This window comes from Melanerpes formicivorus, unplaced genomic scaffold (genome assembly GCF_026170545.1).
Source record: "Melanerpes formicivorus ecotype bairdi unplaced genomic scaffold, bMelFor1.0.p_v2 SCAF_48, whole genome shotgun sequence".
Taxonomy (NCBI): Eukaryota; Metazoa; Chordata; class Aves; order Piciformes; family Picidae; genus Melanerpes; species Melanerpes formicivorus.
The window spans coordinates 4,462,473-4,582,409 of NW_027142400.1; the positions used below are offsets into that span (position 1 = coordinate 4,462,473).

The following is a 119,937-nucleotide window of genomic DNA, read 5'->3' on the forward strand; positions in this document are numbered from 1 at the left end:
TTAAATAAGGTCATTTGACTGGAGAAGGCAAGACTACTTTGCTGCCCACTCTTATAACAATATTTGTCCAGGGTTCCTCCTGTGATAGCAAAAAAATTACTGTCTAAAGGGGAGAGCAGAGCAACAGATTAGCACACAGCACATTGACTATCATTCCAACATCTGCTGTCACAGATTTGCTGACAGCTGTTTCTGCAGAGTAGCTGGAAAATCTGATAATCCTAAACATGAAATTACTGTTATCTGTGAAAAAGCAAATGCTAGTCTCTAATATGACCCTAAAAGACAATCTGCATCTTTGAGTAAATGCTGCCAGCTGTACTTGGACATCTCTCTCAGCAACTCCTCTGAGAAAGTGCAGATGGATATAGCTACAACCAGGGCTACCTCCTACAAGTTGGCTCACTAGGAAACACGTTGGTCCCCAAGGGGACCATGAATTCTATTGGCAGCTTCAGAGAGGGTTAAAGTTGAACACCTCTGCTGGAGTGAAACTAGGAAGGATACAAGACTGGTGTGGAGACTTCTTCAGAGATCTAAAGACTGTGGAATAAGCACTGAATTCTTCCTTTCACTGGGTCATGATTAGTCTTGCTGGAAACTGAGCCACTGCTCTCCTGTACTCTGTTTAATGAGCTTCTGTCCACTCAGCCCTTAAGGTACAGTGGTGTTTAGCACAAACCTACATCTTAGGTTTATGCTGCAATGAAGACCCACTCTTTGAGGCACTCAGAGGATGCACATGAACAGGAATGGAAACCAGGCAGAGGTCTCTGTGAAGGAGACTGAATCCTTTGCCCCCAACCTAGGTTTATCAAAGATGTGCTGATGGTGTTTACCAGTACAGTAAGGCTGTCAAACACTCATTTTCTAATGAGCCCAGTCCTACACTGAAACCTGGGTTTAACAATTGGTGGCTTTAACTTATTTTAACTTCAATGGATAAGAATGAAAGCAAGCCAAACTGAATATTTTCCATTAACTGCCTGTTAAAACCTTCTACTGTAATGACTGTAAGGGATTTGACTGAGCTGGAGTTAATTTTCCCCAAAGCATCTTTTGTAGTGCTCTGTTTTGCAATGCTGTACCTGAGTGTTCATAACACACCAGTGTTTTGGCTACTGATGAGCCAAGCATGAAGGCTGTGCTTTTCCACATTTTTCCCCCCAACAGTAGGCTGAGTGATGCACAAGATCTTGGGAGGGGTCACAGCCAGGCCAGCTGACCCAAACTGACCAACCATACCATGTGATATCAGCTCAGATACATAAGCTAAGTGAAAGAAGGAAGTATGTGGGACATTGGTTGACAGTGTCTCTCCTCCAGAGCAACTGCTACATGTATTGGAGCCTTGCTTCCAGGGAGTGACCCAACATTGATGGAAAGTAAAGAGTAAGATCTTTCTTTGCTCTTGCTTCCACACACTGCCTTTGCTTTGCTTTTCATCCTATTAAATTGTTTCTATCCTGATTCACCAGTCCATCTAAGAAGAGGACTGATAGAGTGGCTTTGGTGGGCATCTGGCCTCCAGGCAGGGCTAAACCACCACAACGACAGAAAAACACTGATAATGGCAAGAGTCAGTCCTAATGGCAATTGCATGGTTTTGAAAATCTCAGATATCTGCATGGCAGATCACAATCAGTGGCAGCACCAGAAGTGTGTGAAATCCTGAGGACGTGCATTACTTAGGAGACCCATTAAACACAATTCTCATCCTTGGTTTCACAGATTACTGAGTAGCTGCTATGCCCAGATGACATTTAATGGCCAAATTACACTGTGGGAGAAGCAGAAGTTCCTCCTCTGGTGGGTGAGCTCAGACCTGTTTGACAATTGGGATCATGTTTAATCCTTTAAAACACAAAATAGAAAACCTAAAGAAAAAGACATTATCTCTGTGAAAAGCAGAATTAAAAATTACCAAGCACTGTTGTGTCAGGTCTCTCAGATTAACAAACAACAGGAATATCTCTGCTCTTGCTGTTTTGACAGTTAATGATGCAGTTCTGTGGTGCTGACTGTTCCCACACTGCTCTAGATACTGGATTTGCCAGTGGTGGGTCATGAGGCTATTGCTCCAAATGCAGCTTTAGCAAAGAGGTTGATGCTTCATTCACTTCCAAGCTTAGTATTGAAGACACAACTTGTGTGTTACAGATCTTATTTATGCTTCTTCGTGACACACCTCTTGGACAGAGATTGCCAGTGCCCTGGCAGATGGTGGCTTTGTTCCCCCAAACCTGCCAACATGACAAACCTGGGCTTGTCTTACTGATTTTTCAAGGAAAACTGCTACATCCAACTGATGCTAAAGAGACATCAAACCAACTCACATAGGTGTCTCCTTCAAAAGACAGCAAACTAATGATAGAAAGGAACTGCACTTCAGTATTTACATACAGAAATTATCACATACTCAAGCACACCTAAATATCTCACATTCATATTTGTGTTATAGCACAGGTGAACTCACAATCTCAATGTGGATGCTGCAAAAGAAGGTTCTTATTGTGATGTGGGTGATACAGTTCTCAGCATAGACCTCCTCCTATAGTATTATGGTGACAGTGATGACGTGCTAAAATTTGGTCCCATAGATTGTTCTGCGGTCACCAGTCCTGTAGATCTCAGCTCCAAAGATCCCATCACAGGGCTTATTTCAACAATGTAAGAGACTAATCAGTCCTGATGGTACCGAAGTGGTGACATCCACACCAAGAGTTCACAGATTGTCTTTGCTCTTTCCCAGGTCTAGCTCACTGTAAACTGGGAAAATCTCATAGCAATGTAGAAGTGTGGGGTACACTTCAGTTTTTCACAGTGACAAATAAATCTGTTGGAAGTGTTATGCAAATGTAAGGACATGTTCCTTATACTACTAAGATTAGATCTTGGAAGTAGAGCAGTCAAGCAGAACTCATCATTGCTATGATGAACCTCAGACCACAATTAGTCACTACACAAGTTAACGTTTAGACCTTTCAGGCCAGACAGAGATTTTTTCAATTTCAGCAAAACATATTTTGTCTCATTAGTTTACTACAGTAATTATTTTTTTATATTTCACATTTTTAGTGCTTTTTAATTAAGCCAGGATCTGTGACAGAGCATGAATTACAGCACTGCGAGTCACACTTGTGCTGTTAACCAGGAGCCCAAAGGCTGTGTGCCACTGAACGTACAGAGTATGAATTTATTGGGCTGTCAAGAAAACCCTCATGTGACTTATGGAGAACATAAACCAGCTCACAAAGCAGAGCATTTCAGGACTAAGGATAAAAACCTACGATGATCCTTGGAATGAACTCAGTAACACTACACAAACAAAATCTGAGTATATTAAATGTTGCTACCCCAGAAACACTGCCACAAACTCCTGTTTTATCATTAATTTCAACAGTATACACAAGATGCTCTGTAAGAGTAAAGTAATGATGTTTCAATACACCAGGTCTTATTTATTGAGTTCTGTGGTTTTCCATCAAAAGAAATCAAGAGTATCTCTGGCCATCCAGTTGGAAGGAATATGATTACAATCTTTCCAGATGTGAAGTTATCCTGATTTCCTAATCACAATCTTACAGAACTGAGAAAAGCCAAAGGAGATAAATTTCTGAGGCACATGGACATTCAAATCCCATTTTAAGCATGATTGAGGTTTAAGTGCCTGAGCCTCACTAGCCTCACTGACTTTCACAGGTGGTTTAGGATCTTGACAGAATGATGATCACTTTATGTGTTCTCCTTTTATTTATGCAACTAAAGTTGTGTTTATATGCAATTAAAGATGTGTTCAGCTGTAATAACAAAAAGTACACTTTATCCCATTGATTTAAAAATGTGTCCATTTCAAAATCAAATCAGTTCTCATTGCTTAATGACTTTGCAAAGGTCAGGAAGCAATGCAAACTGGTCCTCTGTGTGCTTTAATCCATTGCTCACATGACATAAAATAAGACAGTTCATATCTCTTTCAGGGATACTTGTGATGGTACATTTTAACTTTGCACTAGTCCCCGTTAAGAGCACACATATGCACTGGGAGATCATGGCTTCCCATGGCCACAGCAAATCCTTTGCACCAACAACCCTTAGGTGCCCAAACCATGGTTTGGAAATGAGGTTTAGACTCCTGGCTAATCCAAGCAGCAAATCATGTAGTTCTAAATATAAAAAGAAATAACATTAATAAAGGAGATGGGGTGGAGGATTGACTCTTTGGGGTTTTTGACCACCTGTGTAACTACAAAGCCGAATTTCAGAGCTCTGTTGATTATTAGCAAATCTCTGATGATTTGCTAATTTTCCTGCAAAGCTCTGTGTGGGAGCAGCATCTCCAAAAACCATACAGACAGTGCAGGGATCGTGTGATCCACACCAGAAATATAACAGTATCCGTGTCCAAAGCTAGAAGGATATTCCTTCCCAGCTCTAGCTACTTTCAGTCTTCTTGCCTTGAAAAAACCCAAACAGAATCCATGAAGAAAATTTCTCAACAAACCCAAGTCTTGTCCCTCTGCTGTGTCTCGGTAAAAAACTGTGAAAAACCCTTATAACCACAGAGCTGTCTTTGTGGCTTTGGAAAACAAACACGTCATTTATGTTCTTATGAAGCATTCCTGTTTTATATATGATGTATCCAGACCAATCAATCTTCTATCTGGGTGGCCTGTTTAGAGACTTAGGGAGCTGGCATTGATTAAATGCCTATAATAGAGAGCATTAATTTACCCGTCAGTGGAAAAATCACCATTGTAAATTGTCCCAGTTGGTTTGTACATCACCAAATGATACGAAGCATGTTCTGGATGAAGGTACTGAACTGCACTTGTACATAAAGCACATTCAATTAGCAGCAGCAACGTTTCTTCAGCAGGCCAGAGGCAAGAGGTTTGGGTTTGATTCTGCTGCCCTCTTTAGGAATTATTCCTGGGACTCCCCAGACTAACAGGAAATGAAGTATATGAGGTCCCACAGGGACCCCACATGGACTGGGAAAAAAAAAATTACGTTGTCCTTCCTTTTGCTTATCATGCTACACTGTTTGGAACCTAGTTTTTTTGGTTGGTGGGTTGTTATTTTATTTGGTTTGGGTTGTGGTTTTGCTACAAAGGGGAGGAAAATATTATGTTTGTGGAAGTACTGAAGGCTCCTCCATCTGCTGAGTTCATGGTCCCAGATCAAATATCTCTTCTTATCCATATATTATGCTCATGGAGCACAAAGAATATCATGGTGCCCTATGCAGGGACAGGAACTAGTTTCTCTTGAACAGTGAAGGAACGTTGGGCTTGCATTGCCCTAATAAAAAGTGTTAGAATAGAATAGAATACAGTAGAGTAGAGTAGAGTAGAGTAGAGTAGAATAGAATAGAATTGAATAGACCAGACCAGGTTGGAAGAGACCTTCAAGATCATCGTGTCCAACCCATCAACCAATCCAGCCCACCTAAACAACTAAACCATGGCACCAAGCACCCCATCAAGTCTCCTCATACATGTTTATACAGATTGTACATAGGTATCTCAAGAGGACACAGCCAGCTCCTTACTGTGGCTGTAGAGAAGAACATGAGCATGAGACAGGAATGAGATGAGTGGTACTGGCAGAAGGAGAAGCAAGAAAATGATATCTAGATCACCAAGGACAGAGATGCACAGAAGTGAGTGTTGGAGGAAAAGGCAGGGAGGAGTGAACCACAGCACCAAGGAGGAGGTGAGAAACAAAAGAAAAGCTCATATCTGTTTAAAACTCTCATCCTGAGGCTTTATCCAGCCATTGTGCCACTTCATGGCAGGTTCATGCTCCCTGCAACACTGGTGGCCCCTCCAGCTGCTGCAGTGCTCCTCCCCCCTCCTTAACCATGACACGGCCACATTAACACCCGGGTCACAAATGTCCATCTCTCAAAATAGTAAACACCTAGCAAAAGAGAGGTCAGGTTCATCCTGCCTTTTGGTTTTTTTTTTTACTTCCAAACATCCCACAGAAAGAAAGAAGATTCTACCCGTGAGCAAAATGGACTGCTCTTGCCTCACTGTTTCTTTTACAAAGGCAATGACTTCAGATCCTGCAGTGTGACTCTTCCCAGCCTGCCAGTACAAGTGTAATTTCCCTAGGCCTACCAGCCCAGCTGCATGACCACTTCCCACCCTCAGGCATGCAGGAGTTGTGAGAGCTTGAGGTTTGGGAACTGCAGAAGTAAAATTACTTCATCAGACCTCTCAAGGACTCCCTTGCTCAAACGTCCTGTTGCAGGAGTTGATATGTGATATTTGAAACTGTCAGCCCTGACAATTAATCAGAGATGAAAATCCTCTCTGCCATTCATCACCACTGATAAAGCTCCTGCCAGCAGAGCTGAGCTCCTCATTTTTATGCTGATGCATAAGATGGGAGGTAACCTGGCTCACTCTTGCAGAGCCACCATGGCTTTGCCACACAGGTGCTATAAAAAACTTGTACAAACACTAGAGACCTGCACGAGCATGTCTTGAAATTAGATATGCATGATGGGATTGCCTGAGTTATAGAGAGGGTAGTGTCTTTTCTGATAAAAGTCAAGGTTTTGAAAAACATTTCACCATTTCAGCTGGGTGTCTTTCTGGGTGACCAGTTGAGCTATTATTAAAGGCTCATATTTTCACAAAGAAATTAAGAATATTTGGCAGCTCTTGAAAAACAGATCTTTTCAAGGGCAGAATAAACCCTTGGGTACAAACATTACTAAGCTCTACCATGCTGAGCAGGCCAATCCAAGCCCAGCTTGAGGCTAGAAGCTGTTGAGTGTCATTAGTTGCTGGGAACCAAAGTCAATGGTTTAGTCATAGTTAAACACTAACCTATCTATAACAGCTTCTAGGCTGTGGCTGATCTCATCCCACCGGCTCTGACCTCTCAGTTGTCTGGGTACAGCTAGAGAGAAGGTGAATATCCAAAGCTCAATGCATGCAGTATCAGCTCAAATCCAGACCAAAATGTGAGCAATCTAACACTAAGTACCCAGCATCTGCTCCACACTAGCTGCAGTCCTTGCACAAAGGGTTAATTTTATTTGCAGAGCTCCACACTATAGACAAGTAAATAGCAGTGCAGATTTAGAAAACTCTGCTCTTAGAAGGCTGTTGTCTTAGGGTTACAGTCACTTCTCAATAGCACCCTCCTGGGAGCTTCAGATCCAAATCTCGGCTGCATGCGTCCAGGCTGCAGTCACACCTCCAGCTGCAATATGGAAATGTGTTTACTTACAGCCTGCAGGGCCTAGATAGCACAGAGATTTTTTCTTGAACTTTCCACCAAAGCCTGAATCACTTGCAGCATCCTGAAATCTACATGACTTCCTCCTTTCCTATCATCCTGCAGAAATTGGGCAAACTTTGGTATATAAAATGCATATTGCTTCCCAAATGAATGAATGGAGGTGGCTGGCACAGAAAGAGAAAGGCATGAGGTGTTCTCCCTGCCTTGTTTGTATCCTTGGAGAGCAGCATGGATGTTGCCAGGCCTCCCAGAGTAATGATCTCACATAACAAGACCTAATGCTATGCTACTAGATGAAGACATGTGGTAGCTGTGCACATGAGAGTGGCTCAAATTACCTCATAGAAACCCACTTAGATAAGATTGTTTCATCAGCTGACAAATTCTCTGAGCTACTAAAGGATTTTTGTGCCTGCTTGATAAAAGGTTCCATAAAAGGAAAAAAAAAAAAAAAAAAAAAAAAAAAAGAAAAGGAAAGGAAAAAAGAGAAAAAATGAAAGAAGAATTTTCTATATGAAAAGGTAGGAAAGAATCAAAAAATCTGTATTATTAGAGGAAATGGCACGAAATTACACCGGGGGAAGTTTAGCTTAGACATTAGGAAAAACTTCTATACCAAATAGGGTTATCAAAGACTGAAGCAGGCTGCCCAGTGAAATAGTTGAATTGCCATCCCTGGATGTATTTACAGGTGGTCTAGGTATGGTACTCAAGGGTATGGTAGAGTTAGATAATGATTGGACTTGATGATCTTGAAGGTCTTTTCCAACCATGGTGATTCTCTGTGATTCTGTGATTATCCCCAAACTTTGCCCTTCAGCCTCAAGAAGCACAGACAAAAAGCAATGAAGCAACAGTATCAAAAAGACACATATCAAGAATGAAAAATGTATAAAAAGCAAAATCCTGGCTAATAATTAACCTATTGATATGCCACCTTCTGAATTATCTGGGAGCAAAAAGAATGAGCAATGTGCCAACTTGCACAGTGTGGTCCATATCGTGAAGCAGGGACAAGGTCTCCAGCATTGTATGGTAGAGCTCTCCCTTCCTCCTCCAGATCAAGAAGCTGACCTTGTCCGGGTCTTTAAAACCAATTCAGTCCCCAGCTAGCTGCGGCAATAAAATGAGTACATAATGCCACCTTCTGGCTGTAGTCGAGGCCACAGTAAAAACTGCAGAAAATGTTGTCCCTCCTGCACTTGGGCGGATGATATATGATGACTTGCTAGTGGAAGTCAAACTTCTTCTGCTGACTTAATCCCAGAGCCAAAATTAATTAGACATCCTAGCTAACAGGATCAGGAAATGTCATAAATTATGGTGCCTGCAACCTAAAAAGAGCATAAACACCATGAAGAAGGTGGAGTCAATTTTTGATTAATTACTGTTTAAGTTGCCTAAAGGACCTATGACACCTCCTGCTGGCTGACACAATGAACAGCATTTTATATTAACCAATATAAGGAAATGTCTTTAAAAGTGATGAACGGTTATGCAGATGAAAGATGGGATCTGTGTGCTGTGGTTACCTAAGGGTTGTAAACTGAGAGATAGGCCCTTCTGATGTTCCCACCCCACAGCAGCCCATCCTACCATCTCCAGCCTACTCCAGAGAGAGCTCTTGTCATCCCAGTAGCTAAGTACATTCAGGAAAAGTCACATAACACAATAGGTTGGAATGAGTTGGCTTCAGGCAGAGCTAGAAAGTTTGTGCAAACAAAACCACTGGCAAATTTTGTCTTGCCTGTACTTTCTTTCTTTCTTTCTGTACACAAACCAGCAAGGTCAGAATCTAAGGGAGCAATAGGAAGTGGATATTTCATCTACCAATTTTTTATGGCATCCTGAAAAGCAGTGTTCCTCTTTTTTGTTCATGGAGGTGTTAAGAAGTCGCCATGGCTTCCCTTAGCCTTAGTCAGGTGCTGCTGTGCTGGTAGCACTCCCTGCTCTGGAGCATACAGAGTGTCTGACATTTACACCTTGATGTCAGGCTTGCCACTTGACCTCGCTGCCATGTTCAGGTCAGCTCTATCTTATGGTCAGTCACTCACCCAACCCCTGCTTTCTTCCTGGCTGGTTCTTCCAGCCATCCTGACTCCTGCATAAACTTCCGACTTGTTCTGCTGTTGGGACTATATTCAAATGCCTGTTCTGGCTTTTTGCTTATCAGAGAGAGGAAGATATAATTATCCATCACTTCCATGTTGTCTGGGGGTTTGATGCCTAGAGCAGCCAGACCCTCCTGCAGATTATGGCAGTGGCTCTGGGGACAGCCAGAAGAATCAAGACAAATCAGCAGCAGGAATGATTTTAATCCTGTAAAGAAAATTAAGTGGCAACAAAATATGTCTCTTGAACCCTGACTCAGAACATCCCCAGAGGAATTTAACTGGCCTGAAATGATGTGCACCTGTTTCAGACCTGCCTCATAGTCATTTCCCTGAACACTGACAAATCCCAGAGGCTGTACCATCCACAGGGAAATGTCTGCATCCCTTTGCAGCTTGAAACACCTCAAGCCTGCTAAATCACCAAAGAAAGTAAATAAATGTGTGATACAGCAACTTACACCTTGTGCTAGCACAGCCAGGGCAAGGAAAATGCGTTTCATTTAAAAGGCTGATCTTTCCCTCCTGGAGTCTTGATTTCTAAAACATGTATTTCATTCTGTGCATATTTATTAGCTTCAAGTGACCCTTTCTAGACCTCATGGCCAAGGACTGAGTGGCGCTCAGCTGCTCCCACCACAGGAGCTGCTTTTAACTGGAGTAACACATTGGTGTGAAGGCAGTAGGCTGCACTCCAGCTCCTCTACTGCAAGTGGAGTCATTTGGGCTTGCTTTGTCCCTGGGGAGACTGTGGGTGCCTATGTCAGGTGCCCTCCTCACTGGCTCTGCCAATTAAACTAGACAGGGCAATGCTTTTGCCTTTACTAATTGATGCAGCAAGTGCATAATTAAAGGACTCCCCATTGCTTTGCAATCTTACCCAGATATTTGACCAGGTGGAGTACCTTCGTCTCAGTCGGGTACCTGCTTTTCCAGCTGCCAGTTATTAAACATCACCCCTCTACCAAGTCCTGGGATGATGAATGCTCTCTTGACTGCTCTGCATATCATCCATGAAGGAGGTCAGACACCCACTCTGCTGCCATCTCCAGCAGACAGATCCCTCAGTGTCTGTCTGCTCTGACCTACTTCTCTCTTTCATCAGCTGCCAGCTGAATCTCTGGGGTGTCTGACTCACCCTAGATGTGGGGATGCTGTGTCTGCCCACACACTTCTCATCTCTCCTGGTGATGCATTAACCCTTTATTTTAGATATGGGGGTGGCCTTCACTGATTTCTCCAGCCAAGCTGAAGCAAACAAATACAGCAAACAGGACCACTTGTCTAGAAAGACTATTGGCTGAGGACTCCCTGGGGTACAGCATGAAGATCCATCCATCCTTCCCCTCTCTGGTTGACAGGAGGGCTGGATTTGGATTAAGTAATTTCTCATATATTGCAAGACCATTCAGCATCCTGGAAGATGACAAGTTGCATGAAGCACTGAAAACAGCTATGATGGCAGATGTGGGCTGGTCCAAGCATATAACCATAGAGAGTGCCTGCCTCTTATCCCAGGCACTACAAAGAAGACGCTCCTAGGTTGAGCCTGGCACGTTGCAGCAGAGCTTGAACTGGGTTGGCACTGGTGGAAGGAGCCAAACCACCAGCCCTGCCATGTGGTGATGTCTACCAGAAGGGTGACAATTATCCATTCTGTTGTGACACCTGCAACAACCCACTCATTCCCTCTTTCACAGCCAGCAGACTGGGGCAAAAGCAAGAAAACAACTGCTATCAATTTCTTCTTGCAGCTGTGCCTTGACCAAGGATCAAGCATGCAAAGCATGCACTGAACTCACTGACTGCTTTTCAATTGTCTCTAGCTGGCAAGAGGAAACACTGCATAAAAGCAACAATTTTTCCTATGTTACCAGCTGTCTTTGAGTCATGTCATACAGATATTTTGGGGAACTACAGAACTGAGGAGCTGTGTCAGTAAACTCTGCTGTGTGTCAGCTACAGCACATGCACATCCTCTACTACACGAGTGTACTGTGCCTGGACATGGCTTTAGAGAAGACTGTATGTGGCCTGTGAGCTGTGTGTGTTGCAGGAAGAAGAATCCGTGAAAATCCCATTTTTCCTTGCAAACTCCCCTGTAACAGCAGCTATTCCCATAAGGAGATTTGAGCAGAGATTCTCTGTACAGAGAGACTGGGGATGGGGATCAAGAAAGAGCTGTCTATATAAGGTATTCATATGAAAAGGTGAGAAATAGCTCTGAAAGGCTGCATGATGGTAAAACCTAATGTAAAGAGAATTCATTGAGGTTCTACCAGGAGTCTCTGAGTCATTTTGCTGGTACCATTAAGGGCTGCATGCTGACAGATATGTATGAGCTGAGCTGCAGGTGCTGAGCCAAGTCTCTGAAGGATTCAGCCTGGGTCCAGGCTTAATTTTTTCTTGCTGAGAAGCGCTTGTGCTGAGCCTTAGCATCGACACATTTAACAGGAGAACAACCAGGCACTCCAAGATTTAATACAAGACTACACGCACGAAGCAAGTGAGAAGAATTTTGATTAATTGCTGTGCATTAATTTGCTGCTGCAGCAGATGGAATATTTGCTTCAAGCTTTTCAGAGAGACAATATGAAAATATCTTACACAGCTGACTGGCTTCGCAGTCAAGCCCATTTGCTGTTGGTTAACTCTCAGCCCTACATTAGCGAATGAACAGGACAAGTAAAAACATCTTTTCACTTCCTAAGGCAGCAAAGCTTGCTGATCTGGCATAAAAAGAAGTGAACTACAATATTATCTATTTTAGATAGGCTCAGAGAGCATACAACCCCCATTTAAAAGACTGGCTACTGCACAAATCCTCATTTTGTACTTTTTTTTAAAGAAACATTAGTATAATTTATATTCAAACAACCTAATCAGAGACAATGTCAGCTCTGGAGAAAGAAAAGCAGAAACCCAAAGCTGAACATGAGCAGGTACTTTGAAAGTAAAGACTTTCATCTTGTCAGGAGCGCTTTGTTTTCATCTTATCCAGAACTGTGAAGAATCATAAACACAAATACTTCGCATGGTACTTTGAATTTAATAGCTCACATGGGCTACTGTCTGAGTTACTGCCTTTTATTTTATGACTAAATTAATATTATATACACAGGAGCACATTCAAAATACCCAACAGGGTAAAACAAATGATTGCTATGTTGAAAAAATATAAATTTTTATGCACAGAAGTTATTAGCAAAGCCATATTCCCCAGTCTATTAATGTGCACACATCTAAATTTCCCTTTTTTTTTTTTTCCTTTTGACCTTTCTTTTCAGATACTACAGCATGTTATCTTAAAGCTTTAATAAAACAGTAATTCACTCATGCTTTTTATGGCCTACTAATTTGTCTGTTGTGCCATATATTTGGCTTCATAACTTTTATATGCAAATCAATAAAAACTCCTTTGATATTCCATTTAAATCATTGAATAATTAACACATCCCAGCCCCCAAGTCAGCTAAACCATGAAATGGAGAGCTACCACTCACAAAACTTTGAGTAAAACAGAATAAAACTTAAGACTTGGAGAAATCCATCATGTTTATTAAAAAAAAAATAAATAAATTAGACAAAACATGCTTATAATAAAGGGGGGGAGGGGGTGGGTGGGAAGGGGAGAAAAATCTCATGCCTGGTTATAAACAGCCCTGGATGTGTATAGCAGTTGAAAATGGAAAGAAGGGAAATAGAAGCAGATTAAAATATTGGTATGAACCTCTTTCCATATGTTATCTTAGTTCTATGAAATGGAAAACATGATACAATTCCCATGGCTCAGGATTTCCCAGCTCCATCTATTGTCCTGGGGCTCTACCTATGCTTTGCAAGGGCTTTGTGGTGCAGCTAGAAGCAGCAGCTTGCACACATGCTTGAGGCGTGCTGCTCTCTCCCCGCTTTGACTCTTCTTCTCAGAAGCAATCCTGTGGGACTGATTCTAGCTCCTCCAGGCATCACGGTCGTCCTGGCTTCATTTTTAGGCTGGTTTCTCACAGAATCAAGAAGGCTGCAATCCTATCACCATTGACAGGTTTTCTCCTGGTAGCCTCCAAATCCAGGGACTAAGTATACATTTCAGAGAGCAGTAAAATCTTAAAATTAGAAAAGGTTCTGCAACTATCGTGAAAAATATGAGGTCAAACAGAGACAAGAGAATTGAAGTGTCCTAAACACAAGGGCTGAAGCCTGAGGTAATGGAGAAGCCAGTCCATGTGAGAAAAGGACTCTGATTTAGTCATGACTTGATGCTGGGCTCATATCAGGTATCTTGTTAAGGTGTGAGTCTTGTTCCTTAGATCTGTAATAAACCCCCCATTTTCTATTCAGCAACATCTTACTAGTTCTGAAGATAAACCTGGAAACATGAATCCTGTGCAAACGAATGCTTGAGGTATGCCAGGGTTTACAAATAGCTTGAATCCTAAACATTGGCATGTGGCTCTTTGGTATCCTCCTGTAATGGTTTAACCTCCACCAGAATATAAACTCCACCCAAGGAGAGGACTATACTGAAATAAAGATCTGGATCAATGAAGGATGCATGGTAATGCCATAGCATTTTCTATTTGTTTATGTCAACCACTGTTCTCCAAAAGAGCAATGGCTTATTCAGGGGATGCTCATTTCATTCTCTCTCCACTCAAGAGTTTCATCCATGATATCAGCAGGAGCAGAGATAGAGCAAGCCCCATCTTGCCCTGTCATTTCATCCTCTAACAGGGCTGGAGGGGGAGGGGAGGGAATCTGATCTAACATTACTGAATGCTTACGTTGTCTATAGAGAGCTGGGACACAGGGCTAATTAACCAGATGCATTCAAGGTTGAGGGCACACTGTAAAAGCTTCCTGGTTTTACATGGGTATTAGAAGAGAGCTTGACTCCTCTCACTGCTGTCTTGGAATAATTTTATGCTAATTCTTTAAATGTCAGTTATTCAGATGTTTCTGGGCTGCACTTCTCACTTCCAAGCTATTTCTTTTAAATAGTTTCATATGCCATTTAACAGGTTCTGTGCTAAAGGTCCCATTTTATTTACTATTGATTTTCTTTTATATCTTTGCAGTACAGAATTAGCCAGTGCACCCTCTCAGGGTCCTATCACTGCTTTGTCTTTATTACTTCTGGTACATTTTCAATAGTCTACATTTAAATTTGTGCACTTTGTTTCATTGTGCTTGTAACCATTTTAATTTAGCTTCTGTTTCTTCTTCTAGTTAAAATGGACACACTCCTTGTCTCAATCTGTGTTTTTACAGAAGGGATAGTTCTTTTATGGATCCCCTGAATGAAACCAAGAAGGAATTGAGTAGTTGATTCAGGAAAAAACACTTGAATTTATTTTGCTTACATATGCAGGACAAAAGGTTAGAAATATAGAAAAGGAGGAAGAAATAAGCAAGGCGTAGCAAAGGAAAGGATCTAGCTGATGTTTCGCTGATCTCTGAAGGTCTTGATGCACAGTGGGGATGCTTACAGCAGCAAAGGCTGTTCTAACCAAAGCTGCATTCAGTTCTTAGGTCTATTTATGCCTTAGATGTTTGCTGCACCACTTAGCAATTTCACCTCAGGATGCACCACCCTACCCCAAGTGCTGCTGAAGCCACAGCTCAGCAAAATTACCCTTTTCCCATCTGTACCACCAGTTGTGCCCTTTAGTCACAGATCCCTGATGGTAAGAGCTGCTTCTCTTGCTTCCCTTTCCGGAGCTCAAGGGAGCCACAGCCCAGAAGCCCCAAATCACAGCAAGGTTCCCAAAGAGCTACTTGGGAACCAGGAGAGCAGCAGCTATCCTGGATCACAGGCCAAATGTCTGGTTTAACCACAGCACTGAGAAACCTTCCATATGGAAACCTTACTGCAAGAGCAGTTAAGATTGTAGACAACAAAAACAGCAGCAACAGGAACAGACAGCAAAGCACCATGAGATGCCACAGGGAAAACTTGTAGCTGAGCTGTAGCTCTGAGGGGACTCATCATCTTTTCTTCATCATTCTCTTGGTGGAAGAGGAAAGCTCATCTCTGTAAACCTCCTTCCCATGCAGGTTTATCAACATGCACTAAAAAATGACACACACAGATGTTATGGACTTCCAGAATCAAGGGGTTAATTTAAAATGACTCAGAGTATCCCGCAAAAATGGGAGTTCTGGGTGAGCTTTCAAGATGCCAAAAGGCACATAAACATGAAACTACCATCAGAGGCCAGATCTTGATCTGGTCTAAATAAGTAGAGCTACTGCCACCAGCAGAGCTGTGCCAGCTAGCTGAGGAGACATCTTTCTCTTCTCTGTATTGGAAATTAGTCAAAAACGCAGCAGGGATGCACAACTGAAGTACAGGGTTCAGGTTAGGGTTAGGGGTAAAGTTAGGATTAGGACTAGAATTAGGGTTAGTGTTAGGGTTAGTTTTAGGATTAGTATCTGTGTCAGGGTCTGCATTAGGGTTAGAGTTAATGTTTAGTGTTAGAGTCATTAGGGTCAGAGTTAGGCTTTACAGTTAATGATCAGGGTTAGGTCTGGGTGTTAGGGTTCGGGGATAGGATTATAGTCAAGGTTAGGCTTAGGGCTATGTTTAGTTTTAGGGTTTGAGTTAGGTGTTAGGGTATGGGGTTTGTTCATTTTAATCACTGCTTGACCAAAGTCCCAAATAAACCCAATTTTCCAAATCAGCAATGATGGCTTTAATACATACATTTCCCAAATGCAAAGGTTTTGCTTTGCTATTAAAATTTAATTAGTAATTAATATTTATGCAGCCATTAGCTGGAATTCTGCAAGTTACATAAATATTAGCTTGTGGCTGACTTTTACCAAAACATCCTTGCATCTGAAATTTATTTGTGTGACTCTCTATTATTTATTCATTAATTCATGTATAATTCCAACTCCTCTTTATTCCAGATGGAATGGAAGGGAAGGGGGAAACACCCTTGGGACTGATGTGCATGGTTTTAATTCTCAATTTAGTCTCCATCACTACAAATTAAACGTTTAAAAATTCTAAACAGAGTGTTTAGTGATGCTGACATGTTCAAATCCCTCAGTCTGCAAGAACTGGAGTTTCTTTAGGTATGTAATGATACAAGTTGAGAGCAATACACAGCACATGAGTAGAAATACCATCTTTTATATTGTGCTTTTGGGCAGTGAAGGAGTTCCTACACCCACACTCTTACTGAGGTCAGTGAATGCTTGTCCTGCTCCAATGTATGAGCAGGAAACCTTAGGCTGCAGAATGCTTCTGAATTTTGAGTAGTGGAAATATCAAAGGATCACCTTTATGGAAGTTATTTCACTATTAATTTTTAGTATGCCATCCAATTTGTCCAGAGCTTATCATCCCAGAAACATCTGAATGGGAAATTTAGGCTGGCAAGAGCACACCATTTCCTTGGCCACACAGACAGCCCAGTTGCTCACACCACCCAAGGGCCACACATATGCTTGCAGTCCAGCCTCAGCCACTGCACACAGGGAAGGATTGCTGCTGGTTAAGGGGCTCTGGGAATCATCTCTCCATCATCCTACATCACTGGACTAGACCCATTTTGGCAAACAATTCCTGACAGGCTTTTGCAACTGAGATGGTGGAGGGGAGATGAGTGCAAAGGTCCTGTGAACACTGAAGAGATAGAGAGGAGCAGCAGCTGAAAATCACTGTTATAGACCAGCTCCAGCCTACCTGGCTCAACATTTAAAAACAGGGAGTTGGGGTTCCGTTCCTTGCTTTCCCTCCTTGCTTGGGCTGTTACCAATGTCCAAGTCACACATGATTCCTCTCCCCTGGGATCCCTGTAACACTGTGATATGTGATAGCTCTCAGGAGACCCTGATTCCCAGAGGGTAAATATCAACTGGAAAGGAACAACAAATGCTACATGGTTAATTACTGCAGGGACTAATTAAACAGTTAGCGAACAAGCCTTTGGAACAGGTAATGGTGCAAGGGATGTATGAGTGCCAAATTGACAGTGTTGCGCTCATCTCACAGCTCCAGGACCTCGTGAGGAGCCAAGGAAAAGAGGAACAGTACCAGGGCACATGTATCTGGATAGTGGGGATATCTGTGCAGAAGCAGTGCAACACAAAATAAACTTGAACAAGAAGTCTGATGACAGATACCTGAGAGACCATGGATCTGCTTGCACATGTGCATGTATTGCCTCCATACAGGTTATATTTGGTGTCATAGTACTGCTGCAGGGCTAGCTCTGCAGGGCTGGCGCTGCAGGGCTGGCTCTGCAGGGCTGGCATGTTAGAGAACCTTGAGGCCTGAGATGCACCAAAGTCAGGTGGGAAGGAGAAATCCTTTGTGTTACTGAAAACCAGAAGATTTGTCTTCCCTTAGCATGGATATTCTGCCCATGGACCATGACCTCAAGGCAGCCTTTTGCAACCAGAGAAGGAGAGTTAATGCAGCTCAGCCATTTTAAAATCACAGAAACAAAAGACACTGCATACGTTTAAATTTTCTCCGCCCGTCCTACTGCAAGGACTGGCCACTTTAAGCATCTCTCTCCTGTTCTTTCTGAGCTAAAAATGCAGTGATTTCTGAACAGTCATTCCTGCTCTTCAAAGAGCTATCTTATGAGCATAAGGTTTGTGTAACCTTAAGACCCCAATAATTGGGGGCATAAATTGTTAAGAAACCGAGATACTTCCCATTTAAATGACACTGTGTAAGCTGCCTAATAATCACACAGCACCACAGGGTAGCATATTAGACAGGAGAGATGTGGGGCACTAAAAGATGGTATTGGCAAGATTTCAGGTCAGATTTTGCACATCTTCTGTAGTGGATATTAAAACCCACAGTTAGCCATTAAATAAGCCTGCAGAGATCAAAATCCCAGCAGCTGAAATGATGCCTCACCTGTACCTCTGCTCTTCAAGGAAAGGAAATAAATTAAGGTGCTGGCTTATACCCACAGCAATCCCCAGGGCACCAAAAGCCTTCACTTCTTTCCTAACCTGGAAGGAAAGTAGTCCCTAAAAATATCAGAAACTATACAAATTTTCTTGTGATCATTTGCTTTTTGTCCCTGAAGAGAAAAAGAGAATTGATATCTCCTGGCTTGGGAGGCTCACGAGAGTAGTATTAGCATTACAGTATATGATGAGCACAAAACTTTATTTTAATCACAAAGCTGCTGCCTGGCACAACCAGCTCTTCTCTCTGTGCATTTGTCTTCAGGAGCTCTGTACATCCCAACACAGCTCTATATTCTGATTTTTCCATCCCTTTACATGAAGGCAGTGGTGGCTGGAGACACTTATTAGTAGCACAACTTCTGTCTCACACTACTTGAATTCTGCTGATAACATTAAGTTATAGTCCAAAACCTTATTGGTTTCTATTTCACAGCTACCAGGCATCTCTTGGAAAGCAGCATCAATGCTATATGAATTCCTTCTATTGCAACTGAGTTGCCAATAAAAATGCAAAAGTACCTTAAAACAACGCAATTTCAGGAGATGTCAGAAAAATTCCATCTAGGTCTTTTAAAAAGTTAATATATTATGGAGTAGGAGATAGCAAACTTGTATCATTATTGCGACATTTAAAGCAATATCCCCTGTTACTGCAGAGAGCCCACATTCATCTGGGATTTTATGTGGGCTGGTAATGCTTCCAGATTCACTCCACCTCACATGAGCAGCATGCTCCAAAGTCAACCCTAGGGTGCTAGTTGGGGTTTTGGAGAGGCTGCAGGTCTCTTTCTAGGGGATGGAACAGTAGGCAGAGGGCACCATGGCACCTCTTCCCTTCTTGACTTCAAAACCACCCCTAGAAGACTGTGCTTTCTCAGTTTTACTGGCTGTGTTGTGATCCTTAATCAACAGCTACTGGCTTCTTCCTCCTACATCTGTTCTTTTTTGTTGGGTTTTTTTTTCATTTAAAAAAAGAAATAAAAAATAAAAAGGAGTGCTGTCTCCTAGAAACATCCGGCTGGAAATCTGTTCTGCCTCAGAATTTGAATCCCACTGAGCTGGGAATTTCAATATTGTATATAACATTACAAACATTATATTTCTCTAATAATTTTCAAGCAGATGATGGTTAGCACTAGAGACAATGTGAAGGCTGCTCATGTCTAAGTTTTAGGTATATCTTCATACTCCTCCCCACTTCATTTAGCTCATCACCAGTGCTTGATAGGAGGCAGAAATGGTTATTGGGGCAGTGTGTGTTACCCTCACAAATTAATACCTTGATTCCTGTGTTTAGTGCTGGGGACCACCTCTGCCTTGGTGTGGTCATTGGAGACAGGGAAATCAAACAGCTGTGTGCCGTGCCTGTGTAGAGACAGCACCTATAAGGGAGCTCAGAGAACCTGAGGCCAGAACTGTTTGTGCTGTTGGGAGAGTTGAGCATCCCGGAAAAGAGAGAAAACCACCCAGACTGAGCCGTGAAAGCCCCAGCGGGACATCAAGCCCGCCTTGCCCAGCAGCTCGGTGCCTCAGTTTGCCCAAAGAAGAGCTGGGGACCCTGCCATGCCCAGCCTTAGCCATTTCCCCGAGCCAGGGCTCGCGTAGGAGCTGCCAAGGTGGTCCACCCCGCCGCAGCCGCTGCAGCAGTCGCTCTCGCAGCACAGGGCACGGAGCCCCTCGTCGGGCTTTCGTCTCCCTCTGCTGCCACAGGCCGGGTACTGCCACGGATACGAGTTTGCCAGGGGACTGGAGAGGCTCAGCACACGCGGCCTCACACAACAGAGGGGCCAATGAGAGCCGCATTCCCACTGGGAAGGGCTTTCCAAGGGCTGAAAATAAAGGGGAATTAAAACAAACAAACAAACAAAAATTATCCAAACATAACTTGACAGAATGTGCTTAGGAGGATGGGGAGACAAATAAGAGTCAGTGTCTGGTCCATGATGTAGACCTAGGATTTCTCCACCCCACTCTGCAGCTTTGCTGGGTGGGTGCAAGATCCACTCACACTTGCCCACAGTGAAGTGCCAGCTTAGTCCCATCCCGGAGAAGCAGAGCTCACCTGCAAGGGTATGCACACAGGCCTATTCCACACCCCGGCCAGCACTCCCACCTCTGACTCTCCCCAAGTGCCCTCAGAAGCAGCAGGCCTGGCAGAACTGGGACAGCCAGGGACAGTTCAGGCGCTCCTGTGGGAGCATACATACCCTGTCTTTACTTGTTGGGGTAGAAGGCAAGGCACACTTTCTTACCAATTAAAATCCAGCTTGTTTCTATTTTTTCCACAAGATGCAAACAAAAGTGGAATGAAAACTCATCAGTTTAACATCCTCACCTTAGAAAAGGACAGACCCACCTGAAAAACAACAGTGACAAAAATCTGCTGTGTACACACAACTTGTAGAGTTGTAGAGACTTTACTTCAGAGTAGCATCTCTGGGCAAGGTCACTTAGTGAAATGCAAATAAAACTTTTCATATCACCTAGAAAGCACAGGGATAACTCTCAAGAACCATTTCGCAAAGCATCTCCCTGCAGGGGGTGCAGCTCCTCTGGAATGACGTAGCAGACGCTTGTGGAGCAAAGCCTGCAGAGCTGTATGACTTCTGTATTGTAGTAATTACAAAGGCTTTGGAAATGGAATCAAATCTAACAAACAATAATAACAACATCTACTTAAGACAAATTTTTTTCTCTCCTTGAGTCTGAAAGTGCCCTTCTGCTTTCACTGCATCCATACCCTCAGCATTCCTGGAGGCAAAAGAACCACTGTTATCTCTGTGTGCACCATGGGAAACTGGGAGACAGAGGATGTAAGGACAAGCTTTTCAGAAGCAAATGGCAATTCTGAGTCCCATATTTGTGATACGCTACTTGAGAAAGCCCTGCTTGCACTGGTGAAAACAGCAGCTTTGACATGAATCCAGTTTAGTTGCCCCAAGCTAAATAATACAACATGAAAGCCTTCAAAAGGGGAAAAAAAAAAAAAAAAAAAAAAAAAAAAAAAAAAAAAAAAAAAAAAAAAAAGAAGGAAAAAAAGGGGGGGAAAAAAGGAGAGAAAAAAAAAAGGGGGGGGGAATAAAAAAGGAAAAAAAAATAGTAGTCACCAGTCAAAATGTTGACTCAAATGATTTGCTTTGCATTATACTGGGGAGATTGGGATGGGGTGATGGGGCCAAGTACATTGAACTAGCTCCTGAATTGCTGGGTAGTATCGAAAAAGCCCAAGTCTCCATCCTTTGGAACACTGGACAGGACTTGTGTCTGCAATACCTGCCTCCCAGAGTCCAGCTCTTGAGTCCTGCACCTGTGCAGCAAAGCACATCAGTGTGAGGTGTGCTGGGGTTAATCATCAGGATGGCAACAGGCAAAATTGCCTATTAAAAACTCTTATTCCTTCTCTTTGTACATACTCAACAAACACCAGCATTCAGGCTTCAGCAACATGCTGCCCATCACTAACTGATGCATACCTGTTATTATAATATCTTTGCTGTGTCATCCGGAGTTGACCTTGGGAAAGAGATCTAATATATATTCATAACTCCATTTAATTTCATCATTAGCTCTTCTGTATACCTAATTTATCACCATAACTATCTCAAAATGGGAAGCCTGCAAATCTCCTTCCCAATATAATGTTGATGCAGTAATAAGACATCAGTGGAAGGGTTACCTTCCACTGTTCTGACTTTCCAACTCCCTGACCTGGGGGGAGCTGCAGAAGAGGCAGATTTTCTCTCTCAGCCATGTCAGTCTATTAAACAAACTGAATGAAGTTGTTGCTCCACCAGTTATTCTGTTTATACCTTAAACACATTAATAAGGTTGGGCTTGTAGAGGAATATTTCCCCTAAGTAACTTCATTAAAAAATTAGAAAGGTGTTGAGAGAGCATTAACATCATAAAAGGTAATTTGCATGTGACACCATGTCAACAAGTAACTGATGTACAAACCCTCCTTTAATTTAAAAATCATCTGGATCAGCAGTTAGCTTAGAGATAGCTCTGCTGAAGGAAACATGTTAATACAAGAATAAGGCTAAGCTTTTGTGAAGTTGTCAACCTGCTGATCATAAAATATACCATAAAACCACAAAGACTCTGTGCAACAGACAGAAATCCCAGTCTGGAGAGCAGAGTGACAAGACTAAGGGCACTCAGCAAGGTGGTAGCAGAGCTGAGCCCAAGCCTCATCACACTGTTCTGCCCATCACACAACACAGCCTTCTCTCAACCCAAAACTGACCAGTGGCATTTGGGTCTAGCTTATTCCAAGATCTGATCTCTACATCTCAGGAGTACTGCAACCCATTGTGCTCAGTTACTTTCCATCACTACAATGCCTGATCTCAACAGCATTCTGGTCATCTGACATGCTTCATGCCTCTCTCCAGCCAGCCCTACTCTCTTCTGAGGTCATTGAACAAAGTTCCTGCTTGTAGTCACATCTGGGAGAAGGAGAAGCAGCTGCCAGTTGTTCATGGCTACGTGCAGAGAGCTCCTCTGGTGCAAACACACAGCCAGCACCTGCAGATCACCATGAAAACATGTTCCTGGGACCTCCCGGGTAAGGCAGGGGCACAAGCCACAGACAGGCCAAATTCAGTCAGTTGCTTTACAGAAACTTACAGGGTCTGAATGCTTACAGCAGAGGGTAAAGAGCTTGTCCTTGACAGGCAGAAGAGATAATATCAAGATGTCAGGACAGTGCTCAGAAATTCTTTAAAAAACTCCATTTTCCACCCAAGAGCTGGAGACTGTCACAGACATAATTAAGAAGAGCCCTTCCAAAAGCAGCCTGCATGAAGAAGACACAGAGCTGATTTTCTAAGCAGGCCTGGAAAATCCCAGATATACGTGGGGGAAACAGCACCAGAAGCTATTTACAAGGAAATGCAGAGGAGGACAAAGGACAAAGCAGAGGAGGAAAATATGGTGCACCAATAAAACACACTGCAAGAGCTCTGCTTCTGAACAGAGAAGGGTACATCAGCAAATGCCACACATGGTCATCGATAGTAATTACTGTAAGATAAACCATTTTGTCAAAGCTTCAGGAAGGAGAAGAGGAAAAGTATTGCTGATTTAAAGTTATATAATTAAGAAAAAAGCTGAAGGTAAATGGGCAAAGGAACCAATGATGGTAAGTAGGTTGGACTCCTGGGCATTTCTCAGCATCACACAGAAAAGAAACCAAATCTGAAAATAAACAAAGCAAAATTAAATCTGGTGGGATCCAAACACCCCTGATGAGATTCTAAAATAAACACTTGTCATCCAGACACTCATGTACCTTCTTCAGCAGCACAGAGACAACTGGATATATCACTATGGATGAGAGGGGCCTGGAGAGGTATCACACCATGCTGTACAGATGCTGAAAGACAAATGGCACATGGCACCAAATGGAAGCTCAAGGACCCAATTCTAGGTTGGGACATGACAAGCCTGAGAAGGGAGGAAGAACCAATAAGGCTGACACTGTTATTGGACACAGAAGCTTCAGTGAAATTGTGTCATTTTGAAATCCAAGTGAGGCCAAAATTGGGATGAAATATTCATATGGAAAAAACATGAGCAGAATCAAAACATACAACTACATCCCAAATTTTCTCACATCCAAGCTGCTAAAGGATTCTGATAAAAGTCTCCAGGCTTCAAGGACACGAATAGTCAGCAGGTACCTCTCTGTCTATATGGCGTGTTAAGAGAAAATAAAATAACAACAACACAACTGGCAAAAGGCAGTTCAAGACAGAGTTTCCAGCCATGGCACAGTTATCAAGGCAGATGTCAGCTGTGCATTTACACAGATCCAAGCAAACAAGTTAAATAGTGCACTGAATACACCTATATCCAGGTGCCAAACACCAAGCAAATCTTACCTGACTTGGCAAAAGGATAAAAAGATATCCCCAGTATTGGATGCTACTGCTGGACATTGGCATGAGTGGTAGCATGGAAAGCAGCCTCCTTGCCTTGTTTTGAGTACCAGGATCCAAGTACAGATGGCTGAGACTGTCATTTAGGATCAAAAATACAGATGCTGCCAACAAGACACACTAACAAGGCTCTCAGGGATCCATGTCACCAATGATGACATTTAGGAGTAGAGATGAGCAGAAATCTTGCTGGAAGCTGTGCCAGTTAAAGGGTACAACTGGCTTTGTCAGCCAAAGTAATAGGGAAACAACTGAATCTGTTCAATAATAGCATTGCTGCACTAATCACTTGGTGATCTTTCAAGGACAGCCCAGAAGAAGTTCAACCCAGAGTAAAACTACTCAAGGAAGAATCAGCTGCTAAAGGTCATTGAGTAACCATTTCTGGATGCCCCAAAACTTCCTCAGTGCTTGCTAGTCAAGGGGACATATGGAGAAGTGACTTGTTTGGATTAGCTTTGTGAGCTATCCCTGCTGGAGCCAAGCCTGACCAATCCCACAAGTGTGCCTTTGCCACACGCCCAATCTCTCCAGGAATATTGCATAGACAGGTCTTTCAGCAGTGTTTAAACTCTCACACCTGTAATGGAACTCTAGCAGACCTAGCAGAGGCAGCCTGGTTTCATCACTAGCCTTTCCTTCTGCGCCATAGACTGTCCTTGCCACCAGCAGTTAATCCTAAGAAAAGGACATATCATCCACTCAGCTGACTCTCTGTCAGGGCCAGCATTGCTACTGACCAGTGATACTCAGGACCTTGTTAGTACATTAGTGAGTTTTAATCAATGAAAAGCCAGTCCCAGCAGCAGGGTACTAGAGATTTATATGCACTACATGGACAAGGGCACCTCCTAATAAGGCCTGGGCTCATCATCTGGAAGAGGTAGTTTCAGCAGCAGCAGGTGAAGCAGTTGAAGATTAATCCCTGCTCAGGGCCACTCCCTATGAATGCACAGGGAAATTTGCCATGGACATCCCCCACAGATGGAAACACACCTTTGAAGATGGAAAGCAAAGACCAACATTGGACTTTGTGGGTGCCATATCCAAAATCCTCTCAAACTCATCTGCTATTCTTTTCCCAGACTGTATGTCCAAAAAAAATTGAAGTGGAAGCATTCACAACATGACTCCAGATATTTCCAAAGCAGGCAGAAGGGGCAGGGGGAAACCCCAGAGTGGGAAGAGATGGAAGATTCTTCTCAGCATCCCAGCAGAGGATGAAGCCACTGGGTGCAAGTGAGCAGAGAAATCCCCAGTGCCAGCTCCAGTCTGCTTCCCTTCCTTCCCCACAGAGTGGAGCTGCACTGCCTGGTTTTAGGCGAGTCACAAGAGAGGCCAGCTTCACAGCTGTGTATGCAGCTCCCCAGCCAGCCATGTTGCATCTTAGCACCCAGCAGCGTACATCAGACCTGTATCAAGCAGAGGCATCTGATCTCTGCAGCTAGCCAGAAAGCACAAGTCAGAGTCTGGGCTGGTGTTTCTCCAGCTGCAGGAAGGCAGGTGACAGATGATGTGGTTTAAAGCCTGATCAGGCAGTGCTACCCTAGCAGTGCCTTCAGCGCATGCTTGGATGGGTGAAGGGACTTTATGCAATATCAGCACTTTGTGGAATTGGATTCTGGTATTTTCTGCTTTCATGAAATTTAAAGATGTGTTTACTGTACCATCAAATCAGAGTACAAAAGAGGTCTGAAGGGCTGGGAAGTCCCCATTTCTCTGACAAGAATTCTGGTAGGTTGTCAACCCAGTGAAGAAAGTACAACTGAACTCCCAAAAAAGCAGAGGTGCTCCTGAACTGTATCTGCACTGTAAAACTGGTAGCACAAAATTCCACATTTTAAATGTTGAGGGAGAAGAGGGGGTGGGTGGGTGTGTTTGTTTTCCATTGTAACCCTTTATTTAGGATGGTGATCTCATTATTCTAAAATAAAGCTTGAGGGGTTTTTTTGGCGGGGGAAGAATCAGAGGGCTGTTTAATGACAAGGGTTGGATTCTGATCCAAACTGTGCATACATAATTGCACCAGTCTCAGCTGAGCTGCTTCTGCTCAACACCTATGTGATGGAGACAGTAATTTGTACACTCCAATTGCAGCTTCTATAATGTGCACTCTATATTAGATGCTGTAATGTGATCAGAAACTCAAACAAGTCTGCTTTCTTGGCTCACTGCAGTTGAGCTAAAATCACAGGTGGCCACAGACATATAACTTCTGGGAATATTTCTGGCTGATCTGCATGCTCACGAGCAAGGCAGAATCGACACATGTGAGAACTGAAATCCTGCCTTGGCAAAGCAGTTACAGTAGAGGATACTAAACACATGCCCACGTGGATCACCTCTGAACACTGCTCAGAGTGGAGGATTTGAGTGACATGGGATCTCCCAATGCATGGCATCATTGCCAGCCAGCAGCCACTAGGGTGGCTCCTTCTGGATGGGGTTTTGGACAGATAAATTCCAGTCACCACTGGTGTGACCAGAGATAATAGAGATACAGACTGTAATGGATGAGTGAAATGCAGCTAGTGATCTGCCTGCTCCAGAGAGCAGTGGGGGGAAAAGGAAAGAAAAGAAAAAAGCAACAAAGTAAAACTAAAGGCAGCACTTCAATATAACCCCATAGACTCCTTTCATCAATGTGAAAAACAAACAAACAAAAATACCCAACACCAACAGAACTGAATCTTTTTACAAAAACCAGATATTCAAAATACACTTATTTTGTACAAAGCCCACTTTCTCTTTGCTAAATAAAAAAAAATGCTTTACTGGAAGTTTTCAATAGCTCCAGCATCTTGTCAATGGAATCTCCAAACTGCAGGCATGCAGAAAACACTTGCTTTCTTTAATTAAATTTATTTCTTCCTGCTTCTTTATATATTCTCCAAGGGAAAATGTGCTTGTAATACATTCAAAAACCCACAGACATGCCCTATCTGTGAAATGGAAGTCACCAGGCTTCCTTTCTGTTAATGTTGTCTCTCTGCATTGTATTGTCTTCTGGACAACTGACGTTTCTGTGTGTAGCAGTATCTCAGGATCTCGTGCATGAGGGGAACTGTGCTGAGGCAGCCCAACATGGTTTAGTAGCTTCCTCTTGAACTTTCTCCCTAAAGTTACCCCTCCCACATGACAAAACTACTAAGAAAAAAATATTTCCTTTCAGTAAGTGTCCACATCCTTCTGAGAGCAGTCAGGGCAAAACAAAATTGCAAAGAAATGCTTTTGGTACCTCGGATAAACTAGGTGATAGCTTCAATAGCTGTGATGAGTTTGCCAGCTTCTGTCCAGAGCAGTAGAGCAGAAGTCTCTGCCCAATTCCCCTGCCTGCCCACATGACAGTAAATTTATAACTTACAAACAGGTCCTGGCCAAAAGTATTTAGCCTACCCACACCATTGGAAAATGGATACTTGTCTGGGTACTCATTAAGAGTCCAAATGAGCCCAGGTTGTCCTTTCTCAGTGTCTTGTTTGCTCTCTCAGCATTGTTTGTTGTATGGAAATAGCCAGTCTGTCAAACTGGTGTTCTGGAACCAGTGAGCATCTGTAATACAAGTATCTAACCTGGCAGTGTTGAAAAATATGCCAGAAGTCAAGTCCTGTATTTTTGTCTTTGCCTATCTGCATTTACATGCTATCAGCCAGTTCTGCTCTACCCTCCTAGACTCTGATGGCAAAGGCTCAACATCATCCATCATCATGCTTATTTGGCTTTTTGAATATTTTTTCAGCTATGAAAATTCTCTTTCCTGGTCTCATGTACACTCTGTAAAGGATTAGGAGTAAAAACCTGTGCTGCCTTTTTAATTTTTTTCCCTCTTTCCTTTTCCTGGTAACACAATGTTCTCCAAGGGAAGAAAAACATTAGCTTAGCATTTGAGATGATTCAATTACTCAGCAGTAGATCAGAGAAAAAACAAACATTGGATACTGCTTCTTGCATTCTCTAAGCAAAAACCTTGCTGGAGCACAGATGAACTGGAATTTCAGACAGCATCTTAGGACCAGTAGTCCTAAACTACCAAAATAGTTTGCAACTTTAAAATTCTTTGTTAAAAATAGAAGATTGATTTACAGCCTGTATCTATGCATTCATCTTCTTTAAAACATCTGGATCCAATCCTTACTACTTATTATCTGACCTGAATATTTTTCCCCAGTACTTGGAGGGAGATGTGAAATTCAGTTAACACATACAAATCCCAAGTTTCATTAATAATCATAGAGTCCCATTCTCCTAACAGATGTTTGAATAAACTAGAGAGACAGGCATCTCCCATAACCTTCTTCATGAGATTTCATTCAAAGTAAGACTGCATGGCAGCATTTGTAACCTCAGCTTTACACTTTGCCTGGTTGTTGGCACACAAGAAGCACTGGGAAAGCTGGTGAGAGTTCGTATTCACAGAAACATTTATGTCAGAAGTATTCATGCTGTCATCACATTATAACAGAAGACAAAGGAGGGGGTCCTAAACAAGGAACAGAACTAATGCCTGGCAATTAGACTAGATAAGTAATGAAGAAAATGTATTTCTAGGAAGCATGCAAATGGGACTTGATGATCTTTCAGGTCTTTTCCAATCTTATTGATTCTATGATTACCATGTAGCAAGGACAGGGAGCTGAACTGTGATTAAGAATGAGAAACTAAGGCAATAAATGATTTAAGCAAATTTTGGTGCAAAGCCAAGGTTTCAGCTCAAGAAAGTTTTCATTCATCTATTACTTGATGACAGAAATACCCAGACTTTCTCCTTTGGTACTTCTAAAACACCAGTACACAGCCTCAGTGCCTGGGCTTCCAGGAGTAAGCAACACAGCTTTTCCCTCAGCTCTTCCAGAGAAGGCTCAGCCAGCAGAGCCATTGGTTTGTATGCCTAACCAGGCAGAGAGCCTATCTTCCCAGCCTGAGGGCACTGTTTCCTGAGAGTGGCCACCAAGGAGCTTTGGTTATTTACAACAGCCTAGCACTCACAGCATGAACTTTTTTCTCACATCTTATTGCTAGCATGACCTGGCCGTTGTGCTGGTCCAGTCCAGCTCCCTGCCCTCAAATACTTTTCTGCTGGAGCATCCAAGAGGTACATCCACCTGGAAGAACTTGGTGAGCGGAGCACTGCTCTGCTGCTTCTCATAGTTTCATTCAGGGTTGGAAGGGACCACAAGGATCATCTAGTTCCAACCCCCCTGCAGGGACAGGGTGGCAGGGACACCCCACACTAGATCAGGCTGGACAGAGCCTCATCCAGCCTGGTCTTAAACACCCCCAGGGACGGGGCCTCGACCACCTCCCTGGACAACACATTCCAGGGTTTCACCACTCTCATGGTGAAGAACCTCCTCCTCACATCTAGCCTGAATCTCCCCACCTCCAGCTTCATTCCATTCCCCCTAGTCCTATCACTACCTGAGATCCTGAGAAGTCCTTCCCCAGCCTTCCTGTAGGCCCCTTTCAGATACTGGAAGGCCACAATTAGGTCACCTCGGAGCCTTCTCTTCTGCAGACTGAACAGCCCCAACTCCTTCAGTCTGTCCTCATAGGAGAGGTGCTCCAGCCCTCTGATCATCCTTGTGGCCCTTCTCTGGACACGCTCCAGCACCTCCACATCCCTCTTGTAATAGGGGCTCCAGAACTGGACACAGTACTCCAGGTGGGGTCTCACCAGGGCTGAGTAGAGGGGGAGGATCACCTCCCTCGACCTGCTAGCCGCACTTCTCCTGATGCAGCCCAGGATCTGATTGGCTTTGCGGGCTGCAAGTGCATACTGAGAGCTCATGTTGAGCTTTTTGTCCACCAGCATCCCCAAGTCTCTCTCTTCAGGGCTACTTTCCAGCCAGTCACTGCCCAGCCTGTATTTGTGCCTGGGCAGGACATCCTCCTGCTACATTCCCCTGACAGCCTTTGTCCTCCTTGTATGAGCTCCTCAAGACAGAGGCTACCTCTGGACACTACAACACAGGCATGTCTGGGTCTTAGTTGTGGCATGATCAGGGAATGACTTAGTCATCAGGACTTAGTCATCAGGACTTAGTCATTTTGCTCAGGTGTGCTGCAAAACGCACTTTGGGAATAGTCTGAACAACACCACACTTGCCTGAAGTTCCTTCAGAGTGGAAAATTACTTGTACAAACTTCTGGACTGCTGCAGATAATGTCACCTCAAATTTTCTGCCTCTGCTCTCTGAGCAGGTCTTCCCCAAAATGGTTTAAGGAGCCCAAGGGATTGTGAAACTGTCACAGCTCAAAGTACCAAGTGTAATAACCTGCCCTGTCCAGAGCAAGGCAGCTTGCTGATTAAGTTTTCTATTTGCTTTCACTAGATCTTAACATGTACAAGTTAGCACACTGGTGTTGGATTACTTCCAGGGTAGAGGCAATGGTGCAGTCCCCAAACTGACTTGTATACATCTATGATAACATTAAGCTGAGGTATGCATGAGCTCTCAGATTAACAGCCACTTCCCAGTCTGATAGCAGAGCTGGAGGCGAGCATGTGCCAGCCTTCCCCTCCCTTTACCCATACACTCTGCTTCCACAAGAAGATTGCAAGAGTGGAAAAGTGTGGACAAGTAGCCCTAGATGCTGGAGCAATGAAACAGTCAAGAGTATGTGCAGCTTTATACACCTGTTAGAGGGTGAAGCATAAAATACTGTATGTGACAACCTGACTCTTGGACTATTTTGGTGGTTTTCTATGTGAGGTCTGGATTGAATCCCACCCAGGTCACCATAAATACTTTTGGAGATTTCAGTGGGAACTGAGTCAACTTCATTAAACTCTAGCAACAATAGAAATACTGAAATCATCAGAGAAATTGTATATTTTATGAAGTTCCTAATTTCTGCTTCCTTAATTTTAGTTTTTTAAGGAAGTGTTTTTATAGGACATGTCCATCTTAGGTTTCCTTTACTCAAGAATCACATCAGAGAAGTGATACTTATGCTAAAATTCAACAACTCTGGTGGCTTGTTTTCCTACTGTCACATCTTAAATCAAACGGGATAAGAAACCAAAGAAAGAGACTGCTTGAAAACATAGATAAACCTTCTCCTCTCAAGAAATCTGCTGATTCAATGTGTGCTTAGTAGGATTTACAGATAGAGGTTAATCATGTAAGTGGAGCAGCACCTACCAGCAAGAACGCAAGAAAGAAGAACACTGAGCAGCACTTTGCTGTGGACTAATCTGCTTGACAGGACTAGTTCAAGGAAGGCCACTCTACACTTACCTGGGGTTTCTTCCCTATAGCTTCTTAAATGTCTAGGTTTGGGGCTGAATTTTTATCCATTTTGTACACATTTCAGACTGAATATCTGGGGATTTAGTCTGGTTTTCAGAAACACAGTAGAAAGGAATTTATCTCTTTCCAACAATAAGGCTAAAGGCCCATGCAAACCCCAAAATTTCTATTCTCCTGTGATTTAGGGACAAGATGTGGAACTTAGCAGTGAAATAACTTCTGAGTAAAGAACATGGACTTTCCCAGGAACTTGAAAATCCATTTGACTCACAAGCTACCTCCTGACTTTACTGATGCTTGAAGAGGGACAAAGAAACTGCAGGAGGAGGGGGGATTTCAGCCTAAATTAATCTCTCAGGCTCACGAGTTGACTTCAGAGTGGCTTGGGTTATTATGGGAAAACCAGCAAGAAAAGGAGCACTGGACTGAGCTTGCATTGTAAAGCCAGTGAAGTCTTGTCCTGCCTCTCAACAGGTTTCTTGCTTTGCTGAGAAAAGACTCAAAGTCACGAGCCTCAAAGTCCCAGCACCATCCTTTGCTTACCCTTAGAGCTTTTTAAACCCTAATTGAAACTGCAGACACTGCTGGCTGTATGAAACCTATTTTCCTCGGGGTAGGGGGGAGATGGCAATTGGCAGGAAGCTTTATGGGTGTTTGGGAAAAAAATAAAAGAAGGAAGATTAGAGACCTGAAACTTCTGCAATCTCCAAACATTTAGGAGGTGCTTCTGTTCAAAGAGGAGACATAGCAGAAAGATGGGGAAATGTTATTACTGCAGACAGAAGGAAACATCTGAATCAATAGCCAAGGCACTCATAGTAAGCTCTCACCTAAAGCAGCTCTGGGACATTTAGACTACCAAAGAAGCACAGAGGCAGGGAAATCTGCAAACCCATTAGCAAGAACAGCAAGCTAACAGATCTTTACCTTTTCTCCCTTCATCAAAATACAGTCTATTTATCCAACTAATCCACTTTTCTAAGTAGGAAACATATCTTCCCAAGCAACTGAAAGCTTAGTTTTCTCAAGCTAGGCACTCAAGATAAGGTTTTATGAGGAATCTAAAAGCTGAGGATATGTCTTGTTGCTGTCAGTCAAGGTCTGGTAGCAATGAAAGAAACATAAAGACAGATGATATAGATATAGATATGTAAAACAACTCCTTGCTGAAGTACATATACTTGTTCACTAAGCATGTATGCACCGAAATGTAGAAAAGCACAGTATTTCTCCACCTGACTCACCAGCAGTACTCATGGTAAGCAGCACACACCAAGGTGTTAGAAGTTTGGAGGGGGTGTGTGGGTAACATAGGGAAGATTGATCCATCTCAGATAGCTTTAGTTCCCCTTTTTAAGTTTACAGATGGGCAGAGCAGATCTTGATTCATGCCTCTTTCATCACTATACATTGCCTCCGGTGATGCCTGTGCCGGAAAAGCGTTCAATCCACAAGTATCACTTCTCTAAAAAAAACCAAAACAAAACCACCAACAACAAAAAAAAACCCACCACCACATAAAAGAACACAGAACTAGATATGCAGCTCTCAATTTTTATTTTTTTTTTTTTTTTTTTTTATAAAAATGTAAACCTGTGGAACCAGAACCATGCAATTGGAAGGTTGCATACTGTCGTTAGGCTGACTCACAACAAAACTTGCTACCAGACCCACTCACACAGGTCGCAGAGCAGAAACCATCACACATCTAGTCTTCCTCACCCGTGTCAAGGGCATTTGCACTATTAATGCCTACACATAAGAAACTCTGAAGCCTGAGTTGCAAGAATTGAGGACTCTTTAGAAAACCTTAGCATATGATTGTCCTAATATTTAGGGGAGAAACTATTTTCCAAAGGCCTGCACATTCAGTGCATGTTCATTTAGTATTTTTGAATAAATGAAGAATGACAAATGCAGTACTCACAGCTCCTGCTCCAGATATCCACAAAAGGCACATCTGTTTTGTATCTCATAGACAGTGCCTGTTCCTTAAGACTGCCCTGAAATGCCCATATGAAGTATCTTCCACTGTAAGCTTGGTCTTCTGCCAGTGCAAATGTTCCTCAACATAGCCTGATTTGCATCCCTTCAGGGCATTTGACCTGGTGAAATCCAGCAACGAATAAAGTGCAGAATGGGTAAACAGTAAGCAGTAGTTGGACAAAACAGTGTAAAGGAGCACTGCCTGGGTCATTATGAGGAGTTTATATGGTCTTGCATGGTTGTAGTGAATTCACTGGCACCCAAATGACCTGTGCAGAAGCAGAATGAGTTACAAACCTTGTTTAAAAGGGATTTCAATCTCAATTGCACATGCAGACACTGAGCCTTGCAGACCACCTAAATGAATGCAACAAAGGCAGACAAAGCTTGTGCACCACTAATAAGTCAGCTCCTACAAACCAGGCTAGCAAGGGTTAGAAACTCGTAGCTGCATCTCTTTGGGATTCAAATGAGGCCACAAAGATGTGGTCAGAGCATGATGATGCAGTCTCTCACAGGGTCATTTCACAAACAGGGTGACCTGGACCAGAGTTGTGCCTGCATGGCCCCACTGCATATTCCTATAAAAAGGAAAGAACACACAGCTACCAGGAAATGCAAGTAAATTATAGACTAGAAAATCAAATAGCAGTGCCATCTGGTGTGATCAGTGAGTTGCATTCACTCCCCACGCACAATACCAGTGCAAAGGATACAGATGACAAGATAGCCCCATTTTGAAAGTTATGATTTCAGAAGGGGAGAGGCCATCCACACATGCTATCCAGCATCTTGGGAATGAGAGAAGGTTTGGAGATGGGAGACACACTTGGTTCTTTCTTTTTTTCTGAAGCAGTTTGAATGTTTGGTCCATCCAACCTGGGAAGCTTTGGAATGTCAGTGTAGCCTAAAACCTAAGCAACCTTGTCTGAAACGCTCTTGCCCATTGTGAAAGCAGCCTGGGTAACTACCTAGATCTCCATTCCTCACTTTAACAAAGCTGCTTTTAATGGAGATCAGCTAATTCTGAGGGGCTCCGCCCTTTCACTGAGCAAATGCATTGCAAGCAAAATCTGAATGAGCTTCTATCTAATTGACAGATCAGGCACTTGCTGTTTAATTATACAGATGAGTAACACCAATGAACGGGTGCTTTTTCTTTGTGAGTTTGTTACAGGGGAATGAATGTGAATTAGGCTGTAAAACAAAACAACTGCGGTGTAAATAGTGTAATTGCTGGCTTCTCAGCCATGGCAATCAATGATCTGTAAACCATTTTACATGGCTGCCCTGAGCCACTTCACCATCTTGCAATCTATGGGCAATAAATAATTCCTTTGCAAATGAGAGGAAGAGGTACTCCAGTGTGGCATCCAGAGGGAGAGCTGCACTACATCAGTGAGGATGCCAGCAGTATGGAAAATGATGTAGCCACTCACTTAGTGATACAGAGAAGGGACTGACATTTTGAGGCACACTTAATATAGGCCAGTCCTCATTTGACAACTCTACTTGGTTAAGTCCCTGGAAGGGATATTTACCAGAGGTCACACTTTGTGCCAAACTGCTGTATTTTAGAAGGTTCAGCAAACGCTCCACAGTATCACAGTATCACCAAGGTTGGAAGAGACCTCAAGGATCAAGTCCAACCTGTCACCACAGACCTCATGACTAGACCATGGCACCAAGTGCCACATCCAATCTTCTCTTGAACACCTCCAGGGACGGTGACTCCACCACCTCCCTGGGCAGCCCATTCCAATGACAAATGACTCTCTCTGTGAAGAACTTTCTCCTCACCTCAAGCCTAAACTCACAGGTATGTCAGTTAGCCATGAGGTTGAAGTTAAGCTGAGGTCAATGTGTTTCACTGACTTAGGGGCCACAAGGGGACTTAGATGATGTGCATAATCTGGATGTATATTTTAGAAGTGGGGGTGTTTTTTCATGACAGAAAATCAGCTGTGTCTCTCCATGTAACTTACAATGTTCTGGCTCCAGTTTCCTCATAAAGCCCAAATGGCTAGTGGCTACTTTGTCCTGTATCACTCTGGGGTTGATAGCGCTGGCTAAGAGCACAGAACATCATTGAGAGCCGCAAAGGCCCAGGGTTTACTCTTACTCAGTGGAATGTTTGACCCTTTCTGTCTTCATTCAGATTCATTGTCCCATATAACATAATTTTGATGAGACTGTCATGCTGCCAGCATCACAGGAAGGTGTCCAGTCTGTTCAGACTTAAGATATCACATGCATCATCCCTACCCTCAGGGGAGGAAGAACTTTCATCCAAGAGAGAGGCAGGGATCAAACCTCTTTTTTGCCAGCTACATAAGCACAGCCTCCTCCTGCAGCTCTGGCTCCAGGTCCCCCTTTTAAATTGCAGATGGAGGTTGTCAGGGTGGACATAGCCCACAGCAAGGTCAGCCATGTATGAGAAATCAGACCAGATTGCAGAATTGGGAAGTAGAAAGCAAGCACTTGGTCTGTGGTCACTACAGTGCAGATGGGTATGAGAGTGGAGAATGAGTACTTGCAAGACTCTCTCTGAAGGTTTCTGGCCCCTGAACAAGAGCCCTAAGTGTATTACACCAGCCTGCACATGTGTTGTGAGGACCTCACCTCCAGCTCAGCATTATGTGCTCTGGATCCAGCCTCAGGAAAGGCATAACCATGAATCAAGACAGACACACTTTGGTATGAACTACTTAGCTATGGTCCCTTCCAGCAATGCACCCAAGCCTCTGCATGAATAGAGTTCTTCAAAGAAAAGTTGTTCTGCCTTTGCCATCACTGTGAGCACATATGCATAAACACACACACAAGGTGTGGACAAGAGCTACTTGGTTCCACAGCATGAGTCAGTAGCTGAGGCATGTTACCAGCCCTCAAGTCTCTCCTTTAGCCTCTTTGCTATAGCACAGCAATGCCCTGCAGAGTTTCACCATACTGGAATACCTGAATGCACACACAGCAGACCAGGTCTTGACTCTTCAGTGTCTGTTTCCAGCATTACTGGCTCCTGCACTATGAGATGCATGGCACTTGGCATCCAGACACACACCAGCCTCCTGACAAGTCTGGTGTAAATTGTCCTCTCCTAGTTTTAGTCCTATTGATTTTCCTCCTGCCTCTGTCTCCTGCTGGCACAGTGGTGGGTTCCAGTCCCCATGCCCTGGGGGATGTGCAGCTCTCTGCAGTACTCACAGGGCTTTGCAGAGCAGTATTGAGACCTGGAATCTGAGAAGACATAGCTGACTGCTCATCTCTTCTCTATACAAGAGCTAAATCAGCTGACAAGCCATGTTTTCATCTTCTTCACTGAGGACAGATAGAAGAGGTGGGTTTTTTTCTCCTAAATCAGCATGAATTCAAGAAGGGAGTTCACATCCAGTTACAAACACAATAAACACATGTGCTGACATCTTGCTTAAAAAATATGGCACAGCTCTTCCCAGGTTCACTTTTCCATCTGTTGTCAGAAATCCCAACCTGGCCTGTGGATAACCAGCACAGCAGGAGTTGGCACTTCTTTCAGACTGAGCCTCAGAGGAGAATTTAGTGGAGTCTCTGCAGATTCCATCAGCTCTGTATCTGACCTGCACTTTGCAGAGGTGAAAGACATTGCTTGAGCTCTCCCTAGCTAGTATTTACTAAAGCGGGGGGGGGGAGAAAGGAAACAAAAACAAACACATGTGAAAAACAAGACAAACATTGTGCAGATATCCTTTCAGGCCTCCTGATACCACATCTTATAGCTGTTTATTTCATAATTGCCAGCAACAGTCTTCTGGAAACAATAGTCACTCATTTCTCCAGACAAAGAGCATCACCCTCTGTGACCTTTGCATCAATGCCTAGTTGCTGGTTTGGCAGGTATGGATGCCCAGAACCTCCCAGGGCTTGAGCAGTGGTCACACAATCTGTGGACAAGCCCCTTGCACATCCCACAGAGAGGCTGGCAGGGATGATAATCTAGAGCCCAGCAGATCTCAGAGCACTTAACACAGGTAGATAGGATGCCTCTGTTTAACAAAAGGGCATGGGGACAAAGACACACATCTCCAAAGGCCTTCAGGCACCTAATTAACTCTGAAACCAAAGTCACACCACCATTCAGGTATGGAAGTATGGACAGATGCTGGCTTTCCTGGTTGTCTCCTGTTTACCCCCACTGTTTCCCCAATAGCTGCACCACTCTAACGCCTACCAGAGGTATTAGTGTGGTGTGGGCATTTCATCTTCCTCCAAGCAAGGTGAAAACCTTGAAAACCTTCTTAGACTTCACTGCTTTTGACCACTATCAGCATCTTCTTCTATCCTCTCAGAGAGCACCACAGCTGGCAGTGTTCCCATTTAAGGAGCATCCCATCATATCTGTACCTCAAGGTCACCAGTACATTGTGCAGCTGAGAGCTGCTTTGCATGAGTCCAGAAGCTCTGCAATTTTTAATCAGAGCCCAAATTTCCTCTCCCCTATGACGATTTGTGATTCTAAAAGTGTCCAAGATTCACAGCTAACTTTTTGGCTTCTTGGGGGCATAATCTCATCCACAGCATCAAAATACAATAAACCTCATCAGCCTCAATGCACTGACACTGCTTTACCCAGATGTAACTCCAAACAGCAATTGGTAATTCATTTCATATCATGCTTCAGATACTTCAGCTTTCCTTCTGCTTCATTTTTTTCAATTTGGCACAAATTAATTAGTCTCTTTTCTAAGCCCTGTTCAAACTAAAATGTGGGTTTCAGAGAGAAAAATAAAAAATAATTTGCCCTCAAGAAGGCAAAAAGTATTGAGGTTCACAATCTTGCCTCCAACCAAACAACTGGAGCCCTTTGCCCTGCTCCTGGCATGGCAGCAAATTCTCCCACACTGCCTCCCATCCTTCCAGTCTCACCATCTGCCCCCTCCCATTCCAAGTGCCTGACTCTTCTGGCATTTCTGCTTACCACCCACATTACAGGCAACTTGGATCTTTCTACACTGTCCTCTGCTGCTGAGAGAAAGGCTAGACTCTCCTTTCTGCTTCAGAAAGCACAGGCTCCATCTCCAGTCTCAAAGCCTTGTGAATTTCTGAGATGTGGAGCTCCACGGCACTCATAGCATTGCTCAGTTGAAAGCCTGTTGAGCGTGCTCCACAGGCAAGCTACTGGATCACACACTTCACCTGACAGTCTTCAAAACTCACTTGACCACTGCTCGATAACAAAAGCTGGCCAACATAGATGTACACATTTGCACACTGCTGCACTGGCTCTCCAAAGGACTAAGGCATTCTCCTTGCTGAAGAAAGGCTCCAGATCTCTTGCTTGAGCAGGGCATCAGGTCAAATCTGCAAATCTGCCAGCTGCAAAGGGCTTCTCTGCATTCAACACATAGAGGTTTGTACACAGAGCATCTTCACAAACCTTCAGAACAAAAGCCATCACCTCCCTACTCAGCTTTGTGTGGTTATCCAGGAAATAACAGTTATTTCCAGCCAGAAGCTGAAGCCAGCTATCACTGTCATGCTTTTTATCATACTCCTTCAGTTCAGAGACTGGAGTCATTACATATTCCTAACAACCTTCTTTTTGATGAGGTAAAAGAAAACTGATCCTTTTCTCCTTTCTCTCAGGCCCACAGGAAGCTGCGATCAGAGCAGGAGCAGCTTTTACTTCTTATGAGTAATGCAAGTTTGGACTCAGCTCTCAAAATACATGTCTCACCACCTATGAGCTGCTAGACTGCAGTTATTCTTAGCCCCCAAGTCACTGCAATAAGAATCTAAATTAAAGTGATTCCCAACAAAAAACTTATTGAAATGAAAATATTTACCATACTGCTTCTAGAAATAAGAAAAGGCTCTTCATTTTCAGGTCAAACACCATGCTGTTTCCATAAGAAACCAATTCAAGCTGATGTTTAATTGTCTGGACTTTCTGGAATGAAAACAAGTGCAAGGTGTTTGTAAGGGGCCCTGTCTCCATCCTCTCATCTGGGCTATCATCTGCATATTTAATGGGGAATTCACAGATCAAGCAGAGCAGCTGCATAAGATACAAAGGCATAACAACACAGAGGAGCTACCGTGTACAACACTGCCCAGGAACCTTTTCCTCTACAGGAAGGGAATGGAAAGAAAAAGTCCTATGAATGAATCCCATGCTCAGTATGTCAGATAGGACAGATCTGCTGTTCTGACTTGCTGTCTTTTCTGGCAGAGCTGTTGGTGTCAGTAGAAGCTGTGAGCTATCCATTCCCATTCATTTACAGTTCCATTCATGGATTTGGAAAACAGGACTCAGCACCCACGCAACTCCCCAGCTTTTGTCTTACAAATCTGTCAGGTAATGCAAAGCTTAAGTTTTGGGGCTTGTCTATTTAAAAGCTGATGACAGATTTGAAAACTAGTTTTCCTAAACCTTCCACAGATTTCTTAATAAATAAAAGAAAACTGAAGTGAGTATAACAAAAGATCTCTCTCCTTACATGTCTCACGCTGTTTAAATCCATAGAGCATCACAGATACCACAATACTTGGCTACATGAATGTTCAGGGAGTCCACAGGAGCTTTCAGCAGCATCAGCAGGATCTCATCTGATTTCCTACAGGGTGATCTTTGGGATTGAAGTCTTCCTTTGCCCTGGGAAAGGTCATGTATGGGTCTGCAGGCAAGAACAGCCAGCACTGCTGTTGTCTGTAGGATCTGCATTATGCAGCTGAGAGCTATGGCATGGACTGCTCAACCTAAAGATTTGGCAGCCTGAGATGAGCCACCTTTAGCGTCTTTTCCAGAAAGCAGGCCCCAGTGCTGCCAGCCCACCTGTGACCCTTCAGCAGGCATGATTCCTCTGAAACTGGTGTGAGACCAAAATGCAGAAAGGAGACGCCAGAAATGCTTTCATTCTCCAACCAGATTCTGCTGGCAGTGAGGCAAGGGACAAAGATTGCACAACCTTTGCTGCTACATTTCTTCCTATTGTTTTCGCCATCCTCAGGTCAGAGAGAGGTCTGAGGGTCAGACCCCCAGATCTTCATTGCGTCTGTGTAGAGCTTCTCTGAACAAACAAGAGCCAGCACTGCTTTGTCTTTGCAGCTGTTGACAAAATCCTCCTGCACAGACTCATCCTTCATTCTGAGCCTGGCCTTGCAGGGAGAGGAACTGATTTGTCCAGCCTGAAAGAATTCACTGAACAACAGCAAGGACATGAACATGATTTTCACTCTTTATCAAAACAGTCTGGTGAAGGGCAAGGCAATATAGTAAAAATGAAACAAGCACGAGGCACTACAGACAGCTAATAGCAGGGAAATGAGAGCTAGGCTGTGACATGAAGGCTTGTCATCAAATAAGGGAGGTATGGTAAATCCTGCCCTACCCTAATGTATTAATATAAACCTTGCAAGCTTTTTGACTCAGAGGTTCACCATGAATCACCACTCCCTTTCTGGTTTCCTCCTGCAACCAAAAGAAGCATTCACTGCTGGCCCATGGCAATTTTAAATAGTAGCCTTTCTCATGCTAGCTCAGCCACCTGGTGCCAAAAACAAGGTGGAGACATAGCGTTCCCCATGCAGCCCACCCAGCTGCAGGAGAGGATGTGTCAGTCTATACATGGCCAAGAACCTGGTCAGGTAGATCCCTTGAGATGGCTCCAGGGCTAAATATGCTGCTTTCTGAGGATAACACAGATGCCTGGAGCTCAGTGCAGCTGTTGCGTGATTGGAAGAAGGGAAGGGGTTGATATGAAAGCAGAAGCTTGCACCAGTGAGATGTGGAAAGCTGTCCATCCTTCTTACTCTGTCCTACCACTAATCTCAGCTTTGAGCTTCTGCCCCAGCTCCACTGTTCAGATCTTAATCAAATTCAACTTGAAGCCAGTCTCTTCTTTAAGAATTTTCCTAATGAGTAATCAAGTCCTGACAGTGGCTGAGTCATAATAAGAAAACCTTTGTGCAGCAAGAACTGTGGAAATTCCCTATCACATCAGCTTTTTTACTGCCATCTTCAGATGTTTCCTAAAAGACAGCTTTTTTGTACCATAATTAGCTTAAAACCTGTCAGTGACATGGACAAATGCTTTGAAAATATTAGCAAATTATTGAATGTTACTTTCATTGCAAAGAACAGAAGCAGAATTGAACATGAGGAGGCAGACAAGTTTGCCTTATCCCATGGTATGTAATCTCATGGGAACACAGGAGATCTGAGTGCTCCTGCAGACTGTGGCCATCTTCCTCTGTACCCTTAGAGAAGTCAGTTTCCAGGTCTATCACCAATCTGAAGGTCGGTTTTTATAAGAAGCTTAGCACCCAGTGTACTGAACTCTTTATGGCTCAGGGGTAAAAGGCTGTGGGACCATGCATGCCCCATGTAAGGTACAGGACCAGGGCCTGACTTTGATAGGCATGCAAATCAAAATATTTTTCTAATCCATATGCACTTTATGGCTTTCAATCCAGAGTTTGTATTGGATCTGTATGACTAATATCTTCAGTGGACTTTTTCCACTGAATTTCCCTAACCACTTTTTTAAGTCCTTTAATTCTTCAACATCTGCAGTGGAACAACTTGATGTCAGAATGGGTAAAGAAGTGCTTTCTTTTGGTTCTTTAAAAACTATGTTACCTGAAAAAAAAAAAAATTCTAAGTTCTCATTTGGGGAAGAAAAGAAAAAGTGAATAATGTTGGTCTCTATTAACCTTCTCCGTTGCACTTACAACATTGCAGCCTCAACCACCAACCCCAACCCCTGCAATCATCCCTCTTCCTAGTCAGTAAAGTCTTCTTATGAAAAGTGGTCCTATTCCTTTCATCATTCCTGTTGTCTTTCTACATATCCCCCCTAACTTAGCTTTCTTTGGTTTTTTTTCCCCCCAGCAAGGGAGTTAAGACCATATGCACTGCTCTGAATGTGCAGGATGTCAGTTGTGAGTGCAAAACTTTTCTAGAAAAGCATCTTATTTTTTCTCTTCTGTGCCCTTTTCCTGTTTGAAGAACATCTAACATCTGATTTGCCATTTTCTCTGTGCTGAGCACTGAGTTGACATTTTCATAGGGTTAGATATGATGAGTCTAATCTCTCTTTTCTGAAAGGCAATACCGAATTTTAGACCTCACCTCTGTTTGGTTAGGATTGCTTTGTTTTCCTGCAGCATATGAATTGCATTGGCTGCTCTACTGTTCAGACAACAACCATTATGAGACCTTTCTCTTAATCTTTAGTGTCAGTTTCAATTTTTATTACGCACAGTAAACTCTCTATCATCAAGAACTGCTGTCCCTTCCTTAGTCACTTCTCTTCCAGATCACTTACAAATATGCAGAAAAGCAACTCAAGACAAATCACTATGGCAGTCTATTAGTCCGTGCCTTCACAGTTGTGAAAGCTTTTTGCTTAATGTTCTTTAACCAGTGATTAATCCATGGAAGCGTCTTCCTTTTATATGTCAATTGATTGCTCCTTTTATATTTACTACTTTGATCATTCCTGTTCTATTCTTTTCTACCAGTTTTCCAAGGACAGTTTGAAGTTTTGCATATGGTTTTCCTACACTTTTCTACATCCTCATCCTAAGGATGAGGTGCCTCAAGTTGCATGAGGGGAGGTTTAGATTGGATATTAGAAAAATTTCCTCATCAAATGGATCATTGGGCAGTGGAACAGACTACCCAGAGAAGTGGCAGAGTCACCATCCCTGCAGGTGCTTTAAAGATGGTCAGGTGAGGAGCTTAGGTACACAGTATAAAAGTTGGGTTATGGTTGGACTCAATGATCTTAAGGTCTTTTCCAACCAGGAGATTCTATGATTCCATGATTTTAAGGCACCTGGCTGTTGAGCTCTCCAGAAAATCTGCCCCTCTGTCTCCATGTGTCTTCAGAATATTTGAAGCTTGTAAATAGTAAAACAACAAAAACTCAATTTATAGGACTATCACTCAGAGTAAATGCTAACAGTCAAGTGCATAGTAAAGTACTTAGAGGCAATGCCATGTACTGAGTCATAGATGCCATTGGCTCTTCTGCTGGAATAGATTTCTGTGTTTTTACCCTGAATACTGAAACACACACAAAAATTTTGATGTTATTAGAAAAGTGTTTACATGTTGATAGGCCACGGGACCTTATGCCACAGGAAACAAGTTATTCATACCAAGCTCTAATAACTGCCACTACAAAAACTCTTGCCTAGCATTAACCAGCGAACTGAATATGATGGCCAAGTAAAAATTGTTTCAACCAGTAAAACAACCGATGATTTTGTAAAAATGTCACTCCAGATAGTTTGTTCTCCAGTTACAATCACATTAAGAAAGGCTCAAACATATACTTTGTAAACACAGTGTCATAAGCCACTGATTTTCTAGATTTCCAGTACAGCAATCCAAATTTTCCTTGCGTTATGAACATAACACAAAATTAACTGAGCAAATACATTATGTTCCCTCAGAACTTTTCAGATAACTTAGAAAAAACATCACCTATCTGTGTAATACCACTGCTTTATGTACTTCAGAAAGTGTTACTATTCTGTTGTCGGGGCATCTCAAGCATCTAAGGACAAGCTCTATAAGCTGTATCTTCCTCCTTTTAGACATGACAAATGAAAGTGCAGAGGGTTAATCTATACATTACCATAGCATGGTTCTCAAGTTACCTATAAGGCCCAAATTCTTGTCGGGCTACTTGTTTGTTGGATGACGACTTCAGCTAATAAAAGGTCCTTAGGAGAAACAGAAGTTACAGGGATAAGAGAGAGAAGTAATGAACCAGTTTAGCATCAATAAAGACTTTTTCTCTAAAATGGTGACAAAATCTTTTGTGTCTTTGTTATTGGGCTTGAAATTGAGACCCTTTGGTCTCAGTGGCAAGATGGGTTTAGCTTGGCTGGAGGAAGGCAGAGACACAAAATAAGAATTTCCTTGAAAGCAGAATGATAATGGGAAACAGGCCACTATATCCTCAGTGTGGATCCAACCATGGCTCTATTTATTTAAGGCCAAGCATGATGTATACATGTACAACAGCCAAAATATCAAATATTCCAAGCTATTGTTGGGTACAGATTATGGGGTCAGCCTTTGTTCTGTTGCATGCACCAGCTTTGAAAGAAAGCCTTTGTACAGGAAAATGGCCTGCTGTTTGTACAAGTTTCCTCCCCAAAATGAATTCTGCATTTCTCCCAAGGACACACACTAGGTCTAAGTCTCACTCTCACAAAAGGGCTCTGTCTGGCTTCCTTTGCTTCAAACACAGATTTTATTTATCAAAACTGTGTATGAAATTTGGTGCCATGACAATACTTAACGTGCAAAGCATGCTGCTTCTTAGCAAGTTAGGACAGCAGAAATAGTGATCCTAAGGGAGAAGGAACCATGCCTTGACCTGTCATAGTTCCACCCTTTTATCAGCTCAGGCAACCTGGCTAAGTCAGTGCCAGCTTAGCATCAAGCTGTCTCTGGAAATAAAAAATCCCCCGCTTTTCTCAAAACCATAGCAAAGACCTTTTAGGGAAGAAGTGAGACAGCCTCTTGAAGATATCATTTATTTTCAATCAATCTTTTGCTAAGTCACTTAGCTAAGAATTTTGCAGACATTGTTTCAAAGTATGGATAGTGAACCAGGATGTGCAGATGGTGAAGGGCTACCTTCACCTGTGAGGAGCAGGATGAAAGAAAGCCCAAAAAAATAAGATTAACTTCACTGGGCCACACCAAAGTCTTCATCCAGCTAGCCCTACATTTAGTCTCTGTAAGCAGTCAAAGGAGATGCCTCACAGTTGCTAGTCCTGTATAAGTACACACATAATGACATCCACCTATAACACCTCCTCAGCCTCCAGCATTTTGCAGCTTAGAGACTTCCAAAGCTAGAAGTATTATCTTAATAGCCCTCTGTCTATTTTCTTCCTTGAATTGATCTTTAGTGATTTTAATGCCCACAACATCCTGCAGCAGGGAGTTTCACAACTTATATCATTTTGTGTGAGGAATTATCTCTTGTTATTTGCCTTGAACCTTTCTTCTACTATTTTTTTCTGAGGTTCTAATTTATTTTTTTTCTGGATCCATCCACAGTGCTCAACATCTTGTAGGGCTCAAGCACTTGTAAAAGTCTTTTCCCAGGAATATACATTGGTTTTGGCATATATGCACCTCCAATATTCTGGGGAAGGTAAAGAGGTATGATTTTTGTCAATAATGTAGTAAACTGGTTATTACTAATCCCTGTAAGACAGGTCTTAAGCTGGTTGGTCTTTCTTCCTGTGGCCATGGAATGGTCACCCAAATGTTGGTGATTGATTTCCATTACAGGAGACAGTCCAACCTACAAAGCCCATGAACCTTCATTTTCTATCTCAAAGAATATGAAACACAGTAGGCATACAGGAGGTGAGGAGACAAAAGAAGGTAACAGTGAAGCACAGTGAAGGCATAATATGACGTCTGACCCTGACATTAGCATGTGAGGAATAAGGGGGGAACTAAAGGAAGGGTGGTCTATCGAAAAGCAAGCCACACCACATTATGAGGGCTGCCGTCTATGATTATTACCCCAAAATGGGAGGGAAAAACTGTATGTCAACCTTTCTTCATTCTTCAGGCTACATAAATATGTTAAAGGAGAACAGAATTCAGCTCTAAACCCCTTTGTGCTCGCTGAAACTGGAGTTTGCCATTTCAGGCAAACGCTTTTCAATCGCTTTTCATAAAGCAATGAAGCTCCCTTTTAACTCAGTCTAGAAGTTTTGGCCTTTCATCTCCTGACAAAGATATCACTTTTCTGACCATTAAAAAATCAGTTCCCTTCTCCAGTGTAAATTTGTTAATTTCTCATTAACACTCATTTGTTCTTATGCCAATGTAGTTTACATGCATGAATAGCTGGGGTATTTTGCTCCTGCATGGCACTGACACCTTTCCTGAAGTACTCAGAGATGATCTCATGCCCTCTCAGCCCTCATTTTGTTATGCTATACCAGCCAAAGTCTTTTAATCTCATGCTGTAAACCACCACTAGCATTCTCCTTCTCAGCATCAGTTCCACTTTAAATTCCCCATCCAGGGAATTATCGAGAATTACACACAGCATTTCAAAGGATGCTTCTAGCTGAGTTATTAGCAGTGCGGACCTGAACTTCAGCAAGCTGGACGTAAAAGCAAGCAGCTTCCTGCCACAGCTGGAAACATTTCCAAGCTCTGGCAGACCTAAAAACCATTATGCTGTAAGAGTTATGGGTAGGGAGCTACGCATCACCTATACCCCCAGTTTGGCTAACAGAGGTGTATCCCACCAGTGAACAGGATACCTGGACGAATACTGTCTCCTGGGTTTGTAACCAGTTCTCATATCTATGGCAAGTGACAGCAAGTGCAGCTTTGCCATGTACCTGGAAGGATACCAGACAGAGCAAGGAGTAAGAGATTCATAGGAAAGCCAGAGTACTGAATCACTACAAAATTATGTCCTGTTAGTCCATACTTTGAGTGTGCCTAAATATATCAGCAACAGAACTATGGTGCTTTAAAAATCCATTACACAGGAAACACAGCCATTAATCCTAAACTGTGATTAGGTAGAAATCTGGGGGTAGAAGGAAAGAGACTTTAGCCTCTGGACATTTGTTCTGGAAGCTTTTAACCTCTCTGAAATAATATTTGAGATGCAATTGCTGTTGCTGGGGAAATAAACATGATGGCAAATGAAGGAAAAATAAACACTCTCAAGTAAGGAATAGGCAAAAGGAGCAGATAAGCCCTTATGAAACAAAATACTCACTCTCCAAGAGGCATCTCTAACAAAACAAAGTATGAAGTAGAGTGACTGAAAACATCTTTTAAAAATTGGCTGTGCTTAGCTACATTATATAATAGGATATCAGTGAGTCCTTATCTAAATTACACAAACTGAAGCATTTCACCCATTCTGTGTCTCTAGGCTTCATAAATTATTTGCTTTTTCATCTCCTCCCATTACAACAGAAAATGTGTGTCAAAATCCTCATGTAAGTATGCACCATTATTGACTTACAGATACTAGATTGCTTCCCAGTGTTCTTACTTAATCTCCCATGGTTCAGAGAGCACTAAACCAGAAAGATTATTGTGCACTTGATATTATAGATAATATCTTTGTCTTTGAGGCTCTTAACTTGGGCCTCCTCCCTCAGGAAAATTCAACCACTTTCAACACTTTGCAACTCAAACCCAAAAAGCACTTTTCCTTTGTGTTCTGACATTTTCTGTAAGCATTGCAAAGGGCTGAAGCAAAGAAACAAAAGATCCGGAATCCTTCTGTGCAGTAATTGCTCTACACCACTGCTGGAAGTGAGTCCTGCTTTAATCCAAGCAGGGACACACACAAAAACCAGCTCTCATCATCAGACCTTGGGACAACAATTCCTGCAGTGGTGTGGTAATGACATTCTCAGCATGGCAGATCTCTATCTAAAAGTCAGCTAACCAGTAGGAAGAGGAATGTCTGCATAAACATTTGTGTCTCCCAGACAGTTCTGAGCTCCGCTGCAGCACTGTCTTTATGTTATAAGCCCCAAATAACTGTTTTAGTTCTCCTGAAGGACAGGGCATAACTGCGAGGAAAATATGAGGAACCTGATATGGATCTCAGGAGAGCAAGAAAAAGAGATCAGAAGGAAGAAAAAAAAATATACAAATATTTAGCATTCAAAATAATCATTGTAGGTCTTTTCCAAGTGAAATAGTCTTTCTAGTTTATTCTAATTAGTGTAGATACAGCAGTACAAGCTAAGAGTATTTTGGAAGCAGCCTGCTCAACTGAAAAAGTTGCTTTTTCATAGCTCTACCCAAGCAGGGCATCTTCCAGCTGCAGTGGTGGGTTTTTTCCATCCTTTTTGCTGTGGAACTGAGCAATCAAGGGCCAGCATGAGGGTGGAATTTAACAAATATAGATTATCTATCAGCTCTTTTATCCAAAGCAAAAAAGTGGCCAGCTGTTGATTAGAAGAGTGTAACCAAAGAATTTGCCCCATGCAGTGGACCTCTAGTTAGATTTTTCTAATGTGATTGACAGTAATAGCACCAAACAGAAATGGCAATTGAGATAGACAAATCAGTAGTACTTTCAGTGATCATACCCACTTTAGACAGTTAAATGAAGAGCCCAGAAAGAGTTCAGCCAGCTTTTTGAGGGTGGAAGGTTTCAAGGTGCAACACACACTACAGATACAGTTCTGCGGGAGCAAATCTGCATCCCTGAGCTGCATCACGTGTTCATCCAGCTCTGGACACACATGCACAATGTGGCTTTATCCCAACAAAGGAGCATTTGTGTGTTCACTGCTCACACCCACACTCATATTTGCTTCGGTCAAAAGGGAATTGGTGAAAACAAGGGGCATTTACGCATTATTTCATGTTTTTTCCTTGCCTTGTCTTTGCTGAGTTTTGCTCCTCACTATTACATAGTGAGCCTTTATAACCCAGCAGATCCAATTTATCATCCATAAGCAATTTTTAGGGATGTGACTACTGTTCCACTCATGTCCAGAAAGCATGACCAGCAAGTGTCAAGCATTAGGGTAAGGATGAGTAAACCAGTATCACACAGAAAAAGGGGAAGAGCTCCCTCACTGCATTTTACCTGCCTCAAGTGCAAGGTCATGGTGAGCTGCATGTCATCTGTGCGACACAGCTCCTCAGCCTCCCTGCTACTCTGTGGCCCTACAGATATCACTGGTAAGTCATTTAAAGGATCCACTGGCCAACTGCCCCAGAAGACACACCATGGGGGACAGAGGCCACAAACCTGATGCTGAAAATGCCTGAAATGGGCTTATGCGTGAGGCAGCATGAGAGGAAGCTCCGCAGGTCCCACCACAGCCAGGAGCAAGGCATCCTGCCTGCCTTCCACATGGCCAAGCCCATTCTCGTGCCAGAGTTGTTCCAGGATAAAAAGGGAACAGACAAGGGCAAAGGAGAAGAAGAATGGACTAGAGTAAGAAAGATCTGGTTTCCCTGTTCCTCTTCACACACCAAAGCAGAAGAACAAATGCAGAAAAGGGGAAAAGGCTAAAGCTAAACCTGCAGCAACAAAAGACAGGTTTGTACTCTGACAGAACGATCCCAGGGCACACATTTTTCTTGATGTGTAAATTTGTAAAACAAACTATATCCCCAAGCATTGCATAAGATAACAATCAGAATCATTTATTCTGAGTAAAAGAAAAACTGATGAGCCACACTGGTTAACTAACTGCCAATTCTGAGAGACATCATCTTCCATTTCTCTTCTCTTTCACTAAAAGCAGAGGAGTGTTTTATGAGCAAATGCTAAAAACTGAGGTCTCATTTTCCAATTTGAAGTCTCAGAGATTCTCAACACTGTGTTCTTACTCTGTAACTATTCTCCAGTCTACCATAATCACACTCAGCGGTCTAAGCGCGGCTCTCACTAGCTTGCAGCAAGCAAGCCTTTGCACAACACTTTATCGTGATTTTTACGTCAGCTGTGCCTCTCTCCCTCACCCGTTGTTTTTCCTGACGGGTTTTTTCTCTGTATGGCAAAGCCAAGGGGCTATGCCTGAAGCAGGAACCCCGTTTGGTCCGTAATACCTACAGGAGGCAGCACTCCTGACCCAAAGAGAAACCAGCTTTCCCACCAAACTCTCCCCGCTCCATCGACGTTTAGCTTAACTCCACTGCTTCACTGCTCGATTTAGAGCTGACACACATTACTACGTGTGAAGGAGTCCCTCCCGTCTTTTGACAAACGTTGAAAGTGAAGTGCTTAAATCACAGAGACCCGGGCGCAGAGCTCCTGAAGGAGGGCACAGCGTCCCTTAGGTCTTCAGCCACTTGGGGACCCCAGCCTTCGTGATTCCTTGCTCCTCTCCCAGCCCCGGGCCATGTGCTCAAGTCCTTGTGGCTGGACAGAGGGACCCCACACCGGGACGCTGAGCAGCCAGGCAGTGAATCGCGGGGCAGGGGTCAGCCCCAGCCTCCAGGATGCCCAAGGGTGACAGCCGGATCCCTCCCGGGGGGATGATCAGAATCCCGCTGCGGCGAAGGGGACGCTCCGCCTTAGCTCCGGAGAGGCTCTGCCGCCGGCGTTCGTCCCCGATAGGACGCAGGTCCGGCTCACCACGACCCTCCGCCGGGCGAGGAGAAACTTCCCCAGCATGGCCGGTTCAGACCCCCCACCCTGCCGCCCCGCCCGCGCTCCGCCCCGGAACCGGGCGCGGCTCCTGCGGGCGGGCAGGCAGAGCCCGGCGGCTGCGGGCACCGGTGGAGGGTCGCTGGCCGCCGCGCCGCTCCTCGCCTCGCATCTCCCTGCCTGCAGGAGGCCCCCGTGGTAAGGCCGGGCCCCTGTCGGGGTGATCGCGGGAACGGGGACCTCACGATCGGGAGAAGTTGGAATTCCACCCCTCTTCCGAGAATGCAGCTCGGCTGGGCATCCTCCCCCAGGTTGTTCCCTGGTCCCAGCTGGTGACGCGGGGCTGGTGACCGGGGAGGAAGGACCCCGGCATCTCCGCAGGCTTCTCGGAGTTGGTGTTGGGTGCTGCTGGCCGACGGGCAGGGGAGATTGCAGGTGCGACGGTGGGGAGGCTGGGCTGCAGGTGTGACAGTCCAGCTCATTGCGGGGACATAGGCTCGGCTCCCGGCTTGACGGCGAATCGGATGGGCAGGAGTAGGTCCGTATTGCAAGTGCAACAGTGCAATATACAGGCAGGACGAATCTAAACTGCTGGGGCAATGGTGGAACACACAGGTGAGAGCCGGGCCGGGTTCCAGATAAGAAGATACTGTGTGTGCGGGCTGGATGTGCCTTGGACTGCAGGTACCACTATGCAATGTGCCAGTGTGATGTGGTCCAGATCGTCAGTGCAACAGTATAACGTGTAGGTGCAATGTGGTCCCGATTGCAGGTATGATAAGATGTGCTGGCAGGATGTGGTCCTGCTGTGCCTGGGTGTGACAGTGCATGTACTGGAGGGTATAGAGTGTACAGTTGCTGTGTCTGCTTCTGCAGCTGGGCCAGTTTCAGGCTTTTATTTTGAAAGATTCTACTATCCAGTGGTTTTGGACAAGGTCTCCCAAGTCCTGCCAGGATTCACTCAAATACTTCTCACATGCCTCATCCTCCCCTTTTGCTCAATAGCTCTGCAATGATGAAGTGGCTTCTTGCCACATCAGCACCCAAATTCCAGAGCTTGGGGGTGGGGAAGGTGAGCTCAGATATACAAGAGAAGTAGCCCAAAACAGTGGTCATGCTCCTCCCTCCTGTACCAGATCAGCATTGTGAACCATATGTTATTTTTCTTGGATTCCTGAGACTGAGGAATTTCTTTGAGTAAACACAGTGGGCTGTGAAACACATCAGGCTCCCTCACTGACTGCAAGGAAACTTCTGGCTAAAATCAGTTAAAAAGAAAAGTTGGAGTCAACAGAGTTACAGTAAGATTGAAATCATCCTACTTGCTCAGAATTTAGGCTCTCTGGCCCCTAATACCATTTCTCTTCCATCCACTGTTGTTTGTCCACAACACAGAGGAGCAGTGGCCGCCAAAACTTGAGGGCAGGGAGGGATTGCAGGAACTTGTGAGGTTGGTTTTTTTTCAGTCCTGTTATAAGTTAATAATCCTATTCTAGGCTTTCATCCAAGAATTTTGCTTTGAAAATGCAAGCAGTGTTCAAGACCCATTGTGTAAAAGATAATCTAAATGTAGGCCAGGAAGGGACCCAGCAGGTCAGCAAATTTAAGCAACTGAATGATATTATGCCTTATTGCACAGCACTGTAATTCATTCATTCCCAGTATCCTGGGAGGGAAAACTTTCAGAACTTTACTAACCTGACACTATAATTTTTTTTTTTCCCCAATGTAAGGCTTTATCTTACTTTGTATTTGCACTGTGATTGCATAACTCACTCAGTCTGAAGTTTTACCCTCTTATCAGTATAGAACTAGGAGTGACATGCTTTTATCTTAGCTGTGCAATGCTAAACAAGCTAGAACTTGGCATCCGCTATCGTGAAGCAAGTTCTAGCTTCTGTTGATCCCTGGCAATCCTGTGCTGGGCTTCTCACTGTCTGACTTCCTGGTGGATGAGCAGAGTAGCAGGGCTCAGACATCCATTCAGTGCCCTTCATGCTTGGACACCTCATCTAGAAAAAAATATCTCACCTGGCAGGTACTGCAATTAACCTCCTCCTCAGTCTCCTCTTATCCTGCAATGAGGATGAGAAATTGGGATTTTCTGCTGTCACCTCAAATCTTATTTTCTCTTATTAATGTTATTTTCACTGCATATTCCCACACTGTGCTCCAGTATTCTTCCAGCTTTCTCCCATTTGCTCTGTCATAAAGGAAGATGTTAGGTAGAATAAGGTCTCCCTCACTTTCAGTAGTGACCCTTCCCTGTTACTGGCTCCCTGAACCCTTTAGGTCTGGACCCTATGTCTTACAATTTTTCATCTTCTGTGTCTTAACTCCTGGTTCATTGAGCTGCACAGAAAGTGGCTCTACTTCAGATGTGTTGGAATCTGAACTCTACCCCTTTCTTGTGTGCCAGGTGCGCTGGACAGGTTTCCCAGAGCAACTGTGTAGAAAATTGTTCCTATCAAAGCAAACTAAGTTGCATTGTGCCCTTCTTTTCCCCATTTATTTCCATGCCTTCCTTTATTTTTTTTTTTCTACAACAATCATTCTGTTGATGAGGGATTTTTAATCCCACCATTTTACCCTAACCAGCCATGAGTAGAAGATGGGTGTAATTTGTCAGTGGAGTAAATAAAATTCATAGAGCTGAAACAGTTGGAGGAACTTCAGGCAAACTCCTATCTGAGCTCAGATTCAACTCCCATTTGAATATCCTTGTAATATTTTCAATAAAGTCTATCAATTTGTTTCAGAGGAAATACCACCCACTGAATCAACAAACTCATAGGCTCCCACAGTGACAGCAAACTCTGCTCAGTGTAAAATACTGCAGTTGCTAGCTGCAAACAAACATATCACAAGGAGTTATCCCTGTTCTATTTGTTAATGCTGTACATTGGTTTTTATCTAACTAGGTGAGAAATGGCTAAATATTTTGCAGAAGCTAGGTATAGCCCTGCAGCATGATAGCCCAGTGCAGGAGGGAGGCTCAAGAATAACTATGTGCTTCTGACTGAATGCATTATAATCCCTTTGGTATTATGCACCAAACTCAAGTTTATTCCAGTGTTTCTCAGCATCGCATGTACAGCAGTTTATCATACAGTGCTTGTGAGCATTGTGCTGCAGAGCCTGCTTCATCTCCCTGTGGCCACAAAAAGCACTCTGTATTATAATTACACAGAGAGCTCTCAAGTCCTGTGCCTTCATCCAAGATGCTAAAACCAAACTGTGAGCAGGAAAGAAGTTGTATCAACTTTCAAGCCTTGGCTTTGTCCTTCTAACAGAGGATGGAATGGTGCTGATAGGCCTGGCATGGGCTTGTAACAGCATTCCTGTTGCTCCAGTTCTGCAGGCATGCTCTATAAACTGGAGCAAAGCACAAGGCAGGAACGCTTCAAAAAGGGTTCACGGCATTTTGTGCGATTTCCCAGTGCCACTCGGGATCCTTGGCAGGGCAAGTATCATCTGGTTTCTCTCTCCTAGGGAAAAATAAGTAGTGAGCAACAGCCAAGCTTTAGGATTGCTACCAGATGTCATCAGTGATAGACAAGGAGCTAATTCTAAATGTGGAAACAAATGGAAACAGGGTGTGTAGAGCTCATGAGTCCCTGAGTCATAGCCTAACATCTGCAAGAGTGGCTGCAGTTAGAAGTAAGGGGTTGTACAATGAATGTTTGTTACTGTGTTATCAGCCTAGCCTTTCACATCGGCAGAAATCACCAGGAGTGGGTCTAAAAGCACGATGACTTTTCTATTTGATGTAATTAACAGGTACCATTCATAGATTCAGTTGTTTCTACTAGTTTGATACCTGAACTGACATTTTGAAGTGCTGGGAATGCTGATGCCACAGTCCAATGAAAACGTTAAGGAAGCAATAGTGTTTGCAAAACTCTGCAGCAACTGAGGGTGTATTTCAAAGTGCTGTGAGAAACTTACTGAGCTGACAATGGAGATCGGGCTAAGCCAGAAGGACTGAGAGCCAGCCAGTGGATGAAGTCCTCATCCCAGCATTTGAGTTACTCATCTGATTCCAAAATGTTTCAGTAAGCTAAAAATAACACTTCAGAAGGGACTTTACTCCCATACTCTGTCCAGTTAAAAAAAAAAAAAAAAATAGAGCTGCCAAGTCTAGTGGTTTGTAGGTCACGATGTTGAACTTGGCGTGGTTATAGTAAATGCCACCAGGTGGTGCTATTTTTCATTGACTTCCCGTTTGTCATTCTTACCCTGACCATCATTTTGCCTCAGCTGAAGTATTAATTACGGCATTAATTTGGAAAGATGTTTAAAGGTAAAGGAAGGGTTTGGTATTTGCATTGCTGCTCCTTTATAGTCTGTTCAGATTTCCTCAATAAATCTTTTGTGCTGGGAGAGCTTCACTAAAAAGGAAGTGGGAGAAACTCCAGTTGATAGGTCTCATCACAGCTCACAGAGTATCCACAGGTTCAGTAACATTGAATTCTCCCCAGATCCGATTTGCAAAACCTTGCGTTGCCTCTGCTGGTCCCATGCTGATGGTTAATGCTGAGGCAGGATATCACTAGTGGCAGCAGGCCACCTCAGGGTTGTGTGGGTCTCCACTTTTCCAGCCAGGAGAGTGGAGTCATGTTTTAACAAGTGAGGACAACAAAAGAATTCAGAGTTCACTCCAGGAAAGTGTGGGAAAGAGGACACTCTGCAACCATAAAACCTCTAAATTTAGTTGTAGTTTAAAAAGGAAAATGCTGGTGATTTTACCCTTGCAGGGGTCAGATGGATTTGGAGGCCCACAAGTCTGCTCTGCTCCCATCTGCTCTGCAACAAGCTTCTCCATGGGGAGTCAGGGCTGCCTGTCCCTCTCAATCCCTGGTAAGACCAGGGCCAAGCAGGAGGACACACCAGTCCTTCCCCATCCATGTCCATCTTTTACTGGAGACACAGCCTCTCCAGTCTGCCTTGTCAGGTGGAGGTGATGAAGGGAGGAAAGCAGCAGAGCCTCTTTCCTCTCTCCAGATCGATGAATGAAAATGGCATTGTTTTCATGTATTTATTTATAGCTTTGGCGAGCAGCTCTGTTTGTGTCAGCCTGGCTGAAGAATAACTTTGTTAACCTCCACTCTGTCAGTTCAATTGCATTATCTTTAATGAGGCAGCTCACTCTCTGTGTAGCTTCTATTGTGCTGGCTTCCCCTGCGTGGGAACTGTCTGCTCCTTGGCTGTTCCTGCTTTTCTGTTAAATCATTGTACGATATTCACTGAAAGCAGTGAGCTAAGCCTCAGCATGATCTTCTAACAGAGGCCCCAGGCGGAAACAGAAGTTCTCCATGCTACAAGGTAGCAGCTTTGTAGGTGTTAGTTTTCTTCCCGCAGCCTGCCATGAAGGGGTGACAAATCATCTCTTTCCATCAGCTTTAGGATTTTGTCCCCTTTGCTGCCCACAGCTGAGGACTGTGGGTGGCTGTCTCTGCTGCTGTGGTTGTGTGAGTAAGCCTCCTGCCTGCCCAGAAACAGCCACAATCTCCTCCTTTGTGTGTTTCTAGCTCGGAAAAGACTGATTCAGTCTCTGAGGCAGATTAATTACTTTTGCTATTAAGAGGAAAAAAAAAGGGGGAAAGAAGAAATGCTTTAGAATTGATTGGCATAACTTTCAGTTGTATATGCAATGCAGTGAAGCAAATGTGCTTTGAGCCAGAGCGAAAAGAAGTTTGGGTGGAAAAAGAAATCTGGTTGTGATATTACCTGGCACTTCAGCTGTGGGCTGTGCAATTTAGGGATTTTTCATGAACATATCTTGTTCTTGAATTCTATGACAAGCAGTGCAAATTTGAGCCCACCATGAAGGTGAACTGGACAGCAAGTGTTTTTATTTCCCTGACACATTTTATATGTTGTTTCCCTTCTGTTTTACATCATGCTGATGTGGAGCCCAGCTCCCCAAGTAGCTTACATCTGAAGCCTGGCTGAATTGCTCCATTTCTTCCTCAGAAGGCTGCTTTCCAGCCTGCTTGGCTCTGCTCACTTGTTTATGCACTGATGGGCTGTAGTTCCACATTTCAGAACAAGCTGTCCAATATTCATGAGTTATTTAGTATTTACCCAGTCCTGAGGCATCTTTTATAAGCCTGGGGATAAATTCTGGGTTTTGTTATTTCCATTACTGGCAATGGACTGAAACTCCACAACCATTACCAAGCCTTAAGTATGCCTCTACTTAGCTAGATGAGAAGTCAGGGAAAGGTCTATCACAAAGCTAAATTGATTTACAAGTCTAATTCCCAACCCCCTGGTCTGATAACACTTGTAAGCAAATATTGGAGCAAGCCATGTGTGTAGAGATTAATCATTTATAAAATTGTATCCAAATATTAGTTGTATTTTTTTTTAAATCAGTTAAATATAGCAATTTTCCTCTCAAAGATCAATGACAGCTACATGGTCAGCTGGCATAAAGCACTACAGCTCTTTGGACTGCCTTTGCAAACCTGAGGATGTGGCTGAACAACTGATTTCTTTCCAAAGGGGAAAAAAAAAAAAAACAATACCAACTATTTGTTTCTGAAGTGGTTTAAATTCATATCAAAACGTAAAAGAGATCAAAGTGTGGGTCTAAGATATCTTGCATGTGAGTTAGTCCTATGTATAGTAAGGTCATTTTGCCCAAGCATGAGAATTTTCCATCATAAACCTCCAGCTGGTTGAGTTATATTAAGATCCTTTCACATCAACTCCAAGACCAAGTTAGAAAGGGAAAGATAAGGACCTAAAGTTGTCCTCCTAGGTTATTATGAAACAGCTGGACCACAAACTGTAGCAAAGTGAAAGGGTTAAACCAGGCAATCTTGGTAGCACATCAGACCCTTAATGGGAAGGTTGTGAGTTCAAGCCTGCAGTGGGCAGTAGTGTCCTCCCTACTCTAGTCATGAGGTCTGTGGTGACAGGTTGGACTCGATGATCTTTGAGGTCTCTTCCAACCTTAGGAATACTGAAATCCTGTGATTACTGCATTATGAAATAGGGACTTCAAACTTCTTCCAGTAGTAGAGAAAACAGTCTGAAAGCATGATTGGAGTGGATTAGTTTTGAAATCATGCTAAGCCACTCTTCTGCAAGAATTTATTTTAAATGGCACAAATGCTTTACTTCTTGGATTAGCAATTGAGCATGTTTTGCTGTTACTCTCATTAGTGTTCACAGGAAAGTGCTCACAGGAAAGCACCTGGCAGTATCTGGGTTTGTTCTCCTTGACAAGTGTGATATATGCCATTAAGAATTCTGGCTGTGGTCAGCCTTATCTGAACAAAAGTGTTCAGGATGTTTACTCTCAGGCTGTTCACCAGGTGAGATACTAGTCACTGTGATTCAGCAGCAGCTCCTGGAAAGGCGACGGAGCAACTTATCCTTTAGCACCCATCCCAGAGCCAGGGGCAAGACCTTCAACCAGCCAAGATACCACACAGAGGAGCTCAGCCCCAGTAAGGAGGCCCAGCCAGCACCCGTGGATGATATTGGAGTAGTCATCAAATTGCTTCCTAGCTAACCGGGGGGCCACCAGGCCCCCCGGCCTTTGTTGTCACCACCACCATCACCCAGTGTGTACCATGAGGACTCACCAGTGATAAGAGGAGGATCCCTCTGCCCAGATGGGCTCAGCTTAGGGCTTCTGCCTTTCCTGGGGGGATTAAAAAGGGGAGTGGGTGGGGAGGGCCAAGTGGCCACACCTGGGGTGGGAGGAGACTCCAACAGAGCCCAGGTGCTGTGGGATTTGAGGGGGAAATAGGGCAGGTGGGGTGGAAAAGGGGCAGATATGTTGGGAAAGGGAAGGAGGAGTGAAAGAGGGGGATTTAAAATCAATTTATTTTCCATAAATCTTTCAGAATGTACAACTGCAGTCCATGGTTTGCTTTACCTCCATGCAAAAAGAACAAACCCATCAATACTTCATAAAATAAAGCACAATGGTGGCTATTACAATGAACTCTTTCCATAATTATCATTTTGCTTGGCAGGAAAACCTGTGCTTTTCAGATCAAGATAACAAGTTTTAACAACAACAAAAAAAGTTGTGCAAGAGTGATTTTTTTCCCTGGATACCAGCAGACAACACCAGGATGACTGAGGGACTGGAGTATATGCCCTATGAGGAGGGGCTGAGAGCCCTGGGACTTTTTATTCTAAGAGGAGAGGACAGAGAGTGGATTTAATAAATGTTTATGAATAGCTGAGGGCTGGATGTCAAGAGGCAGGGGACAGGCTCTGCTCAGTTGCACCCTGTGATAGGACAAAGGGCAATGGATATAAACTACATCACAGGAGGTTCCACCTCAACATGAGGAGGAACTTCTTCACTGTGAGGGTCACAGAACAGTGGAGCAGGATGCCTAGAGAGATTGTGGAGTCTCTTCCTCTGGAGGCTTTCAAGACCCATCTGGATGTGTTCCTGTGAAACCCGAGCTAGATTCTATGGTCCTGCTCTGGCAGGGGGGTTGGACTTGATGATCTTCAAAGGTCCCTTCCAACCCCTAACATCCTATGATCCTATGATTCAACTGCCAGCTGAAATGATCCCTCACTGTTTCAAGCCTCCTGGACTCTCACCACAAGCCCGGACCAGCACGAGACAATGATCTCATCTGCAGTACTGCCTTGTCATTTCAGCAGAGATGCCCAGGGCACTTGGACTGCAACATCATCACTGGCAGGAAGGGTTTGAGATGTCCTTCACAGGACAGCATGGTGGCATAGGGATGGTGTGGTCCTGACACTGACATCATGCTGAAATCCTCTAGGGCTTCTGCAGGTCCCACACCAAGCCCAGGGCAGGAGGTTTCTGTGTTGCCAGAAGATTTAAGCATGTGTGCCCTTTCAAAGGGAGGGGTGTGCATTCAAACCTCTTCTTGAGGAGCTAAAGGCTTTGCTTGTGCATCCTTTTTAAGGAGAGTGCTTTTAAGAGGGCAAAGGGAACCTGGGGAGAAATAACAATTAGAGGCTGATCTTCTGGAAAGCAGCTTTCAAGAGAAAGATCTTGGAGTGCTGGTGGACATGTTCACCATTAGGCAGCAATGTGCCCACATGGGCAAGAAAGCCAACAGAATTGTGGGGTGCATTAAGAAAGGTGTGGCCAGCAGGTTGAAGGAGGTTCTCCTGCCTTTCTACTCTGCCCTGGTGAAGCTGCAACTGAGTTTGTGTACTGGGGTCTCCAGTTCAAGAGGGACAGGAAACTACTGGAGACACAACAGCAAGCCATGAGGACCATTAAAGGGCTGGAGCATCTTATGAGGAAAAGCTGAGAGATCTGAGGCTCTTTAGCCTGAAAAGGAGAAGCATGAGAGGGGTGTGTGTCTTATAAATGCATATAAATATCTAAAGGGTGGAGGTCATGAGGATGGGCCTGGGCTCTTTTCAGTGGTGGCCAGTGATAAGACAGCAACAGGTACAAAGCAGAACACAGGAGGTATCACTTGAAATTAAGGGGAGAAACTATGTTGAGGGTGGCAGAGCACTGGAACAGGCTGCCCAGAGAGACTGTCAAGCCTCCTTCTCTGGAGACTCAAAACCCACCTGGATGTGTTCCTGTGCAACTTGAACTTGCATTTAGCAGGGGGAGACTAGATGATCTTCAGACATCCCTTACAACCCCTACCATTTATGCTGGATCATATAAATACGCTCTCAGAGTATTTCCAATAGCAGGATGTGGAACTGTGCAGTCATTTCCCTGCACATTGAATTGTTATGATGAAGCTGCCTTAAATAGAAAGCACGTGACCAAATTGGTCTCTTAAAGGCTGGTTGAATTTGGACTGATGTGTATTTCTGACATTGGTAGAGCTGTGTTCATGTATGCAAGAGCTGAGTTTTCCCACTAGGGCACTAGGCCTCCAACTTTTGATTTGGGTATTCAATTCAGGGTAGAGGCCTCGCAGAGTAAGATAAAACAGTATTTGTAGCCTAACAGCTACCCTGAGCCAGGCAGGAGGTCTCTGCTAAAATGAGCCATCTTGAAATATTCACAGTTTAATAATAACTGGCTTCCAGTTAACACCTCCCAAGAGGCTGAATGGATGTCTTTTGCAGCTGTGGCTTACAAACTAATTTCTACTTGAAATCTTGACCAGAAAAGCACACAGACTTTTTCTCTTAGAAAGACCTTTTAAAGTCTCTGCTCTCCTAGTTGCCCATCCTGGGGTGGGAAGCATTAGGTAGGGCATCCTTGTTATTTTAAGCTGTTCTGGCTCTCCCAGTATTTCAAAGACTCTGAGATCTTGCAGAGTTTAAAGCCCCAGAGCAACAAAACCAGAAAACACCATGCAGCTGACTGAAGGTGCAAGGGGCTGTCCTCACTGCTTGCCACCCCCACATTCTTCATCCCACCCACCCCAGCCTTCCCTCTTCCTCTTTTTTTTCTTTTTCTTTGTCTTCTTTCTTTTTTTTTTTTTCTTCAAGCATGCTTCTGTGTTGCAGGTTTTTTGGTTTGGGTTTTGTCTTTGCTTTGCTGCATCATTTTCCTGCTTTCATAATTTCCCTGCTCTGAGTCACTCCATGCTGGGACTGCTGGTGGGTGGATGTGCAGTGCAAGCTTCCCCTGTCCCAGGCCATAGGGAAGTGTCAGCCTCCCAGCCCAGAGTGAATGAAGGGGGTGACAAATGACATGCAAATGCTTTCCCTGGAGGCTACAGAAAAGTCACTTTTTTGCACCTCTCTGAAGATCGGAATTTACATGCTATTAGATGCGGACATCCTGTTGAACTTTCTTAGAGCTGTGATTTGTAGACACGCTCATTTGGGGATATAGACTTTATTGTCTGACAGTTGCTTGTCAGAGGAGAAAATTAACTGGTTGGGGAAGCGAAGGCTCACACAGCCAGCTGAGAAGGATCCTTCCGTGTGAGAGAGACAAGGGAATTATTTGGCTTCAGTTCCAAGGTAGGAATTCTTTCCTCTGCCTGTTTTCTTTGTCCTGTTGCCATCCCGTGGAGGTGTTTAAAAACAAATCAAAGTAGTAAAAGGTTTTTGGCTCTCATAATATCTCTATGTGTGACAGCTTCCCATTAAGCAGGACCAAGGAGAATCTTATAAAGTTACCATCGTGCTGTCCATGTTGCTGGGTAACAATTCCTGCTTTTCACATCACCCCAAATCATAATAATAAATTACATCCCCAAATGCTGAATTGATGCTGGACTTGGTGCTAGGTGTACGTGATGCCTTTGCACAAACCTGTGGGTACTGGAGCAGGGAGTGGAAGGGACCTCCAAACCCACATTATGCCTCATCAGGATTTTTGTAGGATCCAGACCTCAGTTCCTCTCCTTTCCAGTTAGGGTCGGGATGCCTCATTGGCTTCTGTGGATCTGCTAAAAACTTGGTAAGACAGGGATGAAATGTTTGCAGCCCTGTTTGCTGCAGCACAGCTGGGAGCCAGCACCCTCTTCATTGGGTGATTGCTGCTGCCACCTGGCATCCCTCCAACTCAAAACCTGCCATACCTCCAAAGGCCTGTGGTATCATGTAAGGATACTGCAGGGCTCATAGTCACCATGGAAAGCATTTTAAATTATTTCAGCCAATTTGGTGCTCAAACAGATGGGGAAGACTGGCACCCTGCTTCTGTTCAGGTCTCCCTGGTGGCAGTGGCCATTTCTGAAGCAAAGATCTGACAGCTGCACCAACCTCATTTAAACCTGGCTTACCAGGTTAAAGTAAATTGGTTATTGACTGTCTTCAGACAGATTACCATTGTAACAATCCATTTAAAGCTAAGTACTAGTGCAGTCTTTAAATATAAATAAGGCTTTAGATGCCACTAAAGATCCTAACATAAATATATCTGTGTCTCACTTAAGCTTGATTTGTATGTGGTAGCTGCAGCAGCTGGATAATTTATTTACTTGTTTATTCACTGGTGAGGAAGAAGGTGCTGGTGTAACCACAGCACTACCAACACATATTGAATTGACACATTTACACCTTGTCCAAGACCTCATATGATACCATTTGCTGGGCTGGCACTCAGCATCCTAATAGTGATGGATGGGTCTGAATCAGATCAACATAGTTTTCCTTTCTTTGTGAAAGCATAAGCTATGCTGGCAAAATACATATGCATTTATACCAGTATAGCCACAGTCCTTTTTGTCTATGCACAGAAGTCCTTTTCCTGGGGGTTTGCTGCCAGAAGCAGCATGTGGGTGGCACAGTTCCTGCCTGCTGTCTACAGCAGGCTGTGTGTTCCTGCTCCCTTCTTCGCTCAAGACAAAATGCTCCCCAAATGCAGTGCCTCTGAGGATACAGCCAACCTGTGCTGCGTTGTGACACCTCCTATTTGCTTATGCCTGGGATGTGCCAAGGCAACACAGTGTGCTGGAGGCTTCATGAACTTCTTCAGTAATGCAGAGCAAGATTGGGCACTCATTCCAGTACTTAACATTGTAAACATGAATCAGTCATCTGGCCTCTGATACAGGTGAGGATCAGGAATACATAGATCTGAATGTGACCGAGGCCTCTGGTTATGGTGGAAAAAGTATGGAGCAGCAGTTGGTTTGTGTGCTGAGGTAAGGTCTGTTGGGCAAACCATGCCATTTGTGTGCATGTTTCAACTTCCCACCATACCTTTATCAGCTCCCCTGGCTAAGACAGTGACTGTGCTGTTGGTTCCTAACAACATTAACAGGACCACACCAAAGGGTGAGGTTATTTTCTGAAATAGAGATTTCTGCTCCCACCCACCATAACCTTCAGCACACAGGAGGATGATTTCATTAGCTTGTATGCACACAAGCTGTTCAGATGCTGCACAGGAAAACACAATAGTACAAATGAAAGCAAGAGGAGAGGAGGAACAAACCCATCACGCTCCTTGAAATGGTTTTAGAAAGTACAAAGCTAGGATGTTGTTTCTTTATAGTGACTGAGAAGTCTGACATGTTTCAAATTACAAAGGCTCTGCATATTCCTACCAACAGAGTGAAAACTGGGACTATCCAGAAGAAAAAACTATCATTAGCAGTCAGCCAGGCAGAAGGGTCTCCCGAGTGTCAGGAACAGGCAAAGAAGAAAGAAGGGTCTGAGCAACAAAAAAGAGCTTTCCTTAAGGGCCAGCAGTGTGTCCCAGCAGTGTTCCCTTGGGAAGGGAAGCCTTAGAGGGCTGTGAGGGAAGCATGTGGGGTCTGGATGCTCTCAGACTTCTTCAAAGTACATCCTCATACCCTCTCAAACCCCATCCTGCATCATGAGCAACAGGTCTGTGCTCCCAAAATTCTAATGGTTTTGACCTGTGATTTTTATCACTTTTTTTTTTTTCATTCAATTATACTTAGCTGCCCTAACAAATCTCCTTTTACATGCCCTCCCAGGTCCTTGCTTTGATCCATGACATCCTGAAGGCATGCAATAATTTAGACTGAAAGCTGTGCTGTGCAGTTCTGTTCTCCACAGCTTGGGGAAGGGATTGACATGCCCTGATTTATCTCCCACAGATGCCATCTCCCTGGGAGCTGACTTGAAGGACAGAGAGGTACAGAAAACTGAATCTGGGAAGCACCTGATTCAAAAAGAATGAAGGAGGAAATTTTATGAACTAGGTAGGATGGATGCAGGGATCACAACCCTGAAAGCAAATGATGCAAAAATTTAGCACCATGGATCACAATGTTACTGTGACCGGGTGTAAGAGGACAAGCCTTCATGATGATGCCTTTATGCTTCCCAAAGGAATCTCTTCAAATTAAGCCTATTTTTGCATGGACACTTCTTTACTTGCCATTCCCCAGCAGGCCTAACATACCTCTAAGGGGAAGAAGCACTGTCAGGATGGGCCCTAGAGAGCAGCAGCCAGCACTAATACTGAGCATGTGGCTGGGGAGGGCAGACCATGGGTGCTGCAGGCATGACTAGGCAGAGGCTGGGGACATTGCTTCCACCATCACATCCTCCTCTGTGGCCTGGACAGCAAAAAGGAAGGGTCTCCATGCCCTTCTACTGGCAAGCTGCAGACGGTATTCAGCCTTTTAAACCTAGCACATGGTCTCTTTTTATCAGGGGACTTTCTTTCCCTCAGTCAGTGTAGTCTAAACGGCCTCTCTGAGACAGACAGACAGATAGATGCATTCCATTTTAATCCCTAATCTGTCTTGCTCTGTTAAGATCATTTACCTGCTAATGAGCTCCTGTGGTCAGAAATAAAAGGTGATACTAGCAGCTCTTTAAAGATGTGTCTGAGGCTTTGCAACTGTGCTTCATGGAAAACATGGAAAAATGTTTCATATGCATTCATAATATATCACTCATATCTGTGTTTGTAAACACATTTATCACACCATCTGCAGAATCATACTGCAGTCTCCTCCGTATTTGTTTCCCTTCCATTTATATGGTACAGATCTTATTTATTTTATTCCCTTTTTATGACTAAATACATTAGCCATCCTTTTTCCTTCTCTACAGAAAGAATGCATTCTCTATGAGAAAGAATATTTAATCAATCAAATTTCTTCAATTTAGTGCATAAAAACACAAGCCAGTACTGTTTGGAGAGGTACCTTGCTTGGCTTTGTTTCTCATCTCTTCACATCTGTGCAGAGCAGGTGGGGAGGAAAGGATAATTCAGAACAAATCCGCTGGTAAACAGGATGCTCTGTTGCTATTTCCTGACTCCTGTTGCACTCACTGAGCTTAATTTTCAGAAATGAGCTAATCGTAAGGTCAGTAATGCTATCACAATCTCTCTGACTTTCTGTAGCTGATACAATATATAAAGGAAGTATTGGTACAACTAGGAGCAAAAGGCAAGCCCACTTTGTTACTGGGTTTGATAAGAAACATTTTGTCCTGTGCAAATTAAAAACCAATTTGTTGCATATAAAGAGAAGTTACACTGAGGGAGAGGGATCTTGTAGTCAGCAGCCACTCCTGCAGTCCCTTGCCTGAACAGCATGAGCTCCATTGCAGCTCAGAGCAGGGCAGAGCCTGGGCATGAGCCAGAAAGACCATCCTTCTTCAACAGCTACTCTTGCAGGCTTTGCACCAGGCAGGATGATAGGGCTCTCCCATGCACACACAGGACTCAAAACTAGCTTCTCTGCTCAGTGCACACTTTCACTTTGGGGAGAGGAAGAATCTGGGTTACAGCAGAGCCAAGAGGAGGTAAAGGTCCCACCCAGTGAGCCAGGACTTGGCCCCGGCTGCCAGCACTTGGGCATGTACTCATCCCCTGTGAAGAAGTAAAAAATCCAGGATAGTCAATTCTGCCTTCCAGGCAGGAGGCCAAGGATCTTTGCGGAAGCCACCAAAGAATGAGGCTGAGCAGGATGAGTTGTGCTCCACCCTGCCTCGTGTTGAAGACCTGGCCTTGATCCCAGGAAATTGAAGAAGACTGCTGGGCTGCATGCACAGCACAGAGCAGGATTTGACCACAGTTCCTTAGAAGCTTCTCTCTAGCCCCCCTCACTGTGGTGAGAGGTGTAGGACGTTGTGACTCTGTGGTAGGACACTTTCGCTTCTCTCCCTCCAGGAAGAGCGTTGCATTTGAGCCAACCCAAGTTCCTGGGCTTGTGTACAGTGGAACTACTGGGATGACTAACTCCAGGAAGAATTTTACCAAGATTGAGTAAGGGCTCTGGGCTGCAGACAGCGATGACAAATCTTAGAAACTCAAGTCTGTACTTTGGCACAAGGGTCTGTTGTTTGGGTTTTCAGGTTTTTTCATATGGTCCTTTTTATTACTTTTCAGCTGTACAGTGTGTTCTTAGATGGTATATTCACAATGTTGTGTTTTCAATCCTGATTATAATTTTTTCAGAACAGTGAACAACCAGGCATTTGGCCAGCTCTTTCCCCATTGAAACAAAGGGAAACTCTGCAAGAGGGTTTCTCTAGAGCTCTCTAAAAGGATTTTCCATTAATGTATCACACTAACTCCACTGTCCCTCTGACCCATACTCAACTCAGCCTTTGACGCTGCAAGCTGTGAGCTGAGCACCCTTGCCAAAGAGTCCTAATATCAGGTTTTCCTAAGGGGATTGGTCAAGCTCTCTCAAATATCACATCCCATTCCACTTTGCATCTTTCCAAGAGGCATGTTTAAACCTATGATATCAAATTTGTGAATGAACTTTTAGGCTATATATTTGCCATTTGTCAAAATGAAACTTTCAGGTAAACCAGAAGCCATGGGGCTCTGTTGCAGCAAAGAAGGCAGGACCCTCCTCAACAGTGCAGTCCCCAAGGAAAATCACAAGACAGGCTTTACAGTAAAAGACATTTCCAGACATTAGAAATTGTCCATCCTTTATCTTCTATATTAGCTATGTGGCAAATAAAACCTCACTGAGTTTTCTCAGTTTAGAGTTTTCAAGCAGTTTTTCCTGCATGTTGCAGGTCTGGAAACCCTTGTGCTGGAGCTGGTAAGAGAAAGCAAGACTCTCCTATAATTCCTTCAGGCTCCCCAAGTGCTGGGTTTTGGGGATTATCTGGCCCCCAGGCTATTTTGAGCCCCATGATGGCTCATCAGCTCAGGCTAATAGGTGTCCTGACAATGTGGAAGGGAGATGAGGTAGTGTGAGTGGCTAGTTTTAGGTCCAGCAGTTTTGTCCCCTTTTGTGGGACAAACTATCATCTCTGGGAGAAATTCAGTTATAAAATTATTGCATTCAGCTTTGAAAAGCACTTGCATTGTATAACTTAATTGCTGTAAGTCTGAATAGTAATAGTCCTGCCTAAAACAAACAAACTAACAAAAAAAAAACCATAAAATTTGCTGCCAATAGTTAATTAGACTTGACTTTTCTATATCTCTGTGCTGAACCACCTCCTCACCTTCCTTGCTGCTAAGAGTATGGCTGGAATAGGCCATGTCCTTCAGGGAGATGGTCCTGGAGAGGATGATCCATGTCTCAGAGAAGATATGCTGCTGTTTTCCTAGCCTCCTGTTGCCATCCCTTTGCTTGCAACCTATTGGGGTCTCACATTATCACACACAAGTGCCACATTTTGCAAACATTCTTGCTGTTACATCAAGCAGGAGGAGAAGAATCGAGTGCTGCTGTAAAACTAACCCCTGCAGCAGCCAAAAGAAACAAAAGCTAAAAACAGCAGGGTTACAGGATGCTCTTATGAGCACGATATGCCAAAATTATTTCTTCATCCTTTAACAAATGCTTAGAACTTCACATCTTTTCCAGTACAGTGAGATTTTAAAGGGGTTTAATGGATATAAGGAGTTCAGAGCTGATTATACCACTTTCAACCTTATACTTTCACTGCATGACAATAGGTAATGGTTATTGACTGCTGTAGATTGGCTACTTTTAAAGCCATATTTGCTGGCTTAGATGTGCTAAGAGTCTCTTTACAGAGTTTTCAGGGCCTGAATGTAATGTGTGTGATGAAAGAGGGAATAAATTGAGTTTCTTCAGCAGAGAACTGGTTCCATAGTGTGTCCTACATACTGGAGAGTTGGGGACCTACTATGGTTGAGCTTTACATCCTAGGCATTAGGAGAAAAAACAGGACTGCCAGTGGATTGTTAGCTGACCCAGAAAAGTTCTCATTTTGTCTTCTCTTTTTCTTTCAGGACAAACTGTTCACCATGTCAATCAAAAAGGAAAGTGCCCACAAGAAATGGGCTGCCCTAAAGGAGAAGCTTGGACCCCAGGAGACTGATCAGTCAGAGGCCAACCTGGAAAACGCAGAGCCAGAGCTCTGCATCCGTCTCCTGCAAATGCCATCAGTGGTGAACTACTCCGGGCTGAAGAAGCGACTGGAGAACAGTGATGATGCCTGGATGGTCCAGTTCCTGGAGCTGTGTGGGCTGGACCTCCTCCTGGAGGCTCTGGACAGGCTGTCTGGTCGAGGAGTGGCCAGGATTTCCGATGCCTTGCTTCAACTCACCTGCATTAACTGTGTGCGGGCAGTCATGAACTCTCACAAAGGTATCGAATACATTGTGAGCAACGAGGGCTACGTACGAAAACTCTTCCAAGGTGAGAAGACATGTTCCTGCCTCACCCATCACATGCGGCCTGCTGTTTATCCTCCTGCAGGCAGAGGGCTTCTTGAAAGATGTTGATAGCAACTGATTAATGAATGATATAATTTTCTTCTTTAAAATAATATTGCTTGAAAATGGCATTGCCTTTGACACTCAGTGCTAATCAGATAGACTCTTTTCCACCTAAATGTCTTCAGAGTTTACTGAGAAGTCAGGGATGAAGCCAGGATGTGGGTATGAGAAGTCCTTCAGCTGTCAACAGGCATTTTGCTATTTAGTCTTTGCAAGCCCCAAGGACAGTGGAAGAGGAATTGAAAGGGTTTGGAGACTTGTAGCCTGTAAAAGAGGGGGGAAAGTGACACATCTTAGGCTTAAGAAAGCACATTCTTTGCGCTGCTCTGTCTATTACTTCTACAAGATGATAAGTTATACCACTTAACTTTCTCCTGCTATTCACTTGGCTTGCTGTTAGGTATGAAACCTGTCAGGGCATCTCCTAGGGTTTATTGTACAGCACTTGGTGATGTTGGGAAGATAAGTTCTCTGCTGCTTCACAGAGCTGAGCTCACAGTAATGCCCAGAAACTTTTATCAATAGCTCTTTAAAATGTCTTTCATTTGAAAGGTATCCTGCCCCTTTCTTCAGTTTTGAAGTCCTCTTCCTTCCTCTTCACCCTGTGTTTCATAGCCAGCGTGAAATACAGAGCTGGTGGTTTTGTGCTATAAGAACACGCGTTCCATGAGCTTTTCAGAAGTCAAGCTTCTTTGTGCATTAGTAAAGAAAAAATAAGATGGTCTAATCCATTATTCCCAAGTCCCAGGGCTCACAGAGAAAGAACAGTGGAAAAAAAAGAGAATACATGAGGACTGATTAGAACAATTGGCCTGCTTGATATGCACATTGGATGTTTCTGTACTAAAAATAAGACACACTAATTGAGGAAAATGGTTCATCTGCTGTTCTAGAGAATACCCACATGTGAAAATGGGAAGTAAAATGTGTGATTGTGAGTGTTGAGATCTTGGCTGCTGATGCATTGCACCACTAGTACGTGGAAGAAATTAACATCTACAAGCAACACCAAAAGGCTGATAGGGTACCTGAACTAGCATTTACTGTTCCCACTAGAGGCTACTACCAAATATTACTATAGGGATGGAATATCTTTAAATTGAGATATTTTTTCTTCCCATCTTCCACATACTGGCTCCTCTCCTTCAGGTTTTTTTCTACCACTGATTGTAAGCCATGTAGCAGAAGACACTGAGATGCAAAGCATTAATGTAATTATAAATTCTTTTTTGTTTTGTTTTTCTTTAGCACTTGACACAACTAATGTCATGGTCAAAAAGCAAGTATTTGAGCTCCTGGCTGCACTGTGTATTTACTCATCAGATGGCCACTCCTTGGCTTTGGATGCCCTGGACCATTACAAGGCAAGTGCTGCAGCTGGAGGTGTGGCTTTGCTCTGATCCATGCAGGTAGATCAACAGAAACATCACTTTGGCAAGAGGGACAGGGATTTACTAGATGAAAGCCATAGGAAATTTGGCCTAGTCCACAGTGCTCTGTGGCTTGTCTGGACAAATGACTTCCAACCAGAAGGTCTTTCTTTGTCAGGAAAAGCACTGCAAGATTAGCATAATACATAGTGCCACCTCCATGGGTTTCACTGGCCATAAGCCCAGGCAGGTACATCAATTACCAGTGTAAAGGGATCCAAGAGATGTTTCATTGACTTTCTTTTCTGACCAGACCTTGCTCCACAATGGAGGAGTGAGTGCTACCTGGGTCTTCCTGTCTTGTACACAGTGGGATAAACAGGTTTTAAGATGCTAATTCTGAGGGCCTGCATCAAAGCTGCAGATGCCTGTGTCTTCTGTGAACAGAAATATCACTTGTGTTATTAACAGAGTGTGAAGAACCAGCAGTACCGATTCAGCATCATCATGAACGAGCTCTCCAACACAGATAATGTGCCATACATGGTGACATTGCTGAGTGCTATCAATGCCATCATACTAGGGAAAGAAGAGCTAAGAACAAGGACACAAATAAGAAATGAGTTCATAGGTAAGGATATTTGTTGCACCTAACTTTCTCAGAACTAGAGAAAACCAGTTGCCAAGCAGTTTTATTTTCAGATGTATCCATAAAGTGACTGAAGAGGACTAGGGAGCAAAACTGCAAATATTAAAGAAAAAGAATCCTTTCTGGGTTTTGGTTTTTTGGTGAGTTTTTTTTGGTTGGCTGGTTGGTTGGGTTTTTCTTTATTTGGTTGGGTTTTTTTGGTGGTGTTGGTCTTTGTTCTCTTCAACAACCTATCTGTAATTTTTTTTTATTATATTTTTTTTACATTGCTGCTGTTCCATAGGTTTGATCCTTTCTGGAATCACAGTGGATTCTTTAATACAGTTCTATAACCAACTGTCTTGGGTAGCCACTTTTCCATATGTTGCAGCTCTTTGTAAGAGTAGGTAAGGTTTCTTCACCATGTGTCTACTCACGCAGAAGCTGCCCTACGGAAGATTCACCTCACATAAATGCACACATCTGAGATAGTGAGCATAGTCTCCATTTTCCTCTGTGGAGAGCAAGAGACACTTGACTGCATTGTTCATCTGACTGATTTTAGATGTCTAGTGTGGAATGTGCAGACTCATGCCCCAGAAGTGCCTGTGTCCCTCAGTAACTCCAGTTCACACAGCTGCAGAACCTGTACTGTGGGTCTTTTCATTTACCAGATGACCCTACCCACTTTGACAGATTCTTGTGAAGATTGCAGAAAGTGTTTGTGAGCATAACATTATATAAAAATCATAACAGATCAGTATTGAATAGGTCATCATGACAATATTTTATTTTGTTCTCCCAGGGCTTCAGCTGTTGGATATTTTAGACAAACTAAGGTAAGAATCGTTTAAATTTTCTTTTATCAATGAGGTTCACAGTAATGTAGCTATGGAAACTTAATGCTGACCAGCCTTCAGCTGTGTGAAGCATACCTGGGTGAAGCAGACCATGCTTTTGTGTACCAGTTACATGGGAACTAGGTCCCTGTTAAGCTGTCCTTGTCAAGCAAAGTGTCACAGGGGCAGCTGTTGGTGCAGATGGCATTAACAGAGGCTCTGGGCACAGATGGAGCAAGGAATGAACCTGAAGTGATGCTGTGAGCTCACCGAGCAACTTGTATTCAAAACCCCTTCACTGCTGGTGTTGGTCCCAGAAGCATTCAGCTAAAACACTTCACTAATACATATCTGGGCATACCTGTCTTAATAGCTTCTTAATTTAAAAATGAAGGGCTGTCAGAAATACCCTTGATAAATTCTAGAATGTATTAGATGTGAGTTGCAGTTATCCACGTAACTGGAATTGCTCCACCGAACACCATAAAAATTAGAGAAGAGAGGCTCTTCAGTAGTGCCAACTAGTAAGGATAGAGCTCCTGCACTGGGTGGTCTCAAGAGTGCAGAAAATTTTGTTTTAGAGTGTTTGAAGAGTTTTCAATCTATTTTTGAGTTATACAGAAGGAAAATTTTCAAAGAAATGTCACTGGAATAATTTTCACTTGTCTTGACATAAAAAAGAAAACAAACCCAAACATAAAAAGCAGATGCTCTAGTTTCAAGAAGGTGGAAATGCCAGTCTTGTTCCAGCTCAAAGAAGTCCATACAAAGCATGCACTGGGCCAGGTTATGCCAAGAACAGTCCCATTCGTTGTATGTGTTGACTGTAGAAAGAGTTACATTCAGTTCAAGAAAGGATACACTGACGGCATTTGATCCTTTATAAATAATATAGAGTTGAGTACTTTTGACACTGATGGGCTAAGTCTGAGAGACAAAGACATAAAAGTAATTTTAAAAAAGCAATCACCTGAAAATCAGTGAAGGGTTCCCCAGTGAAAATCAATGTTGTAATATTGCAGAGACATAGAGGAGGAGGATCTGATTATCCAGTGTGATACATTTGAGGAGTTCAAGACAGAAGATGATGAGGAATTGTTAAAGATATGTGATGGGATCAACATGAATGATCATCATGAGGTTTTTTCATCTCTCTTCAATAAAGTAAGTAGAATCTCATTCGGGTCATGAAGTTAACATACTTTGCTTGGAAGCATCCTTGTTATGATGGAAAGATGTTCTGTCTTCCAGGTGAGCCGCTCTCCAGTCTCCATCCAGCTGCTGTCCATCCTCCAGAGCCTGCTGCACTTGGAACCATCTCATCACTCCAGCCTTCTGCTGTGGGAATCCTTGGATGCAGTAGTGAACAGAGCCCTTTTGCTTGCTAATGACAGTAAGAATGGCATATCCATCCAGCCTTGCACTCTCCTCCTCTTGTTTTCCCAGATGTGCAGGAAATAATCTATGGCACCTGCTAAAGCTGAATGGGGACAAAGCTAAGCCTCCTGCACAAGGTCAAGTCTTGATGCCAAGCCCTAGCCATGCAGATGCCAGTGAGAGCTGGCCACATTTAGCAGTGGGCTCAGGATTCATGGTTTTGTGTTGATGATTAAGACTTGAGCTTTGGGTCATGGGAGTAAGTGAGAATCAGTCTTTGATCCTGTGGCTGGTGCTGGTTAGTCTTGCTGGCAGGTATACTCAAAACAGTTTTTGTAAGCCAGGGCCATAGGAAGGGAACTGTTGGAAGCTAGAAGTGAAGTTATGTAAAAGGACACCAGGGATGGGCTCTGTGGCTCCAGATCTGCTTGCTTAAGGTTGAATAGCGTGAACCAACTTCTGGCTCTCATCCCTTTTTCTGACCCCAACTCATTTCTCTAGTCCAAGAGAACACAGTTGAAGAAGTCATCGAGAGGCTGCTATCTATCAAGAAACATCCAAACAAGCAAAAGCAGGCTGAAAATCAGCTGACTGAGAGTGCAAATGGAGGCATTCAGACTGAGCTAGAACCATGTGCACGTGCAGCTCGGAGCCCCGTGGGATCATCAAACCCCTCCAAGGCACCAACAGCTCCCCCAGGGGCACCCACTAATGAAAAGAAAATCACATCTTCTCATCTCACAGCCTGCTGTCCTTTGCCAGAGACATCTAACCCTCCACACAACACTGCTCCTGTCCCACAGCCTCCACCCCCACCACCCCCACCACCCCCACCACCTCCACCCCCACCATCTGGCGTGGCAGCTTTGGCCCCCACATCCCCCATGATGAATGCACCCCCAGCCCCTCTACTCCCTGGCATCCCACCCCCTCCACCCCCACTGCCTGGCATGGGGGGCATCCCACCCCCCTCCACCACCACTGCCTGGCATGGGAGGCATCCCACCCCCCTCCACCCCCACTGCCTGGCATGGTGGGTAACCCCCCTCCTCCACCCCCATTGCCAGGCATGGTGGGTATCCCCCCCACCTCCACCCCCATTGCCTGGCATGGGTGGCATACCCCCACCTCCACCCCCTTTGCCTGGCATGGGTGGCATACCCCCACCTCCACCCCCTTTGCCTGGGATGGGTGGCATACCCCCACCTCCACCCCCTTTGCCTGGTATTGGTGGCATCCCTCCTCCTCCCCCCCTCCTGCCTGGCATGGCAGGAGATCATATAGAAACCATAGTGGCCTCCCAGTTCAGCTGCCCTCTTGGACTGGGGAGACCTCCCCACAAGCCAGTGAAGACACCAACATTAAGAATGAAGAAACTGAACTGGCAGAAGCTGCCCTCCAATGTGGTGAGAGGTGGGTACTTCTGTCATAAAGTCACTGCTGTTTTAGGGGTAACCCAGGGGAGAGAGCACTATCTTTGAGTTTGTCAAATGTGGTTGACTCCATTTAGATGCAGAACTCCCCTGCTTCGCACTACATGTGGCTGGCAGAGCTCGAATTAATGCTACTAATACAATATAATATCCATGACAATTAAATCAGTAGTTTGGAATACTTTGTTTATAACTAAAATAATTTGTAATTAAAAGAAGTGGGATTAATGGGAAGATTTTCCTGATCCACCATGACATGCCTTGGGCTCAAGTTCTCAACAGGCTCTGATTTCAGTTCCCCAGAATTCTGTTCTGCAGTTCATTTATACTCACATCTGGGTATATTAAAGTCAAGAGTAAGAGTGCAGGTAAGGATCACATCACACTTTGAGAAGGACATTGAAGGAATTGGAGATCTGTGATATTGACTGATTTGTCTCTTGATTTTGGAGTTACATTTCCCTGTCCTAGTGGATCCAAAGAGGAGCATGAAATGTGAGAAGCCAGGACAGGCAATGTCAGCTTTGTCCTACACAAGCAAGACAGCCACTGCAAAGAAGTTGGCTTAGGTGAATTCTAAATAGGGAATATTTTCAATCACAGGAGCAGTTAATTGTTGGGGTTATTTCAGTAGAGACTTCAAGAATGTTTGAGTGATTTTTTAATTATTTTTTTCCAAAATGTTTAAGAAAATGCAGTGGGAATTAATTCAAGTAGTCCTATAGGCAGTATGACAAGAAGGGTCAATTATAAAATGGAAAATGGAGGAAGGCTGCAGCCAGAAAGTATACAGGTTGTGGCCAGTATCTCAGCTAGCATGCAAGGAAGCAAAAATAGCGTCAATAATGGGACTAGAAAACATATGACTTATGTGCTTCTCATGCTGATCTAGTTTGCCTACCATGGAGGAGTGCACAGTTGTTGTATAGGGAGGGGTGGGGTTGTCTGGCCTCTGTGCGCCCAGTGCTGCATCCAGCGTATCTTGGAGTAAAGCACCAGGTTTAATTACCCTTTAAGCCCTTTGGATCCTGCCTATGGGATTTAGTCTCCTCAATAATTAACATTTGTCCAAGACTAATATGTCTCTTCTTAATTCGTTCATCTTCTGAGAAGTGTTCCTTCTAGCAGCTCATATTGCCCAAGAAGACAGGAGCTTTCAACTGTCCCTGTAGCCAGTCTAAAGTCCTTGTTCTTTTTTTTTTTTTTTTTCAGAAAGCCATTCAATGTGGGCTTCAGTGAGCAGCAGCAGTGAAGAAACTATAGAGCCCAACTACACAAGCATAGAGCAGCTGTTCTGCTTTCCACAACCAACCCCTAAGGAGAAAACGGCAGCACCACTGAAGGCAGAACCAAAGGAGGTGAGGAGGTCCCTCTCATTCTTGCAAATAAAGATCACTGCAGACAGCTCATCTAATGTGAGATATCTTTTTTTTCTTTAATGAAGATCACATTTTTGGACTCCAAGAAAAGTCTCAATTTGAACATATTTTTGAAGCAATTTAAATGGTAAGATATGGCCAATTTTTGTGACAGTTGACAAAACTTTAAGCAGGTTTTGCAAAGTATCTGGAAGGTTGTCATGAAATCTGTTCTAGCCAGTGTGCTTTGGTGGTCTGTGTTATTGAAACATCTGAATATTTCCTGTTTGTCCTACACTGTCTTTAAAATACTGAGTTTAGGAGTTTAATTATTTTACATATGACATCTCTGTATGTCTGCAAAGTATCACATCTCCATGTTACAGGTAAAGTTACGGCACAGAATCTTACAGTTACTTATGCTGTGAGCTACATCTGGAGGTCAAATCTCTCCTCAAAACAGGGCCAATGAAGAAGTTAAGAATTAAATTTTCTTTTGAGGTTGTCAAATGCCCAAAGACAAAGATCTGAGCTGCAGGATGGATCTCTGGCCTTGAGTCATTTGTCCAGGGCCAGAAACAAAATCTAGGGCAGATCCTAGTATTCAGTTAATCACATGGACATAAGTTTCCGCTTGGATTATCATGCCTCTCACTAGGGAAGGCATGGTGCACTTGCACAGATACATGTCTCAGTAGCACATGATTGTGGAAGAAGAGTCTTTGGATAACAGCTGACTCTGTTCTTCCTCCCTGCAGCTCCAATGAAGAGGTGGCTGCCATGGTCCAGAATGGGGACCGAACGAAGTTTGATGTTGAAGTTCTGAAGCAGTTGCTGAAGCTGCTGCCTGAAAAGCATGAGGTCAGGAGGAAAAATGATACCCTTAGTTTGCAGTGCTGAGCTTGGGGTGCAGTCCTGCAGTGTTGATTCTTTATTTCTCATTAGATAGAAAACCTGAAGGCCTTCAAAGAAGAGAAATCAAAGCTAGCAAATGCAGATCAATTTTATCTTCTGCTTCTTCAGATTCCCAGGTAAGGGTATTAGTCATGAACTTCAGCCCAATCCTTTACTTAGTTTACCTCTGAGAAGTTTAAGCTTCTTTTTTAGAAGCCTCACAGACAGACACTGATGCATATAACTTGTGGATTCTCCTTTCCACCTTGGAGCCCTTAGATGAATCACAGAATGTTAGGGGTTAGAGGGACTTCTACAGATCACTGAGTCCAACTCCCCCCGCCAAAGCAGGATCACCTAGGACAGGAATGCATCCAGGTGGGTTTTGAAAGTTTCCAGAGAAAGAGACCTCAGAACCTCTTTGGGCAGCCTGTTCCAGTGCTCTGTCACTGTTACTGTTCCAGCACCTTCCTTCCCTCTGAAGTAGCAGAAGCTGACCCAGGGTCAGATCTGCCCAAGGAAGCCTCATGATGTAAAGCTGAAAGGCAGTGCCAAATGCAGTGCCAGGAAGGGGAAATCCATTCCTCACTTAGTGGTCAGTTTTCTCTTTGCTGATCATAATGCATTGGGTGCCCCTCAAGGCAAGCAGCAACCCCTTGCCAGCCTCCATAAGCCACAGACACACGTGGATGTGGTCAACAGCAATACTGTGGGGTTGACAGACTTAACAGTGATGTGGGAAGAGGCCACTGTGCTAGCCATGATCACAATGCCTTTAAGCTTTGAATCAGTCTCTGTTCTTAGCTACCAGCTGCGCATTGAGTGTATGCTGATCTGTGAAGAGACCACTGTTGTGCTGGACATGATTCAGCCAAAAGCTGATGCCATCCGGAGAGCCTGTGAAGGTAAATGACCGGACCTTGTTTATGACATGGAGCTTTAAACCCTGCAAGGCTCCCCTGGCGCTATGCACTAATACTACCCAGAACCCAGAGAATTCTCCTATGCAGAATACAGAATGCAGCTTTAGGTATCTCTACCAGTGGTCAAAGCCCTTAATAGGACCAAAGATCATTTTCACTCCCTGTCAGTCCTCTTTTTATACACCAGATGCATTCATCCCTTCTTTCAACAATGGAGTGCTGGAAGGTTGTCAGCTTTTTTTAAACAGTGGAGCTGGCGTCATTACAGCTAATTCATCCAGCATTATTTGCCACATTAAGACATTCACACAGCAATTTTTAATGCTGCCAGAAAAGCACACCCCAAACTTCCCCCAGAAAGTAACAATGCTTTAGTTTTTCCCTGCCTACAAATGGAGCCAGAAGAAAAAGTTTACTATTTTAGGATGTGAATTGCTGATGCTCCTGTTTAGTGAATTATTTGAGCTGGGCTTATTATGCAAGAGATTCTGCCTTCCTGTGGCAGAAACCTCAGGCCCCACTCCACTGAGAGGAGGATGCTTTTCTTGGTACTGTCAAATGCCTCCTGCTCTACAAAGCTGGTTCGCCCAACTCCTGCCAGGGGTTTCTCCAGCTGGCATTACAGCTTCCTACTGGGATAAATTGAAACTTTCAAAAAAAAAGTGTCTTTCCAGCAGCCCAGCTGTCGTTTTCGAGCTGTTTCTGCTTCAAAGCTGAGTGCTTCAAAAAGCACAGTCCTGCAGTGCCCTGTCGTAAGAGCTAGGACAGGCACTGTGTTCTTCATGTTCTGATGATCACCTCCACCCTGCAAGACCAAGGACAGAGCAAGCATGTTTCGTTGTAGCAGCTTGTAGATAATCGCAGGGCTGGCAGAACTGGTTTCACTGCACAGCTGAACAGAGTCTGAAAGATTAATATTGCAGCCCAGTTCTTCTTGTCCACACCAGGGTAAACTGGGGTACTTTAAAAGAAGGCAATAAGTTGATGGCTGTTGGTGAGGAAAGGCCAACCCCAGGTTATTTTCCAGTAGGAATAAGACAGAAAGAAAGAAATGCAGGTAAACAAAAACTGTTGCAACCTACAGAATTTGATCTATATAGAATCAGTTTCTCTGCAGGGTGGGCCACTGGGTTGCAAAGTTGAAACACCAGATTCAATCTGGTGAAATTCAGAATGCCAGTTTCAGTGCAGTTTAGGAAATTTAGTGTAACAGATGCTTTTGTTTAAAACTGCTTTATGTTTTTCAGATCTTCTGAGCAGTCATCGCCTGCCACTCTTCTGTCAACTGATTCTCAAAGTTGGAAACTTTCTGAACTATGTAAGGACTTCTTTTGTCTTGTTCTTCGCCTGTTACAGTTTGTTGATAATCTTCTTTATTGATGATCTGCATGAGGAGATAGAGTCCACCATTAGTAAGTTTGCAGATGACACCAAGTTTGGGGCCGGTGTGGATTTGTTAGAGGGTAGGAGGGCTCTACAGAGGAACCTTGACAGGCTGGACAGATGGACAGAATCCTACAGGATGGCATTTAACAAGTCCAAGTGCCAGGTGCTGCACTTTGGCCACAACAACCCCATGCAGCACTACAGGCTGGGGGCAGAGTGGCTGGAGAGCTGCCTGGCAGAAAGGGACCTGGGGGCAGTGGTTCACAGCCAGCTGAACATGAGCCAGCAGTGTACCCAGGTGGCCATGAAGGAAAATGGCATCCTGACCTGCATCAGAAATAGTGTGGCCAGCAGGAACAGGGAAGTCATTCTTCCCCTGTACTCAGCACTGGTTAGGCCACACCTTGAGTACTGTGTCCAGTTCTGGGCCCCTGAATTTGAGGACATTGAGATACTTGAACGTGTCCAAAGAAGGGCAATGAGGCTGGTGAGAGGTCTCAAACACAAGGCCTGTGAGGAGAGGCTGAGGGAGCTGGGATTGTTTAGCCTGGAGAAGAGGAGATGCAGGGGAGAACTTATTGCTGTCTACAACTACCTGAAAGGAGGTTGTAGCCAGGTGGGGGCTGGTCTCTTCTCCCAGGCAGCCAGTGGCAGAACAAAAGGACACAGTCTCAAGCTGCACCAGGGGAGGATTAAGCTTCAGGTCAGGAGAAAGTTCTTCACAGAAAGAGTGATTTGCCAGTGGAATGGACTGCCCAGGGAGGTGGTGGAGTTACCATCCACCACCTTTTTTTGGAGGTGTTCAAAAAAAAGATTGGATGTGGCACTTGGATCCATGGTTTAGGTGGTGTTGGGTAATAGGTTGATGATCTCTGAGGTCTTTTACAGCCTGGTTGATTCTGTGGTTCTTTGGGGCTGTAATTTGGTTGGACACAGGAGTTACACTTACTTGCTTTCTGTCTTGCAGGGAAGTCACACGGGTGACGCTGATGGGTTTAAAATCAGCACTTTACTCAAACTAACAGAAACCAAAGCAAACCAAACCCGCATTACACTGCTTCACCATATTCTGGAGGTACCACTGCCAAGTCTTGGGAAATAAGGGGGGAGGATTTTTTTCCAGATGAAACATTTCTCCTACTTTGCCTTCAGTTAATGCCACATGCTCATATTCATATCCTTTTTCATATTTGTTCAATGTGTACCTCATCAGCTGTAAACCACAAATCACATGGCTACTAAAACTATCCTGGCTGGTCTGTGCCTATTCAGCCTTTCTACCTTTTCATGACTTCTCTCTTTTCCACTAGATGTGAAAAGCTCAAGTTTTTCATGCTCCTGTCCAAGCGGTGGTTTTTTCTATACCCTCTAATGCTTTTTTTTCCTTTTTTCTCCATGTTCTGCTCTGCCACCTTCATTCATCAAGGTCACACCATTGCAAGGTCACTCCATTGCAGTTTTATATGTTCAAGTTCTGCTTTAACTGGCAGTACCTTCAGCAAGCACAGCCACAAAAATAAATAATGCAAATAGGATTCAAGCCCCACCCTTCCTGGGACTGTAGGAAGTGTCAGACTCCATCAAACCACACTCCTGTACCTCCCACAGCCAAATAGTAGGTGGTTCAGAAGAGGGTAGAAGAAGAGCTCAGCAGCAAGTTAGCTTTGCTTTGGACTTTGAATATCTCTCAAAATTCATCCCCATTGTACATGTTTTAATAGCCCTGGAGCAATGCCTTTCTGCTCTGAACATGCCATCCTGTTTTGAATGCCTCTGAGAGGCAAAGCAAACTTCAGAGATGGGGCATCATCAGGATGTGGTGAAGCTGACCTTCCCCTCAGCTTCCTCTCTTGGCTCCTGCCACACAGTAAATAACACTTCTTTCTCTCTTCTGCTTCAGGAAGTAGAAAACAGCCACATGGACCTACTGGAACTGCCAAAGGATCTTGAATATGTTTCAAAAGCATCAGGGTAAATTGTGTGTCACTTCCTTCAAATTAGAAACAAAAATAAATCCCATACACATCAACAGTGTACCAGAAATTAGGACACATGCAGCTGGTATAGTACATTAACGAGATGGCATCTTATTTAGCTTTCACTGAAAGATTTGGTTGATGAATGGTGAAAGCCCGTTAATATATAATAGTTCTACTACAGCTGGCAACACTTAGGGCTGAAATTTGCAGAGCATTCAGTTAATGCTGCCTCCCAGGCCCTTCCAAAATCTGCACTGCCTTTGTGGTAGTGGGAGCTTGAGAAGACCGGCTACCCAGGAGCATTTTCAAAGTGCCTTTAACCAGAGAAAGTGAGCAAATGCTGAACTGTGAGAGTGGAGAACAACCCTTTGAATGGGTGGACTTTTTTTGGCATTCATACTGTCGTGGGATGGAAGGGGTAAGGTCAAGAAGCCTCCTCCCTTCCCCCTTTGTAAAGTAAAAGGGAAAAAAAAATTGAAGGGAAAGGAAAAAAAACTCGCAAGCTGAATTAGCAAAGCAGTGGAGCTATATTTACAAAGCAATGTAGGGTTTGCAGGGAGATATTTACAAATTTACAATATCTACAATATATACAAAGATATACAACAGAGTAACACAGAAATGAGAGCAAGCCCCCTCGGCAGAGGGGTCCCCCACCTCCGCTCTCCCCTCTCTTCCCCCCCCTTTCCCCAGATCAGGTTAGAGAGAGAGAGAGAGCGAAAGAAAGAAGTTAAAAGCAGTTTTGTGTTAATTGGAAAAGAGTTAATATACAGGCCTGGTATCTTGTTTTCAAGGCCGGGGCCTTGGCAGAAAGCCCAGCACAGAGTTAGCTGCAGAGCCGCTGCACCATGCAAAGGCGGAAGCAAGACTGACTGAGAAGTGCTGGAAATGTCCAGTATAGTCCCAGCTCAGAAGTGCTTCCTCCCACTCGTCCAATGAAATTAGTTTAGACTATTCCTTCCGTTTACCAACTTCCGTCCACCATATTCCCTTTCTTAAGGGGGCAACGTCAACCGGCCACACATACGTACTCAGGGTGTAGGTAAACCTGGCAGCCTTTCCATAAGTGTGTGGAAGGGCCTGCTGTCCATGAGTTTGGACTGTACAGAGAATTCAGAGCTCAGGTTTCAGTTCAGTGAAGTGGAGAAAAGAAGAGGGACGGCCAAACCACCAGCTCAGACTCCTTGGTCAGTGCAAGACGCTGGAGTGTCAACTAACTGGAGGGTGTTCTGTGTGATTTCAGAATTAACCTTGATATCATACGCACGGAGTCCAGTACCAATTTAAAGAAGTTGCTGGAGCTTCAGCGAAAAGTTTTATCATCAAATGATGACATGAAACAACAGTATGAGAAACCTATCCAGGTCAGTAATGGAGCTCCCTCACATCTTCCCCATTACAGAAAGAGGCAGTGCACGGTACATGTGCAGCTGGGGCAGCTCATGAGAGGGTGGAAAGTACTATGACAAGACATGCTGTGAGACTTGGAAAATAGCCTGCAGTGACACACAATCCATGGATGTTTATTTGCTAGGTCCAGCCCAAACATGAATATTTCTGGTAAGACCATTTTTTAAGCTCCTGGCCCCAGCTGTTCTCTATATTCTGTTGTGACTCTTCACTTTGAGTGAAAATGTTCTCTCTTTGTGTGGATCTGTCCCGTGGTTTAACCCCAGACACACTGTGAACCCATTCACTCACTCTTCCCCTCTCCCAGTGGGGCAGGAAGGAGAATTGGAAAAAAGTTTAAACTTGTGGGTTGAGAGAATAATAATAATATAAAAAATAGTTAATAGTAATAGTAGTAATGAAAATCAATATAACAAAAAGAGAGATAAATAAAACCCAAGCCCTCTCCTCTACTGACTGACCAATGCCCAAGGAATGATCCTCCCTTCCCAGACAACTCCCTGCAGTTTATATAGTGAGCATGACATTCTATAGTATGGAATATTCCTTTATCTGGTTTGGGTCAGTTGTCCTGGCTGTGCCTCCTCCCAGCTTCTTGTGCACCCATCCACTGGCAGATCATGGAAAAGTGAAAAAACCTTAGCTTAGGATAAGCACTACTCAGCAACAACTGAAACATCAGTGTGATATCAACGTGGTTCTCACACTAAATCCAAAACACAGCACTGTACCTGCTACAAGGAAGAAAATTAACTCTATCCCAGCTAAAACCATGACAGGATGACCATAGTAAAGCCCTTCTCCTGGGATTAAGTTTTGCATTGAGGTTTCCATGTCTTGCTCAAATCACCTCTGTAACCTGGCTCAGCACAGCCACCAGGAGCAAAGACCATCTGCAAGTCTTAATTTCTTCCCACCTTACAAACTGCTGCAATTACAAGACAGGAGACAGATGTCCTTGACATCTTTTTTGCCTTAAGTGCACTTCATTCATTGTCCTCTGGTGGATGTTTTACTGTGGGTATTAAACGTGTTTCAGGATAGCATTGATGCCTCCAGGAAGCTGGAAGAAGAATTTGAAACAATTGAAAGGAAGAGAGAAGAACTTGCAAATTACCTCTGTGAAGACCCAAGCAAGTTATCCTTAGAGGACATATTTAGCACCATGAAGACCTTCAGAGATCTTTTCATCCGAGCCTTGAAGGTTGGTCTGCATACCATGATGCTGAGCAGTCCTAGTATAGATGCATGCTCTGTTTCAACAGATGAATGGGCACCTGAATCCACTGGGGGAAGATGGTGGTTTCCTCCTCCTCCTTCAGCATTTGGCATAAGGTCACTTGGTGAAGAGGTGTCTTACCTCTACTCTACTCCATCCTCATGCAGTGGTAATGATCCTGGCTTGGCCTAGAGCATAGTGATTTGTGATTTTGTTGCAACTTTAGCTAGAGAGTCACAAAGATGCTCTGGAGTTAAGTGTATAAGTTTTAGAGGAAGTGGTTTACAAAACTTAGCCCTTTGCTCCAACCTGAGCAAATAGACTCAGAGAGGAGCAGATATAGTAAAAAAGCCACCATTTTCAAGGAAATTATGGCCTTAGTACTTTCCCATTTTGCCTCAACTAAATGTCAGGCAGGCGCAGGGTATGGCCAGAACTTTTCATCCTTCTTTACAAACATCTGCAGATCTTTCATTTCACTGGCTTTTCTAGCATACGTTTAGCCAACCTTCTCATACCCCTGTTACCTCGCTGCAGGAAAACAAGGACAGGAAGGAACAAGCTGCCAAAGCAGAGAAGAGGAAGAAACAGCTGGAAGAGGAAGAGGGGAAGAGACAGAAGGGAGAAAATGGAAAAGTCAGTGAGTGTCTGAAAGGGCTCCGAAAAAGAGAGATGGAGCTGATAGGAGTTCTTTGCTGGTCCTGCTTTAATGGATCAGTAGTAGTAATTGATTTTGTGGGTTTCCAAGTGACAACTAAAAACTTTTAGTTGCCTTAAAGCCTCAGCTAAGAGCTGATTCTTCACAGTTGCAGCTGGGCAGGGAAGTTAATTTTAGGTTCACTGACTAAACAGCAGAGGGAAAAAATAAAATGTAAACATTTCAGTTAACTTTTTTAATTTCTAAACATAACTTTTGAATCCCAGATGTAAGAAGAAACATTTGAATTCTCCCTCCTCCAAAACCCCCAGAGACTTATATAGTCTTTCATTACCACAGACTGACTTCCCAAAAATCTTGCAGATAACTTAAATCTGCCTTTCTGTGGATGAAAACAAAAGGCACAACCAAAAAATACAGTTGACAAAAATTAGAGAAAACTGCAGATTATTTGCCCTCTATCCCCACTCCCCCCCAAAAAGGCCCCCACTCACACAGACAGCAAACAGGAGGACAGGAGGTGTTTCAAGGTCATGGTACAACCAGGCACAAGTCCAGGCACAAGTCCAGGCAGAGACACTGACACTAGTGTAAACCTGTAGCACCCAGTCTTTGGGCTAAACCTTTTGACTTCAGCCAGGACACACTGCTGCAAGGGCACAGAGCGTGGGCTACTCCCATGCCTGGCATCAGGGCCTTGTTTTTCCCAGTGGTTGCTCGTACTGGGACAGCAGTATCCACTCCAAGCAACAACACCTCTTCAGAGTCTCCTACTGCCTCATCTCATGGCCAGATGTAACACCCATCTCTCTTTCTATCCCAGTTAAGAAGGGGGTGGTGAAGCAGGAGGAGGTATGCGTCATCGATGCGCTGCTAGCTGACATAAGGAAAGGGTTCACGCTGAGAAAGACAAAGAACAGATATGAGACGGATGCAGTTCCTAAAACCTTGCCAGAGGAGAGCCCAGAGGAGAGCCATTCTGGTAAGGACAGAGACCCCACTGAACCTGCAGCTATTCATTCCCATCTGCCTCTGAGCCTGAGCCAAGCACACAAGTAAGAAGCTTTCGCATTTGCATTTGGGGCATTTTATTTAAGGAGGCTTTGCAGCCAGTGCCACAGAGAGCCCTGAGCTGTTGCCAGCCAGGTCTGTCCCTGAATTAACAGCAATTTGGAGCAGTATGGCTTTGCACCCATGCCGATAAACCCTCTGAGAGGCACAGCTCACAGGTCAACCACAGAACCTCTACAACTACCTGAAGGGAGGTTGTAGACAGGTGGATGACGGTCTATTCTCCCAGGCAGCCAGTACCAGAACAAGAGGACACAGTCTCAGGCTGCACCAGGGGAGGTTCAGGTTGGGTGTTAGGAAGAAGTTCTATACAGAAAGAGTGATTGCCCATTGGAATGGGCTGCCCAAGGAGGTGGTGGAGTCGCCATCATTGGAGGTGTTCAGGAGGAGACTTGATGGGGTGCTTGGTGCCATGGGTTAGTTTTTTAGGTGGGTTGGATTGGTTGATGGGTTGGATGCAGTGATCTTGAAGGTCTCTTCCAACCTGGTTTGGTTTATTCTAAAAAATAAAGGTTTATTCTAAAAAAAAACCCTGCTGCTGGGGCCCTAGTGTCATCCCCACCAATAGTCCAGGGGCTTTTCTGTGCTGGAGCTTGGTATCCAACTGATATGACTACATAGGTTATAAAGAGGAAAGGTATAGAATCATAGAATAGAATCATAGAATCAACAAGGTTGGAAAAGACCTCAAAGATCATCAAGTCCAACCTGTCACCCAAGACCTCATGACTACTAGACCATGGCAACATATGCCACATCCAGTCCCCTCTTGAACACCTCCAGGGACAGTGACTCCACCACCTCCCTGGGCAGCCCATTCCAATGGCTAACAGCTTTCTCTGTGAAGAACTTACTCCTCACCTCAAGCCTAAACTTCCCCTGGCACAGCTTGACACTGTGTCCTCTAGGGAAGAAGGTGCTACCTCTGCATATGTGCTTTAGGGTCAATGTACCCTCCATAGGCAGCTGCTGGTTTGTAACTTCTCCCAGGGGCAGAATCACATTGGTTGATCCCTTGTGCAACTCTGTAGCAGTGGCTGATACCATATTTTTTGTTTAAAGGGAAGAACATTAAGGATCCACAAGCAGCCAGAAAGCAGACTGAAGATAAAACCAAACAAAACAATGATGGTCATCCATCAGAAAGCATTCATCAGTCAACCACTGCCCTGATGGAGATGGCTGGAGATGTTACAGATGCCTCAGCTTCAAACCAGGTCCTGTCTAAAGACAGCTCTAGAGAAAATTTGACACCAGGGTCCAGGACAGAAAGTTCCTCAGTAAGCTTGGCAGAAGTTGACAGGGCCAGCAGCTCCATTGCCTTCTCGTCTATTAACATAGACACAGGGATAAAGTTTGTGAGCAGCGGTTTGGACTCTTCTCTAAGAGAACAATTCAACGGGGCCATTTCAGAAGGCCAGGACAGGTTGTGTCCAGAAAGTTACAGGCTGGCACAGGAGCCAGAATTGCGGCTGAGTGAGACAGGGATTGACTCTGGCAGAGATCAGTTTGCTGCCTGTGATGAGGCTCATCAGGCAGAGTCAAAAGAGATGACAAAGGAAAATGAAGACCCTGGTACAGACTCACTCTTGGACACCTCTCAAGAGAAGTCCTTCTCGGAGGAGCCAGCAACCGACTCCTCTTGTTCAGCAACTCTCTCCCCAGGACAAGCTCACGCTGACAGGGAAAAGCAGAGGCCATCTGGGAAACGGAGGAAGAAGAAGAGGCACAGCAAAAGCTATTCAGGTAGCCTATTTCATACATAGTCCTCAGGAATTACTCAAACTGGGGGGGGCTTTGTATATATATGTTCCTCCCCACCTCAAGGTCCAATATTGCCACGCTATTTCACAGGAGCAGTTATTTTTTTAAATCTGAAAGAGATTTAAAAAGAAAAGCATGAGCATAGTTCATTCCCTTGACATTTATAAGTAGTTTATGAAGGAGTCTAGATGAATCAATAATTACAAAGCCCATTACACATATGCAGTAAAGATGGCAATAAGCACATCTGTCAAGTGTGCTAAAGACAGCTACAAGGCACGGTTATGTGTAAACAAGAGTTCCATTAAACTCCACAGCAGTGATTAAGAGCAGTTAATACTGGGTACTTAATCAGTGATCATCCCCTCTCAACCACTTATAAACACATAAAGGCAGCAACATCAGCATTGCCAAAGGGTCGTTTGGTTTTTCCTTTCCTAAGCCTTGTTGCAAAAGCAGTTTGCCTGCAGTGACTTGACAGCCTGTACCAAATGGATCCTAAGTATCAGGCCCTCAAGACATTACTGCAGGGTGAGGGGAGAAAGGCAACAATTATGATGCTTCTGCTAAAGATTGTATCTAGCCAGCCAAATTGGTCCCTCATGCTAGGCTGCCCCACTCTGGACATCTTTGCCACTTGAGGCATGGAGCCATCCAGGTCTCTGCCTCGCAGTGCATGTTCACAGTTGGCCCCAAACCTGGGAAGTGCATCCAAGTCCCTCAGACTCTACTGAGCTGAAGCCACCCTTGTATGGGTACTTTAATCCTAAATTAGAAGTGCCTCATAGGGAAGACATGTGGGTCTGTCAGCATTCAGAGACATGCAATAGACTGTCCAATGCCTGTTTTTTTGCAAGAGCCTGGGGTCAAGACAGGAAAGGGCAAAGCCTCTTTTTAATCAATGTTTAATTTTTTTGCATCCAAGGAAGGAGGGTTTGAAAACCCACTGCTGAAACAAATGATACAGGTTGAGTATCTACCACACAGGGACTTACCCTTATAATGTTAGCATGCTCTGGGACTGTACTCATTTATGTTTCTAAATGTGCCACTTTTGCCTAGTTATAAAACAAGCCACACACCAGAAGAGTTTTCCTGGAGCAGTGGTTGCCAAACTTGCCTCCTAGGAGGCAGCAGGAGAAGCTTGCAGCAACAGGAGCACCCCGCACTTCAAACTGTGGTTGTGCTTTCCTGATACATGAAATTAGTATTTCTGGCTTAAGGAACTGACTCTCCACAAAAGCCCCAGGGCTCCCTATGCACCCAGGGATGACATCTTAGGAACCTCTCTGCTACTAGACAATGTTTTCATCATAAAAAGTCCCCTGATGTTACATTTGCTTTGTCATGATCAGTTATATTTAGTGTCTCTCTTTTGTTTAAAAGCAGAGGTTGAGGCTGATACTGGAGATAATAAAACAAAAAAAGGTTGTGTGGTACAATGAGGTATGTAAACTCACAAAGGTGTTTCTATGTGAACTAACCCCAGCAATGGGACTCTACAGACCTAATCAGTATTCAGCGTACCAGCTAAGCTTCTTGTCTTTATGTCTAATCACAAATACATGTAAAGTCAAATTTTTCCTCTGATTTTTGCTCTCCAGGTTGTTGATCTTGCGTTGAGTGGAGTCAATGCTGATCTCCTCTCAACACAGGGTCACAGCCCACATGTCCATCCTGTGTCAGCAGCAGCAAAACTTCCTTCCCCTGCAGATAATTAAAAGTCGTTATTCTAACCAAGTGACTCCAGCTTCATCTGATAAACAAAGTCTTTGCTTTGATCCCATTTATTTTCTTGAAAACTGTAAAAATGCAATTTCAGTACCTACCTCCTGTGAAGAACAATTTTTTTCTTTGCTTGCAGGTAGCCACTTCCTATGGCACTATTTAAATATAACTATCTGGAACAAGGAATAAAACAATGGGCCTCAGGAGAAGTACTAGCTAGGGCAAGATACCAGCTCCACCTCAAAGCCAAATTCAATTCCATACAAACTAGGCTGTTGGAGCAAACAGACCATGCATACTTCATACGTGCATTCATGCAGCTTTTGGGGCAGAGGATGGGTGGTAGGTTATGTGGCTTTTGTCATCAATATAAATAATCCAGATAAACCAAATTTCTAGTGAAAGTCTGTACCAAGTTCCCTGAAATCTTTGCTGGTGCTGGCAACATACCCCTCAAGAGAAAACTTGTGGAGTTGCCCCTCAAGAGAAAACTTGTGGAGTTTTAGGATGAGACTTTCATTTGCAAAATTTTGCCTGTTTTTATAGTAAGTAGAAAGAAAAGCAAGGAAAAGAAAGAATCAAAATACCCACTGTACTGAAATTGCATAGTTACACGTTGTCCTTGTCCTTTCCATGCTGATAGGCATCTCTTATGAGCTGAATCAATAATGTCAAATCTCTTTCCGTCTCATTTCCTGAAAGGAATGTATTTATTCTCCAGCATCCCCAGTGCCCGGGGCTGGGATCTCTGCTCCTGCACAGCCTGACAGCCATGGCCCCTAGGGTTGCCAAATGGGGAAATCTCTGCAGGATTTCCACACATGGTTGCTTTGGTTTCTGCAAATGGACCATCATGAGAAAATGAGATATAAATTGGGTAGTTAGAGTCCTGACTATTTCTGCCCTTCTCCAGGCCCTTTCCATGCTGCACTGCAGAATTATATCAAGTGGAAAAGTGGAGCAGCTCAGTTGGTTTAAAATCCTAAGAAAAATTTGCAACAAAAGCAGAAAATAGTAGCAGCAAGGGAGAGGTAAGAAATAAGTCAGGACCAGTGCTTGTGCTGCACAGGGAGAGCATTGGAAACCATGAGTTTAGCGTAACTCGGGTTATGTATGTTTTAGGCACAGGGATTCCAGCCTGAAGGCTTAAACCAGGTATTTGGGATAAAAAAAAAAGAGACAGACATTCTCTGTGGGAAAGCAACATAGAGAATGCATGGATGCATGAATGCAAGTTAGGCAGCACAACCTTGAAATGCAGCACCTAGCACAGTCACATTGCACCAGCAGTGCCCATCTGTGCTTTATGGATCCCATCTTTATGTACTTTAAAATGTTAGAGGAAACAAAAATCCATTTGCTCCACTTAGTTTCCTAACACAGTCCTCTTCACCCAAATGCAGCTCAAGTCCATCCCTCTTGGTATGTCAGACTTAGCAAGCTCCCCGTCAGTATTTGTTTCCTAGAACATTCCATCTTATTTTTTTTTCCTGGGGTTTTTGTTTTTGTTTTTTATTTATTACCCCAACCTGCTGTTCCAGTCCTAGAACCAGTCCTTTTTTGGTACAGGGTCTTTATGTGTCTGACAGATTTGTTGGATGTGAAGGTCACTGCATCTCAGCGAAGCCACAGGAATCTTCTTCCTTCTTGTGCAGATTCAGCTGTAGGAATCAAGACTCAATCCTCTTGTCGGTTTTTAGAGCTTCTGAAACACCAGCAGACTCTGTGTAGTAAAAGACTGTTGTCATCAGCTACTAAGATCTTGCCTCACCTTGACTACATCTTGTTATGCAGTAATTTCTGTATTAATGTTAATGTTCTTTAAATGTCAACTTGGGTGTAACCCAAAGAGTGGTATCCCACATTATCTCCATGCTCCTCAAAGAAATGGAATGGAATCAAGGCACTGATGTTCACACTGTGTTCATATTTGTCCTGAATTGTTTATATTTTTCTACTTCTCCACTCAAAATCTGCATCTAACTTTTAAAGGCATAGCCTAAAACTGCCACACATTTGAACTCATTTCCAACCTAATCTGAAAGATCTTGAAGACCACTTAACAAAAACTGACAGTCAACAGAGGGAGGGATGGTGCAAGTGCCAGGACTCAGGGAAGGTAGTCTCTGAGTTCCCTTGCCTGAGATTATAGAGGATTTCTACAGACAAGAGTTCATGTCTCTGCAGCTCCCTTTTTCCTCCTCTCCCACTTTTATATCACTTGGAAAGGTTAGGGTAAAGCATCAGTCCATAACCAACTAGGCTTGGGCAGTTTCCCTGCTTACAAATCCACTTGATTTATTCCCTAGAAAATAGAATAACCAACCAAACCAGGAGCATAGGCCAGTTCTCCAAGAGCACAGCCTGATGAAGAGGGAGAAAAGGGTCAGGATAGGGACAAAGCGCTGCCTACCAGCAGCTATGACATACATACAGCATAGCAGGATGTCAGCCTCCCCGTTCAAAGAGACAGCAAGGTTTGAGAATCCCGGTTTTCCACAGGCTCAGTATTGTCTGTGGGCAGTTTTCTTAAAGACCACGAAAACCTAATCAAGCTAATGCTCATCTTTCCACATGGCCTTCACTGTCATGTCTGTCATTAGAAATACTAGGTGATACTTGCTTTGGTCATGGACTGAGATAGGTTCTTAAAAATGACAGAGTGCCACTCCATCCTTCTGATAGTCCTGCCAAACAGTCTACATTTACAAAGTTCAGTAGTTTAATATCTAGAAGCCTATGCCAATAGGCTGCTTCAAAAGCACAAGGTTTATGTTGCTGGGCTGAACATTCATTCACAGAGTCCTCCAGACCTCCAGAGATCATCAAGTCTTACCACCTGCCAAAACAGGATCACCTAGGGCAAGCCATGCAGGAATGCATCCAGGCAGGTTTTGAAAGTCTTAAGAGAAGGAGACTCCACAACCTTTCTGGGCAGCCTATTCCAGTGCTTTGTCTTCCTCACCTAAAGAAGTGTCTCCTGTGCAGAAGTGGAACCTGCTGTGTTCTAGCTTGTACCCATTGTTCCTTTTCCTATCACTATGCACTATTACCTTCATAGTTTCATAGTTTCGTAGTTTCATTCAGGGTTGGAAGGGACCACAAGGATCATCTAGTTCCAACCCCCCTGCCATGGGCAGGGACACCCCACACTACATCAGGCTGGCCAGAGCCTCATCCAGCCTGCTCTTAAACACCCCCAGGGATGGGGCCTCGACCACCTCCCTGGACAACGCATTCCAGGGTCTCACCACTCTCATGGTGAAGAACCTCCTCCTCACATCTAGCCTGAATCTCCCCACCTCCAGCTTCATTCCATTCCCCCTAGTCCTATCACTACCTGAGATCCTGAGAAGTCCTTCCCCAGCCTTCCTGTAGGCCCCTTTCAGATACTGGAAAGCCACAATTAGGTCACCTCGGAGCCTTCTCTTCTGCAGACTGAACAGCCCCAACTCCTTCAGTCTGTCCTCATAGGAGAGGTGCTCCAGCCCTCTGATCATCCTTGTGGCCCTTCTCTGGACACCTTCCAGCACCTCCACATCCCTCTTGTAATAGGGGCTCCAGAACTGGACACAGTACTCCAGGTGGGGTCTCACCAGGGCTGAGTAGAGGGGGAGGATCACCTCCCTCGACCTGCTAGCCACACTTCTCCTGATGCAGCCCAGGATCTGATTGGCTTTGTGGGCTGCAAGTGCACATTGAGAGCTCATGTTGAGCTTTTTGTCCACCAGCACCCCCAAGTCTCTCTCTTCAGGGCTACTTTCCAGCCAGTCACTGCCCAGCCTGTATTTGTGCCTGGGATTGCCTCGACCCAGATGCAGGACCCTGCACTTGCTCTTATTGAACCTCATGAGGTTGGCCTGTGCCCACCTCTCCAGCCTGTCAAGGTCCCTCTGGATGGCCTCCCTTCCCTCCAGCGTGTCTGCTGCACCACACAGCTTGGTGTCATCAGCAAACTTGCTGAGGGTGCACTCAATGCCACTGTCCATGTCCCCCACAAAGATGTTGAATAAGACAGGTCCCAGGACTGATCCCTGAGGGACTCCGCTTGTCACTGGCCTCCACTGGGACATGGAGCCATTGACAGCCACCCCTCAGATATTTATAAACATTGATATGATCCCCAACATCTATAAATATCAGCTTAAGAGCAAAGTTGCACCAACTCTTGAACATCACGATCAGTACTGAAAACATATGGGTTTTATTAAGTACATAAAGATTTAACTCTTCCTATGTTTAGGTTACCTGAACCTGGTTTCCCTAGTAGCACCCCAACCATTAGATATTCACACATGCAGAAACACATTGCTTTTGTTTTATAGTTGCAAATAATTTGCATTTCACCTTCCTCCTGCAGGTGTCATGGCAAGACAGAAGAAATAGCAGAGACTCACATGCCTCTGGAGTGCTGCCAGCTTCTCAGAAGTTGGGTTCTGCATCACCAAACCAACACCATGGACACCTCTGCCCAGCCAGGACACACTGCTTCTCCTCACGCAACCTTTCAATACCTTCCCGAAGGCCCAGAGAGCCTCCCCAGAGACTTGAACCCCCTGTGCCTGGGCCTTATGCTGGGGCTGGTTCTGTGCATTGCAGTGTGAAAGGGTCAGCCCTCTTTTCTGCTATCCTGGAAGCCAAGTCTTTAAACCTGCTCTTAGGCCAAGTTCTTAAAACAACACCTGAGTGTGGCCTAAGAAAGGACTGCAGTGTTTAATCCTCAGAGAATTTTTTTTCAATAGCAGTGCCTCAACCAAATTAAGGGTACAAATTAAACAGTGGCTATACCATCACCGGTGGAAGCATATGAACTCCTTCTTCTCATCGCCCACTGACAATTTATATTGGACCATGTCCAAGACCCACATCAAACAAATGTATTTTTACTCTAAATCATTTAAAGCAAAGGAAATGAGTTACAGGGGGGGGAATGTTGGGGTTTTTTTTTTTTAAAGTATGTATTTTAGTATGTGTATGGCCATATAAATAGTGTCTGGTTCCTACATAATCATCAGTAGTCTTTCAGTAGTCTTGTGAGGTGCACAGATGCATCCATCAATTTTTGGAGGACCAGAGCCCCAGTCCCTCTTGTTAAACCAACAGAAAGAGCTTATCCAGAGTTCTCTATTGGACACATTTTCCGCTCATCCTTTAGTAAATCTCTGGGTTTGAATGCCATTGTCTACTGCTTGCACTCAAAAGTCTTTGTGTTCATGCTGCAGAATACATAGATTCATGTTACTGTTGCTCTAAAACTGGGACCGTGCAGTATTGCATTTCCAAAATGCAAAGCTTTATTTCTCAAGTTTTGTAATAACATTGTACCATCATTTTATGTATAGCTGTCCATTTAAAGTGATCTGTGTTTATTGAATTTGTGGTATGGTACTGTGCTGAAACATGAATCAAGTGGAAGAGCTGAATACATTTAAGAATTATGCCTTTATATGGTAACTCACTGTGGCTAGACTAACATTCAGGCTAAAGCTTATTTTGCTTTGCTTAATAGGACTTGTAATGTCCTTGCAATATTGAAAACTTTGCTGGGCTAAGTTAGAAGCTACACCAAGAATTAAACCCCCAGTTTATTTTAACCAAAGCATTGCTATAAACATATTGAGAATTTGTTTAACAAAGCAAAGATCAGCTGAGAGCAGATGCATAGGCAGCTTCTGTTCAGGAGACCCTGCAAGAGCAGCCCCTTTTCAGGAAAAATCCAGTTCCTGGCTGGCAGAAGCAGGCAAAGCCTCACCCACTGTTTCCTGCAGAACCGCATAACTCACGTCAGGCTTGACTTGCAGGACTGTCACTATCACATTTACATGTTTCCCCTTTATTTCCTCTTTTCCTGTCCCAGAGCACATCACCCAAACATCAGTCTTTTTTCTCTTTATTTCAGCTTAGACCACTGGCTAAAGAAAGATGAGTGTCAAACATATTTTCCCAGCAGCTTTGCAACCTCCATGTTTCCAGCAAGAGCCTGCAGCCCAAGTTAGCAAGGAGCAGCCTGCTGTTTTAGCCATAGAAACATCATCATTTGGACACTTATGACTCACAAACAGGCTTTCTAAGTATTATCTGGGGAATCCTGCCTGCTGATGCCCTGCAGGTTCCTCTCTTCAGGTGCTGCAGCAAGAGTCTACTTTCCCAACAGTGTCTTTCATCTACCCCCATTTCCACCTAGAGTGAACAGCTCTTTTTGTATAGCCGGAAGTTTTATTGCTCTGCATTCTTACCATGACTTCAAAGAGAGGATGTTTGGCATTACCTTTCCACTGCCCTCAAGAATTTACAGAGAAATGGGTTATTTTGAGCAGCTGCCAGTTCTTTCTTCCATACTCATCTGTGAAAACTCTAGTAAATTACCTATTTAATCACATCCCAATAAACAGGCTAAAGCACAGCATTTATAATTTATTACTCCAGAGCTGCTCTGCTACCATTACAGCAATTGTTTAAGAACAGGGGCACACAATCAGAGCACATAAAAAAAAGATGTTCAGCAGTGATATGCAGGTTTGCTCCATTTGTGACCTTGAAATAAAGTTCATGATCCTGAAGATTTTTCAGTGGTTGCAAGGCCTAATTAATTTCTGGTAGAAACAATGTCACATCAACAGATTTGTGGTCACTTAAGCCAACAGTGAATTTGGATCTGTAATTCTTGTGGTATACACAGTGACTGGACATGGAGTTGAGTAGATAAACCAGGCTGTGAACACCACACAAGTTTCTAGCCACCAGATATGCCTTAGGTGCATATTCTGTAATTAAACACTGGTTATATGATAAAATGAAGCTATGGAAGAAATCAGCAGAAGTCATATTCCAAGTATTTCACATCAGAATTCAGATATGTTTAATGGGATGGATTTTCAGGATTAGGTTTTGGGTTTGTTTGGGTTTTGTTTCTTTTTATTTTTAATACTAAAAATATTTCAAAGTTTAGAATAAAATAAGTACTTAAGTTCCCTTTCTTTTGTGGGAATGGGAAGGGCAGAATTTGTACATCAAAGCCTTGTATTTTCCTTATAGTTTATAAAGCACATAAGTATATAATTGTTTTATATGCTTAATAATAATTACTCATTGTTTTCTCTCAAAGAAGCAGAGATGTATAAATGGAGCTATATATATACGAGGACCACCAGAGTATTGCAATGTACTGTCTTAAGTTATGCCAATATCTTTCAGTTTGAGAATACCGTTTGGTCCTCTCCTACATTCAGTAGAGCAAAGCAAGCTAAGAAGTAAAACAAAAATGCACAAGCCTGTATCAGCAACGTTAACCAGTTTCCATTCTGCCTAAACAGAGAGCCTGAATCTACAGCTTCATATTTCTGGTTTTCTGTACACAGAGGTCAGGGGAGTAAAACATACATGTTTGCCAATACTAAAAGTTAGCACTGTTCCTGCCCTAAATTAGTTTATCTCTATGTTAATAGTGACAGTCATGAAATATGGGTGAACATGTTAGTCATAGGTTATGTTCACCTCATGTATCTGAAAGCAAATACAGTCATAAACCAAATCCCTCAAGAGCCACATTTTGTTTGCTCACCTCACAATCAAGCTTCAGGCAAAACATGAAAAATATCTTTGTCACTTCTAAAAGCATGACCACAGAGGGTTAAAAATAGGGCATTGAAGTGATAGGACATGACAATTACTACGCAGTGACAGTCTTGAGGAAACTGCATTGTTTGCATGATTGGCAATGTCAGTGCAGGTCCATAGTACAGAAAAAGGTTTCCAACTCCTTAGTGTAGAGCAGGTACCAGACCTTAAATACCAGTGGAGAATTTGACCACTACAAGGTAATCAGCATATTCAGCACTGAGAGTGTAACTCCCTCACCTGAGCTGTGCTAGCACATTAGGCAGTCTCTACTGTGGCATGAACAAGCCTTGCAAGAGGAGAGCTCTTTGACAATTTACACAGAGCAAGGTGTCACTAGGAATTAGCAGGAACCCTGCTCTTCCCAAATGGCAATTTTAAGCAGACTCAGCTTACATCACTCAAAGTCAGAAAACAAGAATCACTCTGTGACAGTCAGATCCTATCAAGTCATTTTAGGTACACTCCCAGCCTGTCAAAGTAGGTTTTCCCTAGGATCAGCAGTCTTTGTTGATGACACCTGCATTATGGTTATGGTTGGTTTGCCCTGCTCTGGGCATGCAGAACCTGATGTGCTTGTTTAGTACTTATGCAGCTTCATACAACATAATCTTCAGTGAGTTTAGTCATGAATTTGTGACAATTAATTACCAAATCCATCAGTCAGTCAGAATAGATGGAGAAAGTCAGAACTACCACAGAGAGAAAAGTTTTGCCCAAAGGAGAAGACATAGCACAGACAAAAAGAGTAACAAGGGAGGTGATTCTCCTCCTCTACTCTGCTCTCATGAGACCCCCACCTGGAGTACTGTGTCTCATTCTGGTGCCCTCAGCATGAGCAATATGGAACTGCTGGTCCAGAGGAGTGCCACAAAGATGATCAGAGGACTGGAGCACATCCCTTATAGAGCCAGTTGGGGCTGTTCATCCTGGAGTAAAGAAGGCTCTTGGGAAACCTTATAGCAGACTTCAGTACCTGAAGGGGGCCTACAAGAAATCTGAAAAGGGACTTTTTACAAGGGCTTGTAGTAACAAGAGGGAATGGATTGAAGCATGAGGAGGGTAGATTTAGACTAGATATTAGGGAGAAATTCTTTCTAGTGAGGGTGATGAGACACTGGTACAGGTTGCCTGGGGAGGTCATGGATCCTCCCCCCCAGAGGTGTTCAAGGTCAGGTTGGATGAGACTTTGAGCAACCTGGTCTAGGGGAAAGTGTTCCTGCCCATGGCACAAGGGTTGGAACTAGATGATCTTTAGGGTACCTTCCAACCTAAATCATTCTATGAATCTACAATGTCTGCTGCTGTAGTCCTTCAAACCCACAACTCAATTCTGTAATCTGAATGAAACTCCAACAGCACACAATTTCCAGGAGTGAAATTGTTGGCCTCCCTTTGAGACCAACACTTTGCCATGTTTTGTAATCTCTTTTTTTTTTTTTTAAGGTTTACAAAGCTCAGCTGCACAGAACCATAGCTGACCTTATCTGTGCAGTGGTGATAGTCCTCTGACAGGGAACTTGGACAAGACCATTGCCAGGGTCTCTCCCAGTGAACATTTCTATGATTCTCTGTTCATCAAGAACCAATTATAAGTTGGTTCTTGATGAACAGAGTTCAGGAGAGATAGGATTAGCAGAAGTCCAGAAACCTTTTCAAGTCTACACATTTATCCTCTTAGGTGAACCAGTGTCATACACACAGAAAAATATTCCCTTAGAGTAGTGCTTACATGCACCACATCAGTCTACAAACCCATGCTGTATCACAGACAAATGGTTTGCTTTTGTAAAATACTTCCTCAGTTGGAGAGAACCCAGGGACAACAGGAGGAGAGAAGGGCTTTTTCTCCTTCCAGGTACTTTCAACTGCTGTAATCTGCTTGTAGAGGTCTAGAGGACAGAGGAGAGAATCTTAGCTCTATAGGGCATGTTCTGTGGCACGTACAGAAGAGGCCTGGGTACAGACCAGAGCATAACTGCATGCAGCTCAGATGGCAGATAATATGGCAATCTCTTCCAAAACATGACCCATCTCTAACCTAGCAAAAGACCATTTAAAGTAACTGCAGAAACTCCTTTTCATTTTGAAGTGTTCATCCCTACTCTCAGTCCTACAACCAACATTCTTCTAGCCTCCTACTTTTCACATCTCATCCCCATATTCTACGTATTCCTTTGCATCATTCACTGATTGAACTGCCTCACTAATCTGCCACAGTGCACAAAGACCACCAAAGGGGTCTTAGCAGCAGTCTTCCCCAACATCTGCCACACACAGCTGCTGCAAATCCCTTCCCACCAGCTGCCAGAAAGTGCAGCCAGTTAGAGGGCTTTTTGGCTTTTCCATTAACTCCATCACCAGGACTGAGCCCACAGGCATTAAGCACCTAAGTTTCATAGCCATATTTCAGACAGCAGCAGAGGCAGTTGCAAGGTGAAAAGCGAGCACTTGGTTTCCAATTGCATCCAGCTTTTTGACAAGAGAAAATGAAGGCATAGCAGTAGCTGGGTCATAAAAAGGGAGAGACACATTGCAAAAGCTAAACAGGTTTTTGACAGTGGGAGCACTGAAATATAGTACTGGGGATTTGGGCTACTGGGATTACTCATGTTCTGCTACTGGTTTCCTGAGTGGCATTTCTCTGTGTCTCAGTTTCCATCTGTAAAATGGGGGCAATGGCATCCTTTGCAAAAACTGACAACTGTTGATGAAAAAATACCACAAAAAAAATACTGTTACTAATAGCAAAAATAAATAAAATCATTCCCTTTTTTCCCCATTTTGTGATATCATAACATGTTTGTAGCCCTATTACAATCAAAACAAAGGGAAAAGAGCAGCTTAAAAAGAACTGTTGTACCCTCAAAACCTCTTTGAACCTAGATTTCAGAAAAACCCTGGGAAACTCCTAGAAATCTATCTGAAAGGAAGAGGGTGACCCTTATAGCAACAAGATTGCTTGTGCAAGAAAGGATTAGTTTCTCCTACTTCTTATGTTTATCCTTGCAAGGCACCATGAACACCAAGAATAAATTACATCTGTTGAAATGTCAGTGTTGAAGACTGTCACACTGGCAAAAACAGAACTCTGAAACCAAATCATAGCAAGTATAGCTCATTGGGAGATAAACAATAGATTTGTACTAGTTAGGGACCATCTATCTGCATTGCTAGGTGACTAACCCTCCTTCTGGTTGAGTTGTATATACTACAGCTCAATTCTCGGCATTTGGTAAGCCGTACATTGTCTTACCCTCAAAAATATCTTTCACAGCAGACATTGACTCTTGTGCTTACACTTTTGATGATTACCTTGAAAGCATATCGGGGAATGGCTTTTAAACAATGTCTCCCTCCACAAAAAAATCCTTTAGGAATAGCATACAAAGGAATATACCAGGTTTTCTGAAGCAATTATTGAAATCCCCATTTCCAGCATACTAATGACCAATAAACCTCCAGCTACAAAGTCAAGTTTTGCATAATAACTTAGCCCCATATCAGCCCATCAGCAACATTAGAAATGAAAAAATGAGAGTGCTTATGTAGCACAGAGGTAATATTTTTTTGATCTAACTTAAAAAACTAAACCTTATGCCACCAAAATACAACTTTCCTTTCTAAGTTAAGAAGCGTAGAAGTGCACCTATTTTTAGCATGTCAGTAAGCAGATGGAAAAGGAAGCCTGTATTGTGGCAGTCTGCAAACATCATCCACTTTCCCAATAAAACAAAAGGTAGTGAAGTCTCTTCCAACCTTAGGAATACTGAATACTGAAGTAGTGAAACAACTTCACAGTGCATTGCAACTTAATTGATTTCAACTGGATCACCAGAGTTGGGCTGGTGTATTGAGTCAATCTCTGTTACCTGCCCTGCCTAATAGTGTCAGCCAATTACCCAGCTTTTTGAGCTCTCTGCAGTTTGCTTGTCCTTGTCTAGTTGCACTGAGATGTGTGTGTTTATATGCATATATTTATTTTTGCACTTTCTAAGGAGACATTTCATGTAGAGATTTTTTTTTTTAAACATACCCACAAGCTCATTTGAACAGTACCAGCAATGTAAGTTACAGCTGCCTTGAAGTTATACCAAAGCTTTAATCTTCCTAACAGCATGGATTTCTCCACACAGTCTCAAAAGTATAATCTTCAGAGGTACATTATTACAAGCTTATTTATCATCCAAAGCATATTAGCTGTTTCATGTGTAGTATTCCTTATTAGGATTTCCAAAAACAATACTTTCCTTTACATAAACCCTGTAGCTATTTAGATCAGCACTGATTAAAAAGAAATGAGCTTTTTAATTAATAGTCTTTTACTGATTCTTCCAATAGCTTAATTAAAATAAACAAGTAGCAGAATTTTAACATGATTATTTCTAATGAGATTTTTTTGTTTTTAATCAGCTTGTTTTACTCCTAATGTTTCTAGCAGAAAGTGGCTTATTTCTCATTAGGGTCTTTCATAGTGCTGAGTCCCTCACTTGTCCTGCTAGGGTAATTACAGACACCTGTACAAGTTTAGCTGTGAAGTCCTAAAGGGGATACATTAAGTTTTTTACATAAATTAAATATAAGCCTACTTTACCTTTGGGAAAATGTTAGTGCTTGGTGTGGGGGGGGAGTATTTATGAAAAACAGCAGCAAATCAATTCAAGTAAACAGCAAATACAGTTAATATTTTCTATTATAAGCATTTGGCTTAGCCATTTAAACTGTTTCCATTTTATATGTACATCAAAAACTACTTTCTGGTTGAATTTAACATTTAATGGGTTTAACGTAAGTCATTCTTACTGAATTAAGATTTAAAAAAAGCCCCAACCACACTAAAGTTTTATTGCTTTCTTTTGCCTCGAGTCCACTGGTTCACAATTTTACTGGGCTATTTTGAGAGCTGGACACTATCATTAGTATGAACTGCTCAGTTTCTAAGACAAACTGCTCTCATCCTGCACTAAACATAAAAGTGAAAGTACCCCTCCGGTTATATTCCATTAAAGCTGCTGATGTTACTAATGTGTGTTTTGTTAAAGACTTGTGCAAGGGCTGAGATTGCAGAGGTCTTTTTTTCTGTCTGCATACTGTCCCTAAAGGATACACCCACTATGTCATTTCTGGAGCACCGTTTGCTCACTTCTTCCCATTTAACCCGTGGTGGTTTTACTGTTGTTGATAGCCACTGCTATAGAAGTTAGCTAAAGAGAAAAATCAAAATGCAACTACAGGTAATGAGCTTCAGTGTTCCAGGCGACTGTTAATTGTATTCAGAGATACAAGAGCTTGCAATAGAAAGTTTCACTCAGTCGACAAACAAAAACCAACTCTTGAGCCTACAAGTGCTCTATTAATTTTGGCAGGTCTACTCACATGTTTAAAACTGAGCTTACACACAACATGAGAAATTGAAGAGTAAAGTAAGACAAGTCTTACTCATTTTAATACCTAGTAGTCACAGATCCCTAAGCAGCTGAGCCTGAGTTCTCCTCAGCTGTTAACTTGCTTAATTTAAGAGGCTATACTCTCAAAATCCCCACCCTTTGGCCCCCAAGGTAAATTGTGGTAACATGGTTTCCCAGGAATAACTGGTTGTGACCCTGCTGCTTGAGAAGCCCCTTCTGTAGAGTGCCTGTGGCAACTTCTGTAGCAGGCAACCATTTGCTCCTTCAAGAGAAAAATCCACCCGAATGACTGAGCAATTGGGTAGAGATTTACTATGCTAATAGCTCTAGCTTCTCCTGTCTTTATGCCTCACAGCCAGAAGAATCAAAAGAAGCCAAAAGGAAGCCTCAGCCTAGTAGCATTGTTTTGCTCCCGACTCACGAAGCTGAAACCATCATGAAAGGTTACTTAAAAAGCTGTTTACCTTAAGAGGAAGGTCACCTCTTTTTTTTTTTTTTTTTAATCCTCTCTGGGAGCTAGCAGTAGCCAGCAGTTGGGAGGAATGTTGTTAATTTATGCTCCTCCTCGTTGTCTTGTAGAGGAGGAAAGTGGTTCCAGGGCAATCCATTGAGAATGTGCTGTGTAGCATGAGGAGCCCAGCTCACTACGAAACAGTGTCCAGAAGATCTGCTCAAAAGCTGAGCAAAAGAAAATCCCAGTGCAGAACTGAGCATTTCTCCAACAACTGACCTTTACAGGAAGCTGCAACAATCTTCAGGGAACATGTCACCTTCCCAGGAGGATGTATCCTCACCCTCTCAAGGACAGTCTGTCATGTCTGCTCTGCCACAACTGATGCCAGCCCCTCCACCTTTACCCCCTAGGTGTCAGGTCCCTCCTCCACCCCTTCCCATGCCTGGTATAAATGCCCTGTCACTCCCATCTCCCCAGCCATGTAGTAATCCTGAGTGCAATTGTCTAACTTGTGGACAGGGGGAGCAGCCCCACCCTAAGAAAACACCAACGTTGAGGATGAAGATGTTTCACTGGCAGAAGCTCCCCTCTGATGTGGTGAGAGGTACGTGCTTGTTTTTAACACTAGGCTGTTTGGTTCATTTACTTTGTTTGCATCCAAATAAAAATTCTAATGGTCGGGGGGTGGGGGGTGGGTTTAGGCCTTGACTGAATAAATCAGGTCACAGATGGTCTCCTTGCTTGTTCTCAGTCCTACAAAAAAATAGTAATCACAAACAGACATGGAAAGCCAAGCCTTCACTGAGAATGGAGAGAACAGTAGTTTAGGAAAAGCACTGACCTGAGGCTCTGTGGCTGCTAAAATCATCTTAGCCTCTCAGTCTCTATTTTTCACTTGTTAAAGGGATGTTTTGACTCTGCACTGATTAAGGTTTTCAAAATGCTCTGAATGTGTTGAGTGGAAAGATCTGCTGAACAGTTGTACCCTGTGGTTCCTCCTAAGGAGCTCCTTGTATATCACTGTCAAGTGTCTCCTCAGCTGAAGTTTTGGGTTGGTTTTTTTTTTTGTTGATTTGGTTTAGTTTGTGGGTTTTGTTTTTATTGTATAGCCAGAAGATGCATTAGCCAAGATCTGAGGCTGAACATTCATGTCAGTAGGGCTGGGCAACATGTACCTTCAGGGCTGGATGTAGCCTCCAACTTAATTTCATACTGATCACAGTGGGTTTTTTCATCACACATAAAATAACACCAAGGTGTTTGGCTAACATGTGGCCTGCCAAAGGGATTTGCAAGGCCTGCCCAACCTTCAGCAATAAGACCATGAACATATTTTTATTTTTGCTGTAGCTTTTAATTCTCATTTCATCTAAAGCAGACCTTGTAGTTGTTCTCCTTTTTGTTTATTGCCAAGGAGGAGGACATCAGGGAATAAGAACTTGCTGCTATGATAAAATACATAAGCGTATATGTAAAAACTCAGCCTGACCCACAGCCTGCTTTCTTGGGCAGAGATACAAATTTGGTTTCACCCCCAATATCTTCTGTGCCACCGTTGCAATCTGTCCTAAGGATTAAAGAGGTAAGATTATTTGCTAGAGATTTCAATGTTTGTGTTTTCAGAGTTTGTTTTGAAGGGCCATGTGCTGTTCAGATGGTTCCTGATGATTCTGGTAAAAATGCTAGGCATGATAGTCCATATCTTTTGCAAGGAGAGATGTTTGCCTAATTGGTCACAACATCCCCTGTTTGGGTACCAAAATTCTGTGATGTTTAGCTGCTTTGCAGTAGTAAAAATAATCTGGACCAGCCTATTAAGTTCATCTGCTGCTTTCAGTTCTGTCAGTCAAATGCAGCATCAGTTTTACAGGTTTAATTTGCCTTAAAACCTTTGGGATGCTGCCTGTGGGAGCTGCCACTCTTAAACAATTAGCATTTGTCCAGGACTAATGAGCATTTTATTTCATCCACTCTCCAATGTGTTTTCCTTTCCACATGTCATACTGCCGTGAAAGTGCTCCACTACCTCTGTGGTCCATCTTTTCCCTTTCAGAAAGCCTCTCCATATGGACCATGGTGCCAAGTGGCAGTGAGGAGCTCATAGAGCCTGACTACACGAGCCTGGAGCTGCTTTTCTCTGTTCCACCAACAGTACAAAAGGAGCAAAAAAGGCCAAAAATAAAGCAAGCAAGAGAGGTACCTGGACTGCTCGCTTTGTGTAGAGTCTGACAAAATTCTTGGAAGTGAAAAGCTCATTCACTCTTTATTGTTGTCAATCATTTAGAAAAACAAAGTTGAAATATTTTTATATCCAAGACAGGAAAGGATCAGAATTTTACTTTGCTGAAGGACAGCTCCTCATCTGAGAGAGGGAGGACATGGAATTTCAATAATTAAGTCTTATAAATTGGAATATTTTATGTTTCAATTCTCTTTGCCATGCCTTTGCTATCTTTGCCTCTTTCTCTTTCTAAAATAGATCTAATGGTCTCTACCATTATAAATTGCTCTGATATGATCAATGAAGATTGTTGATAATATTATTACCAAAAAGCAGTCAACATCACCCAACAAACAAAGCTTTAAAACTTCTCTTAAAATCAAGGTAAGTGTACTTCTAATTGATTGTTTTTTCTCTTTTTGCAGATCACATTCATAGGTCTAAAGAAAAGCTTCCTTCTGAGTGTATTTCTGAAGCAGTTTAAGTGGTAAGATTTTGATAGTACCATCTGAATGGAGTGTTTTTTCTTTGGTAGTATTGACATAAATATCAACTGCTGGCAGGAATCACTAATCACTAGTGGAGATTCCCAAATGGAAGTTTCAAGTTACTGGATAGATTTTTGAGAGACATCTCCAGGTAATCTGAGCTATAATCATGCAGTTTTTCTATAAATGGGAAACAGTTTCTACACTTAAAAAAAAGTGAAAATTTACCAAGTCACAATCCTTATGGGGAGGGGTAATGAAATAAAATAAAACAAATTCAAAAGAAATTAATCTGTATTTGCTTTTGGTAAAATACCTTTACTCAAAGACCATAAAACTACTGCAGGATGAAAATGGATGTTCTGCTTTCTCCCTGCCCTTTGCATGGCTTACATTATGAAAGCTTCAAAAAGAAACTCAGCCTAGAAGTTCCTCTGTGTTAAGAATAAATCAGAATCAGTCAGAAAGATATTTGTGTGTGTGTGTGTATATATATATATGAAATAATATTATTTTTTTTACCATTGCAAACTACTTCAAATTGGGAAGATCTATGCATAGCCTAACCCAGTTGCTATTTCCTTTCTCTTCATGATTCCCTGGGCAGTGGTTAAGCTCTCCTGAGAGCAGCTACTGGCTATGGGATCAGAGAATTGAGCTTGCACTGGTGAGGGACAAGGCTGCCCTTCACCTGAGTGCTGCTTCTAATAGTGCTGGTGGCTGCAAGGAGCCAAGCTCTCCAGAGCCCAAAGCAGAGCATTCTGGACTAATTTCAAAGACATGTCATCTGCCAAAGTTTCAGGGAAGGATTTTGGGTAAAACCTTCTGGGATCTTTATAAATCCTGCATCTCAGCAGGAGGAGAGAGTTGGTTCTCAGAGGTTTTAGCCTTGGCTTTGCTGCAAGCAGTGGAGAAATTCAAAGTAAATGTCAATGACGCTGGACACCCACAGTAAAAGGAGAACCATCAGGATTTATTACATAAAGATGAACAATACCCAGAAAGCACATCATCTAGATTATGAGGAATAGTGCTTTAGGCTTAAAAAATTCTTTGTTTTCATATCTCTGCTGTACTTCTGAGGATTAAGATCCAAAATGTAATGAGAGGCAAGTATAGTAAGAATTATGTCATGTGCTACTGCAGTGCTAGCTGAAAGATTGAGGTCCCTTTTGTTTGTTGTGTTAGTCCTCCTTATGCTGTTGCTCCACAGCACCTATCTCTTTCCTACAGCTCCAATGAAGAGGTTGCTGCCATGATTCAGGAAGGGGATAGCTCCAAGCTGGATGCCGAGATATTGAAGCAGCTACTTAAACTACTGCCTGAAGACCATGAGGTATGTATTTTGTGCTATATTGATGGACTTCAATGTGTTTTGTGCTTGAAACGCTTGCATTGCTAAAGCAAACCACTACAAACCTATCCCACATCATCCTGAACTATCTCAGTCAATGACCTATTAAGTTAGAGTGGTGGGAAGTCTGCCCCAGCAATGGTCTGGACTCTTCACACAGAGGTTAGGCAACATCATGTTAGGAGGCTCAACAGAGTTGCAGACCAACTGTTGTTTTCTATTCCCATTGTATTCATCCTACAAGATGAATACAAATGCTGATGACCCTCCCATCTAAACGAAACCTAAATATTTGTCTTTGCAAACTAGTTCATGTATGGAATTTATTATTCATCTGCTTCATTCCCATCACCTGTGCATACCACAAGCAGCAAAGGCAGGAACATGCTGTAGGAAGCAATGGGCACCAGAAATAAGTGTGTGTTATTCTCTATTAGATAAAGAGCCTGAAATCTTGCAAACAAGACAGATCAGAACTAGCAAATGCAGACCAGTTTTATCTCCATCTCTTGGAAATTCCCAGGTAAGCAAAATTTTTCTTGTCTTCAACTTAAGAGTGCTTCTTATAAGAATGATACATAAGAATTAGGGCCACTATTTCCTGTGCTAAAGGGATGTTCCTTATATTCAGCCTTCAGGATAAATCACCTGACTGTTATTTGTAGAGATGGTTTGAGAAACTTTTCCTTCTCAAAGGCCAAAGGTCCTTTCAGACACCTTTGGCAAGCCACAGTTAATTTCACCTTGGTATTAATGAGTTGGTAAGAAAACTCTTAACTGTTGTTCACCACAGAGTGAAGTTGCAGACTGAATCCTGCCACCAGGCTGCTGATTCATTCCACCCTGGTTCATAGATTCCAGTTTACCAAAGAGAGCCAACAAACCCATGATTGAATCGCAGCAGTGCCTGTGCTTTCACCACCACCCTAATTTTTACTGCTTTCACCACCTCCCTAATTTTTACCAAGTCAGATGCTGAAACACACAGAGAGAAATCTTTATGCTGTTCATAAAAATATGGTGATATGTCATAATTGATAGAAATAGTCCTTCAAAAATCTGATATGTTGCCATGCCACAGCCAAAGACACTTCTTTTTTAAACTGTCCTGGGTGAAAATATAGGTTTTCATTTTCTCACTCTTACAGCTAGTTTTAAAAGTACTTTAGCAAATGTTTTCCTGGCTCTCCCACAACATTAATCCATGGTGAAGCATAAATATCACTAAAGAACATCTCTGGAAAAATATTTTTAATTTCTCTTTCAGAAGTTAAATGGAAAAATTAAAACCCTGGCTAGTGCTGCCCAGGAATTGTCAAAAATTATGGCCTCATTATGCTACGAAGCAACTGCCAGATGTCAGTGCAATGTTGCTTTGTGAAAGAGGAGACAATAATTGTTTCTAGGACATCTTTGGAAATATCTAAGTGATTTGTTTACAATCCTGTTCTTGTGTCAAAGCATTAAAGAGAACACAACAATGCTAGTACTGAGCTTTGACTAAAATGGGTGATTTGCTTGCTGAACACAGGACAGTTAATCAGGGCTGTGGGACTTGTTTTTGTGGTGTCTGGGGTTTTTCCACTGATGTCTTTTAGCTACCAGTTGCGGATTGAATGTATGCTGATTTGTGAAGAAACAAAAATTCTCCTGGAGTGTCTGTGGCCAAAAGTACAAGCCATCAGGACAGCCTGTGAAAGTAAGTCCACCAGTGCTGTGCCTCTGGCCAGGTTCCTTTAAAGGAAGCCTCTCTTCTACTTGAATAGCATCTGTGCTAGCATATGCCATAATCTAATAAAAAATAAAATATATTCTTTTTTTAAGCCACAAACAAAATCTTTTAATTGCTGAGTATGTAACAACTGTCAAAATTATTCTGCAGATGGCTGCTTCTAGAATTCTTTCTGCAGTTTGCAGAATTGCAATTTGTGTTGTGCTGCTTGGAATTGGAGCCTCTGTTGACATGAATAACACAAACCTCCCTCCTATCAGTAGTTCTGCAGGAAAAAAAAAAGAAAATTCCTTTATGTCAGTGCCAGATTCTGTTTGAATATAGGTTAAATGTTTGTCATCCCCATCTCCCCTCCATCCCCTTTCTGTTCTAGTTGTGCCCAAAACTTTACTCTTACCCCAGATTCTCCTGCTAAGATGCACACCTTCTGCTTATCACTCTTACTAAGGGTGATAGTGAGGCAGAAAGCCCTTTGCTTTTCTTAACCCAGAATAGTATATTGGGGGACTAGATAATTTGGCAAGTTTATACACTTTCCCACATGCAATTCTTCCTCAGAAGCAGCTGCAGAAATGATACATCTGTACTCCAACCTTGATGGAAAGATAGTTTTTTAATCTATTTGTAAAGAGACCACAGAAGAAACTTGTTCATTCTGCTTTCAATCAGATTGTTTATTTTTGTACTGGTATATTTCCAAATCTGCAACAATAGCTTCATATAATCTTGGATGAGAATTTTGTTCCCCTCACTGTCAAACATAAGGAAAATTCTTTTTCACCTGAATTTGTGTATTGAAAATGCTCTCCCTCTTTCTTCTTCAGCACTTCTCACCAGTCACCGACTGCCAGTTTTTTGCCTATTGATTCTTAAAGTTGGGAACTTTCTTAACTATGTAAGTAAACTGATTACTTTAATTGCTGTATTTCTAAAGATAACAAAGTACAAATGAGAGACTTGGAAACTGAAGGCAGGAACTTTTTCCTCTGTCTTCTAGGGGCATCACAATGGAGATGCTGAAGGTTTTAAAATTAGCACCTTGCTCAGGCTAACAGACACAAAAGCAAACCAAAGTGGCATTACTCTCCTTCACCATATTTTGGAGGTACAATAGAACTGTGAAATTATTTCTGCTTGCATTATTCTCAGCAGGTATTGTTTTGTCAGAAACTAAGGGGCTTTGACCTCAAAGGCATCCCACCATAGATATCTGGAGGGTAAGCCTCTGTGCCTGAAATAAGATGAAAACTTTCCCATCCCTCTCTGACGGGATCAGATCCATATGCAGTAATGTTTAGAGAGCTAACACTCTTTGTTTCCTTTCTCCACTTTGCTTTATATGTCTGCTTGCTGTTTTCTTCCTGCTCTCTTGTGTTGATGTCTCTCAAATGCATCTGTCAAATGAAATTAATTTTCACGATATGAAGATAAAATCTAGGGTCAGCTTGCATGCTATGGCATCACATGGGATGCAAGCCTGAACAGTTAAAAGACCTTTTGTTTTCTTTTTAACTCCCTGTGGCTGCTAACCTGAGGAAAAAAAATGAATGAGACTAAATTTACCCCTATGTTTATAAGAATGAACACTGAAGTGTTCATTTTTCAATCTTGCTGTGGTCCAAATGAAAGACATTCCTACTCTTTGACTGACTCTGCAAGGTAACTATTTTTCACTTCAATTTTAGGAGGTTGAAAAAACCCACACAGATCTGCTGCAGCTTCCCAGAGATCTTGACTTTGTTTCCAAGGCAGCAGGGTAGGACATTATTGCTTGTTTTCTGTCATGTATGAATTATCAAACTTTTGAAGACAATGAACTGAGTAATTTTATGATAGTGTAATAAGGTCACAGGACTTCTATGTTGTGAAAGAGGTTCCTAACTAACACAAAACAGTGGTGAGATCTATAAATCAACCAGGTTAAGACTTTTTATGTGGAGCTCAGTGTGATTTTTTTTTTTTCTGTTTGGACAACCCAGCACTATCTTAGAAGTAAAACTATGTAAATGGAGAGCTTCCTCATTTTCAAGGACTGAATTCTATACTGAAATAGAAATGTATCTTCCCTGAAGTTTCTCAGTCATATTCATGTGCAAGCCCATGAGGAGATACATGCACCAGGTTGGTCTAAGGAGAGAATGACTGAAGCGACTTACTGGCAATTAGGTGACCTCAGGAGTCCCCAAGTTGAGTATCAGTACAAGTCTCTAATGCATGTGCGTACAAAGACTTTGTATGCGAGTACTGCAGACTTTCCTCCATGTGCCTGAAAGCCATGTAAGTCTAATGCCAGCTTGCTCCATTTAGCTGAGGACCATATCATGGAGATACGGTAAATTGCGCTAATTGGAATCCACATTTATAGCACCAAGATTGATGTTTTTCAATCCTGTTATGAACCTTGCAGTAGTGTGCATTTCCTTGTAACTAAAACTTTTAAACCTGGAGATGGATTAACATTTGTTAAGTAGCTGCTAAATAATTTTGTAAAGCATTTCAATTTAGTAACACAACAGAAAATATTGTGGCTTTTGTGAATTATCTGTGCAGAATTTAAGTGGGATACTATTTTAAAACATTAATTTCTTTTTGGATTGTGTCATGATAGAAATACTTTTGTTGTCTGAACTCATTGGTGAATAATAAAAATGTGTTATTTTTTATGAAGTAATTGCCTTCTAGTTTAGTCAAACTCTTAAATTGATTCACTAATCAACCTGTAGACGACTGTTTACAATGCATATCCTGCAAGGAACTCTCTATGGCTGCTCACATGAAACCATGAAACACCAATTCAGGTTTTGATGATTTGGTATTTCTTGTCTGGCACATGGAGTAGGTCAGAATAATAGAAGATGCATTGTAGCATGATTGGGGCTCACATGAGTTAAACTCTGAGAATAGATAGAATATTGGACTATAAATAGATTAGGGACCAAAGACAAGGAGGAAAGAGAACCAGCTAAGTAAGTACAGTATTGGCATGAGGAACATGAGTGTACAATGCCTATGAATAAAAACGGGGTGGAAGCGTTGAAGAAATTTTTTATGAAATTAGAATGGTGAGGTTCTTCCACAATCTGTCCAGGGAGACAGTGATGGCAAAAGCACAGATTCTGTCTTAGATGAGGGTTTAAACACACAGAGAAGGATTTATATAGGGGAGAACTACTTGCCAAGGTAGACTTGAGTCAGATGATTAATTCTACATTTATTTGCATAGGCAACACCATTTGTAATAATCTTTTAACTTAATGAAAACAAAACACTCAGTCCTTCAATGTGTTGTCCCTTTTGTGGCCTTTTCAGAATCCACTTGGATGTCATGCAGGCTGAGGCAGATGCCAATTTGAAGAAACTGTTGGAAATAGAGAAGCGTTTATTTTTGTCAACAGACGATGTGAAAATACAGCATACAAAATCTGTTCAAGTAGGTGATGTGAGTGTGACACACTTCCCATCCTTCTTCCTAAACCTTTTATATCCCTTCTCAAAGGCACTGTTTCAGGCTGCCAATGGACGTAGAGCTCCAGGAGGAAAAGGCACCATGGCTACACATCCCATGGGCCCTATAGAAAGGAGAATCCCAGATTTTCCTCCTCTTCTATAATGTGGTATCATGACAAGGAAACAACTGAGAACCAGTCAGTTGTCAGCTGTATGTGCAAAGGAAAGGAAGGCTTTAAATACGATATGTAGGCTGCAACTATAAATATGTACAGTACAGAAATATGTTTGGTGTTGATGTTTTGGGGTAAGAAAAAAAAGTGAACAGATTTGCAATATGCTTTTTTCCTCCCCTTTTCTCGCTCCCCCCCCATATTTCCAAATATCCTAGCTTTTCAAAACAGGGTCACTGAAGTAAAGCTAAAAGACAGAAATACTGATGCCCTGTTTCTTGATCAGTCATCCCAGATTGTGCTAAATTTCCATGTGGTTGTTGATGAAAGTGGCACCACTCAATGAGCTGCTTTAGGCCAGATGAAACCAGGGGAAATGCAGATGGTTCAATTAGAAAGAAAGTATCACACATTGGTTCACAATCTTAATTGTCAGATTTTTACAAACTGACTGCTCTGTGTTAACTGGCTCGAGTCCCCTGGGCAGCTCAGAATATGCTACTTCTTAATGTGCATAAATTGTGTTGCAAACTGTGTCTCAGGGTAGTCTTGATGCTTCAAAGGACCTGCAGAAGGAGTTTGCCACCATTGAAAAGAAGAAGAAAGAACTGGCTGATTACCTTTGTGAAGACCAAAACAATTTTTCTTTGGAAGATATATTTAGCACAATGAAAACCTTCAGAGAGCTCTTCCTCAAGGCATTACAGGTGGTTTGGTTTGCTTTTGTGACTGTTTAGAAATAGATTGAGAACTTTTCTGCCTCTTTTCCGCCTCTTTTTTCAACCAAGCAAAGATTTCTTTTTCCTTCTTCTCCAAGATGGGTTACCTAAACCCTGGCTGCAAATGTAAATGAAAGTAACTATTGATTTGCTTTCAACCTGCAGCAAGAAACAAATGTGTGGGCAAATATAAAAACTGATTTTTTTTTTTTTTTAAATTTGTTTTGCCTATGGAGAATTAAGAAGTCACCAAGTTGTTCTTCCCCCTGTAAAATTATTAATCAGGCCTCAATGAAATAGGAACTTTGTAGCATGGGAAAGAAGGTGAAACCTGACATGCTTTATAGATTTGCCGACAGACAAAAGACAAATTTACCAATAGGCAAAGCCTAACCAGAAGGTTTGTTTACATGTGGTGACAGGTTGGACTTGATGATCTTTGAGGTCTCTTCCAACCTTGGTGATTCTGTGATTTATTGTACTAATTAGTTCAAAATGGTATGTTTTGTGTCCCCTACAAAATTACAAATCTCCCAGGAGATTATATTTGGCACTTTATTAGTTTAGAAGAAGTTACTCCTTGCAATAAGAAGTACAAACCCAGCAATTTTACCATAAAAGTTCTGTAGAGAACTTTCCAATTAGTCGGCCTCCACTAAACCTGCATCTTCTTACTACATACTCCACGCCTGAACTAATGTACTTCTAGTGTTTTCTTAATCCCAGGAGGTAGTGGCTTCACATTTATATGCTTTAACAGCAGCAATAATCCACTCTTGTGCTTGACCCTAGGAGAGCTCCAGGTTGCATTTGCCTTCCATAGAGAGAATCATTCGCATTATAAGCACTGCAAGAATGCAGCTATGCTGGGCAATGTTAAGGCAAGAGAGCCTCGAGGAGTGCTTTAGGGCAGATGATAGTTTCAGAAAAAAACAAAGGAGCTTCTGAGGAAGTGCTGGAAGATAAAAGATGGCAACTATATCCTGTGGTGTTCCCACTACCTGCTTCAGAGAGGCACTGGGCTTCAATTTTGCAAGCAGTAGTTACCCAGGCTCCACTACAATACACCAGCATTACAGACAGTCTGGAAAACAAACCTGACAAACCAGATCCCTCAGCAATACACTAGATCCTTAGACTTCCTAAAACTAGGCACGAAGTAAAGGCTTAAGAGAGCCAAAAACATAATGGCTCAGCATCCATGGAAAAGTTGCTGTAAATCCAGCCACTGCAGTTATTTTAAGAAATGCTACAAATAAAGATTATGTAGTGTCCTATAGAGTACAGCTGTAGATGACTTAAACTACTTTTTTTGGGTGCTGCTTGTTCACAGTCAGGTTGGAGGAACTAGAAAGAAGCTTCTTTTTTTATCTACCCAACATGTAAAGTCCCTTTTGCCCTATTTTTGCCTCTCTCTCCTAGCAGCACCTCACCTCAAAGGTACACAGCTGTTAGCCACATTGTATGCATCTCTGTTACCTCCATTGCAGACTTAAAATGTATTCTCCTCTCCTTTCTTGCCTTGCTTTCTCCCTATCACTGTGGTAAAGTTACTGTGTGTTCTTGAAACAGCAATTTGATGAAAAGTTAAAGGTTTTAATTTTTAAAACATCTTTTTTTGCTCTGTGATTACTTTTTATTATTTTTTTTTTTACATTATAATTTGCCATAAGTGTTAACTTCTTTGCAGTGCTATCTGGCTTCAGCTTTAAGGCTAAGGTATAAATTTTGTTTTGAGATGAGCTTTCTGGGTAAGGCAGGTCTCAGCACTACCACAATGGCTAATGCTATCTTTCCATTCTCACATCAAATAAGTAAGGATACAATTTTGATTAATCATGATCCTTCAAAGCTCCTAGAGGGATTATTGGGGTTGTTACTTCTTTGGTTAAAAAACATTCTTATCCATTCTGAGGGTTTTTTTCTGGTGTCTTATCCTTTAGGTAACAAAAACTGAGCTACACAAATGAAATTCCTATAATTAGAATCTGCCTCCATCTTCTCCATCTACTTTCAAAGGTGAAAAGAAAGCATTTCAACTACTTAAATGATCACTAAAACTGACACAGTGAAAAGGAGCTGGTTTGTCACCCAGGACCAATAACTATTTTGCCAGCTCTCAAAAATTAAGAGGAGCAGATGGCAGGAGGAAGGAGATGGGGAGAAAATAGCTTTCCAGTGCAAAGATTTTTAAAAAAACCCAAACAAAACCCAACACCCAGAACTGAGTTGTAAAATTGCAGGAAAAGAAACACTGTGTGATTATAGGGGGACTGAGAGAAACATTTGATTTTCCTTAGCACTTGCAGATGTTCAAAGAGGGGAGCTCCCAAGAAAGAGGCTGTCTAATCTCAGGAAAAGGAGGGGAAAAAAATGGTAAAACAGAATCTGCTCTAGGAAGTATTCAGCTGATGACAGAGGTTATACAGACAGCTCTGCACAGGGATAGTTCCTCTGAGTCTTCCCCTAGGATAACTGAGCTGGAGCAGCTGCTCCTCAGTAGGGTGCATATGGTGTTGGAACACGATGTGCTTTAGATAGTGTGGGGATAAACAGTTGTCATGGAGTATCTTTTAATTCAGAGATAAAGCAAGTATCTAACATCCCACAAAGTGCAAATCTAAAGTGATGGCCCTCTTTCCTTTAATCTCAGTCATACAGCTGCCTTCCATAAACCAGGAGATTGAGAAAAGATTGTGAATATTTGGGTTTAGACCTTGGTTTTATACTTTACCTTGTTGAGCTTTCTGGTGTGGAAGAAACTCTGTTAACGGTGTTTGTGTTGAATTGTTATGCATATTTATTTTTTTTTCTCTGAACAAATCAGTGCAAGCTTGTTCAATCCATAAGTTTATCTCTAATGTGATTTGGCCTTTTTTCTCAATTCTGTGTGTATGCTGCTTAAACAGCAAGACAATATATCCCCGAGGTCACCTCCTTTACTTCTTGTGGCATGTTATATAAAAGTGTTCTCCCAGGGCCCACAGATCTACAAGCCTTTCAACAGCCATAATATCTCAAAGACATTACACTAAGACAGAGAAGGAATTTATTAGGCAAGCACGTAGGAGGCAGACAGGGATGAAAGGCTTTTAGCCTCTCCACAAGACTTCACCACCACTTGTACCTCACTCTTTCAGAAGCAAATTCAGAGCAAACACATTCTTTCCTTTCTTTGCTGAGCATACACTAGTTTTCTCTCCTTTTCTAAGCACTGAGTGAAGGTCCCTATAATCTTCAGTCTATACTTTCTACTTGTGTTCTCAAGATTTTTTTTCATCTAGAAACGCCTTTGAACCAAAGGATCCTAGGTTTTTACTTTTTATAAAGACCCTAAGAAACTAGTACATGTTTCCTAGGACTTCTTCAGCCTATCTTATATAAATAGTGGTAGATGATCCATAGCACCCAACAAAATCTGTCACTATAATGGGAAAATGTCCTTGCTGCTGCCAAACTCTCTGCAAAGGAGACCAGAAGTAGAATCACATCTACACTAAATCAACATCTTCCTGGATATCATTACACTTGGTAATATGATGCAACAGCACACTCATCTTAACATCAATATCATGTATATGTTAGTCACATTGTCTCAGTATCAGCAGGTCTGTGGAAATCAGAGTCCTGACTGTCTCAGTAAATCCTAACAGGATTCATGCCATCCTGGCAGTTGTATGACTGATGCCAACAGTCATCCAGGTTGGACTCTGCCACCGAACACCAGTGTAGAAATACAATTGGCAAATTTAATGGGTGCCTGAAGAGAAATTGTAAATTGCTCTTTAACACTGTTGAAAAGTTTCTGAAATTCCTGGTATAAAATCCTGAATGCAAACAATGTAAAATCAAGGTTGCTATGTGATAAATCTCTAGAATGCTAATGAAGTTAGACCAATGTTCTGTTTTGTGGACAAAAGGACCAATTAAGAAGAATGCATTTCAATACACAGTTTAGCACTGCAGCTAAAGCTAATGAAATAGTTTGTTGGCAACCTCATCATACAGAGAAGGTCAGAGAGACCGACTAGAAAGCTCTGTTCTGCTGTTTAGCCTCAAATCTCATCAGATGAGTGTGCATGGGGCATATTTACAATTGCTATTCATTGCAAATTGTGAGTTTCTTAAACAGCTTTTCCTTGGGTAACTCACTTTTAAAATTTGTCATTCTGTCTGAATGCAGGAAAATCAAGAAAGGAAGAAGCAAGCTGCAAAATCTGAGAAAAGGAAGAAACAGCTTAAAGGACAATATGTGAAGAGGATAAAAGGAGAGTGTGGGAAAAGTATTGCATTCAACTAAAACTAGTTCTGATTTTATTAGCCAGTCTTTTGATAATTAGGGGTAATTATCTGTTCTGTTACGGCTGATCTAATACAATGAAATCGATTTAGCCATGGATGATAGAGGTGTCAAGCAGATAGTACATTAACATGATTTTTTTTTAGTGCATGTGAACTCTTGGAAGAAGTCACTATGTGAATGTTAGAAAAAATATTACTCCCAATGAGCAAGTTGCTACCATTTTATGGAGAAGTGGATGATATACTGATATTGTTCTGTTGGAGTCTTGTTAGGAGACTTTTGGGGCTATAGAAAGTTATATATACTTGAACCTCAAGCTGTGCTTTGTAGTAGTTGAGTTGTGTCACATGCTACTGTTACCACAACATTGGCTGTTTTCTCGTTAGAGGTCTGATTCCCTAAAACAGCTATGTGTGTGCTTAAAGGAGTGTCTGTGCTTTGCTGAAGAAGGGATGATTGACATAAATGCAAAAGAAGGGCCAACCTGGATGTCAAGCATTCCTAGTGCTAACTTTGGCACACATACATTTTCAAATTTTAGTTTGGCAAATACTTGACATCCACTTTTCTTAAAGATTTCTATCAATAACATTTGATTATGATCCTTGCTTATTCAGAGATCACTGCAAATATGCATTAGTGAATCTGTGTGGAGTTCATGTAAATACACACTAGAAGCTCACCCCTTGGAAGGTCCTGTTTTTCCTTGCATCTGCTGCCTGAATAAATGGCCTGTTTCTAGCTCCTCTTTCACAGTTACTTATCTCTAAGATTACATAAAATTCATTGAGAGCTTACCAAAACAAAGTTTTCAATATTGTCTTAACAAGCTATACAGCAAATGTGTTTTACATACTTTCTAGTCATAACATGCATAATCCAAAACTGGAGATTAAAATTAACCTGTTTGCTATAAATACAGAAAAGTAACAGTATATGGTAAAGTAAAATCATAAATTGATATTCAGCAGCTCTAAGGATTAAATGCGTGCTTCAATCCTGTGAAAAGAAGGAGCAGCAGATCAGAAGAACCTTCTGTGCTTCTGACACAGTTTAGATAAAACTGTTGCTATATTTGGTCCTTTGTGAGAAGGTGGATTTAATTCTTGGTGTATAAACTTAATTCAGAGTGTAAATGCTCTCTCATGTTTATTTTTGTAGTACATATTTTAGGAAACTCTGTATAGCATTGGTGACAATGAGAATCAGGCATTTTTGTAATCTGTTTTAATCTCCATCAGAATATGGTGACAAATTGCAGAGGATATTAGATCTGACATGGCAGGATGTTTGAGCTCATCTTAACACTCTTCAGCCTATGTAAAACCTTTTTTGGTTGGTTTTTGTTTGTTTTTTTAAATCATGTACTTAGTAAGTGAAGTAATTATTTTCTACATTTATTGTCTGAAGGGGCAAATGAAAAGACAGTAAATCTGGAGAAACCCTATTAGCATGTGCTTATAGGATTAGCAAGGCCTGGTTCTACACAGAATTAAGTACACCTTTAACTTAGCAGGTATCTCACTTGAAGCCAGCGATATACAGCACACAGGGTAATCCTGTGCATAAATCTGTAAGGCCTCAATCCTACAGTCATTGAATCTCTGACCTTAACTGCAGTCACATGCTCTGTCAGTGTCAATATCTGGTTTATCCAGTTGTCTCAGAATCATTTCTCTGCAGTTGACAGGTCTGCCATGGACAGCATACAGCAGCAAGGTCTCTTAGGGCAGGCAATAATCTTGTTCTCCTGAGTTCAAACAGAAAATGTGAAGGCAGAAGCAACCATTGCTGATATATTATTAACAGATTTCAAGGGACGGCTTTTAACTACTGAAAGTTGCTGAGAACCAAACTGAGTCATTATTACCAAAACACAACTATATAGCACAATTAAGAAAACAAAGCAATATCCTACTTAATTTCATGTATTAAAACCATCTTTTCTTTTAATAAAATGTAAGTACACTTCCTTTTCCTTAGAAAAAAGTTTGTCAACAGGTTTCTGCTGAAGCCAGATGTTTAGACACACAGGGTTTTAACTTATTTGAACACTTTTACATGTGCATTTACATTAAGATTTATTTTCCATGCTTGATTATGCATTAAGCAACTACTCTGCTTTTATTTTCTTAAGCTTGTTCTACATAAGCATCTATTGCAGAACATTTAAATTATTCAGGGGAGCTGTATCAGATACTTGTAAAGACCAATTCTGTATGTTACTTTGAGGGATATATATGTGTGTGTATATCTGTGTGTGTGTGTGTATGTACCACTTAAGACCAAAAAGTGAAAACAGGCAGTTAAATACATGATGTGAATTTATGTATATAGTTCTAATACTGTAACTGCAGCAGAAAATTAAATGCTGTTGAAGAGCAAGTAAACTTTCAGGAACAGTACAGTAGTCCCAAAGCTTAACTACCATCACTACATATAGAAACCATCTGCAAAAGTAGAGCCCCTAGCACAGTTTTTCTGTTAATATATTCAGTGTCAAATACAGCTTTTCTCTGGCAAAATCCTTATTATCTTTACTTACACGTGACATGCTATTGTAAGTAACTTACTGGTATATGATAAAATGTCATCAGCATAAATTGATCTTGCAATAGTAAAATATGAGGTCTTCAAGAGTTGGGGAAATAAGCAAGTGGTCTACTGCTAAAAGCTTACTGCTTACTGTTACTGTTGTTTTGCTTAGATTTGCTTTTTTGAAGCATGTAATAGTGATTTAAAAACTGTATTATGTGCAAGTCCAACTTTAAATGCAGAGTTTACTTATGGCTTCATTGTACTCCAGTAGGGATTTGTAAACAAGGATATATTTCACTCTTGTATATGTTCATTTAGTAAACAGAATTTAACAAACATACCTGAATATGTGAGGCTTATTAGCAAATAAAATCCTGAGCAACTGCTGTGCTCTTTGCAAATACTGTCATGGTATTTTAATTTTATTTATTTATAAGTACAACCACAAGGATAGACTATCTGGATCTTAATCTCCTAAATAATATGGTGAATACATGAGGAAAAAGTTTTTTAATTGCATCTGGCACTATAAAACTGTTAAGCAGTTAAATTAATTCCACATAAATTCTAGAAAACTGCAAAAATGCTTTATTTCAAAAAGCCTGACCCTGCGCCCTGGAGTTCAATGTTTTGCCACAGATCTTTTACTGGGAACTTGGCAGGATTCAGGACTTATTCTCACAGGCATGAAGAAGCATAACCTTACTGTAGTGCTCCTTTAATATATATATTTCCCCCACCTCATCCCGCACCCCCCAATATAAATC

The 119,937-nt window shown here is 42.8% G+C and overlaps 3 protein-coding genes across 4 annotated transcripts; all 3 read left to right on the forward strand.

The window, feature by feature from the left end:
* Positions 1 to 50,743: 50,743 nt before the first annotated feature.
* On the forward strand, positions 50,744 to 71,520 carry LOC137452097 (inverted formin-2-like). The gene is made up of 5 exons (XM_068160252.1): positions 50,744 to 50,825; positions 68,191 to 68,599; positions 69,928 to 70,043; positions 70,521 to 70,680; positions 71,483 to 71,520. The coding sequence occupies exons 2-5, from the start codon at positions 68,206 to 68,208 to the stop codon at positions 71,518 to 71,520; spliced, it is 708 nt and encodes a 235-aa protein (XP_068016353.1). The 5' UTR covers positions 50,744 to 50,825; positions 68,191 to 68,205.
* A 197-nt stretch (positions 71,521 to 71,717) lies between these two features.
* On the forward strand, positions 71,718 to 99,115 carry LOC137452021 (inverted formin-2-like). Its single transcript, XM_068160077.1, is given in 21 exon segments — positions 71,718 to 71,776; positions 72,539 to 72,680; positions 72,768 to 72,909; positions 73,395 to 73,549; positions 73,669 to 73,973; positions 73,975 to 74,306; positions 75,539 to 75,684; positions 75,771 to 75,832; positions 76,443 to 76,545; positions 76,630 to 76,715; positions 77,383 to 77,483; positions 78,749 to 78,819; positions 79,855 to 79,962; positions 80,788 to 80,858; positions 82,110 to 82,230; positions 83,316 to 83,480; positions 84,033 to 84,135; positions 84,977 to 85,135; positions 86,287 to 86,970; positions 88,375 to 88,434; positions 93,077 to 99,115. Coding segments are annotated over 20 exon segments (3,174 nt in total). The 3' UTR covers position 88,434; positions 93,077 to 99,115.
* Positions 99,116 to 102,406: 3,291 nt separating this feature from the next.
* Positions 102,407 to 117,180, forward strand: LOC137452025 (inverted formin-2-like). Of its 2 annotated transcripts, XM_068160078.1 has the most exons (12): positions 102,407 to 102,799; positions 104,249 to 104,391; positions 104,842 to 104,903; positions 106,138 to 106,240; positions 106,696 to 106,781; positions 107,857 to 107,957; positions 108,815 to 108,885; positions 108,988 to 109,095; positions 109,676 to 109,746; positions 111,300 to 111,429; positions 112,153 to 112,317; positions 116,513 to 117,180. In XM_068160078.1, exons 1-12 carry the CDS (start codon positions 102,505 to 102,507, stop codon positions 116,627 to 116,629), a joined length of 1,452 nt encoding a protein of 483 aa, XP_068016179.1. In that variant the 5' UTR covers positions 102,407 to 102,504; the 3' UTR covers positions 116,630 to 117,180. The 2 variants fall into 2 exon arrangements, with proteins under 2 accessions (XP_068016179.1, XP_068016180.1); XM_068160079.1 differs by lacking the exon at positions 112,153 to 112,317 and having other exon boundaries at positions 111,300 to 111,420.
* Positions 117,181 to 119,937: the final 2,757 nt, after the last annotated feature.

What these genes read in the sequence shown, in the direction of transcription:
- LOC137452097 (XM_068160252.1), top strand. Translation starts at nt 68,206, where the DNA reads ATGTCAATCAAAAAGGAAAGTGCCCACAAGAAATGGGCTGCCCTAAAG. An exon ending in CGTACGAAAACTCTTCCAAG is followed by an intron (nt 68,600 to 69,927) that starts GTGAGAAGACAT and finishes GTTTTTCTTTAG; the next exon opens with CACTTGACACAACTAATGTC. An exon ending in AATAAGAAATGAGTTCATAG is followed by an intron (nt 70,681 to 71,482) that starts GTAAGGATATTT and finishes TTGTTCTCCCAG; the next exon opens with GGCTTCAGCTGTTGGATATT.
- LOC137452025 (XM_068160078.1), top strand. Translation starts at nt 102,505, where the DNA reads ATGTCACCTTCCCAGGAGGATGTATCCTCACCCTCTCAAGGACAGTCT. An exon ending in TACTGCCTGAAGACCATGAG is followed by an intron (nt 106,241 to 106,695) that starts GTATGTATTTTG and finishes ATTCTCTATTAG; the next exon opens with ATAAAGAGCCTGAAATCTTG. An exon ending in TCTTCCTCAAGGCATTACAG is followed by an intron (nt 112,318 to 116,512) that starts GTGGTTTGGTTT and finishes GTCTGAATGCAG; the next exon opens with GAAAATCAAGAAAGGAAGAA.